Source organism: Monodon monoceros, unplaced genomic scaffold, assembly GCF_005190385.1.
Source record: "Monodon monoceros isolate NGI ecotype Baffin Bay Population unplaced genomic scaffold, NGI_Narwhal_1 Super_Scaffold_11, whole genome shotgun sequence".
In the NCBI taxonomy this organism is placed as follows: domain Eukaryota; kingdom Metazoa; phylum Chordata; class Mammalia; order Artiodactyla; family Monodontidae; genus Monodon; species Monodon monoceros.
The window spans coordinates 95,505,026-95,649,204 of NW_021703767.1; the positions used below are offsets into that span (position 1 = coordinate 95,505,026).

Below are 144,179 nucleotides of genomic sequence, written 5' to 3' on the forward strand. Positions count from 1 at the left end.
TCACCTGTCGATGGGCATTTAGGTTGCTTCCATGTCCTGGCTATTGTAAATAGTGGTGCAATGAACATTGGGGTGCATGTGTCTTCTTGAATTATGGTTTTCTCTGGGTATATGCCCAGTAGTGGGATTGCTGGGTCATATGGTAATTCTATTTTTAGTTTTTTAAGAAACCTCAATACTGTTCTCCATAGTGGCTGTATCAATTTACATTCCCACCAACAGTGCAAGAGGGTTCCCTTTTCTCCACACGCTCTCCAGCATTTGTTGTCTGTAGATTTTCTGAAGATGCCCATTCTAACTGGTGTGAGGTGATACCACACTGTACTTTTGATTTGCTTTTCTCTAATAATTAGTGATGTTGAGCAGATTTTCATGTGCCTCTTGGCCATCTGTATGTCTTCTTTGGAGAAATGTCTATTAGGTCTTCTGCCCATTTTTGGATTGGGCTGTTTGTTTTTTTTAATATTGAGCTGCATGAGCTGTTTATATATTTTGGAGCTTAATCCTTTGTCCGATGATTCATTTGCAAATATTTTATCCCATTCTGACAGTTGTCTTTTCGTCTTTTTTATGGTTTCCTTTGCTGTGCAAAAGCTTTGAAGTTTCATTAGGTCCCATTTGTTTATTTTTGTTTTTATTTCCATTACTCTAGGAGGTGGATCAAAAAACATCTTGCTGTGATTTATGTCAAAGAGTGTTCTTCCTATGTTTTCCTCTCTGAAACAACCATTATTAACACTTAACTTCTACAAACTTACAATTAGTTATATTAAAAATAAATGTGATAAATACTCAAAACTAATTATTTTATTACATGTAACCATTATCTGTGCTCTTGAGGTTATTTACAACTGTTACATGTGTATGGGGGAAATACTATATAATGATATGCTATTACACATTTCTTCCCAGCTCCATGTTCAATGAGTTCACATTGATAGATTGAAATCAGCCACGGTGGAAGTACTTACACTGTGCAAATTGGCACATGCTGCAAAATCAGGGTTGGTTTTGTTTTTTGTTTTTGTTTTTCCAGAGAGCTGTTAAACATTTATAAGCACACCATGGCTTATATCCTTTCCAGCTAAGTATACCATAACCCTTCTGATGTTTTCAGATGTTCTCACTCCTATCACACCCCTGCACACAGAGCGGGGAAGGCCTGCACAGGTATTTTTCCCTCTCCGTCTTATCTCTATTTCTCCTCCTCGCTCCACCATCCAGCAAGACCATCAGGGGCTGGCTTTCCACTCTTTTTTCCATCTGACAAGGATTCCCCTACATATTATCCTCCTTCCTGGGGGGAATAAGCCTTGTAATTTACTCTTACTGGTGGGAGGGTTGTTCATTTGCCTGTTTACAAATAGTATCCAAGAAGAGCCACAGGGCAACCTGGAACTAGGGATTATCAGGATCAAAAATAATTGAGTTGGGCTTCCCTGGTGGCACAGTGGTTGGGAGTCCGCCTGCCGATGCAGGGGACACGGGTTCGTGCCCCGGTCCGGGAAGATCCCACATGCCCGGAGCGGCTGGGCCCGTGAGTCATGGCCGCTGAGCCTGCGCGTCCGGAGCCTGTGCTCCGCAACGGGAGAGGCCACGATAGTGAGAGGCCCGCGTACCGCAAAAAAAATAATAATTGAGTTGATATACCAAAATACAACCTCATTACATGGGTCTTAAAGTTGAAATGTTATTTAATAACAACTACTGGCGACTATGTGGGGAAAACCGAACCCTTGTGCACTGTTAGTGAGAAAGTAAAATGATGTAGCTGCTGTGGAAAACAGCTTGGCAATTCCCCAAAGTATTAAAGATAGAACTACCATATGATCCAACAATTCCACTTCTAGGCATATATGCAAAAATAACGAAAGTAGATTCTCGAAGGTATTTGTTCATAGCAGCATTACTCACCATGGCTAAAACATGAAGGGAACCCAAATGTCCATCAATGAATGAATGAATAAAGAAAATGTGGTCTCTACATACTATAGAATATTATTCAGCCTTAAAAAGGAATACAATTCTGACACATGCTGCAACATGGAGGACATTATGCTAAGTGAAGTAAACCGGTCACAAAGAGACAAATACTATATGACTCCACTTATATGAGGTACCTAGAGTAGTCAAAATCATAGAGACAGTAAGAAGAATGGAGGTTGCCAGGGGCTGGGGGAGGGGAGAGTGCAAAGTTATTGTTTAATGGATATAGAGTTTCTGTTTGAGTTTGGGAGAGGATGGGGTTGATATTTGCACAGCAATATGAATGTACTTAATACCACTGAACTGTACTCCTAAAAATGGCTAATATAGTAAATTTTATGTTATGTATATTTTACCATAATTCTAAAAATTGAAAAAAAATTAAAAGGTTATTCTAGAGGCATCTTCTCCTTAGTCTGTAACTCAAAACCATTTTAAAAATTAAACACCCCATTAGAAATTTAAGAAATCCCTATATCCCAAACATTAAGTTGACAGCTTTTCCACATGTTATTTCCAACTATTAGCAGTTCACTGACTGGCAATGAGAGTATCTTCCTCCCCTTAGCCCACATGCATCTACCTGAGGATAAGTTCCTTGCATTCTCATATTGGCCTCAATCAAATCGAGAAAAACTCTAAGCTATGATGCTCAGAGAGAAAAAAAAAAAACGCACACCCGCATTTCTATGACCTAGAAATTTGAATTCTCCAAGCTTTTATTTCATATATGTGTAAGCCTGATGCTTACCCATCAGAGCCGTTTAAGGTGCTTTCAGGAAGGGATGAGCCCTCTGGAAGTCAATTAACTGGACAGGATAAGCACTGTGGCAGGCTTTCCTCCAGAGAAGGGAAATACAGATGATTTGTGACACTAATTAACTTCAAACCCAGCAACAGGAATACAATTTGGAACAGAATCCAAAGAGGAAATAGTCCATCCAAATTCAATTCTGGTGACTGGAAGACTGTAATTGAATTTCCTTCCTAGAGGAGACACTCCTCACAGGGCAGGTGGGGAGGGGGAAGGGGGTTTCCTAGCAATGAGTTTCCCTGTTCTCTGAAGCTCTGTGTTCGAAGCAGCCCCTCTAATATCCTGGAAATAAATTCAAGGTGTGGATACAATGTCCTCAGCTTTCTTGCCCCGCCGCGTTGACCTTGTGCTTAAGGAGGAGGAGATTGGGCTAAGCAGCTATGGTGGAAATGGTGTGCAGGAAGGTGCGCTGTGAGCTTTGAGGACCAGCGGAGGACCCTGTGTGCTCCCTGATCGCCCAAAATGCTCCACTGGAAACCGGGTCTGGCATTCCTCAAGAAGAAAGAGATCTTCAGATGCCTTCACAGTTAACGCCCCTTGCAAGAAAAAACACAGTGTCTTAATTCATCCACATTGACATATGAGTGACTGATATCCATTCCTTCCCAGAAAGCAGGTTTTCACAAGTCATGAGAAAAGATTATGAGGTCTCTGGATGCCTGAGAAAGGGCTAGGGGACTCCAGGAAGGGAAATGGCACAGAAGGGGGAGGCCAGGGCCCCAAAGACACACATGGCCCCATTCACTTGACAACCTTGCCAAGAGTTAGATCTAAATACAGAAGATACCATAAACCAGCCCTGATCTGATGCCCTCAAGATCACACTGAGGGGAGAGATGGCTGGTGTGGCGCAAAGAGGCTTGAACTTCAAGAGAGAAACCTATATTCCAATCCTGGCTCTCCACAGCCGGCTAGGTAAAACTGGGCAAGCTGCTTCCCCTGTTTCCTCATCTGTAAAACAAGAAGTTGACCCACGATTTCTAACTTTCCAGATCACTGCCATGAGCGCAGTGAACACATCTTTCTTGCTTCCTGCTGCACCTTGGCACCTAGTGCAGAGCCTGGGATTAGGAGGCATTCAATGAATACTTGTTGAAGGAATGGATGAATAGAAGTATTCTCTCATCATTCAGAGGCCCTCCCTATGATTTTGCCAAAGTAGAGAACAATTTCAATCACCCTGTTTAAATATTCGACAGTTCACTTCTCTGACAGATTTCAGATCTTTTCAGAAATTGAGCCCACAAAAATAAATAATCAGAGATACGGTCAAAGATCTATGCCAAAGAATACCTCTGTAATTACAAGAAAAAATAACAAAAAATTGGAATCAACCTCATGTCTCAAACTGCAAGTTGTTTAAATAAATTACAGTGTAACTTTAGAACTCAGTACTGCGCAGTCATATAAAAATGTCTTCAAAGAATGTTTCATGCCATGAAAATATTCACTAATTACATTAAATTTTTAAAGTAAGATGCAAAGATTACATACAATGTCTTTAGTTTTGAGAATGTATATATTTCATATATGCATAGAAAAAATATTTAGGAGATTATATAAAGTATTAACCATTGTTACCTCTGAGAAGTCTGACTTGGGGTGGCTTTGCATATTCTTCTTTATGATTTTCTGTTTTTTGCAAATGTTCTTCAAAATATATTTTACTTTTATTTTCAAAGATACAATGTAATTAATGTTTATTCCTTATGACATAAGGGCCTTTTCAAATATTTGCCACATCCTAAATGGCAAACCAACAAGGCACCTTGGCATGTCTTCCCAACCAACGACACAAATAATAGAATCTCAAAGCCATACCGCAGACAGATTTCTCTCTCTACATTGGCACGTGTAAATGTAGGATGCTTACATTTCTTCAGCAGAAGGAATCCATACTCAAGTGGAGTTCATAAGCTTGGATACTTGGCTCACATATGTATTGTTAAGTATTAAATACCAGTGTTAATTTGTTCCAAATGTCAAGGGTATCAAAGAGACATCACAATGCTAAAGGATAAATGCAGATATGTGTGTATTTAGTTGTAAATATTCAGTTTAATCCTTCTACCAAGTAAAATATGCACCATTATACCTTTGTGTTGCCTTGGGGATACTGCCTGTCACACAGAATATGGTCAATAATTATGTTAAATTAGATTGAACAGAATTTCACCCACATCTGCCAAAAATGTAATTATTTTCAAAATGTGCATATTGTTCATGATTTATAAATGAAATACATCCTTCACTGAGGTCATTCCTCTACTTCAAATCTCCAGTGGCTCCCACTTGCCAACAGAATGAAACCCTTCACTGCCTGAACCCTGTCCATCTCTCCAGTCGCATGTCTAACTCTCCCCCACGTCCGATATTCAGACCACAGCAGACTCCTCGGGGTTTCCTGGGCACACTCTCCTGTCTTCGTGTATCTTCTTGAATGTCCTTTACCCCCTTGTCCATTCAGCAATCTCCCATTCATCCTTCAAGTTCCTCTCAAATGTATCTCCTCTCTGAGTTTCTGGAATTTAACCTCTGCCCTACCCTCTCCGCCCAGACCACATGATCCCATAGCATTTTTATTTTTTCATTTACATGTTGAATACAGTTATTTGTTTATATGTCTCTCTCCTGCTATAGATCAGAAGCCTCCAAAAGCTACGAAAAAAATATTAGAACTATTTTTCTAAAATATTTTTAGTCTAAAAATTAAGAACAAAATTAAGCCTTATATTCAGTATATTATATAATATTAATATATAGTATAATGTATTGATTATAGTATATATTAAAGCATTAATATAATATGTTGATTAAAATATATTAACATTGTTATAATAATATTTTCAGTGTTAAGTACAATGCATAATTTGATTTGTATTGTATTGTATTATGGAGCTTATTATGGATCTATTGAGCCACATATTCATCAGACCATTCCTCTGAGGGTCTAATGATCATCTGGGTCTTCAAGAGCTCCTGAGGCCAGAGGACCCTCTTCAATGAGGGAGGGTAGGGCTTCCCTGGTGGCGCAGTGGTTGAGAGTCCGCCTGCCGATTCAGGGGACACGGGTTCGTGCCCCGGTCCGGGAAGATCCCACATGCCGCGGAGCGGCTGGGCCCGTGAGCCACGGCTGCTGATCCTGCCGTCCAGAGCCTGGGCTCAGCAACGGGAGAGGCCACAGCAGTGAGAGGCCCGCGAACAACAAAAAAAAAAAAAAAAAAAAAAGAGGGAGGGTAGACAGCACCAGCCTCACTATTTCATTCAAGTTATGATAGTTTGTATAATACAAATACCTATTTAAGTGGATTTATAGATTGCATTATCTGTTTTTACCAAACTAACCTCACAAAAAGAGCTGGTCATCTAAAAAGACTCCTGCAAAGAAACCATAAAACAGCCTTTGCAGCAAAAACAGTGAAACTAAAAAGTACAAAAGTTTGCTATCTGACAAGGATTTAAAACAAAATAAACATTGTTAATCTATGATCTTATACAATTCATGAGAAAGCAATTTCTTTTTGAAGGAAATTAGTGCAATGGAGAAGTCATTTTGAAAAAAGATGTTTGGACACGTGTGTGATTTTCTTACTGAAAATAATATGTAACAAATATAAAAACAGGTCTACTGTACATACAGAAAATTTTTAATTTTAAAATCTGATTAAGAAATTTTACGGAGAGTCTCTATGGGTTTTCAAACAATTTTTTTAGAAATAAAAACATGCAACCTACCTGATTAGTTTGAAAAAACAACTGAAAGGCATCAAGGAAGATGGAGAACAGCCGAATTTTAATACAAATCTTTGCAAACTTTGTGGAGGAGGTTGACACAAGAGTATAATGATTGAGGAAGACAGTCAATGATGTACTTCTTCTATATGGTTCTATGTATTCATATGAAGTATCTTTTTTCAGCCAAAGCAGCTATTAAAACCAAGTAGTATAATTAACTGAACTAAGAATCAGACTTCTGAATATTTTTATCCCAGTATTAAATAATGAAGTAGGTTCAACTCATGGCTCTCATTAAAATATTATTACTAGTAAAAAGAAAAAGAGTTTGTATCATTAATAAATTAATAAATAATGTGAAATAAAATGTTTCATTTTTCCCATTCTTTCAACTTTTTGTACATTTTGTACTGTACATAATACATTAATACAGTTGCTCATCTGTAGAGGTAAGTAAATAAACATACATAGGTATATCTAGAGACAGAAGAGATAGTTAATAAAAGTTTGCAGAGTGCAAATCTTCTTATAAGATTTAATAGCAGAGACACAAAAAGTGCTCATGAAGCCTGTGCATAAAATGTGAAAAAAACATAAAATGGGGGGGGGAAATACTTTTAGGTAGGCCATGGTCTATTTACTTTGTAATAATCAAGAGGAGAGAAATCCTCTCTAAAAATTTGGGTGTCCTAGAATTTAAACTATGGCACTGAGTAAAAGATTAGAATGTAAACTACAGCACTGTATACAAGATAAGAATGTGAAACCGTGTATTCAGCTAAGAAAATGTATCAGAGAGGAATTAAATATTGAAGTTTAGTGGCATTTTCTGACAAACTCTCAAGATCTCATCATTAAATAAATTCACTTGACCAAACAAAGACAAATTCTAGTATCTTTCCTCAGAGCACACTAATTTGAATTCATGAACATAATGAAAGTCTGTTTCCAGAAAATGCCCAGAGGGAAATAAGAGGCATTTTTATCACTTATCATTATATAGCAATATAGTGCTTTGAAAATGAGATTCAAACATGTTTTGTTTTCTTTTCCTAAACTCTGTGGAGTTTTGCTTCCATTTAACAGATTAGAAGATGCCTGCATTTGAAGCTAATTCACTTATTGCTGTGCCCAGATCTTCAATCGCTACAGAATATTTACCCCCTCTTCCTAACCAGAGTTGCATCTCAAAAGCTGCTCAGTTGCTGAGATCAGCTTATTGATCTATGAAAGGAGGTGAACAAACTTAGTGGCAACCAAATGGACTCTTGTTGAGACAAAAGCAGCCAGCTTACTGGAGACAATTTGAGGACAAATAAAAGGAATAACTACTTTCACCATGGGTGGTAAACATATGGAACTTGTTAACTCCAAGTGACAGTGCTAACTCAAGCATAAATGGGTTCAAGGAGGGTTCAGATGCATTCTGAGAGAATAACTCTCTAAAGGGTTATTAAATGAAAATTAAGTTTGTTCGGGGAGAACTCCATGCTCTGGAGATGGACCTCAAGGAGAACATGAATCCCACTCCTCTGTCCATCAAAAGCACTGCGGCTACTCCGGCCTGACACAGAGCAAAGTTCTTTTGTTCTTACCATGACATCAGAAATAAATTCCAGATCCTATTACACAGAGGGCGTCTTTGATAGCCTCCCAGGTCTTGGCACTGCCCACCCTCCTTGGGCTGGGGAGGAAAGTACGTGACTAAGAAATCAGAACTGTTGCTCTCTCTTTCCCATCCTGAAGCCAAATATACTTTTTAAGCAAAATCAAGGCCCTACTTCCCTTCAAGGGGCCTTTTGGAATCAAAAGTAGCTCAGAAAGACCTCCTGACCAACAGTGCTCTTTTTTGATTTTATTTTCAAATTTTAAGCCAAAATTGGTTAACTTCAAAGAGGCTCTGTGCAAAAATCACAGCATTGTTTTCCTAAGGAGGCCTTATTGAATGATTGATATTTTTAGGGTTTTCCAGCCCAATGATCTCTTTGCTAAAAACAGCATGTACTGACTCATCTTGGCATTTGTTTGCAAACAAAACCCACAGTCTGAACTCTGTTTATCAACCCCCAACACTGGAGTTGCTAACAAGTAGTGATCACAGTGGCCCATGCCTAGCAAAAGGTGCTCCCCTGTGACTTTACTTTTTACATACAGATTATAATCTCTGTCCTTCGTTGGAACTTCAAAGCCTACGAGAGACTATACTCCCTTCAATAGCTAATTCCCCTTATTTCCTGAAAATCTGTTTGCGGAGAACATTTCCTCTTTCAGAGATATAAATATTCACTAGCCCTTGTACTATAGAGAAGTTTGAGCTTCCTCTACTTTCCAGGTGACCACAGATAAATGATCCATTTCTAAGAACATTTGTTTTGAAGACTAACAGGTCCAGAATTTAAACCTACCCCTAAACTAATATTTTCAATTGGGAGAATATTTATGTTAAAGAATCTTAAGCTAATTTTGAATCTGTCCTTTCATTAAATGGCTTTCTGTAGTAATTCATTCCCCTTTCTTTTTTTTTTTTAATTTACTTATTTTTATTTGTTTTTGGCCGCATTGGGTTTTCGTTGCTGCGCGCGGGCTTTATCTAGCTGCGGCAAGCGGGGGCTACTCTTCATTGCAGTGCATGGGCTTCTCATTGCAGTGGCTTCTCTTGTTGCAGAGCACGGCCTCTAGGCACGCAGGCTTCAGTAGTTGGGGCGCATGGCTTAGTTGCTCTGTGGCATGTGGGATCTTCCTGGACCGGGGCTCAAACCCGTGTCCCCTGCAGTGGCAGCCAGATTCTTAACCACTGCACCGCCAGGGAAGTCCCATTCCCTTTTCTTAGGGAATAAATTCCACTTGAAGGCTAGAGCAGTGGTCAGTACTTCAGGCTTTACAGTCAGGCTTGCAAGGCTGTGGAACCTTAGGCAATCTACTTAACCTCTCCGTGCCTCTGTTTTCTCATCTGTAAAATGGGTATACGATAGCCATTAACTCATGAAATTGTTGTAAGAATTAAATGAACAAATACATGTATGGTGCACTCTATGCTACTATCGATATTTCAAGTAAAATTTATGCTTATCTTTAATAGCCTATGAGAAAGAGGCACACTTCTGACATTTTTATTCTACTGTATTTTGTTAAACATAATTTAGTTTCATTTCATAAATTCCAAGTATGCTGCAGCAGTATGAGAACTGGCCTTAGCATTGGAAGACATGGGTTCAAATCTTGACCTGATACTTACTAGCTTGTGGCCTAGACTCATTACTTCACCTCCCTGAGCCCCAGTTTCTTCACATAGATAAAAGGGATGATACTGATGGCTGAATGGACTGAATACTTGTGTGCTCCCCAAAATGCATATGCTGAAGCCCTAATCCTCAATGTGATGATATTTGGAGGTGGGCCTTTTAGGAAGTAATAAGTTTAGATGAGGTCATGAGGGTGGGAGCCCCTGTGATGGAATTTGGGTCCTTGTAAGAGGAAGAAGAAAGACTAGAGCCCCCCCCTCCCTCTTTCTCTCCCCACCAAGTGAGGACACAACAAGAAGGCAGCTGTCTGCAAACCAGGAAGAGAGTCCTCCCCAGACACCAGATCTGCCGACACCTTGATCTTAGACTTCCCAGCCTCCAGAACCATGAGAAATAAATGTTGACTGTTTAAGCGGCCCAATCTATGGTATTTTGTTATAGCAGTCTGAACTGACTAAAACAGATGCCCTCTTCATAGAATGTCAGAAGGTATGACATAGGCTACAAGTTTCCCTCAAAATCCACTCTTTTCTTCTTACAGGCTTAAACAATTAACCAGGCACACAGCCAGATAGAATAAAGGCCACATCCAGCTTCACGGACATGCCACCTGTATAGTCTCACAAGCCCCACAAGCAGAGCGACCATTAAACCCTGGCTTAATTCTCTGCTGTTGGCATCTCGGATTCTTAATAATTTTATCATTGAACTTGTGTTTTGTAAGTGAAGTCTAATGGGACCATGAAGCATGCGTGTGAGCTGAGATAATATGTGCAATGCATGTGTGCATCACTTCTTGCCACTTTATCTGTGTTCGTGATTCCCACGAGCACAGATTTCTGATGGACCCATGATGTATGGGAGCTCAGCAGGACTCAAAGCAAGTTCAGAGGTGTTTGTTATGCCTATGACTGAGTGCCATGGTTTGAATGTTTGTATCCTCCCAAAATTCATATGTTGAAATCCCAACACCCACAAATGATGGTATTAGGAGGTGGGGCCTTTGGGAGGTACTTAGGTCATGAGAGTGGAGCCCTCATGAATGGGATTAGTGATTTTATAAAGGAGGCCCCACAGAGCACCCTCACCCCTTCTACCATGTGAGGACACAGGGAGAGGGTGCCAGCTATGAAGCAGGAAGAGGGTCCTCATTAGGTGACCACGCTGGTGTCTTGATCTTGGACTTCCCAGAACTGTAAGAAATAAATTTCTGTTGTTTATAAGCTTCCGGTCTGTGGTATTTTATTATAGCAGCCTGAACAGACTAAAACTAGGTAAACAGGTACACGGACAGTCCCCAGAGGCCACACTTACCATTCAAACAACAACTTTCTTCAAATAGAGAAAGAAGACAATGAAATTCTAAGAAACGTGAATGACCAAGGAACATTATCTTTGTATTAATTCCCTGTATTCACCAACCACTTTACACTGAAAATGATGACATAGAAGGAAAGGGGAAAAAAAAAAAAAAAAAAAGGAAAGGGAAAGATAGGGCAACTTATGGGTCATATTCATTTCAATCCTTCCTTACTCATCAGTAAGCTGAAGGTAGAACATGTTGGCAGAATGTGTGCATATCAAGAAGTAAAATTAAAAATGAGTTACTTCTGTGCAATGTTTCCACCGTTCTAATAAGAAATACTAATATGTGTGCATGCTACCAAATAGAAATTGTGGAATTTTAGTGTTTCCATGTAAAAGTGAACTGTTCTTTTATTTGCATTTAAAACAGACGTTGCACAACAGAAATAAGAATGGTAAAATTCAGGCTTCTAATTTAAAATTTTCATTTTTCTTTACTTAAAAAAAAATTAAAAAAAAAAAAAAAAAAAAAAAAAAAAAATCCACCATGACAACTCAAGAGAGAGACCACAAAAAAAAGGAAAAAGCTTTATGTTTTAAATATTTTTAACCACACTTCTTCCCTGCTTTTTGTAAAAGGAGCTACATATTTCCATTTTATCCTGGGCACTGCAGATTATGTAGCCAATCTTGATAAAGACCATACTTCCCAGCCTCTCTTGCAGCTACATGTGGCCATGTGACTTACTGCAAGCAGATTCCTGCAGCAGCTTCAGGGAACTATCTTAGGAGATGGTGGGCATGAGCCTTTGGCCCTTTTCTTTGATCCTTTCTCCAGCTGCAATGTAGATGCTGCCATCTTGCACCATGAGTTCAAGAGTCACCCCCTGGGGCTAGCAAAGCGGTGAGTTGGAAGGAGCCAGGGTCCCTGAGGGCTTTGTGAAGAAGAACCATCTAATAGACCAAGACTGTGAATTGCTCAACTTTTACCATGTGTAGAATGGATTTCATGAAATGACTTGGTAATAGTGTGCGCCTGTATTAGTCACTCGGTGAATGCCTAGATTTTTATTTTTATTGTTTGTTTTTTAGTCAGCTAAAAAAAGAAATATTATTCTTCATATTTTTCTTGGGAACAGTTCAGCACCCTTGGATCATCTACAATCCCCAGCATGGGGTCACTGCTTCAAGTTTCCACTTTGCTCACTATACCTGGCCGAGCCTTCTATGACAAGTCAGTGGCAGCTGACTTCACTGTTCTTGTTGCACCTATCGTAATAAAAGCTGAGCTCTGGCACCTGGAGAGGAAGTTCTTATATCATTCAAACAAGAAAAGATTGACACCTTCAACTAAATTCCACCCCTAAAAAACAGCATGCTCCTCTGTGGAAGGTCTCAGCAGGACACGGTGCAGAAACCTGGAGAAGGCCTTCTCTGCCCATTCCTCAGTCTTCTGTGCATAATTAAATCAACAGAGTTTGGGGATTGGCTGACTTTCAACACCCATAAAAAAGGTGCAAAGTTGGGAGAAGGTCTAGTCAATATGCCTTTATATATCAAATATTCTGTAAACTCTTATCTTTAATCTGTGCACTAATGTGCTTCTGCTGGTATTTTGTTTTCTCCTCTCAGTCAGGTGTAAATTTCCAAAGTAGATCAAAGATGGCAATGATAAGAAGCCAATGGCATCATGACGTTCCTGACTACACCACTAGGCTGTGAGTTAACTGAGGGCTGGGATTGACTTTGAGATTCTTTTTCATATCTGGTGGCTAATGCATGGCTGGCACATAACAAGTACTCATCAAATGTTTGCTTAATTAATTAACAAATGAATCAATTAATGAATAAATAAATACTTTTAACAGATGCTCTTAAAATCCATTTTACGATGACTAAAGTTCTAAGAGCTTGTGACTTGTCTTTTTCTAGTGTTCAAATTTTCTTTAGTGAGTGTATACGACTCCAGGTATGAATCTAGACCAAAAGCATCAGCATCCCCTGAGAGCTGGTCAGAGATGCAGAGTCCCAGGCCCCACCCCAGACCTGCTGAATCAGAAGCTGCATTTTAACCAGACCCCTAGGTGATAGGTATGAACACCACAGTTTGAAAAGCAAAGTTGAACGTAACTTGACATAACATTTTAATTAAAGAAAGCCCCAGACTGTGACAACTAGGTGCTCTTTGCCATTTGGAAGGTAATTTTGCTATAAAGCAGAAGCAATTCTTACCTTCTACAATCCTCTAGAAATGGCTTACGGTTTCCATGTTTTTCATTTCAGCAATGCGGCATGGAGCAGTGACAAGTCCCTCCATCTCCACTCCCTCCCCCAGCCCCAGGGCCACAAAGCCTGAGCTCTGAGATTCTGCGTGAGGTAAAGAAATATAGATTCCTCAAGAGCTGCTATTCAAGCCATAAGCAGCATGTGCCAATGTTCCACCCACAATTCTGGTTTAGTCTCCTTTAAGCTGCACATCTGGCTGTCACACACTCTTTTGTGGGGACATCTCAATGGCAGCACTGATGCTGCCTTTGCCCAAAGCCAGCCCTACAGTGGCTTCCCTGTCCTCCCAGCATGTGATGTCATGAGCATGAATGTCCTGCCAAACATTTAAGATGTTGCAGTTCACATTGTGTACATTGTATAGAGAAACACTGAAACGCAGATTTGAAATTAAACAAAAACAAAACTACAGGGCAAGATACAACCAAACCTTGTTCTATTGTTATCCCTAACCACCAGTTCAGCACAAATATGTAACTTGTATTCTTAAAGTAGACAATCTTCTCTCTCTCTCTCTTTTCTTTTTTTTTCTGTCATTGTAACTAGCATCTGTAGATTCAGAGATTTCCTTGAAACATTCTTTCTCTAATGTGGTTTCTGTCAAATTCTTGGAAAGCTTGAGCAGAACTGGTTCATTTCAAACCAAAGGTCCCCTGCATGTGGTCCCTTCAGAACAGGCCAAAGAGTTGGAGGGAAGCTGCATATAACTGTTAGAGTAATCTTGCCTCCGAGGACCATCTAAGAGGGATGAAGGATGGGATTAGCTGCACTACAAAAAGGCATGAGGAACAGGTCCTTCCCTTCACTGTTTAACAAAGTGTGGCGTGGGAACCACCTCTTCAGAATCACTGGGGATGCACAATAAAAATGCAGCTTCTTGGGAAACAACCCATATCTATTGAGTCGGTGTCCAAGGTGAGTGCAATTTACCTGACCTCCTGTAGTGATCCTTATCTTGAAGAACAAGGGCTTTAGAGCTAGACTTGAATCCAACTTTAGTGCTCTACAGGGGCGATCTGACCTTGACAAATAACTTAAACTCTCTACATGTTCTTTTCCTCATCTATACAACAGGGAAGGATTGAGTGTGTGAAGCTCCTGGCACAAACAGGTCTCAGGAGCAGGACTTCCCTTTTCCCTGTTATTCAGGTAGAGCTCTTTGGGTCTGCCTTTTTACCTGTGAACAGGGGTCACTGTCTTCCCCTGAGTGACAATTACTATATGTGCCAGGTTCTAACGGAGCTCTAATGAAGGCAGCTAAAATCATCAAGACTGAATCCCCTTTTGTTGCTAAGGGAGAACTGCTGTTCTCTAGCTGTGCTGTCCAATCCAATAGCCATTAGTCATAATTAGCACTTGCAGGATGGCCGGGACAAATGGAGAAGTGCTATAAGTGTAAAAGCCACACTGGAATCCAAGACTTAATACAAAAAGAAGAGCATAAGATATCCCATTAATAATTGATTACAGGGAATCCCCTGGTGGTCCAGTAGTTAGGACTCCGTGCTCTCACACTGCCAAGGGCCCGGTTCAATCCCTTGTCGGGGAACTAAGATCCCACCAGCCGTGTGGCACAGCCACAGATAATAATAATAATAATGGATTACATAATGAAATGATAATATTTTTGAGGCATTGGATTAAAATAGAATATATTAGAATTAATTTTGCTTTACTTTTAGCTTTTTAATGTGGCCCCTAGAAAATTTTAAATTACACACGTGGCTCATATTACATTTCTACTGGACAGTGCTGTTCTGGAGGAACAGCTATACCCCTCCCTCCCTCCCTCACACTGATAATAAAACCCAATGCCGGAGTTATGACCTACAATATGGGATTCCCTGACTAGGCGGGCAACGGTCACCTTGGAGAGACTGGGGTATCTCTTCTCCTGCTGTAGGGAAAAGTGGGGCTCCTAAAGCATACCCCCTCACGAGAGAAAGCAAGCAGCAGTCTCAGGGAGGGGTGTGGGTCAGTGAGCGCATGCATCCATAAGAGGACACTTCTGATTCAAGCCGGTGGTTGTGACAAGGGGGACAAGGGCCTTCCTTGTCCACCCCCCTGAGAGCCTCCTGCTCTATCCATGTTCCCAATCATTACTCCCTGGCAAGTTTTCATGAGGTAGGGAGCGTCCTCCAATATAATCACACCACTTGTGTCCTTACAAGACTGTATCATAGGGCTTCCCTGGTGGCGCAGTGGTTGAGAGTCCGCCTGCCGACGCAGGGGACATGGGTTCGTGCCCTGGTCCGCGAAGATCCCACATGCGGCTGGGCCCGTGAGCCATGGCCGCTGGGCCTGTGCGTCCGGAGCCTGTGCTCCGCAACAGGAGAGGCCACAACAGTGAGAGGCCCGCGTACCACAAAAAAAAAAAAAAAAAAGACTGTATCATAACTAAGCAAATATTTTGGTCAACAAGAAGATTATCTTTTCTCCATAGGTAATTTAGAAATAGTTTCCACCAGGTTATAATCTGATGTACACAGATCTCTACAAAAATGAATAGCCCAAGTGGATATTTCCAAAGAGGAAATGTTTGCCAATCATTATACTATCAGCTAATGAAATTAGTATTTTTGGAAAAATACGGCCAAAATAGACTGTAATCTGTTTTTTACAGCAGACTTGTAACTTGACAGAGTTTCTGGTATAGAAAACACACATAAATCAATTCAATGTATTTGTCTTTGTTCAAAATTACCAAATATATACATTCATATGTTTGAACGAAATACATTTAGATATTATGACCTAAAGATCCAATAAAATGGGATCGTTTTATAGTTCCCTTTATACCTAGCCAATTCCTTTACTAAGCACTCAATGGAGATAAAGGAGTTTAACTGTGTGATACTTGGCACTTGATATCTGATGGCTGCCTATTTATATATGACTTAAAGAAGCCATAACATCCCCACTTAAGAGACCTAGAGAGCATCTAGGTTACATTTTTACTACCACACATTACCACCACGATACAGTGAATAAAATATAACTTTTCAATTATTCATGGCAGTGCAGAATGACTGGTTCTTGAATCCCTGACCAGGTTCCCTATAAATTACTAGCAGAGATTAATGAAAAATTTTTCAGTTGATGGATGAATACCTCTGGATACAACAGAATATTAAAGGCCAGTTTTGCAGACAGTCCGTTATTTTATTGCACAGATTTCATTTAAAGAATAAAATGCACCATCAATGTTTGGAGAGTTTGGGGTCCAGATACTGATACACCATCAGTGTTTGCACCCATAAAGCCAAATTCAACAGTACAATTTATGTTAAACAATATTGCTTCAAGGCAGCTAACAGAATGAAAATAGAGAGAAATGGGGAAAAGCTTCTAAAATGTGTTAAATGGAAGCACATGCAGGTGTAGGATTCAAAACTACATCATACAAACCTGGAAATCAAAAATGTTTTGTGGAATGTCAGTTCGAGTTATACTCACTTGTACGGTTATTTATGGTATCATTAAAGTCTATCTGGTTCATTTCCTTCATACTGATGAATTGAGAATTTCAGGAAAACCATGGTTATAAAAATGAGCAATCTTGAAAAAGTATGTACAGATAAATGTAAAATCACAAACTAAAAAATATCTCCACCCCTTGCCCTCAACTTACAAAAAGGAAACTTTCCCATGGAGGGAAAGTTCCACAATTCCCCTCCCTTCCCCACCCCATGTTCCCAATTCTGTCTTTTTCTATTGGTTATAACTAAGTGACCTTGGAGCTGAGAGAGGAGGGAGGAACAGAGAGGCATGTTTATGAGGCTCCCATTGTCATCTGTAACAGTTTGAAAGTGTCTTTTATTTCTCTCCCCACACCCAACTCAGCAATGTTTGCAAGATATTTAAAAGTTAAAGAGAGAGGGAAATTTTTTCCCATATATATGTGTGTGTGTGTGTGTATATATATATATATATATATATATATATATATATATATATATGACAAAGGAATGCCCAGAAAAGAGCTAATAGTGGGCAAAACCATGGAAAAAATGTGTGGCATCTGAGCTAAAGATTTCTCTTAAGGCAACAAAAGGAGAGGGGGTGTTAAGACTACAAAATGCCAGACAGGATGCTTTTCTAGACCGTTGGCTTTGGATCCTGGCAGAGGAGTGGGCTTCCCACCCCCTCACTGTGGCAAGCAAACCTAGGGCCATGGGCCCAGCATCTATAGCACCTCCATGGGCAGGCTGGTAGCTCTCTTATACATGGGCGCTCTTGGCATGAGTGGGGGAACTGGAGCCCGAAGAGTAGTAGAAACGGTTTTCACCAAACGACTGGGCATCTCCGGCGCAGCAGACGATGACACAGCCACCCACAAGGCACAGCACAGCACCGATCCAGCCCGCGTACAGGGAGTAGCCAAAGCTCACGATGGTGGTCTCACGGTGGGCGCACACAGGAAACCAGATGGTGGCGACAATGGCACAGAGAGCTGGGGAGACATGGAGAGGGCTGTGACTGGGCATCCCCATCACACACCAGCAGCGGGCAGGCTCCCCTTCACTCCACATACACACCCCCTCTGGCTTCCAACCAACTCCAAAAACTCAATACACTCAGCTCTGCTCCCACAGGGGCAACCTGAGCCTAAACGTTTGAATCTATGGAATAAGCTGATCAAAAGCTTGTACCAAACTGCTAGGTCCTAATTTTTTCAACAGGTGGCGGAGACAAAAGAACTCTGATGTAAAAACCTAGAAATAAATCATTTAAGTCCAAAAAATATGTATTTGTATTTATTTATATATCTTGACTTTATATACCTATAATTATAATTCTACTCTTACACTTACCTAATTGCATTATAATGATCTCTTTACATGTCTACTTCCCATTCCAAGTTCTGAGTTCCTTGAAGGCAGGGCCCATGTCTTATGTTTGTAAAGTCAGAGTTTAGCTCAGTACAAAGCACAGAGTATGTGCTCAATGTATACCAGTTGAATGACTGGATGACCTGAGCTATTCAAAAATGAGAAACAAGACAGTGCCCACTCCAATTTCCACTCTATTCTTTCAGTTTGGTCAATTCATAGTACAAAGACCGGAAGAAGCTATGAAAATTCTCTTGCTGTGGTGAATACTGCCAGACCTCAGTGGAGTATCGGCTAAGAGTCTGAGTTTGTATTGTGCTGCTTCACAGTCACAAAATCTCCATACACACATGAACAGTTCTCAGAGTAAAAGAAGTTACCCATTCAAGGGTTGTGACCCATCACAACAAATGTCATCACCATAAGAAATAACCTCTACATCATTTAGTTCTTCCCCTCCTCCCAAGCAAAGTAACAAAACAGGGCAGGCAGGAGCCTATAAAGACTTGAAAAAACATTTTAAACCTCTACACTAGCACTGTCAAATAGGGTAGCTACAAGCTACATGGGCTATTGAACATTTCTTATGAGGGCAGTGAGACTGAAAACCAAATTTTGAATTTTAATTAGTTTAAATTTAAATGAACACATGTAGCTAGTGGCTAATGTACTACACAACGCTCTAGACAAAGTAACTCCATTCTTCTTTTGGTATCATCTGATCTCTCACAACTACAGCAGGACAGAAATTTGAGTTAAAGATGTAGGTTGGGATGGCACATTAAAGTTGACAGACCAAAAAGTAATAATAATAATAAGGTTTCTAATTGTTAGTCATAAAGCCTTTGATACGTTCACGGCAGGGCATTGCACTGTTTGCTACAAGGGGTACCCTTGTCACTTTCAACTCAGCAAGCTTTTTTCTGCTCATACAGAGTAATTTTCTAACTTACTTCTATGCCCACAGAGAAAACAATGTAATTTTTCTTTAACATAGCACTCAAATCTAACAGCCCTGTACATTAGTTCTAAACTGAAGAAAAGATTTAAGTCTTACGCATTTTGAAAGACCTTTTAGACTATCTCATTGCACTTGTGTAGATTGTAACATAGGGTTTTGTTGACAACACACTAAGCCCATCCCCACAAGGTGTGTATAGATATATATAAATAGATGTGATTCATGTCCTAAAAAAGTATAGATCCCAAGTGGAAGTCAGAAGTAAGAAAGTGAACTTGGGGGCTTTGAATTGCTCCAACTGGCTTTCTAACAGCCTAAATTCATTCCGTTAACTGTGAACTATTCATATATTTAAGCAGTTTATATATTGATAGATTATCTAAGAAGCTAAAATCTGTCCATATGTTAATAGCTTCACTTAAAGAGTAAAGCACCATCATGCCAGCTTCTGTAATAGTTTTATATGCGATATCATAAGAAGATGTATTTTCCTTCTGTGAATAGAGTATTCTCAAGAACACCAGTTGATTTGGTTGATGGAACCTTCCCTTTCCAATGCAGGGCTTTGAATACTTAAGATACAATTTTTTTCTTTCTCTTCCTCTGGCCACAGATTCCAAATCTGGCACTCTTGGAGAACTGCTTGGCTATTGTCATAGTTATACTCTCAGTGAGGCACAGAGAAAAGCCTTTTCTCTATCATGAAAGGGGCACAAGCTTTTTCTAGAGTGTTTGAGCCAGAAAGAATTGCTCTAGATTCTTCATATCAAGACACAATCCAGCTACACACCCCTAGATGCCAAAAAGGGGCATTCGTTCTGATATGGGCAAAAACAGCAACCTAGCAAGGGCTTCCAAACACCCAAGCTTGATTAGAGGGAAAGGTGGGGAGGGAAAAGCCGAATTCCATAGGGAAAAAAAAAAAGATTTGATTCCCAGTTGATTTGGTTCAATCCAATTGATCTTTCCTATAAACTATTAACTGGATTCAAAACAGGTTATGGTTCAAATTAAGTTTTATGTTTTTCAATTACTTTGTATTCATATATACCACACACACACACACACAAACAAAAGCATTCTCCACATTTCATTTAAACTTCACTTAACTTGCAGGTTGGTTTAGATTTTATAGAATAAGATTTAAAGTTTGCCTCTAATTTCACTGAATTCTTTCCCTTTTCCTAAGCAAAGTAATAAAGCTAGGTTATCTTCATGTAGGGAAAGAATCAGGCTCGCTATTCAAAAGTAATTACCACTCTTGATTTTGAATGTTTTAGAGATTTAGTTAGATTTTATTCCTATATAATTCACCAGAAAAAGGAAAAATCATTAAAATGTCTGAACATTTAAATAATGAACTTATAGGACTGGGTGAGTGAATGGGTGGATGGATGGACAGACAGATGGAGAGATGAGAGGTAGATTCATTTCCAGTCTATTCTCCATCTCATCCACACCAAAACTGACTTCCAAAATTATAAAACTTTAATGTGACTTTAACACACTCAAAGCTACAAGCTCATGATTTACCTCATTAAAGATTCCCTTCTTTTACAATCCATGCAAAACAAAGCAAATGAGCACCAGCAGGCTCTTTATTTCCTAGTAGATAATTGAACCCTGGGTGGAATTCCTGTGGCTCTCAAAGATGGACCACATCAAAAACCACTAGAAGATGACAGACTGCCACACAACATAAAGGGAATGAGAGGTTCACTGTGACCTTCAACTGAACTCACAACGAAGAATGTTTAAAAACTAAAAAAGGAGTTTACTCAATTTCAGCATGGTTTGAAGGGAAAGAAGATTTACTGATTTACTAGTTTTAATCAGTAAAGTTAAAAATGCAAGTCATATCATACTCAACCGAAAGATGTGACACATTAATAGAACTGGCAGTAATTTTTGGCTTTCTTAAAGACATAGGAGGCCTGCTAGAATTATTGCTATTTGCAGACACACACACACATACAAAGAGTTTGTAATGATGCTCTCCATATTTGGGGAAAATAAAGAAAATGTTTTTCTTAAAAAGTCACAGTTACCCATAAGGTAAAGAACATTGAAGGAAGATAAAGGGAATCTTCATTTCTTTTTATGTCATCAGAATTTATTTTTAAATTAAGTCTCTAAAAATAGGACAGGGGGATTTTTTTTTTTTTTTTTTTAATTTGCGGTACGCGGGCCTCTCACTGTCGTGGCCTGTCCCGCTGCGGAGCACAGGCTCCGGACGCGCAGGCTCAGCGGCCATGGCTCACGGGCCCAGCCGCTCCGCAGCATGTGGGATCTTCCCAGACCGGGGCATGAACCCGTGTCCCCTGCATCAGCAGGCGGACTCCCAACCACTGCGCCACCAGGGAAGCCCAGGACAACGGGAATTTTAACACTTAGATTTTTCAATTTGTTCCTCTTCTTCTAACTTCAGAAGTTGCAATAGTTAACTGCACAAGAGGAAAAAAATTCTGCCACTTGTGGGGGACTAGAAAGTGAAAATTAGGGATATCTTCATCTGAAAAAACAAAAGAAGGAGAAGGGGAGAAGAAAGCTTCACTGTGTAGATATAGATTCATCTGGACTTGGTCCTTTCACAAGCAGAATTCCTTGCTCCTCATAGAATAAAATTGTTTGCCCTTTTGGATAAATTTCAAATAATTTAATACAATCAGTTCTTTAGTTGATAGGAAATACCCTTATTAAAAGTTAGCAATGATCTTGATGTAGCAAAGCACAGAAAATATTTGGGAATGCAGTTTAAGAGCAAAAATGAAATGTAAGTGTAGCTTTTCATCTATTTAGGGATTAGATGACACAGGGTAATACATGGAGTTAAATAAATGTGATGAAGTTAAATAAAATTGGTACAGGTGTGTTTGGCTTTGGAGGTAACAGCTTAGAGAGAGAGAAGGACAGACAGACAAAGAAGCCCAGAAGGACAGAAGAGCAGCAGACCCTGACATTTCTTCCTTCCTCCAATGAGCACCTCTGTTTTCAGGCTTCGTCACTTTCAGTACTAAGCATTGAAACAACTTTTAAAGGCATCATTTCCAGCACAAAGCAATATTTTCATTAAAATAACTTAAATTACTCTGACTTACATTAGTAATACTAGAAAAAATCTTCCTTGATCTGATATCTGAGATTTGCTTCAAAAAAATCTGGGGACTGGGAGAAAAGTAGACGTACAGAGACGAAGCAGATTGAAGGTGAGTTGATCATTATTGGGAATGAGTTTGGGTTCATTACACTAGCCTCTACTTTTGCGTATGCTTCAAATTTTCCACAACACCTTTTTTTAAAATCCCCTTCCATTTAACATTTTACAGTGCACCGAACGCCATCTTCCGCAATTGATGCTATTATCTCATATGATCTAACTAGCAATTCACTTAAGCTTTTCACAAAGAAGCCAGTTAACTCAAGACAACAAGTAATCAGATTTCTAACCAGCTGTTGGTTGGAGGCATATGTATTTGTTGTTTCCTTATAATTTGAAACCACAAAATGTTTTGTCTTTCCTTTTTTCATTTGTCACTGTCTAAATTTTGACTTAAGAAAACAGCTGCCAAAGGACACAGGCCTCTATGCAATGACTTTTATGAAGATCTAATATTTACAACAATCATCAAGTCAATGGAATATCTGAGTACATTATTTTCCTGGCCTGCTTTCAGCACTTCTTTCCCTTTATTTCTATTCCACACATCGTTATCTCTTTTTTCCTACAACCTTTTTTAAAAGCCAGCTTCGTGGTTATTTGTTAAGTTTTTAAAAAACACTGAAGTTAGAGACAGGAAAGACCTCATAAAGCAGTTAATTCCTCCAATTTTACTAATAAGGTCATTTTAAGCCACAACCATACTAAGATGCTACATCCTTTCTTCTACCCACATGAAATTTGACTTAGATTAGGAACTTTGTGTAAAGTTAATGAGCTCGAAAGAAGACTTTTTCTATTATCTCAGTACTCCGGGATTAAGGGCATCACTGTTTATTTCACACCCAAGGATTCCCAATCCCCCTAGGACATCCGATTCCCTGTGTGTGACAAGCTCAATTTTTCCCACATTTGCATATACCCTTTATTTTACGGCACTTTCATTATTAGCCTATAAGTTCCAAGTTGAAAACTTTTTTCCAATACAAATATTGGATTCCTGAGGCCATACTTTTTAAAAGGAGGAGAGAAGACGAAGGATTCCACTTAGGAAGGAAAATACATTTCCTTTCCTTCCATTCCCTACCCCATCTCCCCAAGACACACCCAAATCAAGGACTTTGTAACTTATAGTGAGGTGAGAATTAGACTGAATCAGAACTAAGCTTGAGCATTTTCAGTTGGGTAGCTTATCATGACTCTTCATAATGGAATAAGACCAAAACTCAAACTATTGATCCCTACACTCTGGTTTTTACAAAGTAAGCAAAGAAAATATTTCCATTAGACCAGGATGTGACCTGGTGTTTCCAGGAACAGCTCGTCATCTCTCCTTACCAGTTTCACGTGTGGAGATGACCCTGCAGAAATTAGATGGGATGGAAGGAATACCCAGTTACCTTCTAGGTTAGCTCTCTATTTCCTCTAAACAACAACATCTATAAGGTAGCAACCAGTTGTTGAGCACCTACTAGGCGCCAGACACCATGCATGCTAAATAACTTGCGTACGTCATTTCACTATTCTTACCAACCTCAGAAGTAGGCAGTATTGTCCCCATTTTATATAAAGCCTCAGAGACATTAAGTGACTGGCCCCATTCACACAGCTAGAAAGCGGTAGGTCCAAGATTTAGTACAGTTGATCTGACTCCACATGATAAGATGAAGCATCTCAGGGCATAGATACCTCCTGCCTCAGCGGGGGTTCCTGAAAAGCCATAGGTTAGAATTAGATTTGCCTCTGCTCCATCCTGGATCTGAGGCGCCCACTGCGCCTTGAACTACTTATCTAGCTTGAGAAGTCGGCAGCTTCAGGCTCCCATTCCTTCCCCCACAGCAGGAACCAAATCCTCACAACGCTGAACTCAGACTCCTGAGAAGATAAGCTGTTGTACCACAGACATAATTTTTTTTTAAGCTTTCTGAAAAATAAAGATTTTCAGAGTCAGGAAGAACTGATTTTCATTAAAAATGCTTACAGTTTTCATCCCAAGATTAGCTTTGACACTGTTTCCGGTTCCCAGGCTCCCACACCCCAGTGTGCCTGGCCCCCGTTGGAAGGGGACCACACCTCAACTGGAGCACCTCTGGTGACCCCTAGGACAGAAGCCCATCCTGAGCCACACAAAGGGAGGTTTCACTCTCTCTTGTTCCTCCCACCCACTGCCCAGCAGGGGAAACAAGGCACACGGTCTCCCTGCCGAGAAGACCTAGGGGAGGCCAGCAGGTGCCACACTTGAGACAATGAGCTTTACATTTCCAGATCTAGCAAGCAACGGAGCTTGTTCCAGTCTAAACAACATCCAACCCAAAGGCAAGCCGCGACCCACTGAGAAACAAATCCGGACAGTAGCCATCAAAGAGGACGCAAGTACCACTGGAGATACAAGGCTACAAGAGGGCAAGGGGCAGCCTCCCTGGGGGAAGGGGTGTCAGATCACTCAATGCCCCCTCCATCGTCTCCCTCTGGGCAGCAAACAAGGACTGAGGAGCTCACACCCATACCTGCCCACCCCTCTCACTCTCCTCTCTATGACTCTGTCTGCATCCACCAACCCACTTGAAAAAGATGAAGAAAAACAGTATTTAATTCGTCTAGGAAGTTTCAAACGACGGGTTGTTATTTTTTAATAATCATTATATTCAACTGGACAATTAAGTTGTTTTCAGGGGTTTTTTAAATGCCAATTTGTCTCTGTGACTTTGCTTTTATATCTTTATTTTCTACAGGGTTTGGGTTTGGGGTTTTCTCATGTATTCTCTTACTTGTGGATATTCTGTGACTCTCATATGGAAGGCTAGGATTTCTAAAGATGAACACTCAACACAATGGACCCATCCTTTGGTTTTGGGATCCTCAGAGCTAAAGAGAAAGCCTTCTGGGGCTTCTGTAAGAATGTGAGGAAAGTTACAAACAACCGCAAATATCTAGGATGAGAAGGGTTTCACCTGGATTCTGCAAACCAGTTTAATTGTAGAGCTTTTGTCAACATACTGGAAAGGGAGTTCAGGTGCAAAGATCTGGCCATCGAAAAGCACTACAAGGAAGGACCCTGTGAGTTGAATGAAGCACATGACGCTGATTTTGTGTTCCGTGTGGCACTCCCACACAAATTCTTTGTGGCGGGAACCAAAATGTCCATGCCCAAATTCTTCTCTGGAAATTACAGAGGTTTTCTGGTCTTTTCACTCCTACTAACACACACACACACACGCACACACACACACGCACACACACGCACACGCACACGCAAGCCCTTCCTCTGAATTCTCCGTGGCTTCACAAGCCTCTAAAAACCTCCAACCCTTTGCAATCAAGGGAAACCTTACCCCTATGCCTCATGTCTCCTCACCTCACCGGTGTCACTGTGGGTGACCATCACTAACTGGCACTGATCCACACAGAACCCTGGCTCCTTACCTTTCCCTCTCAAACACATGGTCTGATACCAGTTTGGGGATGGGAATTTCCTGTCCCAGGAGAACATGATTTATATCTAACTCATATCCAAACCAATGTCTCGGGACACTTGGCAACAAGAGCTGCTGTTCTTAAAATGCATGTCAGAGAGTAGAGCTAGAAGGACCCTCCCTAGGCTGTTAAATCAAGACCCCCGTGTGCAGGTGTAGTCAGGAACACTGAACAAGCACACGTCGTGTCCTTGGCCTGAGCTGTCCCTCTCTCCAATCCATGACCTGATCACCTTTTGTCCAGCTCTCAAAATTCATCGCTAGGGTCCTCTGCTCTGGAAAACTCCTCCAATCTGGATCAGGTGCCTTCCTATGTGTGTGCACAGCCTGTGTACCTTTTTTAGATGAGCGAGTATACCAAGTACATCAAGATGTCCAAGTACACTCAAAGCACAGACTACCTTCTTTTCTCCAATATCCCCAGTGCCTACCATACTGCCCGGCACTCAGCAGGTGCTCAGTGAATGCTTACTGAATAAAAGATGGAATCATCACCTGGTGATCTACCACCCTCAGCATCTTACTTTTATCTTGCCCTCCTCTTTCTCTGGTCTTTCTTTATATGTTAACTGAAGTTCTCAATCCTGGTTGCACTCAAGAGTCACCTGGGAAGCTTTCAAAAAATATCTTTGCCTGGTCTAATGCCCAGAAATTCTGACTCAATGGACCTGCAGTGGGACCTGGACACAGGTGTTTCCAAAAAGGGATTCTATCATGAGGCCTGAGTGGAGAGCTGCCCTGTAACTCTCTTCTGTCTTCTGTTCTCTCTCTTAGGTATACCCTCAAAATCCTTTTTGTTTGTTTTCTTTAACTTTTTTTTTCCTTGGCAGTGCCGAACGGGCTGTGGGATCTCAGTTCCCGGACCAGGGATCGAACCTGCACCCCCTGCAGTGGACGTGCAGAGCCCTAACCACTGGACAGCCAGGGAAGTCCCTTAACTTACTTTTATGTTCAGTGATTCCCACAGACATTACTTATCCCTCTGCATCAACTGCCCAAGAAGCATAAAGGGATACACATTGTGGGGGGCTTTTCCCCCAGTGGATTCACATGCCTTCCTTGCACACGTCTCTTGAACTCGATGAAGCAGCAGCAAGACCCGAGATTCTTCAGGTTCGCTGGGAGTTGGGGTGCTCTACAGAAAGCTGTCTTACCCACAAGAATGAGCATGACGCCAGCCAGCTGGGCCCGCCTGTACTTGGCCACGCCAGGCTCATGGCCCATTCGGATGCAGGGGAGAACGGTCAGCAGCAGGAGAATGGCCGGCAGACCCAGGACTGAGGCAGCGATCATCAGGGCTCGGCAAGCCTGCACGTAGCCTGGGAACAAGAGTGCAGACAGGGTGGGTTAGGCCATGGGTCCCCGTGGATCCTCAATCCTGCCTCACGGCAATCCAGCACCATCTACCTCTTCCTCCCTCTTGTCCCACTCCAGGACTTATAATATGTTAAATGTTGTCCAAGATCACTTTGCATGTTCAATTTTTAACGTGACTCAGTGACAAAAAAAAGGAAGGTTGGGGGCTGGAGAGACTGAATGGGGATCCCTTGTTTAGACCACTCATCCAAGCTTCCGAGATGAAGAGGCCAAGAGAGTACAATTACACTGTTCCTTCACCTTGTGAAAAATTCAGATTAAAATTCAAATCTTTGAAGAATTCTTCTGTGATGGTCTGTGTTGATCCCAGCCTGCTGTTGATATGTTCTACCTGTGTGACCTTGGGCAAGTGTCTTGACACTCGCCTCACCTACAAAGTAAAAATAATAATAGTACCTACATCTCTCCAATGGAATTCAACTAAGATTAAATTCGTTAATTTCTGAAGTGCTCAGAACAGTGCCTAGCGCATGCTAAGTACTGCAGAAAGGGTCAGCTATTATTACCGGTATTCCTAATTTTACTCTGTGTCAAGGCAGTACTTTTATCTCCAGGTGTACTAGGTGATTTTGTCCCTAAATCATGTGCTTTTAATTCACATTGTATATAAACAGTATGTGGCCCTAACTAGACTAAGCTAAGACTCAGGCTTCCTCTCTTGATATCTCCCCAGATACTGCTTGCTCATGAATCCTGTCCCTATAGATGGTCAGCCTCCATCTCCTGCCTCCCCGACTGTGCCCTGGGCATGCTTCCACAATGGTCCATTTTCCATAAAGGCATCTCTCCAGCCCCATGGATTCCTAGAAGACAGACACCTGCCTTGGTCTTCATGGAGTTAACACAGTGCCCACAACAGATGATGTAAACATACAATTATGAATGAAGGAATTAACGAGTTGAATGATAAGAGTGGAGCAAAGCTACCTGAACTTTATACTGTCAAATAAAATGCCAGGTAACTACTTTATTAAGAAACAGATTATAATATGTGCAATATTTATGTAAAATAAATCTGACAAGATGCTGGGAGAATATGACACACTTAAATGTATCGTTTCTCACTAAAACACTCTCCCTCCTTCAAAAAAGGGGGTGGGGGAGTTGTAACTCTCCCTCTTGACTCAGAGGAAAGTAGAGCTAATGACCTGGGGGAAGCAGAGTTAATGGCAAACCCAAAAACAAGTCCCAGCTTCTGCCTCATGTGGCAGGACCCTCACACCAAATGTGGCCAGCCTACCCGTGCACCAAGACCCAACTGCAAGATTGCCTCTTAACAAGTTGTGTTTTGCCAGAATTCAGACTCCACAAGGGCACGTTCCCAACAATTGCCCAACTCAGTTTCTTCTGAATTAAGGGTAATAAATCAATCAAGTATCTGTTGACTTGAAGACCCCCAGATAGGAGCCACAGGAGGTCTGAGGCAAGACCTCTGACCTCAGCCCTAAGCCCCTGCGACTGGTCAGAGAACCAGGGCTGACATAAAGGAGAGTCAGCTAGCCACCCGGATTCTGAAATTCATGGCACGGTCTGTGAACATGCTAGGTGTCAAGGCCACATTTGAGAATCTAAAGATGGAGACTGAGATCTGTCCCTGTCCCCACCTACAGTGTGAGGGAGGGGACCACAGGAAGGATTAGGCCCTCCCTAAAGTGTACTCCATCTGTAGGATGGTCTATGTTCTCTAAAAATAAACCACTTGTCACTGAATGCTCAGCAAATTTAATTTCAGGAGGAAGGAAGCAGAGAGTAATTTTATGCTTCAAGTCAGATTCTTAAAAATACCATGCCTGGCTTTTAATAAAAAATATAGCTACCATTTATGGAGCCTCTACTACATCTAAGGAGGCTTACATTTCTCATCTCATTTAATCCCCAAAACAACTCTGAAAGATAGGGGGTTGGTTTCATTTTAATTTTTAAGAGAAGACAACTGGGGTTCATAGAGGTTACGAACTTGTCCCAAATCACTCGGATTGTGAGCACTGCATCCCAGAGTCTGATCCAGGTCTACCAACGGCAGCTTTAACTGAAGGTGGGTCCACATCTGGGTTCCCCAGACCTCTGTCATTCTGAAAGTCCAAAATGGAGGGCAGGACTGGCACGCACTGTGCGTACCTGCTGTGTGTCAGGGGCAGTGCCAGGTGCAGGGGAAGATGCAAGGAGGGTAGGATGCTATCTATATCTTTGAGGAATTTAAAATGTGCTAGGAGAACTTGACTCACAAACAAGGAACAGAAAAGTCAAAACGTGCACTGACGGGGATAGGGGTCAAATACCAGGGTGGCAAGGAGGAAGGGCGGATAGATTCCGACTACAAGGACCTGGAAATAGGAAGCACTTGAGGTGAGGCTTAAAGAGGGACAGTCTTCGGGAGAGAAAAGCTCATCCAGGAGAAGGCCAAAGCTAAAGTCTCCCAGACTGGCGGCCTTGGGGGCCAGTTACTCCGGCCTACCGCCCAGTTACTCCACTTGTTAAGGAAACCGGGATAGGCCTTTAAAGGCGCACCATCCTCAAAGGCTAGCGAGACAGCCGTGCTTAGGCCTGGGCCGGGATAAGCCAAGATTCCGAGCAGAAAACCTGAAGGGGCTCCGAAGACCTTGTCAATCATCCAACTGGCTCGAGGTTTAAATCTGAATTGAAACTTGCCCAGAATTTTTCAACGGGGCGGCAGGTTAAGATTCGGCACCGGCTGGCGTCGGGGAAGGTGGAAACTAGGCAACTCTTCCCTCCCCTCCCCACTCTGAGGCACAGCCGTAGGGGAGGGGGCGACCCGCGGAGTTGCTCCTTTTCCCAAGGCGAGTGGGCCCTCCCAGGGGCGCCCGTTCTTCCCTCTCTGACCCCAGGGTGCGGAGACTGGGAGGGGAATCTCGGCAGGCCCGAGGACCGACGCCGTTCACTGCGGGGGCAAGGGGTAGGGGAAATGGGACAGGCCCCGGGGCCTGTGGGAACCGACTGGGCGCAGGTAGGAGGGCCCTAACTTGGCCAGGACACCTCGGCCGTCCCACAAGGACTGGGAAACTCAGCCTGAGCCTGTTCGGATAGCTGGAATGCTTTTGTTTCTCTCTTTCCTCCTCCAGCCTCTGCAGGTGGATTCTAACAGGGAAAGCAGGGCGCCTGAAGGAGGAGGCCAGGGGATGAAGTACTTCTGATCCACCCACAGTGGGAGCACGCGGCAGGTGAGGCTACGGTAATTAATACGTAGGGAGTTCCAACTATGTGTCTATGTCTCAGTTCATTACCTTCTCAGGGTGACTCGGCCAGTGGCCACCACTGTCATCCCAAATTCCAGATAAGAAAACTGAGGCTGAGAGAGGTTAAGTTCAGGGATACCTAATTCCTCCTCAACAAAGTAGGACTGAAGGTGTCAAAAGATGCCCCAAAGTCTTCAAGCCCCCAGATGATTCTGTGAACGCTGCCTAATTCTCCCCTCCCCCGTCTGCCCGGAAGGAAAGGGTTTATTTAGGACAGCCACTTGCAAGGCAGGGTCCTTACCCGGCAGGATGAGGATGTCCACCAGGGGCTTGCAGTGGTACAGCCCCGTGGCCAGGACGCAGTCGGCCCACAGCCCCTTGGAGCCCAACTCGTCCAGCTTGCGGCAGGTGGGGATAGTGTAGCCGCAGGTCACCACCCAGTCATTGGTGGACGTGGTGACGATGATGCCGATCCAACCCACGAAGCTCGTGACGAAACCCACTATCTGCAGGAATGTGGCCACCATCGTGGCCGCCCTGGAGTCCCTGCGCCTCGCCCCTCACTAGCTGTGCCCGCGCCCGGGCTCGACGGCGCCTGCCCCGGTCCTCCTTCTCCCGCGCTGGCGAGCCGCTGGCCTGCGACGGCGAAATGCGGGATGCTGGAGGAGGCGGGAAGCCACGAGACGCAGCGAGCCCAGCTGCACGACGGGCGCGCGGCGAGGACAGCAGCGCGGCTGGGCAGCGCGCCCCCGCCCCCCTCTTTAAACCCCGCAGACCCGGCCGGCGAGCTCCAATCCGCGACGGCCCCGGGTCCAGCAGACCAATCGCCGGGCGGGGTCAGGAGTGGGATGTAGAGGGAAGCAGAGTTAGGGAGGGGGTGATCCCGCCGCCCCGCCGGCGAGCGTCGCACGGTTAGTGTTGGAAATAATAAAATTTCGAAAGAAAATAATTCGATCCAGGTCCAAGTAATGGACAGTGACAAGAGAGCCTGCGTCAGGCGCGAGTTCTATTTTGCTGCGAATTCTTTCTCTTCTTGCTGCCCCTCTCTCATCCTATCTCTGGGTCTCTCGCTCCATCCCTCCTCAGCTTCTCCCTATTCCTTCCCAGCTGAGAGCAAGGACCGTGGTACTCCCAAGAGCGCCCAGTACAGTTCCTCCTTGGCCCAGGAATGTTTTTTGTTTTTGTGTTTTAATACATCTTTATTGGAGTATAACTGCTTCACAGTACTGTGTTAGTTTCTGTTGTACAACAAAGTGAATCAGCCACACGCATACATAAATCCCCATATCCCCTCCCTCTTTAGCCTCCCTCCGCCCTCCCTATCCCACCCCTCTAGGTTTCCCAAAGCACGGAGCTGATCTCCCTGTGCTATGCGGCTGCTTCCCACTAGCTATATATATATATATATATATATGTGTGTGTGTGTGTGTGTGTGTGTCGATGCTACTCTCACTTCACCCCAGCTTCCCCCTCCCCGCCCCCAAGTCCATTCTCTATGTCTTTATTCCTGCCCTGCCACTAGGTTCATTAGTACCTTTTTTTTTTTTTTTTTTTTAGATTCTATATATATGTGTTAGCATACGGTATTTGTTTTTCTCTTTCGGACTTACTTCACTCTGTATGACAGACTCTAGGTCCATCTACCTCACTACAAATAACTCAATTTCATTTCTTTTTATGGCTGAGTAATATTCCATTGTCAGCCCAGGATGGTAACTGATGAGCTGAGAATTGCCCTAAGAAACAGACTTGAAGCATTCAGCATACCATAGTTACTGGTAGAAAGAAAATGATCCTTTGCCAGTGGTCAAAAAGCCATGGCCAGAGTAATGATAACAACAACAATAGCAACTCACATTTATGCAGCTGTCATGTACCATGTGCATGCATTTATATTTTATAAATTATCTCATTTAATTCTCTTAGCAGCCCTTTATGGTAGGAATGATTGTTTACACATAATACTCATGAAGAAACAGCATGAGAGAGGCTAAGTTGCCCAAGTTCACATAACAAGGAAGGGGTAGCCTGCATCCCACCTCACTAACCATTCCTGGGAACCTGTCCTGATTGTCACTTTCTGAAAATTCCTAAAGGGCTCGTGTCTCTCTCTTTTTCTTTTTTTTTTTGCGGTACGCAGGCGTCTCACTGTTGTGGCCTCTCCCGCCGCGGAGCACAGGCTGCGGACGCGCAGGCTCAGCGGCCATGGCTCACGGGCCCAGCCGCTCCGCGGCATGTGGGATCTTCCCGGACCAGGGCACGAACCCGTGTCCCCTGCATCGGCAGGCGGACTCTCAACCACTGCGCCACCAGGGAGGCCCTCGTGTCTCATTTTTGACATTAAAAGCTAGGCTGACAGCTCCTGCTCACTGTAGATAAGTTAGTATCTGCACTCCACTGAGAACACTGCCTCGCCTAGAGTGAGTGCTCTGCAAGTGCAAGCTGTCATCAACATCATCACCATCACCGTCATCAACATCATCACCATCACCGTCATCAACATCATCAAGCCACCTTCCCTCCATGCATTCAAGTAAGACCTATTATATGTACTTTTCTGTCATGTAGAGAAGTTGTCCTTGGGCTGTATTTACATTAAACAGTTTTAAGTCCCTTTGATACATTTGGCTTATTATATTCCTCTATCAACAATCATGAGATTTAAAGATGAGAAGGATTTCAGTAAGCAAAAACTTCCTACTCAACACTCTAAGATATAGATCGTAAGTCACAGGTACTAAGCTTTCCCAGATCTCTGCTGGGCAAATCACCATGTCTTCTAGAGAAGACTTGCCTCAAGGAGACCCCAGAGGAATCAACTGCACAGACAGAAAAGGCTCTGTAAGAGATGAGAGAGTGTCAATTAAAAAGCTGCAATAATCACCCAGGAGAGCACAGTGGGTAAGAATGCAGGCTGCCTGGCCTCGAATCCTGTCTCCACCATTTCCTAGCTGTGGATTCAAGTTACCTCACTTCTCTGGGCCTCAGTTTTCTCATTTGTAAAATGAGGGTTAAAATAGTGCCTAACTCATAGGTTTCTTGATGATTATGTGAGTTAATATACATACCGAGCTTTAAACAATGTCTGGTACAAAGTAAGGCCTCAGGGAACCTGGGCTGCTATTATATATGATATATATAATATTATTTTATATATATATATATACATACATACACATATATTTATATAAAATTCAGAACCCTTGCTTTTGCACTCTTATGTGTTCTCCTTGAAATCATACAAGTTTGATTTGTAGGAAATACTATATTATAGGAATATGTCCCTTTTTTGAGTGAGTCATTGTGTTTGGGGCATTTCATCACCAGGGTCTATTGACCTGGATGTTTTCAGATATTTCCTTATAACATAAAAAAGAGCTTTTGTAAGAAGTAAAACATAAAACCCAAGCAACATCAATTCATTAAAAAAGAAGTTATGCAATCTGCACTCTTGCGACTCCATGAGCATTTGACATTCTAACAATAAAAATTCAACCAATCATAATTCAACAATGCCCAGATCACCCAAAGTTCTCACAGACACACAGAGACACCTGTAAAGGCAGATTTCAGAACTCAGGCTCTAACTGGTAGACGGAGTTGTGAAGTTAAGATCTTGGAATGGAACTTCCTGAGTTCATATTCCAACTTGATTACTTGAGCTGTCCCTTATCCTGTGCAACTCTCAGGTTTTTCATCTATAAAGTGAGACTAGCAGATGCCCCGATACATTTATTGCGAGGATTAAGTGAGATAACTTTTACGAAGTACATAGCACAGTGCCCGGCACTGATGGGCACTCATAGATGTTACCTACTTTTAGTATTATTCACAGGCAATATTGATCGATTGGAAATATGAGTTGCCTTTGATAAAGACTAAAACTAAACTAATTAGGTTATTGCTATTGTTATCTATTAATGGGAGAAAAAAATCCTAAAATGAATGTTTAAATGATCACAGCGCAGATGTACAAAAGGCCACTCAAGGGAGGCCAGCAAAATATAACCTACTTGAACGAATTAGCCATAAATAAAGAGTGTGTCCCTTGAAAAGAAAGTTGGGCAGCCATGGAAGAATAGAGAACTGGGAACCAAGAGGCAGAGAGAGGCCGTGAGAATCTTCCACTATCCACAGGAGATGGAAATGGCATGGTGGCCGCAGAATCCGAGGATGCGGTCCCTTTGGCAAGGCCCTCTGTAAAGTGGGGAAGTCCCTCAAGCTCTCTTGGCCAAGGTACTTTTCCTAAAATCATCTGCACTCTTTGGCTGTGACTCTACTCCCCAGGCCCCCCTCTTCATTAGAATCTGCCGTCCTACATAGCATAACTTAATAAACTGACATTCCGGGTCTACCACAGTCCCAGGTACCCTTTTAGTTGTGAGAAGCAGTCTCTCAGGGTCCAGTCACCCCAGATAAGTGAGAACAATGGATCCCCAGACCTCCCAGATGGAGGTTTCTCCAGTTAATTTTCTCCCAGAAAATTTTGCCATGCCATCTCTTCACATTTCTATAGTATGTAACAGAACTGGTAAGGTATAGCTGAAATCTGATTCCCGGTCTTCTGACCCTAAGTCCAATATTCTATCCGTTATGAAAAATGTAAGGGTCTTTCCTATGGTCTGAGCATAAGTTCCTCAACTTATTCGAAGATATTTAAAGGGGAGGATTAAAGAGATGGTCAGTGCCCTAAACCCCAGATGTGTACTGAACAAAGGAAGCAGCCTGGTTAACTTTTCTTCTACCATTTATACCTAAAAGTAGTTAATCAAACTAAGTGTGATTCAGTTAGAGTACAAATGCATATCGTACTGGCAAATGTATTTGTTGACAAGCATCGAAAGCCCACATTGAAAGCAAAGCTTGGGCCAAAGGAGTGGGCTCGCGGCGCCTACTAGTGGTTGTCTTTTATCATTGCATAGCTGGTAAAAACATTTTCTGTGTAAAGGAGCCTATGACTCGTAAGGAAACATGATTAACCGCAAATTCCAAATGTGTGATCATTAGATCCAAGTGGAATGTACACTTATTTGTGAAAGCTTTCCTCATATATTAAAATGTACCTCTTTAGGAAACCAAACATGAAAACATAGGACATATATGAAATTACTTAAGTGAGATTATTCATTTAAAAATACTTTTAATAAGACCCCTTTTTAAAAGGAGAAATTTCTCTGGTGGATTTTGCTATTTGGTAATGCAAAAATTCCACATACACACACATTTTTAGAAACACTGTAGTACCAATTCATAGTGTAAAATAATGTATCAGACATAAGCTTTAAAAAATGAAATGCCATTTACAATAACTAAGATATGGAAACAACCTAAGTGTCCATCAGCAGGTGAATGGATAAAGATGTGGTATATATACAGTGAAATACTACTCAGCCATAAAAGAAGATGACATCTTGCCATTTGTGACAACATGAATGGACTTTGAGGGTATTATGCTAAGTGAAATACGTCAGACAGAGAGACAAATACTGTATTATTTCCCTCATATGTGGAATATAACAAACAAACAAAATAAATGAACAAACCAAACAAAAACAAACATGTAGAGAATAGAGTAGTGATTATCAGAGGGGAAGAAGCAGAAGGAAGGCAAAATAGGTAAAGGGAATCAACTGTATAGTGATGGATAGAAACTAAATTTTTGGTGGGGAGCATGCTGTAGGGTATACAGAAATAGAAATATGATGTCATACACATGAAACTTATATAAATCCAAGATCAGGACACCAACTAGCAGATTCGTGTCTGGTGAGAGTCCTCCTCCTGGTTCACCGATAGCAGTCTTCTCACTGTGTCCTCTCAAGGTGGAAGGCACAAGGGAGTTCTCTGGGGTCTCTTTTTATAAGGGCACTAATCCCATTAATGAAGGCTCCATCCTCATGACTTAATCACATCCCAAAGACCCCAACTCCAAACATCATCACATTGGAGATTAGGTTTCAACATATGAATTTTGGTAGGACACAAATATGCAGTCCATGACAGATGGGAATCTGAAGACAGCGCAGAAGAAATCAGGAGATGGGGATTATAACTGGTCTAGGGAGTGGGCAAGAGGCAGAGTGAAGGCCTAAAGTGGAGCTCTCTCCAGTAGGAGGAGGGGATGTGTGCTACTCAGGTCTCAAGCAGGAAAATCTCGATTACCGAGAGATGCTGGCCTCAGTCAAGGTTTCTCCATCAAGAGAAGAGCAGCACCTTCACAAATTACTTCCATCTAGAATTTCAAATTCAACTAAGGAAAAATTTGCATTTTCAGGGTCCCACTTCTTGGCCTTTGTGGTGCAATTAAAATACTGTTCCTTCAGAAGCCATTTTATTCCAAATTTCCCCTTTGTCCACTTGGAGATAAAGCAAAATAATGAAAAGCTTGTACCTGGAGTATAAGGCTTGAGTCCTTTCCAAAATGTTTTCTCTCTTCTGCTTTCTAACAGCCAATTCTATTTATCTGCTTCTCTACCAGAAGTTTCAGAATACATTGGATGAAATCACGTCTAATTCAACCAATGAGATCATACTTCCTGAAGAGCAGTAAAAGTCCTTAGTTTTAGCTCTAACTGGGGATCACACTTACTAAAATATAATAGTAATAAAGTATGGAAGTATGGAAATGGAAAATAAGAAAATTAACTAGAAAGCCACACTATTAAATTTGCTTAGAAATTAAGAGCAGGGGACTTCCCTGGTGGTGCAGTGGTTCAGAGTCCGCCTGCTGATGCAGGGGACACGGGTTCATGCCCCGGTCTGGGAAGATCCCACATGCCGCGGAGCAGCTGGGCCCGTGAGCCATGGCCGCTGAGCCTGCGCTCTGCAATGGGAGAGGCCACAACAGTGAGAGGCCTGCGTACTGCAAAAAAAAAAAAAAAAAAAGAGCAGGTGTTTGCATTTAGCTACCTAAGGCAACAAAGTACAGAGCAATTTGTCAAACTTTGTCTTTTACTGAAAATGTATGAACTATAAAGTGATCAAAACTATCATGTGTCATTACTCATTTAATATATAATATAAAGTCATAGATTATGTTATCAATACTATACTGTTCCAATTTAAAAAATGGCTAGAAGAGAAGCTTATGCCTCAATCTTACTAATAGTTTTTGTTGTTTGTTTCTTACATAAATAAAGATCCTATTTTATGAAATTATTCTGAATGGGAACATTCTTGGACACCAAAGTCCCAGGGAGACGTTAGAGCAGGGAGGTTAAGGGCCCTGGTTGGAATCTTGGCTCCAATACTTACTAGCTGTGTGGCCTTGGGCAAGTTATTTAACCTTTTTGATAAGTAACTCTGGTTAGAAACTAATATTCTATTTCCTGCCAGTAAAATGGTATTTAAAATAGTAATTATTTCATAATAGCCATGAGAATTAAATGCATTGCTACATGTAAAATGCTTGGAGCACTAACACATAGTAAGTACTCAATAAATATTAGCTTTAACACCAAAAAATAATCAGTTGGTATTAAACCTGTTTGAAAGTACATAATCTTTCTTTAATTTTTTTTATTATTTATTTTATTTTTCGCTGCATTGGGTCTTCATCGCTGCTCACGGGCTTTTCTCTAGTTGCAGAGAGGGGGACCACTCTTTGTTAAGGTGCACGAGCTTCTCATTGTGGCGGCTTCTCTTGTTGTGGAGCACAGGCTCTAGGGGTGCGACTTCAGTAGTTGTGGCACTCAGGTTCAGTAGTTGTGGCTCACGGGCTCTAGATCACAGGCTTAGTAGTTGTGGTGCTAAGTAGTTGCTCCACGACATATGGGATCTTCCCAGACTGGGGCTCAAACCCGTGTCCCCTGCATTGGCAGGCGGATTCTTAACCACTGCACCACCAGGGAAGCCCTGAAATTAACATAATCTTAACCTTCATATTACACAGCAGTGAAATTCAAAACATTTCGTAGTCTGATGAACAAGAATTTGAAAGGAAAGCAAACTGCACCTCTTCTCTAACTATAGGATAAGGCCTTTAAAACAGCTAAGATATTTCTAGCCACTCCCCTCTTTTTGCCATTAAGATTTAACAACTAGATACAGTTCCTTTTTAATCAACTGATAATGTTTTTGCAGAAATTAGCTTGGCCACTGGGGGGCTCTCACAGGCTCTCATTAATGCTATTTAAAAGTGATTCAATAAAAATAACTAACACAAAGAATGAACATCACCAAACACCAATAACACAACTGATAAATCCCGTTTCAAAAGTAATTCAGCAATATATATCAAATAGAATAAAATATGCATATTCTTTGATCCAGCTTCTAAAAGTCTATCTAAAAAATTATGATGATGATATCACTTATACATGGAATCTAAAATACAACACAAATTAACTGAGTCACTTTGCTATACAGCAGAAACTAACACAACACTGTAAATCAACTATACTTCAATAAAATTTTAAAAAATAAAATTTAGTATTAGTTACCTACAAAAAATAAAATAATTATTATGAAAGTGTTCAATTAACTTTTTCAATTTACATTTCAATTAAGTGTTCAACTAAGAACTAGATGATAGCGTTATAAATATTAATTTCAAAATGGAAATGGCTAAATTTTATTTCAAAATACCTGTACAGTTGGAGGCTAGTTATTAAATATAAATATATTTGGAAAATATACACTGAAATATTAACAAGCGTTCCTTGGAGTAGTGAGATTGAGGGGTTTTACTCTCTTTTATTCTTTAGGCATTTTCCAATTTTCCATAATGAACATGAGTTGATTTTATGATGAGAAAAAAATGTTTAATTTTTTAATTTAAAATGTTTTGGGAGAATTCCCTGGTGGTCCAGTGATTAGGACTCCACACTTGCACTGCAGTGGGGCACGGGTTCAATCCCTGGTCTGGGAACTAAGATCCCGCAAGCCACACAGCATAGCCAAAAAATAAATACATAAAATAAAATATTTTTAAAAATTTTAAATATTCATTATTATAAGGGTCTACGAAGAGTACTCAAGTCCCTATACACTATGTGACCCTCCTGATAATTACGTGACTACCTCACCAGCAGTCCTCTTTACCTTCAGAACATAGTTCAAGCCCTCAACAACCCTTACATTTCAATTAAGTGAAATCCCCTCCACTGTGCAGCTCCCTACCCCACGCTATGTCCACACCAATCATAATGAACTCCTTGGACGTTCCTTGTAGCAGAACACCACACTTTCTGGTCCCCTATGCTTTACACCTTCATTCTGCAAGAAGTGACCTCTCCACCCAGCTACTTTGCAGTCACCCAAAATTAGCCCAAGAACCTCCTATGACAGGACTTTCCTACCTCTTCCTATGAAGTTCTGAAGGGTCCCATAAGACCTTGTGCATGCTTTTATCAAAACATAAATTACCCATACTATGCTGTCTAGTTTCTAATTTAACCATGTGGATTGTTTTCTCAGCAAGAATAATATTGCATTCATTACTAGCCTCCAACTTATCCTCATGCAGATCCTTCTACCTAGAATGCCTTCCAGCACAGCCACAGCTCACATCTCTCTAAGTTCCATCCAGGTGTCATTTGGAACAGGAACATCCCTCACCCTCCAGGGTGAGCGAAGTCTACCCCTCAGGTTCCCCTAGCCCTCTGTATAGGACTGAGTCATGCTGCTTTCAAATTATCTGTTCAGCTGTCTGGGAGTTCCTCAAAGGCAGAAGCTGTGTCTGACTCATTCCCCTAAGTCCAATATCTAGTAGAGTATCAGTGTCAGGCCAGGGCAAACAGTAATCATTGTTATCTGAGCTAAACACCTTCTCTTAATGCTTTCCAAACTAAAGTTCTAACTTAATGTCTAAAATGCTGTGGTAGGGAATTCCCTATCAGTTCAGTGGTTAGGACTCTGAATTTTCACTGCCGGGTCCTGGGTTCAATCCCTGGTCGGGGAACTAAGATCCCACAAGCTGCATGGCCAAAAAAAAAGGGAAAAAATAAATAAAATAAACGCTGTGGTTTCAACCAACATCACTTTAGAGGAAAGTTCTCGTCCTATGCTGTGGTAAGCAATCTCTAAGACGACTCCCAGTGATCCCCACCTCCTGGTATTCACACTCTTGTGTAGTTCCTCCCACATTGTTCCAGGGTGAGTCTGAATGAGCAATAGCACATGACAGAAGTGATGGTATATCACTTGCAAGATCAGGTTATAAAAAGACTGGGGCTAAATAAAAGAGTGGTAAGACAAATGATAAACTAGGAAACTCCAATATGTTTGATATTGGATAAACACTGATATGTTTCCACAGAAACATCCAAAGAGGGAGAGAGAGAAGAAAATGTCAGGACCAACTTTGTTGATGCTCTGAAAAATAGTCAAAGGTTTATAGCAACAAAACAAATACCCAATCAAGAAAAAGCCATCTTCAAAATGATAGGAAAGTTTGGGGGCATTTTTATTCACCCTTTCGCCTTCCCACCCCAGTGCAGCAGCAGTCTTGATCTTGAAGCAGCAGCAGCCCAGTTCCCAGTTCTGTCCCTTGAACAAGGGAACAGAGCAGACTTTATTTGAAAAGCATCATATACATCTATTCTGACATCTCTGGGGTATACTTGAACTATTGACACAAGACTCTCATCTTCAATTTGCCTAACTTGGAACTTGGAAAAAGCAGTGGGCACTGTTTGTAAAAGATGCAAGGTAGACTACAGACTCACAGATGCCTGGGACAAAAGATTACAGGTATAGGAATTTTCCTGGCAGCCCAGTGGTTAAGACAACGCGCTTCCATTGCGGGGAGCGTGGGTTCATCCCTGGTCAGGGAACTAAGATCCCACATACCACACGGCCAAAAAAATAGAAGAAGAAAAAAAAAGATTACAGGTGTAAACAACCAATAGATTGTCTAAGAACTGGAGGATGAGTTAGGATGAGATTCTTTGGGAAATTAGGACATTCAAAAGCAGCTGTCTATAGGGGGAATTTAGAAAGCTACACACATGCCCAGGCAAGCTGCATACCCAGGAAGACCTGAAAAGGCCTTAAGTTTTCACTTTGGGCTGATTCCTAGGATCAGAGAAAGCCTACTGTAGTATTTGAAGGAGTGTTTTAACATACAGCCAAGATGCAGAGACTGTGAGAAGTAGTTGGATTTTTTTGTTTTTCTGCTTCTTTTTAAAATTTTTTGTGAGTTTTTGTTGTTGTCTTGTTTTTTAACTCCTGACATTCAAGGAAATCTGTCAAAACATTAGCTGAACATGAGCTAAAGGAAGAGACACATCCATGACCACACACAATAAGGAATAGTCTTTGCAAAATAGTGTGGAAAAATCTCAAAGCATGTGGACTACCACAGCCTACAGCAGTAATAATTTAAAAAAAGAAAAAGCAAACCCTGGGGAAGAAGGAAAATCTGATTTCCAGAGTTACCGCATTATAATTGCCAGATGCTTAACTTTCAACAACAAAAAAATCACAAGGCATACAAAAAAAGTGAAAAATATAATCCATCCAAAGATCAAATTGATAGAAACCACCGTTGAAAAAGCAGACATTGGACTTGCTAGACAAAAAATTCAAAACAACTGTATAAAATATACTCAAAAAGCTAAAGGAAAATCTGGACAAAGAGCTAAAGAAATCAGGAAAACATTTTATGAACAAAATAAGAATATTAATAAAGAGATAGAAATTATAAAAATAAACCAAACAAATTCTGAAGCGTTACGGGGGTGTCCTAGAAGGAGAAAGGGGCAAAGAGATTGTTTGAAGAAATAATGTCTGAAAACCTTGCAGATATGATGAAATGCTTAAATCTACAAATCTAAGAAGCTTAATGTATTGCACATAAGATAAACTGACACATTATAATCAAACTGTTGAGAGACAAAGTCAAAGAGAGAATCTTGAAAGCAGCAAGAGAAAAGTGACATAACAAATAAGGAATCCTCAATAATATTTACTAGCTGACTACTCAGAAGAAACCTTGGACACTAGAAGTCAGTGGAATGATGTAAAATGTCAGAAGAAAAAACTTTCAACCAACAAATTTATATCTGGCAAATCTGTCCTTCCAAAATGAGGGAGAAATTAAGACATTCCCAGATAAACAAAAGCTGACTACCGCTAGACCAACCCTACAAGAAATGTTAAAAGGAATCCTTTAGATTGAAACAAAAGGACACTAGACAATAACTTGAAGAAGTAAGAAGAAATAAAGATCTCCAGTAAAGGTGAATACATAGGCAAATATAAAAGCCAGAATTATTGCAGTTTTGGTTTGTAACTACTTTTTATTTTCTAAGATGGAAATTTATAGCTTTAAAGGCATGCATTAAAAAAGATCTCGGGGGCTTCCCTGGTGGCGCAGTGGTTGAGAGTCCGCCTGCCGATGCAGGGGACACGGGTTCGTGCCCCGGTCTGGGAGGATCCCACATGCCACGGAGCGGCTGGGCCCGTGAGCCATGGCCGCTGAGGCTGCACGTCCGGAGCCTGTGCTCCGCAACGGGAGAGGCCACAACAGTGAGAGGCCCGCGTACCGAAAAAAATAAAATCAAAAAAGATCTCGGGCTTCCCTGGTGGCACAGTGGTTGAGGGTCCGCCTGTCGATGCAGGGGACACGGGTTCGTGCCCCGGTCTGGGAGGATCCCACATGCCGCGGAGCGGCTGGGCCCATGAGCCATGGCCGCTGAGGCTGCACGTCTGGAGCCTGTGCTCCGCAACGGGAGAGGCCACAACAGTGAGAGGCCACAACAGTGAGAGGCCTGCGTACAGCAAAAAAAAAAAAAAAAAAAAAGAAAAAGAAATAAAAAGGATTTTGAGAATACTGTGAACAATTGTATGCCATCAAATTAGATAACCTAGATGAAATTGATAAATTCCTAGAAATACACAATCTACGAAAAGCAACTCATGAAGAAATAGGAAATAGGTAAACCTATAACTAGTAAGGAGATTAAATCAGCAATCAAAAACCTCCCAACAGAGCAAAGCCCAGGACCAGATGGTTTCATTGGTGAATTCTACCAAATATTGAAAGAATTAACACCGATCCTTCTCAAACTCTTCCAAAACAATCAAAGCAAGAAAGAACACTTTCTAGCTCATTCTAAGAAGCAGGATTAACCTAATAACAACAACAGATACACTACAAAATAACAAAAAACAAAACAAAAAACTACAGACCAGTATCCCTTATGAATATTGCTGCAAACATCCTCAACAAAACCCTAGCAAATCAAATTCAGCATATTAGACTATATATAAATGTATAAAATGAACATGTATACCTTAAATTTATAGAATGTTATATGTCAAATTATTTCAAATAAATAAATAACAGCATATGAAAAGGATTATACACCATGAGCAAGTGAGATTTATTCTTGGAATGCAAAAGAAATTTCAACTTATGAAAACTAAGCAATGTAATACATCACAGCAATAAAATGAAGGGAAAAAACTACATTATCATCTCAACTGATACAGAAAAGGCATTTGACAAAATTCAACACCCTTTCATGATAAAAAAAAAAACACTCGGTAAACTAGGTATAAAAGGGAACTTCTTAAACATAATAAATAGGCCATATATGAAAAAACCACAGCTAATATCATACTCAAAGATAAAAGACTGAAAGCTTTCCCTCTGAGAACAAGGACGCCTGCTTTAACCACTTCTATTCAGCATAGCATTGGAGGTTCTAGCTAGAGCAATTAGGCAAGAAAAAGAAACAAAGGCATCCAAATTGGAAAGGAAGAAGTAAAATTATCTCTATTCACAAGTGATGTGATCTTATACACAGAAAACCCTAGATTCCACACACAAAAACTGTTAGAGCTAATAAATAAATTTAGCAAAGTCCCAGGATACAAAATCAACACCAAAAATCAACTGCATTTTCTACACACTGGCAATGAACAATCTGAAATGGAAACTAAGAAAACAATTCCAGTAAGAGCTAAAACTATAAAACTCGTAGAAGAAAATACAGGGGGAAAGCTTCATGACATTGGATTTGGCAGTGATTTCTTGGATATAACACTAAAAGTACAGACAACAAAAGAAAAAATGGAAAAGCTGGACTTGATCAAAACTTAAAACTTTTGTGTATCAAAGGACATTATTAAGAGTGAAAAGACAACCTAAAGAATGGAAGAAAATATTTGCAAATCATATATCTGATAAGGGATTAATATCTAGAACATATAAAGAAGTGCTACCACTCAACAACAAAAAACAAACAACCCAGTTTAAAAAAGGAACTTGGATAGACATTTCTCCAGTTGTATACATACAAAATGGCATATTATTCAGCCATAAAAAGGAATGAAATTGATACATGCTACAACATGGATGTACCTTGAAAACATTATGCTAATTGAAACACAGTGCTAAATCAGACACAAAAGGACAAATATTTTGATTCCATTTATATGAGGTACCTAGAATAGGCAAGTTCATAGAGATAGGAAGTAGAATAGAGGATACCAAAGGCTGGAGGGAGGGAGGGAGGGAGGGCGAATAGGGAGTTATTGTTTAATAGGCACAGAGCTTCCGTTTGGGATAGTGAAAAAGTTCTGGATATAGTGGTGAATGTACATTGTGAATGTACTTAATGCCACTGAATTATACACACACCTTAAATGGTTAAAATGGTAAATTTTATATGTACATTTTGCCACACACACACAAAGTTTGGAGGGTATGGTAACCAGACTCTAAGATATCCCCCAATAATCCTTGCCTCCTGGGATTCATTCCCTTGTATAATCTCCTCCGACTGAGTATGGGCTGGACTTAGTGACTGACTTCTAAAAAACAGTACAAGGCAAAAGTACAGTATATGACTTAAGAGTCCAGGTCATCAAATTGTGGAATCACTCTCTCCTTTGGATCACTCATTTTGGGGAAGCCATCCACCATGCTGTGAAGAGCTCCATGAACATCCATACAGTGGGGAACTGACTGCCTGTCAATAGCCCTGAGTGAGCTGGGAAGCAGATCCAACAGCTGTCAAGCTCTCATATGACTTCAGCCACAGGTAACATCATAAAAGCACCTTTCTAACAGCTCTTGAGCCATCACATTCAACTAAACTGCTCTTGGATTTCTGACCCTCAGATACTGTGTGAGATATGTTGTTTTAAGCTGCTAGATTTTAGAATAGTTTGTTATGCAGTAATTGACAACTAATACCAGAAGTGGAGGTGAGGAAAAGATGTTAATGCAAGAGTCCAAGTATCTTGAAAGAGAATAATCACAAAATGCTATGTTCATCACATAAAATATTACATAAAATTTCACATTTTACAATTTAAAAAAAAGTTTCTCAAGTTAGTTATTTGCTATGTAATGAATAGACTTTAAAGAAACAAAAGGAGAAAATGTCAATTTTAAGAAACAAGAACATTGAACTCACACAGGATACCAAGAAAGCTTGAATCAATTTCATTGGCATTAAAAGTTTTTATTTGGAATTTAACCCACAATCTATACAAGTTATTTACAAGGCATGAAAATGGAGAACAGCACAAAATACAGTTGAGGTATAAGCTAAGAGCACAGTATGTCATGTTTCAATAAATATAATTCAAAATTTGTAAACTAAGTGACCAGATAGATGAGTCTTGTTTTATAGTAAAACCATATAAAATATTTATTTCACGTGAGGTAGAGGACAGTTTTGTGTGTCATGTAATACAACCAACCACAGCAATTTTAACCATAAAACTGTACATCATTGGCAAGATTTTAAATTGAATTATGGTCAATGTAGTCAACAATTTGTTTCAACAGTTGCACAACAGATCTTTCATTTACTGCCTTCACAGATTAGAACTTCAGAAACAATTTAAGACTACTGTGTTGGCTTAAAATTATCAGGACAAATAAATACTTCTAACAGGGTGGTTAAAAGCAAGTATATTTTATTTCTCCCAAACTATAATTCCCCAAGAGTTGTTCAAGATTTAGCAATTCTTTTAGTAGGATTTTTTTTACTAGAACTACTTTAAGTATGCTGTGCTTTATTTTCAAGTGAGGTATTTATATTGAAGAAAAAAAAATCTTACGAATTTCTCTTACATTCAACTAACTTAATACACTATTTTGTTTTCTGGGCTTAATTTTTAAAATTTCGGTTTTTACATTTGTTCACTTTAATTCAAACACAGTAGCACTATATAAGACATTTAATTCTATCACTAAAAAACAGGCTCAAAATTGCATTATGTATTATAGTTTAGAAGCCAATTAAAATGGAAAGATTTTATGAAATAAAAAAAGACTGTCCTTTTAAACAAGACGCAATATTGAATACCCATACAAATTTCTTCCAATAATGGAAATTCTTAAGTGTCTTACACTAGAAAAAAATTTTAAGCTGTTTAAGTTATTCAACCCCACAATGTATAATACAGCAGTAATGTGTCCCTTATTGCTGGCAGCTCAATAAAAACTAACAAGTAGTTTCAAGCACAGAAACAGATGTACAGTATGAGCACAACTTTTCATTCCATTAATTTTTAATATCCTGTCGTGCAGATTAAATGTGTAAGAGCAAATAAAAATGAGGATTCTTCCCTAAGCAATCAAAACATAAGTCATTGAGAAGAAAATTTTAGAAACTGATCAAAAACCTTCAGCACCAGCTTTCCTATTACATTTAGGGAAATAACCTTGAGCATGTTTCATATTACTCAAGTTTCTTTATCATTTTACTTTCCTTCAAACAGAAGCCATAGATGTGCAAATAAAATGGTTGTTCTGTCATGTCTTCTAAAATATATGGATAACCTGCAAGTATCATTGTACTCAGTCTATTACACCTACTTTAGTAACTGGTTTTCAATTCAATATGTACAAATGATTTTATAGCTCAACTGGTAATATATTAAATATGTTATAAAATTAGTTCAAGAACCATAAAACATCCTGACTCTCCTGGACACAGAAATTCAAGCAAAAGAATATGCTTTACAAAACTAAAGCACAAGCCAAACTTACATTGTTGGTCAAAGCCTTTCCTAGTGTTAAAAGTTGCATTTGTGAAATAAGGGTTGTTTAGAGCTTCCTCAATGACATCAGGTTTTACATTTACTATAGATTTGGTACCTTTTTCTCATAAAGTTTAGGGTACAGAAACTATCATCACCCAAATTAAACATTACTCATCACCCAGTAAACTAACATTCTATCTTTTCTTCCTTTGAAAGATGCTCTAGCACTTTTGATAGGCCGTTCCTTTAATGCAGCTTTTTAAAGTAAATATTTTTATATTTTTCCTAAAAAGAAAAATATTATGATGTCTGAGGGAAAATCCGCTTGCCTGATGAATTGGCACACAAAAACTAACACTGAAACAAACTTTAAGCTAGCAACCAACACACAAAATGAGCATGCAAAAATAGAATAATTATATGGATATTTTTAGCAGAGGCCACTTGTAGAGTATTACAAAGTCTCTATATTTTCAAGCTATGTTGTACAGTTTAACTTGAAATTACTTTTAACTATAATAGGCATACTATTTACAATTGACTAAAAAAACATTTTCAAAGAAGTTAGACAGAAACTGATGGCACATCAGTGTATCTTCTGGAAAATGAAGACTACAATTTCATGTGGCAAGTTTCCCTTATGTGAAGAACTAGAAAAAATAGTTCTTTACTCAACTCTAAATTAAGAGTTTATGATAATTTAAAGGTGATTAAGCATTGCTTAGAATTTTTAAATAACATATTTCAAAGATTAAGCAATTTGTTTTAGAAGTTTTGAGTTGAAACTTAAGTAAGCTTACCATTTAACTAAGTAACATAAGTAGATTTTGAGTGAATTAGAAAAATAAATGAAATTATAGGGGCCTGAATTATATGTCCCAAAACTCTTAGCTGTGACACAACTAACACACAACTAAAATGAAACGGCATCATAAAATGTATTTGTGATTTTCCTTTCTCCAGATAAAGAAAAGGTATTAGGAGGGTATGTCATTTTTAATATTTGTTCCTATATGTCATTTTAACATGCGTTCCTCCTTAAGGAGGAACAAGAATCAACAAATTAATTGCAGGTTTAATATAGTCGAAGTTAAATGGAAAATAGAAAATACACATTTAGACCATACTCTAGTATTTGGGAAGTACAAAAATTCTTTTAGGATATATAAGTACCATTAAGCAAAATATGAAAATAACTGATTAAATGATAACCTACTTATTTTTGAAGTTCTATACCAAGTATCTATCATCTAAGATGGGAATAGTAAATAACCTTAACCTTAGCTGATATATTTAAAAAATAAACTTAGCTCTCAAGTTAATTTCATACAGTACCTTACACGAGAACATAAACATAAAATTCATGGGATAATAATGTCAATTAATGGTAGCTTCAGGAAACTTTCTTTAAAAAATGCATACTAAGAATTTTACCTAGTATCTTTTAAGCCAAGAATTAACTAATATGAAATTTTCCATTAAAGAATGACAGGATTTTCTGTGCAAAAAAAAAAAAGTGCAGAAGAAGTTGCCCCTCCCCCAAACTATGGAATTCCTGTCTTCTAAAAATTATCTAAAACCCTTTTAGTAGCAGATAACTAAACTTCCCTATATTAACCTATCATACACTACCAGTTGACTGTAAATTCCTGATTTTGATATTAAATAGTAACTGAAAATGGTCCATTCGTGCACATTTTGGTAAGACTTAACATTTAAACATACAAAAGTCCAAAATAACCTTCAAAGTGTTTAATATTTTACAATTTAAAGGAAGACAAATCCATTAAAGAAAACAAATCCGTTATATAAATTTCAGTAAGACCCACAACTACATATAAAAACTGTACAGGAGGATTATGGATTGTATGGAAACTGATGTACATCAATTTTTCTCAAGTACATTAATATTTTCACACCACTATTAACAACATAAAAGTTCAAAAATTATTACATTTTATTCCCTCTTCTAAAGTTGCTGCATAAAATTTTTTTTCTAAATATAACCACATTTAAACAGAAAATCTAATTATAACCGCTTCTTGTGTTTAGCAGCAGTGTATAAGAAAGCATGTTATCCTTCCCCATGGGGTGTGCTATAACCTCAACAATGAAATTCCTCTATTGACAAAATGTCTCTTAGGAGATATTAAATAGAGGAGAACTGGTGGAAATTCAACAATATGAACGAAATAAAAGCAAATTTTGATTATAATAATGAGTATACTATATTAACTTAGAAAGGAGATTGTGTTCATGAAAAAAAATGGAGATTCAACCCCTTGAGTAGCTCTATATATGAAATATGAAGCCACCATTGTATCTAAAATTGAATCTAAAATATGGATAACAAAATTGATCAAAACTATTTTCCATCACACAATGCAGCTTTTAAAAAGTATGCAACTGCTAAATTGCATTAGAAATATAGGCAGATTATGTAATAGTTGAAACCGTAAAGTATTGTTACTAAGCTGGTTGAAAAAAAAGTACAAAGAAACATACATTTTCATTCATTTGGAAAATGTAAAAATTTATATACTAATATATAATCTCTTCACTTTCTCTGATCTACAAATGGATACAATGCCTAGTTATTTTCATGCAGATAAATTGTCCAGAATTCAATTACCAAAGCAAATAAACAAACAAACAAAAATAAACCCTGTTGGGAACACACAGATGAATCTATTTAAAGGTTTCTATTCTTTAGCAGTCTTCGATGATTTCAAAATTTGCAGCTTTAGCTCTTTTATCATCATCTCTAACTTCTGTCTTGCCTCTCGTTCCTGTCTGAGTTCATCCTGGAGTTCTTGCCTATCAGCCTCGGCATGGTCCAATCTCTGTCTCAGTTCTGCCAGCTGTGTGATTTAGAAGACTGTGTCAGTTTTCATTCAGTGTTGTTTTTCCACTTACTCCTCACATCATGGCAAAGACCTACTTTCAAATTACTTATTACAAAAATGAACTATTTCATGCATGCATCTCTTGAATACCTAATACTATTAATCAGACTTTGACATGACCTTAAAATGAGGGTGAAACAAAAGGTCAAGAGAACTGAACACCTAGAACACTTTCATTATGCCCTACACTTCAGTATACCTCTCATCACAGCTGGCTCAGGTTAAGAGTTATTTGTTCATCTTTCCCAGGTTGTGAGCTACTATTCATTTTTGCCCGAGTGCTGTGAACATAGTGGGCAACAGTTCATGTTTGTTAATTCGTTGATTTGAAAGCCCATGTACTACATTAAAATAACATAACCTCTGATATTCAGATAGCTAGAGATTAGCAATTTGGACAACTAAACTACAGAAACCTGATAAGTTTAAAGTAATAAAGTAATCAAGGTCAAAAAATCATCTTGGACGATATAAAGTTGTGTTTAACAGAACTGTCTATTTTGAAATCTAGTCTAAATGAAATGAGCTTAACATAAAGTAATTTCTTTAATGAAATTAAAATAACGGCTTCAATTTCCACACTGAAAGGGCAACACTATACAAACTGTAATTCTTACCTGTGCTGCATATTCAGCCTCTTTATCTTTCTCTAAATTTGAGTCACAGGTACATTTTTGCTTCATTACCTGCTCTAATTTTTTCTCTAAGTCTTTCTGTTCAACATAAAATTCTTCCATTCTTTGAGCATGTTCATTCTGCAAAGATTCAAGCTCCTTCTGTAAATTCTGCTGTTCTTCAGTGAGTTCCTTCATAGCTTTTGAACTACTCAACATTTCAACTTCCTGTAATTTAAAGAATCACAATATAATTTTTACTTTATTTCCATCACATTAGAATTTTCAATTCAGGAAAAAACAGGACAGAAAATATCTAAAATTCAGCTGTCATATCAATTCCATACATAAGTAATTATCTTGAAAACTATCTTCTCTAAAAATTTTAAAGTGTATTAATCTTTCTTATAAATGTAAAACTGAATAATCTTAAATACATTTATAGCATCTCATCTCGACTTTCCTTAAGAATATGCAAAAGTATCTTTTCACAATGGACTACCATTTAGATAACAATTTTACCATCTGAAGTTGTTGCTTCTTCTGCAAAATTGAGTTCAGTTTTTCCTGTTGTTTTACATAAGTTCTCATTACTTCTTCCATGATTTTTCCCTTATCATCCTCACAAATAACATCTTTGACAAGAAGTGGAGATGAAGCTGCAGCATCACGGTCAATTCCTGCCTTGCCTGTGTCTCTGGCTAAGTTGCAAGTGGTAGGCTCAGGTTTCTTTTTGCTTGTAGAATTATTCGAGACTGATGGATCTTTGAAAGGCAAAAATGAAGTAACAGAGTATGAATATCACTCTGTTAAAATGTCACTAGAACAATCCATAAATGAAATTAAGAAAACAATTTCATTTACAAATGAAATAAAAAATAATAAGATACTTAGGGATAAACTTAACAAAACAGTATAAAACTTGTAAAATGCAAACTACAAAACATTATTGAAAGAAATAAAAGACCCAAATAAATGGAAAGCCATCCCATGTTTATGGATTGGAAGACTTAATGCTGTTAAGATGATATCATGATCTGAATGTCAGTGACCTCCAAAATTCATATGTTGAAATCCTAGCCCCCCAGTGCAATGGTACTGGGAAATGGGGCTTTCAGGAGGTAATTAGGTCATAACGGTAGAGCCCCCATTGATGGGATTTATGCCCTTATAAAAGAGACTCCGGAGAGCTCTCCCACCATTTGGGTACACAGTGAGAAGATGGCCATCTATGAACCAGGAAGCAAGCAAGCCCTTGCCAGACCAAATCTGCTAGTGCCTTGATCTTGGATTTCCCAGCCTCTAGAACGTTGAAAAGTAAATGTTTGTGGTATAAGCCACCCAGGCTATGTTATTTTTGTTACAGCAGCCCAAATGGACTACAATAAATGATAATACTTCCCCTAATACTTCCCCAAATGTTCTATTTTTTCAATGCAACCCCTATCAAAACTTCAACTGGCTTTGTGGCAGAAACTGACAAGCTGATTCTAAAATTCATATGGAAATAAAAGGAAACCAAAATAGCCAAAACAATCTTGAAAAAGAATAACAAAGTTGGAGGACTCACAATCCCCAATTTCGAAGCTTATTACAAAGCTACAGAAATCAAATTGTGTGTAGTACTGGCATAAAGACTGAGCCCAGAAACAAACCCGTACTTTTATGGGCAACTGGTTTTCAACAAGGGTGCCAAAACAATTCAATCAGGAAAGAGTATTCTTTTCAACAGTGTTGGGACAACTGTATCCATATACAAAGAATGAGGCTGAACTTCACACCTTATATAAAAATTAACTCAAAATGGATCATGGACTTAAATGTAAGAGCTAAAACTCTTAACTGGATTAGGCAATGGTTTCTTAGACATGACACCTAAAGTAAGCAACGAAAGAAACAATAAATTGGACTTCATCAGAATTTAAAACTTGTGTTTCAAAGGACACTACCAAGAAAGTAAAAAGACAACTGACAGAATGGCAAATTCTAGTACCATAATGTACAAAGAACTCTTACAATTCAGTTGTAAAGAGACAACCCAACTGAAAAATAGGCAAAGGATCTCAACAGGCACTTCTCCAAAGATTTGCAATGTCCAATAAAAACATGAAAAGATACTCAGTATCATTAGTCATTGGAGAATTACAAATCAAAACTATGAGATATCATTTCACAACCACTAGGATGGCTATAATCAAAAGACAAACAACAAGTGTTGGCAAAGATGTGCAGAAATCGGAGTCCTCAGAAGCTGCGGCAGGAAATGAAAATGGCGCAGCTGCTTTGAAAAGTTTGGCAGTCCCTCAAGATATTAAACATAGAGTTACCATTTGACCCAGCAATTCCACTCCAAAATATATAGCCAAGAGAAATGAAAACGTACGTTCACATTAAAACTTGTGCATAAGCGTTCATAACAGCGTTAGTCGTAATAGCCAAAAAGTGGACACATCCAAATGTCCATCAACAGATGAATGAATAAACAAAATGAGGTATTATCCATCCATAAGATAGAATGTTATTAAGCCATAAAAAAGGAAGAAGTACTAATACATGCTATAATATGGACTGAGAAAATATCCTTGGTGGAAGAAGCTAGACAACAAAAGGCCATATGTTGTAGGATCCCTTTTATATGAAATGTCCAGAATAGGCAAATCCATAAAAACAGAAAAGAGATTTATGGCTGACAGAGCCTGGTGAAAGGGAAGAATGAAGAGTAACTTCTACTGGATTACAGGGTTCCTTTTTAGGGTGATGAAATGTTCTGAAATTAAATACTTGTAATCATTGCACAACTTTGTGAATTTACTAAAAGCCACTGAATCGTATACTCTAAAAGGATAAATTTTAAGCAATATGAATTACATCTCAACAATTTTTTAAGTCTCTAGAATTAAATAATTTAGGAACTATAATGCAAACATGGTATAATGGTATTAATACATTACTAATTATTGTTTGCCATATTTAAATCCAAGGAAAACTGAGTTTTAAAAATCTCAAAATTAAAGTACAAAAACTCCTGAAGAATCTCAATTATCTATGAAAACAGGTAACTAGAGGACTCTTAGACTGCACTGAGAAAGCTGAAAAGAACTGTTGCACTTGCCTAAGCTGTTAGCAAAGCTCTGCATCTATGAAGAGGGTAACACAGGCAGCATGTGAGCAGACATGTCTTGTCTGGTCCACAGTATTTTAAAAGGCACTGTAACTATGCAGTATTTTTTTAATGTCCAGCTGGCATTCTGCATTTATGCCATCTGCCTGGCCCCCACAGCTATGAGTTTTCAAATCTTGCTTATTCCATGACTAAGTGTCTCTGAGTCCTATACCTAACTACTCTTACATACACTTTTTTTAAAAACTATAGTTGATTTACCATATTATATTAGTTTCAGGTGTATAACAAAGTTGATTCAATATTTTTATAGATTATCATATACTTTTCACATTATTAGTTAAAAGGTTTCTCAGTTCACAGCAAATTAGAAAGAAAAATAAGGACCTTTAAAGAAATCTGACAGTAAAGAAAAGGCAGGAAGAAGGAAAAATAATTAGACAAAAGTCACTTGCAATATGCAGCCATATAGTCTATTTTCTAGCTTATTAGCCTCTATATATATATCACCATTCTAGATAAGCAGAACAACTGAGGGTCTATGTAGTCACTCAAGAGTTTTGAAAGGTGGTATTTTTTTTTAAGATAAAAGCTTCCATTATCTGGAAAATTCTCTTAAATAGAAATCCTCTTTGAAAATGCTGAATATGTTTATTAGATATTTGATTTTAAAAAGATAATTTCTGAATACTTACCTAAGCGGCTATATAATTCTCGACTTGTTTTTAGATCCATTTTCTCCTGTTCCTCCAGTGAAACATCTGGATAAGACACTATTTTTTGATGTTTCCCACTACTGTGAGGCTTCTCTGAGTGTCTTGGTATAGATCTACTTGCCTCTGTCTTTGTGACCTCTTTAGGCTGGGATACAGCCGAAGTAAGCGACACATTTGGGGCAACCACTTTATCACACATGTATAAGTAGTAGCTGAAAACAAAGAATGGCAAAAGAAGATACATATTACATTTAGGTAAAAAGCAAAATATATTACATCAATTTCTATGGTTAAACAATTTTTTTAAAATCAAAACAGATAACAGAACAACTCAGAAAATAAGGGTCATAGAAAGCAATTCTTGAAAAAGTAAGTAGTTGAGGCAGAAAGAGTAAAATTATCAGGTTATTTTTGTTATTTTACAAAAAGTAGTTTCTAAGCACTTAAAAAGATAATGGAAAATCAGTCTCTTCTCCTTCCCTCAAAACCACGAGAACTAAAACCATGAAGTACTTTACAGAGCAGTTCAACAGCCCTGAGTAGGTAAGGTTTATGCCGAAAGAAAACAGACTATACACTACTCTGGAGGACTATTTCCGTGTCTGCCACCCCTCCAAAGCAAGGAATCCTTGCTCTTTATTGTGGTGAGACTGATTCAGTCCCACGCTGCAAGGCTATGGCCTGACTCATCACAGCCTCAACAAAGAGCTCCCAGGGCCCTTCTCCCTTCTCAGAGAGAGAACCAGCATTCTGAATGCTGCCCAGCTACTGGGCAGTCCTCCTTGGATCAAACCCCACAGAGCAATCTTCTGAAAATACTTTAGCATTTCTTACTTATTTGATAAAACAGCAATAATAAATTGTGCAAAACTAAGATCAAAGGGATGACTACCAATTTTACTCAAAGCTCATATAAAATTGTTCAGGAGATTATCTGAGAGACTCATGGAACAAAATTTGAGCTACATATTTAAGTGCCATATGATTAACTATAATCTGCTTAACCTCCAGCCAAAAGATGCAACCATCTGACTGACCAAACACTTCATCTTCTGAACTCTAAATAATCTCGTCTCATATCATTTTCCTTGTACAGGACATCTATATAGTCTCTCTTTACCAATCACATGAATTCTGAGAATGAAAACTCAGTATTCTGCTAAGAAAACTGACAGGTTTATTACTGCCCAAAAACTTACTTCAAATGTAATAGGAATAGAAGGAACTATATAAATGTAAGTAAGATTGAGATTCTTTATCACTGTGCTTGGGGAGATAAATATGTACAGTAGCAGATAAAAATCTAGGTTTTACATATAAAAACTGTAATCTAAGGTGCATTTTTCTTGAAAATATGAAAATTGATTTTGAGGGTGTGGCTACTATGAAATCCTCTAACTTTCAAAAAAGTTTCGTTTTAAAATATCAAAGTTAACAGAGAGGGGAAGATGGAGGAAGAGTAAGACACAGAGATCAACTTCCTCCCCACAGATACGTCAGAAATACATCTACACGTGGAACAACTCCTACAGAACACCTACTGAACGCCGGCAGAAGACCTCAGACCTCCCAAAAGACAAGAAACTCCCCATGTACCTGGGTAGGGCAAAAGAAAAAAGAACAAACAGAGACAAAAGAATAGGGACGGGACCTGCACCACTGGGAGGGAGCCGTGTTGAGGAAAGGTTTCCACACACTAGAAGCCCCTTCCTTCGTGGGCGGGGACTGCAGGTGGCGAGGCGGGGAGCTTCGGAGACACGGAGGAGAGCACAGCAAACGGGTGCGGAGGGCAAAGCGGAGAGGTTCCCCCACAAAGGATCGGTGCTGACCAGCACTCACCAGCCCGAGAGGCTTGTCTGCTCACCCACCGGGGCGGGCGGGGGCTGGGAGCGGAGGCTCGGGCTTCTGTCGGATCTCAGGGAGAGGACTGGGGTGGCGGTGTGAACACAGCCTAAAGGGGGCTAGTGCGCCACGGGTCGCCGGGAGTGAGTCCGGGGGAAAGTCTGGACCTGACAAAGAGGCAAGAGACTTTTTCTTCCCTCTTTGTTTCCTGATGCGCTAGAAGAGGGGATTAAGAGCGCTGCTTAAAGGAGCTCCAGAGACGGGCGCGAGCTGCGGCTAAAAGCATGGACCACAAGAGACAGGCATGAGACACTAAGGCTGCTGCCGCTGCCACCAAGAAGCCTGTGTGCGAGCACAGGTCACTCTCCACACCTCCCTTCCGGGGAGCCTGTGCAGCCCGCCACTGCCAGGGTCCCAGGATCCAGGGACAACTTCCCCAGGAGAACGCACAGCGCGCCTCAGGCTGCTGCAATGTCATGGCGGCCTCTGCCGAGCGGTTCGCCCCACACTCCGAGCCCCTCCCTCCCCCCGGCCTGAGGGAGCCGGAGCCCCTGAATCAGTGGCTCCTTTAATCCCATCCTGTCTGAGTGAAGAACAGACGCCCTCCAGTGACCTACACGCAGAGGTGGAGCCAAATCCAAAGCTGAACCCCGGGAGTTGTGAGAACAAAGAAGAGAAATGGAAATCTCTCCGAGCAGCCTCAGGAGCAGCGGATTAAATCTCCACAATCAACTTGATGTACCCTGCATCTGTGGAATACCTGAATAGACAACGAATCATCCCAAATTGAGGAGGTGGACTTTGAGAGCAAGATTTATTATTTTTTCCGCTTTTCCTTTTTGTGAGTGTGTATGTTTCTGTGTGAATTTTGTCTGTATAGCTTTGCTTTCACCATTTGCCCTAGGGTTCTATCCGTCCGTTTTTTTTGTTGTTGCTTTTGTTTTTTACTTTAAAAAATTTTTCTTTTCTTAATAATTATTTTTTTATTTTAATACTTTTATTTTATTTTACCTTACTTTATTTTCTTTTATCCTCTTTCTTTCTTTTTACTTTTTCTCCCTTTTATTCTGAGCCGTGTGGATGAAAGACTCTTGGTGCTGCGGCCAGCAGTCATTGCTGTGCCTCTTGAGGTGGGTGAGCCAACTTCAGGACACTGGTCCACAAAAGACCTCCCAGCTCCACGTAATATCAAACGGAGAAAATCTCCCAGAGATCTCCATCTCAACACCAACACCCAGCTTCACTCAATGACCAGCAAGCTACAGTGCTGGACACCCTATGCCAAACAACTAGCAAGACAGGAACACAACCCCACCCATTAGCAGAGAGGCTGCCTAAAATCATAATAAGTCCACAGACACCCCAAAACACACCACCAGACGTGGACCTGCCCACCAGAAAGACAAGATCCAGCCGCATCCACCAGAACACAGGCACTAGTCCCCTCCACCAGGAAGCCTACACAACCCACTGAACCAACATTAGCCACTGGGGACAGACACCAAAAACAACAGGAACTACAAACCTGCAGCGTGTAAAAAGGAGACCTGAAACACAGTAAGATAAGCAAAATGAGAAGACAGAAAAACACACAGCAGATGAAGGAGCAAGATAAAAACCCACCAGACCTAGCAAATGAAGAGGAAATAGGCAGTCTACCTGAAAAAGAATTCAGAATAATAATAGTAAACATGATCCAAAATCTTGGAAATAGAATAGAGAAAATGTAATAAACATTTAACAAGGACCTAGAAGAACTAAAGATGAAACAAGCAACGATGAACAACACAATAAATGAAATGAAAAATACTTTAGATGCGATCAATAGCAGAATAACTGAGGCAGAAGAACGGATAAGTGACCTGGAAGATAAAATAGTGGAAATAACTACTGCAGAACAGAATAAAGAAAAAAGAATGAAAAGAACTGAGGAAAGTCCCAGAGACTTCTGGGACAACATTAAAGCGCACCAACGTTCGAATTATAGGGGTTCCAGACGAAGAAGAAGAGAAAAAGAAAGGGACTGAGAAAAGATTTAAAGAGATTATAGTTGAAAACTTCCCTAATATGGGAAAGGAAATAGTTAAGCAAGTCCAGGAAGCACAGAGAGTCCCATACAGGACAAATCCAAGGAGAAACACGCCAAGACACATATTAATCAAACTGTCAAAAATTAAATACAAAGAAAACATATTAAAAGCAGCAAGGGAAAAACAACAAATAACACACAAGGGAATCCCCCTAAGGTTAACAGCTGATCTTTCAGCAGAAACTCTGCAAGCCAGAAGGGACTGGAAGGACATATTTAAAGTGATGAAGGAGAAAAACCTACAACCAAGATTACTCTACCCAGCAAGGATCTCATTCAGATTTGATGGAGAAATTAAAACCTTTACAGACAAGCAAAAGGTGAGAGAGTTCAGCACCACCAAACAAGCTTTACAACAAATGCTAAAGGATCTTCTCTAGGCAAGAAACACAAGAGAAGGAAAAGACCTATAATAACAAACCCAAAACAATTAAGAAAATGGGAATAGGAACATACATATCGATAATTACCTTAAATGTAAATGGATTAAATGCTCCCACCAAAAGACACAGACTGACTGAATGGATACAAAAACAAGACCCATATATATGCTGTCTACAAGAGACCCACTTCAGACCTAGAGACACATACAGACTGAAAGTGAGGGGATGGAAAAAGATATTCCATGCAAATGGAAACCAAAAGAAAGCTGGAGTAGCAATTCTCATGTCAGACAAAATAGACTTTAAAATAAAGACTATTAAAAGAGACAAAGAAGGACATTACATAATGATCAAGGGATCGGTCCAAGAAGATATAACAATTGTAAATATTTATGCACCCAACGTAGGAGCACCTCAATACATAAGGCAAATACTAACAGCCGTAAAAGGGGAAATTGACAGTAACACATTCATAGTAGGGGACTTTAACACCCCACTTTCACCAATGGACAGATCATCCAAAATGAAAATAAATAAGGAAACACAAGCTTTAAATGATACATTAAACAAGATGGACTTAATTGATATTTATAGGACATTCCATGGAGAAACAACAGAATACACATTTTTCTCAAGTGCTCATGGGACATTCTCCAGGATAGATCATATTTTGGGTCACAAATCAAGCCTTGGTAAATTTAAGAAAATTGAAATTGTATCAAGTATCTTTTCCGACCACAACACTATGAGACTAGATATCAATTACAGGAAAAGATATGTAAAAAATACGAACACATGGAGGCTAAACAATACAGTACTTAATAACAAAGCGATCACTGAAGAAATCAAAGAGGAAATCAAAAAATACCTAGAAACTAATGACAATGGAGACACGACAACCCAATACCTATGGGATGCAGCAAAAGCAGTTCTAAGATGGAAGTTTATAGCAATACAATCCTACCTTAAGAAACAGGAAACATTTTGAATAAACAACCTAACCTTGCACCTAAAGCAATTAGAGAAACAAGAACAAAAACACCCCAAAGTTAGCAGAAGGAAAGAAATCATAAAGATCAGATCAGAAATAAATGAAAAAGAAATGAAGGAAACGATAGCAAAGATCAATAAAACTAAAAGCTGTTTCTTTGAGAAGATAAACAAAATTGATAAACCATTAGCCAGACTCATCAAGAAAAAAAGCGAGAAGACTCAAATCAATGGAATTAGAAATGAAAAAGGAGAAGTAACAACTGACACTGCAGAAATACAAAAGATCATGAGAGATTACTACAAGCAACTCTATGCCAATAAAATGGACAACATGGAAGAAATGGACAAATTCTTAGAAATGCACAACCTGCCAAGACTGAATCAGAAAGAAATAGAAAATATGAACAGACCAATCACAAGCACTGAAATTGAAACTGTGATTAAAAATCTTCCAACAAACAAAAGCCCAGGACCAGTTGGCTTCACAGGCGAATTCTATCAAACATTTAGAGAAGAGCTAACACCTATCCTTCTCAAACTCTTCCAAAATATAACAGAGGGAAGAACACTCCCAAACTCATTCTAGGAGGCCGCCATCACCCTGATACCAAAACCAGACAAGGATGTCACAAAGAAAGAAAACTACAGGCCAGTATCACTGATGAACATAGATGCAAAAATCCTTAACAAAATACTAGCAAACAGAATCCAACAGCACATTAAAAGGATCATTCACCATGACCAAGTGGGGTTTATTCCAGGAATGCAAGGATTCTTCAATACACACAAATCAATCAATGTGATACACCATATTAACAAATTGAAGGAGAAAAACCATACAGTCATCTCAATAGATGCAGAGAAAGCTTTCAACAAAATACAACACCCATGGGCTTCCCTGGTGGCGCAGTGGTTGAGAGTCCACCTGCCGATGCAGGGGACACGGGTTTGTGCCCCGATCCGGGAGGATCCCACGTGCCGCAGAGAGGCTGGGCCCATGAGCCATGGCCACTGTGCTCCGCAACGGGAGCAACGGGAGAGGCCACAACAGTGAGAGGCCCGTGTACCACAAAAACAAAAAAAAAACAAATTCAACACCCATTTATGATAAAAACCCTCCAGAAAGTAGGCATAGAGGGAACTTTCCTCAACATAATAAAGGCCATATATGACAAACCCACAGACAACATCATCCTCAATGGTGAAAAACTGAAAGCATTTCCACTAAGATCAGGAACAAGACAAGGTTGCCCACTCTCACCACTCTTATTCAACATAGTTTTGGAAGTTTTAGCCACAGCAATCAGAGAAGAAAAGGAAATAAAAGAAATCCAAATCGGAAAAGAACAAGTAAAGCTGTCACTGTTTGCAGATGACATGATACTATACATAGAGAATCCTAAAGATGCTACCAGAAAACTACTAGAGCTAATCAATGAATTTGGTAAAGTAGCAGGATACAAAATTAATGCATAGAAATCTCTGGCATTCCTATACACTAATGATGAAAAATCTCAAAGTGAAATCAAGAAAACACTCCCATTTATCACTGCAACAAAAAGAATAAAATACCTAGGAATAAACCTACCTAAGGAGACAAAAGACCTGTATGCAGAAAATTATAAGACACTGATGAAAGAAATTAAGGATGATACAGATAGATGGAGAGATATACCATGTTCTTGGATTGGAAGAATCAATACTGTGAAAATGACTCTACTACCCAAAGCAATCTACAGATTCAATGCAATCCCTATCAAACTACCAATGGCATTTTTCACAGAACTAGAACAAAAAATTTCACGATTTGTATGGAAACACAAAAGACCCTGAATAGCCAAAGCAATCTTGAGAATGAAAAACGGAGCTGGAGGAATCAGGCTCCCTGACTTCAGACTATACTACAAAGCTACAGTAATCAAGACAGTATGGTACTGGCACAAAAACAGAAATATAGATCAATGGAACAGGATAGAAAGCCCAGAGATAAACCCACGCACATATGGTCACCTTATCTTTGATAAAGGAGGCAGGAATGTACAGTGGAGAAAGGACAGCCTCTTCAATAAGTGGTGCTGGGAAAACTGGACAGGTACATGTAAAAGTAGATCACTCCCTAACACCATATACAAAAATAAGCTCAAAATGGATTAAAGACATAAATGTAAGGCCAGAAACTATCAAACTTTTAGAGGAAAACATAGGCAGAACACTCTATGACATAAATCACAGCAAGATCCTTTTTGACCCACCTCTTAGAGAAATGGAAATAAAAACAAAAATAAACAAATGGGACCTAATGAAACTGCAAAGCTTTTGCACAGCAAAGGAAACCATAAACAAGACCAAAAGACAACCCTCAGAATGGGAGAAAATATTTGCAAATGAAGCAACTGACAAAGGATTAATTTCCAAAATTTACAAGCAGCTCATGCAGCTCAATAACAAAAAAACAAACAACCCAAACCAAAAATGGGCAGAAGACCTAAATAGACATTTCTCCAAAGAAGATATACAGACTGCCAACAAACACATGAAAGAATGCTCAACATCATTCATCATTAGAGACATGCAAATCAAAACTACAATGAGATATCATCTCACACCAGTCAGAATGGCCATCATCAAAAAATCTAGAAACAATAAATGCTGCAGAGGGTGTGGAGAAAAGGGAACGCTCTTGCACTGCTAGTAGGAATGTGAATTGGTACAGCCACTATGGAGAACAGTATGGAGGTTCCTTAAAAAACTACAAACAGAACTACCATCTGACCCAGCAATCCCACTACTGGGCATATACCCTGAGAAAACCATAATTCAAAAAGAGTCATGTACCAAAATGTTCATTGTAGCTCTATTTACAATAGCCCAGAGGTGGAAACAACCTAAGTGTCCATCATTGGATGAATGGATAAAGAAGATGTGGCACATATATACAATGGAATATTACTCAGCCATAAAAAGAAACGAAACTGAGCTATTTGTAATGAGGTGGATAGACCTAGAGTCTGTCATACAGAGTGAAGTAAGTCAGAAAGAGAAAGACAAATACCGTATGCTAACACATATATATGGAATTTAAGAAAAATAAAAAAATGTCATGAAGAACCTAGGGGTAAGACAGGAATAAAGAAAGACACAGACATACTAGAGAACGGACTTGAGGATATGGGGAGGGGGAAGGGTGAGCTGTTACAAAGCGAGAGAGAGGCATGGACATATACACACTACCAAACGTAAGGTAGATAGCTAGTGGGAAGCAGCCGCATAGCACAGGGAGATCAGCTCGGTGCTTTGTGACCGCCTGGAGGGGTGGGATAGGGAGGGTGGGAGGGAGGGAGACGCAAGAGGGAACAGATATGGGAACATATGTATATGTATAACTGATTCACTTTGTTATAAAGCAGAAACTAACACACCATTGTAAAGCAATTATACTCCAATAAAGATGTAAAAAAAAATAATAATAATAAATAAAAATAAAATAAAATATCAAAGTTGCACGCCACACTCTTGAAGAGTTGGTTTACTTCTGGAAGGGAAGTAAGGAAATAAAAAGTTCCATTTTTTTCACTTTACGGCAAAAAAGAAATGACATTTCTAGGGGGAAAAAAAAACATAGAAACACACAGGAAAGGTTAATTCAAATATTCAACACTATTTATAACTCATTCCATTGATTAGCAAAAAAAACCTAAAACTATAAAATGAATTCCCAGGGCCTAGAATAGTACCTGATGTATAGATGTTGAATGAATGAATGAATGAGCCAATACCCACTCACCTGGGGTGTAGAAATGAATGTGTCTGAGAAACATGGTCACCTTCCTGCTTTATAACTGGATACCATGACTGTAATTCCATTCCTGGTGGTGTATCTATCTGTAGAAAAATGTGGAAGGGGAAAAGTTTATTGAAGGAGGATGTGACGGGTAATTTTATGTATCTACTTGACAGAGCCATAGGCTGCCTCCAGAGAACACTGACTAGTAAAGAATTATGTTATTTAAGAATCATCTTCTAATAAGGCAGTCTTTCCTTAAAGTACCATGTGTAGTCACTTAAAACGGAAAGAGACATGAACTGCCCCATCACAAGAACAGTTTTAGCATGTATGTTAACATGGACTACCAGAATGATTTCATCAAATATCATACTTATGGAATTTATTTTAAAAATCCATTTTAAATAATAGTACTCTGCAAATGTGCAGCATCGCTAAGTTCTGATTCTTCTCATTGTTACAATTACCTAGAATATACCCCCCCATCCCTATAGTATTTCTTAGCATATTATATTAGATAACATTCTACAGCAATATTTTGCCAAACTTCAAAACCACTGTGTCTGCTAACACTTATCAGTAAACCACATTTTCTCATGAATATGAAAAGTTCTTTTTAGCCCTGAAGGATGAACTCTACCTGTAAATAAAGTAAGAGGAGAAGGTAACTGGCCACCTCAAAGTTCATGATAAGAACTTTATATCCTGCTTATTTCTAACGAATACCTGATTAAGCAGGTATAATTATCTCCATTTTACAGCTAAGAAAATTGAGGTTCAGAAACTGAGATAGAAAAGAATAAATAACCTGTGGTTACTAACTTCCTCATTTGGTTTGTTTTATATTTTGTCTCCCCTCCCCCGGCACACACACATATTGGTAGGAGATCAATGTTTTGTTAATTACTGGGCAAGGAATTTGAAATACTAACAAGAGCACAAGATTATAGCGAAAAGACGAGCATTTCGAAAGGATTTAAGAGGTGAGTATTCAGTGAGGGCCTCTAGACTCTGTAAGAGTAGAATTTGTTTCTAAACCTCACAATCCTGATCAAGTGTTCTAAAGTTCAGAATCTGGGGCAAAAGCAACTACTTATTTATAAAATAAATCAATCATTTGTTTACACAGTTTCTCAGCCTATAGCTTAGTTCTACCATAAATTAGAAAGGGAACTGACTGCTGGCAACAGAAATACTAAATGATAGATACCAGATGCCAGCTGACAGCCTAGGGAGAGAGGAGAATTACAAGACACAAACACAAAAACTGATTCAAAAAGCAACACAATCTGAGGGCTTTATCACACATAGGCCAGGGCAAATAATTTAATATATCTCAATTGTTCCCTACCCTTATCACAACAGAGTAACTGATGTTTAAGAAGTCTTGAGTCAACATGACATACTTATAGTCGATATTTATACTTATATTTATAGTATACCATATACATATATATATACCATACACATACCATTTAGAAAGACTGAAAACTATTTAAGACATTTTAGAATTCATTTAAAAAAAGGTTAAAGTTTTTAAAAAGACACAGTGCTGAGAAGAGTAGTTTCATCATCTAGAAAACTCACTTAGGCAGAACATTTTCACCCCAACACTGTGATAAAAAAGGTGTTAATGAGCAGGGGTAAGCTCACTCTAACAAATCAATGAAGTATAAGATTGGCTCAAATTAAATGAGAATTTCATTTTTAGAAGTTATTTGTTAAACTCATTATTTAGAAAATATGGAAAGCTCCACTTTAAATCAGTTTTATATCTGAGACAATTCTGGATGTACTGCCCAAGAAATCAACTGTTTCCAGATGTTTTAAATTAAAATTACTAAAATTGATTTATATATTTTAAAGTTTTCCCTATTACAGATAACTGGAGTGTCAAATCTTCAGAATAACAAATTCTAAACTTCTTCAGCCAGAGATCTTGACTTCAAATCTGATTCAATTTTGATCAAGTTCATTTTAAAACTCTACAGCTTGATTTGTATAAGTTTTACCTTTATTCATGATCCAAACTCAGTATAGCTTTGTTTCTATGATGTCTCTAAACTTCAAAAGCCACCTTAAATAACTGCTAGCACATTCTTTCTATTTAAACATCCATCCCTCTCTAGTTTATGACCTTTATTTTGTTTCCTATTCTTGCACCAACACATGAAGAGAGTCACAGAGGAGGGGTTATTAAAAAAACCTTCCTTAAAGATCACCTAGTGCAGTCCTCTAGGTAATGTCTGAACTCCCTATACAAAATCCCTGACGAGTGGCTATTCCGCCTCTGCTTAAACAGCAGCTTGAGGTCAAGTACTGTCTTAATCACTTTTGTATTTTCAGTACCTAGCACCATGCATGGCACGTAGTAGGGACTCAAATATTTGTTGAATGAATTCTGAATGACAGTGTAGCTCATTAATCCCCAGGGTAGCCTTTTTTAAGGTTAATCTGCTACCAGGAAACTCACAAGATAGTCTCTTTCATATTTAATACCCTTCTGTTCAATGAAGTACCAACAATCCTAACAGTCTCTGGGTTGTATTTTGAGAGATCAGATCTACAAATTAAATAATATAAATGATGGGGAAATGCACAACACTAACCATGATAAAACGTTGGGAGTTAATTTTACCTAATATGCTGTGGTAAGCCATAAACACATTTATAACAAATTATCCTAACTGCATGTTAAAAACAATTATGAAAAGCACATATTATACAACAGAACATTCACGGGCATGCCAGATTTTCTCATCTATTATGCATTTGTGGCAACATACAAATTAGGTCTTCAAAAAAATAACAATATAATTAAATGGCACAGCAATAATGCTACTACTGATCAGGAATAAAAATGAGACACCAAGATACGCACATCTATTGCCTTTCCTTTTACCTTTCAATATGAGAATAATTTCATTCCCTTCGTGTACTTAAACATTAAAATAGAATACATTACTTGGCAAAGAAGAGAAGTAGATCACTTAGTAGCTTAAGTTAGAGCCTTAAGATTTTAAAATACTTCTATTGCCCAACTTCCCCATAATTATCTACCACAAAATGAACAGATGGCATCCTCATCTGAAACATATAAGAAAAATTTCAGACACATGATTTCATTCCAAAAGTTCTTTCTCTAAGTCGTAAAACAACAAATAACGTCTATGAAAGCAAAACTTAAATAAGCCCAAAATGTATAGAACTTTAAATAAGGAAAAATTAGGAAATGTTTTACGCAAGTTTCTCTAAATTTCAACTTACTGTGTTATGTACACATGACCCTTTAATAATCAGGTTTCCTAATAAAGAATCATTGTATTTTGGTACCATGCTTATTAGCCTCACAATGACAAATAGTTTAGAGAACTTGATTTCATTTACAAAAAGACCAATAAGCATTTGTCACCACTTTCTAGTTCAAAAGCAATTCCACCCACTCAGCACCCTTTGTATACTAACATTCCAATTTGCACTAAAAAAAAAACCCCAAAAACAAAAATCAAAATGCTTTAAAATTCCCAGATTTATCTTCAATAATAAACTTTGATTTTAGGTGGCACTTTAGTTTCTAATTGCAGTGTCAGATTGATATTATGATCTTTAAGTCCTAATGACAAACATTGATGAACTAAAGAAATCAAGACAATATCTCAAAGTATTGATGGGATTTCAAAAATTCCCCTCAAAAAATCAGAATTAAATCTTTTTAAAATATGTGGAAAATATTTTTTAAAATAGAATTTAGAAAGACAAAGATTAATGTTTACATTTTGGTATTTATAAGCCAGTAAGCATATGAAGGACTAGTAGACTGATAAATTTCATAGTCTATCCTCCTATAATGGTGTGCTTACATAAAAAGTAAAATATAATGCATATTAAATACACATTACTTTGTACAAGCCAAACATAAATCATTAGCAACCTTAGTAAACACATAACCAAACACATAGTTAAGCAACAACTCCTTAGCTATAAAGCCAATATACCTGCCAGGTCCCTTTTACTGTGTATAATACTAAGACATTCAAGTGGTCCATAAATGATTTCAGAAGGACACAAAAAACACCCTACCAGACAGCTGCCAACAACTCCTACTGAAAGAAACTGAATCTCTCAGAATAGGATCAGGTTTTCTCAATACTTCCAACAGGCTGTGAATGAGTGTTTCAACAACTGAAACAGGAATAGTGTTACAAGGTAGCAAATAGCAACTTAAGAGATTTTAAGGCTTAGTTTTGTGCCTCATTTCATTGTAATTATTAGAATTAATCAACCTAATGCAAAACCGGAACAATAAGGTCTAAGCACTTCCACTAACTTATCAAAGATGGATCTGCAGAAATCACAACGTCTGTTGCTCCTCCACACTACAGAATCATATCTACCTCATAAAGCCAATTTTAGGTTTAAAGTGCTTAAAAACTCTCACAGGAAAAGCAAGGTCACATTCTTATAATGTGCAACTCTCTTCTTAAATCCTTCATGGAAACAAAGCCATGTGAAAGTCAGTAGTACGATATTCCTCCCTTAAACTTAAAGGAAACAGGGCTTTCCTGGTGGCATGAATCCGTCTGCCAATGTAGGGGACAAGGGTTCGAGCCCTGGTCCGGGAAGATCCCATATGCTGCAGAGCAACTAAGCCCATGAGCCACAACTACTGAGTCTGCACTCTAGAGTCCGCAAGCCACAACTACTGAGCCCGTGTGCCACAACTACTGAAGCCCACACGCCTAGAGCCCGTGCTCCGCAAGGACAAGCCACTGCAATGAGAAGCCTGCACACTGTGAACTCGCCGCAACTAGAGAATGCCCGTGTGCAGCAACGAAGACCCAATGAAGCCAAAAATAAATAAATTTATTAAAAAAAAAACTTAAAGGAAACAAACTGATAAAAATCCTGTTAATTTCTGGGACTTGAAAAATAATTTCTTTACACTGTAATTCTATGGTGTCCAAGCCACTTAATATTGCAATTATTTGAAAATTTCCATGTCATATACATCTTTTCACTAAAATATCTGTTATAAAAAGTTTTAATCTAGGGCTTCCCTGGTGGTGCAGTGGTTAAGAATCCGCCTGCCAACGCAGGACACACGGGTTCAAGCCCTGGTCCAGGAGGATCCCACGTGCCGCGGAGCAACTAAGCCCGTGCGCCACAACTACTGAGCCTGTGCTCTAGAGCCCGTGAGCCACAGCTACTGAAGCCTGCGCGCCTAGAGCCCGTCCTCCGCAACAAGAGAAGCCACCACAATGAGAAGCCCACGCACTGCAACGAAGAGTAGCCCACGCTCACCGCAACTAGAGAATGCCTGCGCCCAGCAACAAAGATCCAACGCAGCATAAATTAATTTTTTAAAAAAGTTTTAATCTATATACATGTAAGGCTTTGCTTTTCTATCCCATTTCAGCATAGATGCTTTTTAAAAATTATCTCAGATTATTTTGGCCTTCAAATAATATAAATTGACAATATCAAAATGTAAATTAATTAATTTTACTATGTGCAATATATTGCATTTTTTAAAATTTTACTCTCTTTCATGTATTTTTAAAACGCTGGTGACCCAGTAAATTGACTTTTTTGATATCCCCCTCACCCTTCTCAACTGAGGTTCTCAAGAAAATTAAGCCCAAACTCTGCAAAGCTTCCACTGTATGCATTAAATTAACTTCTCTCCAAAGGACTTAGAAAGGTACTATATACCATCCTTTCTATGGCTTAATTCTCCTCTCATAGAACCCCAGATGAGAAAGGCTGCATGGGTGACAAACTGCAATTTGATAAACACTGCTCTAAGTACATGTCCTAAAGTTTGTCCAAATGTATTATTTCAACAATTAGGTCTTAAGTTAATAACCTGTGCACTCTACAGATGCTTTTGCACAGATTTACAAAGCATTACGTACGTAAAGGAATAAATTCCAATGGTGGTTATCACTCCATGGTGAAATTATGAGGAAATTCTGTTTTCTTCTTTGTACTTTTTTTAGGATTTACTCTAATGGGCCTATATTGCTTTCATAATCACACCAAAAAAAATTTTTTTTTCAAAATGGAAAGCCGTAGTATTACGTACCAAAATTGGTCTTTAGTAATTTTCTTTAACTTTTGTATTCCTTGTCCCCATAAGATAAACAAAATATGCACTTTTAAGGCTATTAGAAATCTCAAAATAAATTCAATACCACAAATAAAAACAAAATGCTGCTTCGCTTTAAAACAAAACTCTTCTCCTCCTTGAAAATCACTGGTAGCTTTCTAGGGCTACTAAGACTTTTCATTCAGTTATATCCAAACTTTTGTTAAGCATACATCACATTCTAGGTTTAGAAACTACAAGATGAATTCCTGCCCTAGGGAGCCCCCAACTAGTCTTTACATACATATTTCTGTGACCCATTTCTAAGTCTAGGAATCAAAATGAGTTTTAAACTAACTTTAAATCTTTGCTATTCATTTCTCTTTCTGCCTAGCATGGTGCTGTAATACTTTATTTAGTGATGGAACCAAACCACACCTTAAATTATATATTCTTCATGCCTTTTTAGTCAAATAAAATTCTTACATTATTTTAATGTATATGTAACATATATGAAACCTCAACAGACCAAATTTTATGCATGGACAAAATAAAGGTTCAAGCCATTACTAAAACTATTCCCAAACTAGTTCTACCTCTTTACTTGAACAAATTTAGTTCTGGCTCCACACTCTCTACTACCAGAATTCTAAAGGCATTGAAATTAATCCAATTCTTGCTTTCTTCCTTGTTCTCCAAGTGGTATAAATTATAACATATGCATAGGTATGAGAACACTACTGGCTAACTATGTACTGATTCAGGCCTATCCTTTTTCTTTTCTTCCTTGAAGTTTCTTAATTTTTTTCCCATTTCTCAGACCAAAAGGATAAAGTGTTTTATCAGAAGCCTTTTTTAAAATATTAACATTTTTAAATGTTTAAAAAATTAAAATTTTTTAATGATAAAATGAATATAGACTCTATATTTCCTAAACCATAAGGGGGCACTATTCCCAAAGCCATTCTAAAGATTTCACTGAAATTTCCTTCTTATAACATATTTTATAACAAACGTGTTTTGTACTTTCTTCTTGCATACTTCATTTTGATAAATAAACAAATATCCAACTAGTATAATTACTGTGTACAAACAACTAAAAGTGAGATACGGCTGAGCCCAACACTCAGTTATCTTACTTTGAAATATCTTCAGATAATTCTAGATAAATCAAGAAAATGTTTGGGGAAAGGAAAAATCCCGAAATACATATTAGTAAATATTTCAATAATAGTTTGAAGTACCATCTGATATTTCTAGACTCAACTTCCAAAGTACTTTTAAATCCATTCTCTCATTTGATCAGTTGTCTTATTCAACAGTTTATTTGCAAATTATATAAGTTTATTAAGGGTTAAACCATAATTTTTCCCAAAAAATCCCCAATATTCTAAAATACAATGGAGCATTGTCTCCCAAAAATTTATTCAGTTTAAAAAATTTTTTCTTTTTCACTGAGTAACTTTGACCTGCCAAGCAGTAAACTAAATTCTGGGAAAACAGGAAAAAGATAGTCTCAAAACTCATTAAGACAGTTGTTAATTTTATAAAGTTAGAAAAAAATATTCATACTCGTCCCTTATATGAGCACAAATACTTCATTTGATTCTGACCTTATAGCCACTTAATAAAAATTTATGCTAATCATAAAATGTAAACTCTGCCTCTGATGTAACAAATTACCATCAAATCTATCACAATTATTACTGGTACACATTTTGTCCCAACACTACTCTTTGTAAGTTACCCATCCTCTCTAGTGTATTTCTTTACCTCACTTAGGTTGGTACTAAGAAACACACTTCCTAAACAAAAGTATAATAGCTTACAAGAGGGGAGAAATTTTTTGGAGGATTATCATTATTGCCAATGACCTCGCAGAAATGAACTGTAAGAAAAATGCAAAACTAAAAAAAGTGAAATGTTTAATTAATAGGCTTTAAGAGGAAAACTTTTAAGTTGATATCTTTAGGGAATCTATTTGTATCACAGATAATCCATAGGGTTTTTTCCCTAAGCAAAGTAAGAACTGTATTATTTTACTTACCTAACAGTAGTCAAGTCTAAATGTTAGAAATCTAAATTTTAACCCCTAAAAATTTATAAAGGCATAAACCATCTTTACTTAGTGAACTGGAGAATGTCAGCCACATGCTGTAACAGCAAAGAATCACCTATAATGATCTTATCAGTTGACTACAAACAGGTTTTTCTAATGTGCTTGAAAATAATCTCAAGGAAACATCACCCTTCAAATTTTACTTATAAATGATCAGTTTGCTTGGCAAACCTTTTTTCCACAGATAGAAACTAAGATTCAACAAAATCAGAATTAGATCAAATAAACAATACCCACTGGAGATATGGAAAAGAATCAAGAATATGATATTCTTCCATATATTTGTGCACTATAAAATACAATAATCATTTTTCTAATAAAAACATAAAAAACTCAAATGATATGAAGAGACAGTTTTGATAACACCATTTTGCAAAGCAACCTAGGCAGATCTAAAAATCAAGTATTATTTCTTGTGGTGACCTGAGTGAGAAAGAGTTCAAAATACTATACCTCTGGTGTCTGCAAAGAATAGTCAGCTCTTCACTTAGAACACTGACCTTCTACCACTTATTTCTCCCATCTAAATATAGCTCCTAACTATGCAAAGTAAATATAGTTTTTAGTTATGCAAATAGTCTGGTGACCATCACTAATATAATTTCCATCCTTAGAAATAATTCAACAGTTGGTACATTTCAAACAATTGCCTACTGAGTTTGAGGGGATTTTTAAAATTCAAAAACCTACTCTGACTACATTAACTAAACATACCCAATTACATCAGTGTTCACACTAAACATAAGGACCTTTAGATAAGAGGTTAATATATTTAGCATATGCTTTAATTTTTTTTTAAAAAGCCTGTTTTGACTTTTTAAATGAGCTTCCTCTGGATGTATTTGGTTTGTTGGGCAACCAATTCAGTGACTCACAGAAGATAATGAAAAAATGTTCCCCAGCCAAGGACTATCTCCGTGCCCCCTTCCCAGTAAAATACCTTAGTCTACATACAAGTTAACAGAGAGCTTAAGAACCATTATACTAAGGTAAGTTGATAAGAAAAGTTAATGTTTCTCAAAATTCAGTTTCTGCTACTGAGTTTGCTTATGGGAAAAGGAGTGAAAATTACTAGACTTGAAGTCAGAAGAACTCCATTCAACTCCTGATTCTACCACTTACCAGTTATACAACCAGAAGCATGTGACCCATCTGAACCCACCGGTTTCTCATCTCAACTTCAAAAGGGAACTACTTCGCCAAGTTTTGAGGAGTAAATTTTCAAAATGTGAAGTAGCAAGCATGTATTACTACGCATGAACTCCCCAAAAACTTCTTTCTTAAAGGTCTGATTACTGGAAATTTTCAAATTCCCTTAAATTGCTTAAAATTCACATAAAATTGGAAAAAATAACAAAACACACCAGAAACGCTGGCAAATACTGCAAAACATAACATAGTAAAAAGATGGGGAAAAAAATCTCACAGCTTCCCCAAATAAAAACTGAATTCAAATTAATAAATTCTGAGACAATAAATGACTACATCCTGATGAAGGACAGTGTCAATTTTAACCAAACCCTATAGCACATTCAGTTTCAGTTCAGTAAATTCATCACCTTTTTTTTTTTAACCTTTATCATGGTTCTCAGATATTTTTTCTCACAAACACAGAGCAGGAATATTAGGCAAAGTAATTTATCCCAAAAATGCTTATGTCAGAGCAACCAAGATTGGACCAAGAACATCTGGCAAATAATGTGGCCACCTATGGACATGTGAGAGTCCTAGTTACATTAGGGCAAGATATCATAAACGTCAAAAGGGGCATTCCACATTTTGAGAATACAGACAATTCTAAACACTATTTTCAGCGTGGGACCAGGCCAGCTGTAAGCATGTCCAACAATGTGAGAACTGGCTTGAAGTCAATTCTGCTTTAAAATCAGTTAAACAATATAAACTTACCTAGTAGCCACAGGCAAGGAATTTCCAAGAAGTACTGACCGGTTTGGAATCAGCAAGTAGCAAACTACCCTGAATTCAAGTCTGAAATTATCTTCATTGGGCTTCAGAAGCAAATCACTCTCTTAAAACTACACTGTAACTAAATTTCCCTCAAAACCTGTAAGGTTTAAAGCACAGGCCATGAAACCTTAAGTTTCTTGCCCAAGCTCTAATCTTGCTGTAAATAAACTTCAGTCGTTTAATACTTCTGTGAAGCAGAAAGGGCAGAGATATTTCAAGGAATAAAAGCTAATTAATAGTGGAAAAATTAGATTCTTAAGATGAAACATGGCCAATCTTTTGTGGTACCAATCAAATAAAACTGTACGTGTAAAACTGTTCAAAAACAATGCTTGCCACATTTTAAACACTTAGTGTTAGCTATTATACTGATTTTAAGTAGGCAAATATTTAAAAACCAGATCAACGAACTGAATATTTAATAGCCTAAATCTTATCTATTAGCCAGCCATTCAAACTCTTAGAATGAACTAGTGTAGCCTACCAGATAATGCAGTGGGAAAATAAGTTTAAAATCTCTTTGCTGAGACGTTTTTATACTAATGTTTATTTAATCTAAAATAATGTTGGGCTTCCCTGGTGGTGCAGTGGTTAAGAATCGGCCTGCCAATGCAGGGATACAGATTCGAGCCCTGGTCCGGGAATATCCTACATGCCGCGGAGCAGCTAAGCCCATGCGCCACAACTACTGAGCCTGCGCTCTAGAGCCCATGAACCGCAACTACTGAGCCCACGCACCACAACTACTGAAGCCCGGGCACCTAGAGCCCGCACTCTGCAACAAGAGAATCAACCGCAATGATAAGCCTGTGCACCGCAAGGAAGAGTAGCCCCCGCTCTCTGCAACTAGAGAAAGCCTGAGTGCAGCAATGAAGACCCAATGCAGCCAAAAATAAATAAATAAAATTTTTTTTAATTTAAAAAATAAAATAATCTTTATTCTAGCTGCCATAATTTTTTTTAATTATTCCTCTCTTTAAAAAAAATTCTTGGTGACTAGAATCACGAAGTTTTCAGATAAATCTGTCTTTTGCATTTGTCTCCAGTACTGATCAAGTCTGAATATTCAATTACAGAAACAATGTCAGAAATCCTAAATATACCTTTGAAAAAACGCTGTTTGGAGCCCACCACCAGAGTTGTTTGGGCTACCTATTATATCATTTGCAAATAGAGATAACACCAAAGTGTAAATTATCTTGAGTCCTAGGAAAACAACTGATTTAGTCATCAAAAAGCAAGATGTGTGAAAACAAGGACATGGCTTGAAAAAGAAGCCCCAAATCCTCCACTCCCTGGCTATATAATCTTGGGAAAGCCACTTGATCTCTCTGAGCCTCATTCTCTTTATCTGTAAAATGGGAATAATCCCACTTCTCTCAGTAGGTTGGTTGGAAGATCAAATGAGAACACATACAGGAAAGCACTTTATAGCCTAAAACGTGTAATACAAACATAACATATTATTTAGATGAGTTTTTCCTGTTGTTGCATGAGTAGTAATAGTTTAACAGTTATATTCTAAATAGACTTTTAATTTCAAAGTAAACCATTACCGTTATTCAAAATTGCTATTAAAAAAAAAAACTTGCCTTGGATTGAGTCCTCTTCCCATTTCTCATGCTAAATTTCTCCTTCATTTCTTCTAAAATTACCTTCAGTTTCTTTTCTTCAGGTGTCCCTAAGTATTTTTGGTTCACGTGAAGATAGCAATGCCATTTGGCTGATTCAAAGCCCCAGTGGCAAGTCCTTTTGTCGGGTGATCTGTGAGAATGCATCACAAATGTCTGGGGTGCAAACATTCCACAGCACTCCAGACACTGAATACACGGGGCATCTGGCTGAACATAAAATTGGGGTGCAAATAAACCCTGACATTTGCCTAAGCATTCATGTTCCACTTCAAAGGCACTGCCAGTTTCCTTCAACTGGGCCAATGAGTTCTTAGCAGGAAGTATACTACCATTTTGAGGAAAAGTGCGTGGCCGCAATAAAGCATTACACAGTCTTTGCGCATCAGTTAATGTGATCAGCCCACAGGACGGGGCATTGAATGGAAGTATTCCCAGGACCTTCAAGATATGAAGCTGGTCTGATGTACACCTTGAACAATAGATGTACAATTCATCACATACTGTATTTATTTGTTGGAGTGAAAATTCTCTGAGAACAGAATTTAGGACTTGGGGCAAACAGAGTCTCTTTTCTCCTCCAACCTGAAAACAAGAAATAGACTCCCCTTCCAACACAGTCTGGGTGAGTTCTGTGGAGCTATCAGAAGGGATGAGCAGTGGACCAGGAAGAACCTGAGGAGATGGAAGAGGCAGAAACACAGTAGGTGACATGCTTTCTTGGGAATACCGAGCGGAAAATGCTGCTGGTCCACCCAGAGAGCTCTGGCTACTTAAATGGAATTGTGCCAAAGTGTGTTTCAAACTGGGATTTAAATGTAAAGGTTCAGGCACAGAGGCACAGGTTCTTTTGACATGCTCTTCATCAGTTTCCATTGGCGCTTCATAGTCGTCCAAGTGTTCCTTCTTTACAGTTGGCATCTTGTTTACCATCATTTTTCCATTTGCATGAATGTCTGTCATCATTTTTTTCACTGGAGGGCTGCCATCATCTCCCATCCCGTTCAGTTTTTTATTTGAGCCCTGAACCAAGGAAAAATTTGTCTGTAGGTTTTCCATTGCTAAAAACTATTGTGTTAAATAAGTGAGTCTGAGATTTGCATTGTTAACTAGTTGCTTATTTGAAGAGAGAAACACAATGTATACCAATACTTATGGTAACTTACTCGAACAGAAAATTTAAATTTCCAAAGAGACCTCCCTAAACTACTCAATAGATTTTGCAACTTTGTTTTGGTTCTGCTTATACTCCAAGTATAATTTCACTGCAAGTGCTATAAAATTTCTTATTGTCTAATAACACAGAAAATAATTTTAAGAGGCACACTTCCGAGGAAGTCTTTGTTTTCTTAAGTTCTTCAGATATACGTATTAAAATAAAGTTACCAGTTCTCTCAATTCAAGATGTCCAAGTTCAACGCAATAGTTTGGTTTGGTTTTAAGCACAACACACGAAAAGTTTATGCAATTACTTGAGTCAAAATTATGCACCCAAATTTAGTATTTGGCACCAAGGACACCAAAAAAGGAGGGAAAAAAGTATCTTCTCTAAAAATGATGATCTGTTGGTCTGTGTGGACAAAATGAAGGCTTGTATAAATCCTCACACCAGTTAAGAAGAGTCTCTGACTCCGCTTGAACTTCTACAATTAAAAATGAAACCTAAAGAAAAACTGCCCAGTTATCTTCAGGATTACTGTTCATTCTTCTTTTAATTAATCTGGAAGAGAAGGGGGTTGGGGGATAGTTACATTTGAATTTGCTCCAGAGCCCAAAGGGTCAGTTTGAAAATACTTTCTTAATCTTAAACTGAGTTCACTTTACCAAAGGTGACACTTGAGTGATTCCTTTAAATCTAATACCAGTTAACTAGAAGTACCTTCATTTAAATAGGAAAGCAATTCGGAGAATGGGTAAAGGTTGCAATAATATCCCTCAAAAGGGAGAGGGTTACTCCTACTCAGAACAGGAAGAACCTTAAAGAGATCATCTCACCCAAAACTCAATACTAAAGGTTTTCTCAGTTATTCCATTTTAGCTAAAATCACCTATTACTTCATCTCTCAATTAAAAAAAAAAAAACCCCACCAGTTTCATCCAAAAAAATCAGATACTAGTTAACATACCTACCATATGTAAGTTACAATCTTAAGTGCATAATTCATCTAGCCAGTGTAGGCTATTTTTCTGGAATGACTGTAAGCAAAAATTAACTTTCCCTTTAAAGGGTTAGAGAATTTGCTTAATGGAAGCCAAAAGCTACAGACTCCACTCCTGGGAATCTCCATCCTTGAACAAGACTAATCCGGGACAAAAAGCACAAGGCAGACAGACCTCACAAAGAATGCAAATGGAGGAAGAGGGAAAAAAAGAAAAGATTCTTCTTCCACTTCCTTCTTGAGAGAAATTCCAAAAGGAATCCCAATAAATAGAAATTTTTGCCTCCCAAACTGCGAGGAATTTACCTTAAAACAGACCCAAAGGGTTAAGGACCAAGGCCACTAGCCAACGTACTGATTTCGCCCACCACAGGAACACCTCAGCCAACGCTGGCCAAGGAAGAGGGGAGGAGGCGAGACCTAGAATGGGGGAGCCCCCAAACCCTGAAATCCTCGGCCCACGCAAAGCCACCCACCCATCTCAAACCCGAGGAGGCGGTGGGGAGGATGGGACCCGGGACGCCTCGGGGCGTGCCAGGGGGTCGTGGGAAGTGGAGGAAAAGGAGCACCCCCCCCCCGCGGTCTCGGAACACCCCCAGGGCCCTCCCCACACCACCCCGCTGAGTGGGCCGCTGGGAAGACTGGAAATCCCCCGTGCACCCTCTCCCCGGGAAGTTCTCGGGTGTTACCTCAGCACCCCTAAGGCTGCACCTCCCTCGCCCGCCCGGGACCAGAAGAGAGAGGGGCGGGTGGGGAGCCCAGCCGGGATCCCCCAGCCGCTGGGCGCCGACCAACCGGGTCGAGCCCGGGGCATCCCCGCGCAGCACAGACAGGCGGCGGGGGGGCGGGGACTGGCGCCCAGGTCTCCGGGGTCCCGACGGCTCCGGTCAAGTGCAGCGCCCTGCCCCTGCCCACCACCCGGCATCAGCGAGACAAGATACGCCGTGAGACACCCGCCCCGCGCCCCCACCCCCCGGGGCTCCGACCTCACCCGTGACCCGCGCATCCGCACCCCCGACTCCGGCCTCCGCGCCCCAGGAAGCCCGATGAGCTTTGTTAACTCCCCACTACCCCCGGCGCTGCCGTCGGGCGCCCCGGGGACCGCGCGCCCATTGCCTCCCGCCGCGTCCCCCGAGCAAGCCGAGGCCGCACCTGTGCCAGCCGCCGCCGCCGCCGCCGCTCGCCCGCTCCCCTCGGCTGTGCCGGCGCCGCTCCGAACCCCACACACATCGCTACACACAGCCCTCTGACGTCACCGAGTCCTCGGCCCGCCCACGTCACTGCGGAGACACACGGCTTCCCGCAGACGCCGCCGCCGTCTCCGGCCGCCCGGGGCAGAGCGAGGGCGGAGGGGTGGAGGGGCGGGGTGGAGGGGCGGGGGGGAGGGGAACGGAGCCAGCAGCGGCACCGCGCCCGCGGGCCGGCCGCCGCCTCGCGGCTCCTAGCCCCTCGGGGACGCGCGCGCCGTCTGGACTATTGTGGCTCCCGAGGGCTACCCCGGCCCGTCGCCTGGCGCGCGCGCCCCTCCCCCCAGGCGCGCGCCCGGCGTTCCCAACCCCGCGCGCCGTCTGGGCGGCTGGCGCGCGGCGCTGTCTGCGGTGCACCCGGCGCAGACAGGATGTTCCCTCCCCGCCCCACCCCCACCGCCGCCCTCCCTCCTTCCTTCCTCGAGTCGCCCAGCCGGCTGTCTGGGGCCGCCACCGCCCCGCCCCCGCCCCACCCGCTGCTCGGTGGAGACGGGCCAGACCCGGGGGCGCCCTGGTCGCTCGGCCGCCGCACTACACGGAGAGAGGGGGCAGGGCGGCCGCGCGGTGCACTGTGCGCGACCCCAGCAGCCGGCAGGGCGGAGGCAGGGCCCGCCCGGCCGAGCGCCGCCGCCCGAGGTCAGGCACGGGCGACCCTCCCCCCGCGGGGCGCAGCTGGGCCGCCCCGCCCCGGAGGCAGCCGAGCGGCGGCCTCCCAGCTTCGCACCCCCCACAGTGTGGGCCCTGCGCGCTGGGGCTGCCCCCCGCCCCTGCGGGGCCCCCCCGCCCGAGGGCCGCCCCGCCAGCTGCTGGCGCTGCGCTCCGCCCCACACCGGCGGCCCCCGCCTTGCCCGGGCGGCCTCCGCCCAGGCGCCTTGCCGGGGCTGACCTTCTCCGCCATCGGGCCGGGCCGGAGGGCTGGCCGAAGTTCCGGCAAAACAGAGAGAAAACATTTTTGTCCCTGCTTCTCAGACTCCCTCCTCCCACCCCCTCACCAGACTGCTCTCTCGGTTCCAAAAGGGAGCTAGAAATTACATGTTTCTACAGTGTTTCCTGAGGGCTTTGGGGTTTTGTTTTGGAAGCGATCAGGAGATGAGACGAGGAAAGAGACGACTGAAGAGCTTTCGGCTGTGACCCTCGGGGCCGGACAGTGGTCTCCCTGGTCTGTGTTCCGCGGTGGCTAGTTAGCATATTGAACTCTGCCGAGCTACTCCGTCATATTTCGAAACATAAAAAAAAAAACCTTTTTCCCGCCCCACCGCAAAATCAGGAGACTGACCCCCAGGTCTCAGTGCACCAAATTCAGAAGACTCGAGCTTCGTCCCCCTCCTTTTTTTTTTTTTCTTTTTGCCAGTTTTCGCCCCATTTCTCCTGGTTTTACTGCTTCGAGGTCACTCGTATGGGGTCCACATTTGGAGCCAGCCGACTGGGAATACCCCTGTGCACATAGATTTTTTTCCCTCTTTTCCTCCCAACGGGCCTACTAAAGGCTCACGAGCCTCTCTTTCGCTCCACACACACGTTCCGTTCTTTACACCACGATCGCCGTGCTCCCGGGTCGTGCCCCCTTCTCCCACCCCCCATCTTCCCCTCCTTCTTGACTGCCTCCTTTCCAGAACATGAATAATTCCGCAGCACTTCCCATCTGTTATTGCCATAGAGACAGAAGCTCAGCAAAGATAATGATGTTCTCTGTAGAGCCAGTTGGGGGAGAACAGCATCTGCGAGACTGGGGGATAGATTTTCTAACCTCAAGAAGAGTCAGAAGGCCCGGCTGAAGGTCTGATGTGGAAGACTGGACAGTCCTGAGACTTGGCATCTGGTCAGCTCTCGGTACTCGGCTCGTGTCTAGCCAGAAGAAACAATTTTTAGAAACCAAAATGACAGATTTTTTAAAAAATGATTTCAAACTGCAATTAATGATAAATATTCAGTACTCATTTTATCAACCATAAAAATAATTACTTGCTAGCACATCCAAAGGCCTAAGGGCCAAAATCAATTGGACAGTAAATAGACTTTTGAGAAATCAAACACATTATCCTCTCCCCTGTTCTTTTGATTTGCTTTCCCCTGGTATATGTTTTTTTAGTGAAGGATTTTTTGTGCTGGTGACTTTATGTACAATGGTTTGAGAAATAGTGACAGGCAAATGTGACTAGAACCAATCAAGCTTTGAGGATTTTTTTTTTCACTATTCATCAAAGTACGAAATGTACCAGATTAAAGTTCGCTTTGCCCTTGAATTCCCAAGGTCTTGGCCTCAAAGGTACAGGTTTGAACTCAAGTGAAACTAAGCAGGGCACATTTACATAGACCTGAGGCAGATGGGAAGGCACACACTAACTGACATTTCTGCAGACCTACTTAAGGATGTTTGGAAACTATCGGTAAAATTGACTGTATAACATAAAACAAAAAACACTGAAACAAATGATAATGGTTCTTTATCTGAGAAACAGAATTGAATGGACACAGAGAATACAGGCCTTAGAAAAAAAATCACGGTGAGGTAATGAATATTGTAATCCCCACATACTGATGGTCTTCATCAGTGTTGAAAAGTCAGTTTAAGTATCAGTTAGTAAATAGCTATTAAACTGGTTTTGCATGGCCTCCTACCTTACCATCTTGGCTGCCAGCAGGTGCTGAGCAAGGCCACTGAGAGTGTGTGCCTGTGTGCACGTTAAAATTCCAAACGATTGGGGGTACGGGGGCACTACCTACTGTCTCATCTTCCATTAAACAGCACAGATAGAAGATGCAAACTAGCTGGTACTAGGTGGTCTAGAACTTCTTTTTCAGTAGTTACAGATGTCTGGTAATAATAGAAACCAAGAATTTAGAGGTTATAAATTTGAAGACCAGCTTTGCCCTCTGACCTGATAAATGGTTTGAAGCAAATGCTTTCTTCTTGTCTCCATTTACTGATCTATTGATAATGACCTACTAATATTAATTATGAAGAACATGGAAGCAAAAAAGAGTAAAGTGCAAACATTCAATATAAATTCATTTTATTTTTATGAAGTATGGGGAAGAAAAGTCAAATAAATGTTTATTGAGCGTACCAACAGGCTTGTGCTTTCGTTTATACCTTCTGCTCTTTCCTTTTTAAAAAAAATTTTTTTATTATTTTATTTTGGCCACATTGCATGGCTTGCGGGATCTCAGTTCTCTGACCAGGGATTGAACCCGGGCCACGGCAATGAAAGTACCAAATCCTAACCATTAGACCACCAGGAGACTGCCCAGATATGATCTCTTCTAGTTTTGCCTCTCCCCCATTTCTCCTTCTGTAACACTAATTAGGTAATATTAAATCTCCTCACTCTGTCCTCCATGTTTTGTAATCTCTTTTTCATATTTTCTACTTTCTGTTGTTCTGTGTTGCCTTCCAGGTGGTCTAGGTAGTTCTTTAGACGTACCTGCCCTTATTCAGAAACTGACATTGGCACAATATGTGTATATACTTCTGTGGCATTTTACCACATGTGTAGATTTGTGTAGCCACCACCAAAATCAAGATACAGAATGATTACATCATCACAAAGATATCCCCCGTGCTACCCTTTTAGAGTCATACCCATCATTCCATATCCTCACTCCCCATCTCTATGCCCTTGAAACCACTGTTTCCATCTTTATAATCTTATTTCAAGAATGTTATATAAATGGAATTATACATATGTGACCTTTGAAATTGGCTTTTTTCTTTCAGTATAATGCCCTTAAGATCCATCCCAGTTGTTGTGCGTATCAGTAGTTGGTTTCTTTTTTGTTGTTGTTATTCGAATTTTTTTAAATTAGTTTAAATTAATTAATTTTAAATTAATCAATTCTTTTTTTAATTTAATTTTTATTGGAGTATAGTTGCTTTACAATATTGTGTTAGCTTCTACTGCACTGAAGAATGAATCAGCTATACATATGCATATATCCCCTCCCTTAACCTTCTGCTCTTTTTCAAGAGAAACTAGTTGTAGCCTGATGGTTCTAGTGCCTCTTCTCCCCCTTCCTTGATCCACAACAACAAAAAAACTTGTGTGAAATATTTTAAAGCAGCAAGTCAGATGCTACAAGTTCCTTCAATTTCACAAAAGAATCTCAACTATTTCCTTTTCCATCTCATTTTTTTCTGTAGCTTTTCATTTATTTCTACTTGTCAGAATGATGGGGATGATGGGGATGATGATGATCCTTAGCTTTCTCAGAGCACTTTCGTCTTTTTCCTACCAATCCTCTTCCCTGTGCACTTTACTCCCCATGTTAGTTTAATGCTACTGTCCCTGCCAGTGCAAAGTTCCTTCCCCTCATTGACTAGACTTCCTTCTGGGGCGCCATTCTTCTCTTAGCTGCCAAATCAATACTAGATCTACAAGATTCCAATTCTCATTTTCATGCTTTAAATAAGATGAGAACCAGATGTTTTAAAAACGATTCACCTCCTCTTCCTGAATAATGTCACATAGCAATTCTTTTCTTCGGGTCTTTTTTTTTTTATACTTATTTTGGCTGCATTGGGTCTTCGTTGCTGCGCACGGGCTTTCTCTAGCTGTGGCGAGCAGGGGCTAGTCTTTTCGTTGTGGTGCGCAGGCTTCTCATTGCAGTGGCTTCTCTTGTTGCGGAGTATGGCCTCTAGGTGCACGGGCTCAGTAGTTATGGCTTGCGGGCTCTCGAGTGCCGGCTCAGTAGTCATGGCGCACGAGCTTAGTGGCTCCACGGCTTGTGGGATCTTCCCGGACCAGGGCTCGAATCCTTGTCCCCTGCACTGGCAGGCGGATTCTTAACCACTACACCACCAGGGAAGCCCTTTTCTTCAGGTTTTAACTTGGGCCCTACGGAATTGGAATGGAAGTAAGAGAAAGAAAGCAAAAAGGAAAGGGTAAAATAGAAAAAGGTGATGTTAGAAATGTTTGAATTTTCAGGCTTAAATTGCAATAAACTCTAAAATCAACATAACAGACATATTAAGTGTATTTCGTTGTCACTTCTCGGAATTTCATGAGTGGTTAGAGAATTTGGCAAAGTTGCATTTATTGCAAATCAGAGAACTTCGTGTGTTTTTTTTCCAAACCAAAAAAAAAAAAAAAAAAATGGGAGGAGTCATAATTAGCCCTATGATGTTGCCAAGCTATAATTCAAAACCGACAAGTTGAGAGGTGTTGTCTAATTCATGTGTAGTGCTGGGCTATAAGGGCTCACAGTGCTTCACACTTTCCTTTGAGATACATACAAGAAATTCCCTTTTTAATAAAAGAGGTGTCGAGTTCAGGTCATGTGTCAAACCACTTTGCTGATCAGTGGCAGAACAGTGGTTAGAACTAAATGCATCTGACCCCCAATCAGTGGACTTTCCATTCTTCATTTTCTCAGTCTTCTTGGTATTCATTCAAATAAGCTTTAAGAACCGATTCAAATTAGCCCAAAAAGAGCACATATTGAAACTTACAGAGTAGGTAGCATTGTACCAATTGTTATGGCATATTTATCACAACCCACAATAATACCTGTACCATGTGCAGCGGTCTCTACTATTTTATTCTGCTCTGGTCTGTTTCTTTGTATTTTAATTGGCTACTAATGCATCCCAACCTACAGTTTAAGAAACAATGTGTCAAAGAATAATAATCAGTGTTAACATTTACATAGTGTTTACTATTGCTAGGCTCTTGTTCTATTGTATTTTACATATGATAACTCATTTAATCTTCACAAGCCAGTGAGGTAGTGGCTGTTATTATCCCATTTTATAGATGAAGAAACTGGCACAAAGTTGTGCTCAAAATCACACAGCTAGGTAAATCCTTCCCCTCAGATTATGAAAAAGATTATACTTGATTTTCAAATCTGAGTTCTATGCGGGATCAATCTGGATGTAAAAAAAAAATAGAATTAAAGTTTATATTATATGACCTCAGGGTCACTAAAGTTTTTATCTCCCCCACTGCCTTTCTGACACAGTGTTTGAAATTCCCATAAGATATTTTATTTCCATTAATATCCAGGTTAAACTGAAAATGTATTACTTTGAAGGGAATAGCATTATTATTATTACTAAACTCTAAACCTCAAAAACTACCTTAAGCTAGACAAAATAATCCTCATTTATCAGATGAGAAAACTGATATTCTAGGTTTATCTGAATCTTTGCTACAGTTTGCTGTCAATATCAGAATAATTGCCCTTCTAGCATAATCCTATTATAATGGTACACAAGATAAAGAAACTTTACTTAGAGGAGGATGTAGAAATAGAGCGTATTCGTGGTATAGTTCAGGGAGGGAAATAGTTCAGGGAGTGTATAGTTCAGGTAAATGACTAAAGAGGGGAGTCCTGGGACACCAGATGATACAGTGAGAATTGCGGTGGCCTCCCATGGGGTTGGCTGCCAAGCTCTGTGTCTTTTCCTGGCTGTGTCTTTTCCTGGCTCCTGTCGCACTCTCTAAACCACATGGTAATGGCAGCAAGGCTTCATGCAGCTATGGTTGTCCTTGCCCCCAGTCACAGCCATTGGACCAGGAATAGACACCTGAGCTGAGCTAGGCCAATGAACACCTTCCCAGAGATGACTGGAATGAGCACTGAAAGAGTCTAGCCTCAGCCTAGCTGACATAGTGAATGGAGGTAATATAATCTCAGGAGCTATTGGTGGTCATACTTGCTGTATCATGGAGTAGAAAAGCAGTGTAAGCTGGTCTGCAGAGAGAAGCCAAAATGAGGCAGGTGCAGAGAGGAGCAGATAGAGTGCTGATAAGACCTAAGTCTTAGGTCCCAGTTTGGTTCCAGGCTGAGCTGTACTCCTGTCCTTGGATAATCCTGCAGATTTGAACAGAATCCCCTTTTTCTGCTTTAGCTAGTCAGAGTGGGTTTCTGTTACTTTCAAACAAGAGAGGCTGAAGAAGAAGTGGAAGGATGGGATAGTGGCAGAAAGACCCACACACTTCAATTTTATGTATCACTGGACTTAGTTATAAACTGCTAAATCTCATTAGCAATAGAGTCCTCAACCAAAAAAAAAAACAACTAAAATTGTTTTTAATCATTTTTTCTTGCCTTTGGCATATGAGATATTTAAGGATCTTCTCACTTCTTTTAAATGTAGGAGGCTGTGGGCCAGTGCTGGTCAGTAGAACTTTCTGCAATGATGGACATGTTCTATATCTGTGCTGCCCAGTAGGAAACACTACCTACATGTTGAGCACTTGAAATGTGTCTGGTACAACTAAGAAACCAAATTTTTTCTTTTTGGCTATGCCATGAGACTTGTGGGATCTTTGTTCCCCAACCAGGGATTGAGCCTGTGCCTTCGTCAGTGAAAGCACGGAGTCCTAACCACTGGACTTCCAGGGAGTTCCCCAAATTTTAAAAAAAGTATATCTAGGGGCTTCCCTGGTGGCACAGTGGTTGAGAGTCCGCCTGCCGATGCAGGGGACACGGTGTTCGTGCCCCGGTCCGGGAAGATCCCACATGCCGCGGAGCGGCTGGGCCCGTGAGCCATGGCCGCTGAGCCTGCGCGTCCGGAACCTGTGCTCCGCAACGGGAGAGGCCACAACAGTGAGAGGCCCGCGTACCGCAAAAAAAAAAAAAAAAAAAGAGATATATATATATATATATAGCCACCATATGTGGCTAGTGGCTACCATATTGAACAGGACAGCTCTCTAATCATTGAAAATAGGTTTTCTTCTGTAACAAGATACAAATAGTAAAGTTGGCTTGCAGTGTCAAGATAAGAATCAAAAGAAAACTGCGAGCAGTGCAGAAACACTAGGGCACAACTATGAAGTGCCCTACCCAGTAATTGTAAACTGCATTTCTATCTCCTACTCCACACAATAACTTGGGAAAAGGATATTCAAAGGGATAAAGGATAATAAGAACTACCTGTAAAATAAACAAAAAGAAAGAAAGGAGGGAAGCAGAGAGAGGCAAAGTCACTTTGAAGAGAAAAGATAGTTCTCTGGTCAGATTAAAATTTAACTGGTAGCATGAACAAATCTACAAAATAAATGTATCCCTCAGAAGGCTATCTGGTCATTGTGGCAATGAATGCCTCAGCCTCAAGGTATCAGAAAGCAAATTATGTATTGAACCTCCCTTATTCTGATTTCTTACCCAGGAAGCAAACTTCTGATTGTGATTGGACGTCCCAAAGCACTCGAATGGTGGAAATGTTCCAGTTCCTCTCTAACTGTAAACAAATGCGTGGCAGGCTGGTCATGTGCACCAGGTGCTGTGAGTTTGGTTAAAGTGAACCTGCTCACAGACCAGATCCAGTCCTGTTTGTTGACAAAATCAAGTATCTGAACCGTCAAGGCAAAGAGCCAGGCTCTAATTAACCCAGATAACATCAGCCTGGTCCTTTCCTGGCAGACAGCCAAATAACCTCCACACATACGCCCTGACCTGTCCAAGGGGCTAGTCTTCAAAATACTAATTCCTAAAGTAGGATCAGGAGAAACTGTAGAGCTCCTCAGTGGATTCTGGCATGGTCCAAAAAGAACAGAACCAGAGGATTTAGGAATGGAAGACTGTGAACACATAAGTCAATTAAACAGGATGGATAGTAGGACAAAGCAAGGGCCAATAGCATTCTTATTTGTGAAGTATTGGGGAGACAGATTTCAATATTCTCTTTAAGAAAGTTGTTTGATAAGACCCAGAACTGACTTACCAAAACAAAGTGTAGCATAACCAATTTTTTTATAGAACAAACTTTTTTTAAATAGAAAACTTTTTTATGCATCAGTTATCTTTTTTAAAATTAATTAATTAATTTTTGGCTGCTTTGGGTCTTTGTTGCTGCACACGGGCTTTCTCTAGTTGAGCGGGGGCTACTCTTCATTACAGTGCCCGGGCTTCTTATTGTTGTGGCTTCTCTTGTTGCGGAGCACAGGCTCTAAGCTCGCAGGCTTCAGTAGCTGTGGCACGCGGACTCAGTAGTTGTGACTCGTGGGCTCTAGAGCACAGGCTCAGTAGCTGTGGTGCACGGGCTTAGTTGCTCTGTGGCATGTGGAATCTTCCCCAACCAGGGCTCAAACCCATGACCCCTGTATTGGCAGGCGTATTCTTAACCACTGTGCCACCAGGGAAGTCCCTAAATAGAAAACTTAATTTTCATTTCCTCTCACCCCAAAAGTACCCATTAAGTCCCTGAAGCAATTTTTCTCAAAGTGCGGTTTATCAAGCACCTGTGCCAGTTATCTGAGGAACTTGTTAAACATATAGGTCCTTGGGCCCCAGAACTACCAAGTTAGAAAATCTCAGGGGTTGGAGCACAGGAATCTCCAGTTCCCACAAATTCCCAGGTGCTTCTCTGCCCTCTCAATTTGAGAAGCTCTACACCAAGGGAAGTATAAAGAAAAGCACGGGGAAGAATTCTCCTCCCTGAAGTGTGACACCCACGGGAACAGGATCGCTCATACCAGCCACTCGGGCAGGCAGGGCAGACTGCAAGTGAAAACTTTCCTGAGAGAACAGCCTGGCCCGACTTTCCAAACTTTGTCAGCTGTTCCACCATCCTGAGAGCGGTTTGGCGTTTTTCTAATTAATCTTTTACAAAATTTGCAAAATTAAGTGAAAAAAAGAGCACCTGGAATTTGATCTTTTCCTCTTTCTTGGATGGTAGCCTCACCAGCAGCAGTCAAGCCACCCTAACGTTTTCTTGAAGTAAAACAACATTCTAGAGATAGGAATATTTCCCAAAATAACATTAAAAATCTTTCATAAGCAGTTTCACGAAAAAAAAAAAAAGGAAGAGAACAAGGTTGTGAGACTCAACCATGTTTGTGAGCTGATTACAGAAGCGAAAGTTTTCTTTCTTACACGTTTACACACATGAAAAGAGGGAGAATTATATTCTTGGTGTTTAGTAAGTGAAATATTAAGAGACCAGGAGACATATAATGGTAAAAATTTAGCAAGATAGGTAGCAAAATTAAAATTTTTTATACCGTTTGACCCTTGACAGTTACTCTTCTGAAAATTCATCCTAACAAATTTAGTGGACAAATGCAAAAAGACGTATAACAAGGTCCTGTATCAGTGTTGTTAACAATGCAGAAAGACTGGAAAATTCTACTATGAAATACATCAATCGTGATGCATGCATCTCCTCCATCCTCTTATACCAGAACCCGCCCTGGTCACAATTCCTTGCTGTGGGCTTAGACTTTTCCTTGAACAAAGGGTGTTCACTGAGTGGATCAGGAGTGGGGATCCGAACCATAGGCTGGCCAACAACCTAGACTTTGACCCAAAAAGCCCAGCCCAGAGAAGTTCATACGAATCAATTAGACCAATTAGACTTTCTCCTTGCACAATTTAACAGAAAAATATAGAATTAGCCAATTGGAATTGACATATACATTTTTCTTTATAAATAAATTATAAAGTTATATATTAAAACCTCAGGCAGTAAAATGATTATTTGCAAATAAGCCTAATATAAGTATAAAAGTTATTTTCCTAAGAAAAATGTTAACAACTCTATTGTTTTGACCATTAATATTTCAATTATTTACTAGTTAAATTAGTTACAGTAGGTGGTCAACATATTCTTTCAACTGACAGCATGGGAAATGTGTTGATAATAAAGTCTTATATTCATAAAGTTAAATATCTTGAATTTTAAAGCTCACTAGAATTGGCCTCTGTGGGCTATGAATATTGGCTCTGTTACCAAAATCAGGGACTGGGTTTCTAATGAATAGGTTTTCTTTACACAGATAATGTAGATTTTAAAGAAACCACGTGGGCTCATTAAAGCTTAATATAAATGTGAAATTATTACCTCAACGTTCCATTAGCCGCTTTGTTGATTTTTAAATAAATCAGCGTGTCAAAAAAAGCTCTCCATAATATTTTTCTCACGTGCTTTAGTCACTTTCTCCTGGATGGACAAGTGCCAAGTATTCAGTATGTTTTACACATTTAAAAATGGATAAGACATTGCATTAGCATAATTGTAAGAAAATGGAGAACAACTTGCCAATAAATGTTACCGAATTATTTAGTTGTAAACAATCGACACTGATGTAGACTCCTAAGGCCCTCCATAAAGTATACACTGCAGAGATCATGGTCGGCCAAAAAGGAAATGAGTCCAGTCTCCCACAGGCCTCTGTGTCCCCACTAGCAGCCCCACACCTGTTCAGACATTCAGTTGAGACTTCTACCTAAACTGGAAGATCGTCTGGTTTCTCCTCTCCAAGCTTGGCCCCTTGCTTCCAGAAAATGATGCCTACTATGACACCTGCGCCATTGAGTGTCCACATATCAAAATGGCAGAAATATTCCTCTGGTGTTATCAGCTGTATCCAACTTCTCCCCTTCAGGATATAACCTCTCTGCCCTTTAATTCTTACCAAAACATAGCTGTGAGGAATGCTGCTCATCAAAGATTACCTAGAGGACTGGAAGGCCATCCACTCTTCTTAGGCATGTTATGTTTTCTCCCCCTTAGATTCTTTTTCCTTGGATCAAATCAACCATCCGAAATGTTCATGCTTAAAACAAGGGGAGTTCCCCTCCTTTGTAGGATTTTTCTAAGAGCCACCTGTCGTCTGTTGGTTGAGAATGGTTATTCCCTTTATGAGGACCCATGAGAGAAACTTCTGTTGAGCCTCAACTGTTTTGCTTCTATCTCACAAATACTAAAAATGTTCTTATTAACCATGAAACCCCCAGAAGCTCAGAAGCAAATTTCCAGACTGCATCCATCTACAGTTCTGTGTTCACTCTACACTTGGTTTGATTTTATTTCCCCCCTTTAATTTCTCATTGCTCTCCTTTCATCCATGAGACAAGAAATGAAGGAGGGTGGGAAAGAAGTTGGAGGTAAAACAAAGAGAAACCGGAAGTTCTGGGTAACATGCCATTCGTCACATCCTCTTGCATACAAATGTAAGGTCAATGTCCACCTTATAATTACTCAGATGACTTTCAGGGTGTTTCTACCAAGAGAGTCTCAGAGCTAAGAGAGGGGAAAAAAAGCCCTGTTACTATTTCCATTCATCTTGCCCATAGATTTTAATCAGATAATTTGTTTAAGGAACAGTTTTCCATTCCACTTACTTCAAGTCACTTACAGGTGGAGGATTATAAGGACACCTGTTATTGGAACCAGAAAGCGCTCGGCTCCAAGGGAGCCTGGTACCACCTTTTTTCCTTCATAACTTTGACTTACACATGGCATCCTTTCACTTGAGCTCTTTCATGTTTCTACATTTAAATTATCAAAAAGAAGACTCTCATGGGCTCAGAATGTCCTTCTAAGCCAGGCTGTACTAGTCAGGTCACACCTGGGAGTGACAGTCCTGGGTCAGGAAACCACCTCTTGCCTAACCTGCTGGAATAGTGGGCTGTGGGCATTAAAGCATGACTGCCTGCAAGAGCCTTTGGGCAAGGCAGTTTCTTCGAGGGAATGCAGACATTCAGGCCCTGGCAACATCTAGTATACCATGACAGAATTAGATGGGATTAAAGCTCTCTCTCCCTTTAACACGTACTGAAATTCAGGCCACCCTTCAAAGCTTTCAGTCCCCATATATTTTGTGAAGCTTTGCATGTCCATCTCTGCCTTTCCTAATTTCATAGTCATTTACATTTACCACATTATGTCTTATAGTGTAATATATTTTTTTTAGTGTAATTTTATGATCTCAGATTTTCAACTGTAGTGTAAGATCTGGCAGGGCAGGAACTGTGTCTTACTCATGCCTATATCCACCACAGCGTTTGGTATGGTTCCTTTTCATCGTATTCTCAAGAAGTGTTTGTTCTTGACAGTGCAGCAGTTGCTACAGTCAGCCTTCCTGCTAACCCACCAAATAAATGAACAATCCTTTCAGCAAGATCCTGAAACACACCCAAAAAATTCCATTTTTTAATAAATAATTTCTACCACATTCTGATATTTCTCTAGTATTTAGGAAGAACCTCAGAATTATCTTTAAATTGAATAAAAATCAATCGATCACAGGGAGAAAAGAAGAAGTAGATTTCCTGCCTCTCTCTTAGGGCCCTTAATCGCCTTCCCTATACTCCCTTTCAGTGCCCCAGGAAAGTCTCCGGTGACCGCAAAGTCTAGATACGCCCTTTGCCTGTGTGTATAACGATGCCCTTTGGAGCCAATCAATGTGGCCACAGCCTGTCAGTCCAACTGGGGCACTTCTGACTCTCCACCAGGATGGATTTCCTGTCTGGCTGACACCCTTGGTGTACAGATTCTTATCATTAAATCAACACAGACAGGCTCCTCAAGGGACTGCCTTTTTCCTGGTAGCACATTTCCTACCAGTTCTCGCTTTGTCAGTTTGATAAGCATAACACTCTCTAATCCACTGTGAGTAGGCACTAGAGTTCTGTACTGACTGTCACAGAGATGGATATGGCCAAGAGTTGTACTTCAAAAAAAGTCTACATTCAGCTCAAGTATAGGTTTAGGTCTGCTGCAGGGACCACCAATTTGGCTAAAGGTTATAGCCTGGATCCATGCTCTTTGGCCTCCAGTGTTGGTTCATCCTCGCTCTCTCTCTCTCTCTCTCCCTCCCTCCCTGTAGCATTGCATTTGAATGTCTTCAGACAGAGAGTGTGCTCTCCAATTTACCACAGCCCTCACCACTCCTTATCGCTGGTCCCGGCACACATTCTCAGCAAATACTGAGCAATTACAATTACTCAGCAATTACTAACACTCACAGTGGCCAGCTGCCTTGGCTCTTCCTTCAAGACTTAGGCTGACGCCAAGGGCTCACACAGAGCAGGCTCTGTGACAAGCCAGAGAGGGCCTGAGCATCTACACTAGCTTTTCTGACTGTTGTAAAGAGAACCAACCCGATGGGATAAGAGTTTGTGGGACAAGGAAGGCAGGCAATAGGAGACTCTCTTTACTTTGGTGTGTATCTCTAAACGATAAGAAGTTTTTAAAAGATAATCACAATCCCAGAGTCATACCTTAAACGACTAACAATGATCCCTTAATATCATCAAGTATCCAGTCAGGGTTCACATGTGCCTGGTTGTCTCATAAAGTTTTGCTTGTTTGACTGTTTTTATGGTTGGCATGTTTGAATCAAGAGCCACATACCATGCTTGGTATGGGTTCCTTGAGTCTCTTAATCCACAGGTACTCCTTTTTCCTTGTCATTTATTTGTGCAAGAAACTGTGTCATTTGTCCTATAGGAGTTTCCTATATTCTGATTTTTGATGATTTTGTTGACTGCCTCCCTATAATGTCAATTTATCATCTTCCCGCTCCCTGTTTTCTGTTACAGTGGTAGTAAAATCTAGAGACAATCAGATTGTGTGTAATTTGTTGGCAAGAATATTTTATTGGCAGTGCTGTGTACTTCCTGTTTACATCGCATGAGGCACATACTGTCTCCTTGTCTCTCTTTTTTGTAATATTAAGATTGATCAGTGTTTCCAGATGTTGTCAGCCTGATCCATCTATTATAAAGTTCTCCATTGGGGAATTCCCTGCCGGTCCAGTGGTTAGGACTCTGTGCTTCCACTGCAGGGGGCACGGGTTCGATCCCTGATCAGGGAAGTAAGATCCTGCATGATGCATAGTGTGGCATAGATAGATAGATAGATAGATAGATAGATAGATAGATAGATAAATAGATAAAGTTCCCCAGCAGTTCAGGAAATGGTTTCAGTAACCATTGATGATCATTGCCTGGATCCATTATTTCAATAGGGGTTGCACTTATTTACTCCTTCCTCATTTATTAGCTGGAGTTTTTTTTAAAGAAGAGCTCTCTGTTGTCATCTATTTGTTAACCTGAAGTACAGTTTTTGGGGTTTTTTTTTTTTTCAGGAAAGGCAGGATGTTTGATTCTTTGCTTTTATTTACCAGTTCTCAGAATAATGAGCATCCTCCAAAGATGACCAAGGAGTCTTTTGGGTTTTAATTTCTTGTGCCCTTATGAACTCACGGATTTTAGCACATTTGATATATCTCAATGCATTACACTTTAGTTTTGCTCAATGTCCCACTTTTGGCCATAGGAGCTGCTTTGGTTCTGAGAGATAAATGACCCACAGTCACTGAAGCATTTATTTTCCCATATGACTAAGAGCTGCTTTCCAGAACTTACAGAATGATGTTATGAGTTATACAGTGTGGTTTTTGTAGCCCCAATTAGTGAGTTAGTAGAGTTTAAGAGGGCTCTACACTTGACTCTGCAGTCTGTCATGCAGATGGTTGGAGTCAGCTCCAGCTGGAGAAGGAGCTTCTCTTCAGGGTGTCACTGGTGCTGCATCAGTGCATGGACTTCGTTTTCAGCTGCTGCTGTTTCTGTGAGGCTGCTATGATGTTTACGCTACAAGACTGAGACTGGGAAATGTCACATTCCTACTACTACCTGATAAGCAGCACTCCTGAAAAAAAAAATAACATCTGCATCTTCTTGAACCCTCATTAAAAGTAAAGTAAATGGGGACTTCCCTGGTGGTGCAGTGGTTAAGAATCCGCCTTCCAATGCAGGGTACACGGGGTCGAGCCCCAGTCCAGAAAGATCCCACATGCCGCAGAGCAACTAAGCCCGAGTGCCACAACTACTGAAGCCCGTGCGCCTAGAGCCTGTGCTCCTCAACAAGAGAAGCCACCACAAATGAGAAGCCCACGCAACAAAGTGTAGCACCTGCTCGCTACAACTAGAGAAAGCCCGTGCACAGCAACGAAGACCCAACACAGCCAAAAAATTTAAAAAAAATTTTTTAAGTGAAGTAAATAAATAAAGTAAGCATAAACCCACAAGAACAACAACAAAAAAAAAATTCAAGAAATGAGGGCAAAGGGAAATGTGAGACTGATGGTGAAAGGAAGCCCCAGGATGACAAGCATGTTCCAGTCCAGATTAATGCAGGAAAGTGAGAAATGACAGAAAAATGACACACTTCCTAATGTTTGAACACATTGAGAGGGCCTTACTGTGTAGTGAGAAAATTCGAGAACGAATGAGTGGTTCATAGGTTCATAAAAAAAACCCCAAATTTTTAAGGTACTTATTAACTTTAGAAAAAAGAAAAATTTTTCAAGAAAGGAAATTACAATACATTACCTGGCTCTGCTGTGAATAAAATTGGCACCGTCATAGTAATGTAAATACTCTATTAATAACCAAAATTACAAAATTGTCATATAACTATATTGAGAGGACAGAGGGGAGGCAAAGTGTGTGTGTGTGTGTGTGTGTGTTTGTGTGTGAACTTTCATCTTCTATAGTGAGAAGTTCTTAGGCAATATATAAAACTCAAAAACTTCAGGAATAGTAAGAATACCTTATTTAGAATTATGGAGGTAAGCGTGAGAAGAAATAGCTAAAAAAGTTGAAGGTGGCTCTTCCTAGGAAGTGGGAATCTGGAGTGTGGAGGTAGGACAAGGGACTTTTCATTTCATTTCTATTTCACATTAAAAAAAATTTTTTTATTGGAGTATAGTTGATTTATAATGTGTTAGTTTCAGGGGTACAGCAAAGTGAATCAGGTATACATATACTCTATTTCACATTTTAAACTATGTAACTATGTACATTTAATAATTATGATATTTTTCATTAAAAACATGTCACATTTCTATGTATCTCTAATTCAAATAATTCTGTTGCCAGGAAATTAATCTCAGTCATGATTTGGGCTTCTTCCCATCCCTAAGGTCATCCAGGAGTCCCAGATTGTCTCATGTATTGTAGAATATATGGGGCAGGTCCTCTGGTCTCTAGCACACATAAGGCCTCATGCCTCACCCAAGCCCATAATCTCTTTGGTTCTTGGGGCAAACTTGGACACAGGAGTCTTTCTCTGCTGCCCTCAAATCGTAGCATCTCCCAACACTTCTCATCAGAAAGATCTTGTCACTTTGTGGAGTCCTACACGGAGTGGGACTCCACACCTCCACACCTCTGCTCATAGGACCTGAAAACATAGGCACCGGCTCTTTCTCCACTCCCTTCCTCCCTGGCACTTTCCTTTCCCCCTCTTCTTAGTGAATTTTTAAAACCCAGGATTTGCCCCTCTTTTGCGTATGAGAGTGGTGAGAGAAGAAGCTACCAAGCAACACCTAGGGTATTCCTTAGTCCCTCCTCCATAACTTTGATTCAGACAGTTGACATCTTCCAATCTTCTGTAAAGATCTACAAAGAGGGAGCTTCCGGCTAGATCTCATGGCCTCTCACTTGGCCACCCCCCACTCAACAATTCTGCAGCTGCAGCTGAGGGGAGCCTACTGTTTGCATTTTTTTCTTACTCATGTTGTTACATTTATAATATTTTACTTTGGTTGTACTTGTGCGATCTGTACGTTGTTACAATTTTATTGTAATTTTGTTTCTCTCCAATTATAATCCCCCATTTCCCCTACTCCCCAAAGGAGTGTGGGAGCCCTTTGCCTCATCAAGGGCCCTTTCTAAGGTAGCAATTTCCAAAGGGCCTGTGCACACCCTAGGGGTACACTTGTGATCATCAGGGTGTGAGAAGAAGATACCAAGACTTCTATCCATCTGTTTGCTTTCTGCTTTTGTATGTCTCTAATGTTTATAAACTATACTTATAAATTAAAAATTTATATATTCGGGGATGCATTTTCAAAATTTTTTTCACTGATGAAGTACATGATCTAAGATATTTGAGAGTTATGTTCCAAGTCCCAGACAATACTGCCTAATAGAAACGTAATGTGAAGGGACTTCCCTGGCAGTGGAAGCGTGGGTTCCATCCCTGTAACTGTCTTCCTCAGCCACAATTTTTTTTTCTTTTTTTTTTTTTTTGCGGTACGCGGGCCTCTCACTGTTGTGGCCTCTCCTGTTGCGGAGCACAGGCTCCGGACGCGCAGGCTCAGCGGCCATGGCTCACGGGCCCAGCCGCTCCGCGGCATGTGGGATCTTCCCGGACCGGGACACGAACCCATGTCCCCTGCATCGGCAGGCGGACTCTCAACCACTGCGCCACCAGGGAAGCCCCACTCAGCTACAATTTTTAAAAGTGAAAAGAGGTAATTTTCATATATTTTATTTAACCCAATATGTCCAAAATATTCTCATTTCAACATATAATAAATATTAAAATTATGAATAAAATACTTTACATTCTTTTTCTTTTACTAAGTCTTCGAAATCTGGCTTGTAGCCTACAGTGAGAGCTCATCTCTTGGACTGGACTAGCCACATTGCAGGTGCTCAGTAGCTCATGTGGTTCATGTTAAACATGGGCCCTCGGGGGTTCTAGAGGGCATCTGAGATGGGTCCTGACTCTATAACTGCTTCCACTGATGGCAGACCTCCTGAGGTTGAGACAGAACTGAACCTGCCTCATAGCTGCAGTTCACCAAAGACAGTAAGGAGAAGAGAACTACAGTTCATTGAGCATCTACTCTTGTTCTTAAGCATTTTCATGTCCATTTCATTTCATTTTCCAGCACCTCTTTGAGAGAGATTATTAAACCATATAAAGATGAAGAGGAATTCAGTGTTTAAGACTCCCCGCTTCCACTGCAGGGGACACGGGTTTGATCCCCGGTCCGGGAACTGAGATCCCACATGCCGGTCGGCCAAATAAATAAATAAATAAGAAACAGAGACAAGGGTTACAGCACTAGTTAGAATCCCAGTCTTCTTCATCCAAAGCCCTAAACTGAATGACAGTCCATTCTGTCCTCTAAAAGCTACTGAACTTATTCCACTCACCATTTGTGTAATGCTGTTACCTGTTGAGACTGCTTTCATAGAACAGGGGAGGGAAGTCTGCAGTCAGACCCCAGGACAGTCACGATGCCCGCCCACACCTCCATGAAAGAATGGAAAATGCAGATTACACCCCAGGCCATTTTCCTGCCCTCTTAGACTCTCCAACTGTGCACTGTCAGATTTCCTAGCCTGATACTTTCCTGGTTGGGGTTCCTTTATATGAAGTCAATCTGCAGTAGATTAATTAAATACTGTATTGATTTCCTATTCTCTCGGGTACTTCTAAATGGATTATATTCTTGAAGCCCCTTCTCTGAGCTAGTAGAACAATTCCCTTTGCAAATGTGATACTTCAAATTTTATCACAGCCCTCCCACCCAGACATCACCCCACCACCACCATCACCTGGCATAAAATCTAAAAGACTGTCATGGCAAGAAAGGAGGAGGGAGTCTTGCTGGTTTCCAGGTCATGCTGATTTAACACTTCATAATTTATGCATCCTGGCTGTCTTTCTTGTAAATTTTCATTTTTGCATCCTGCTAAATACCTTGCAGGGGTGTTGTTCCTCTTAATTAGTCAATGTTTGTAAAGCACGTTACAGATGAAAGCTCTGTGTCAGTGCTAAATATGAACACTCGGGTACCCTTGAGCTGTGCTTTGTCTGTACAGAGGTTTTCAGTGTAGCACAAATCGTGAGAGATCTGCCTTTGGGAAAAGGCTTGGGTACTCTCCCCTGAACTGTAGATTATTAAAATATACATACTTGGGAATTAAGAGTGGCAATAAACATAGAGCATTTTGCATTCGCATGGTTTTCTGATCCTGATGTAATGGTGTTCTCCCTGCTTAGTCAAAATGCTATGATGATGGGGAGTGAGAACAGAAACTTTCCTGTGAATTGTGCTGCCTTAGTGGTAGACCCTTCACCTTCCTAATATGTTGCAAGTAATGTCTTTTTTTTTTTTTTTTGCGGTACGCGGGCCTCTCACTGTTGTGGCCTCTCCCGTTGTGGAGCACAGGCTCTGGACGCGCAGTCTCAGCGGCCATGGCTCACAGGCCCAGCTGCTCCACGGCATGTGGGATCTTCCCGGACCGGGGCACGAACCTGTGTCCCCTGCATCGGCAGGCGGACTCCCAACCACTGCGCCACCAGGGAAGCCCAATGTCTTTTTTTGTTGTTGTTGTTCAGTGAGTTGGCGACTGAAACAATTTAGCAGCATTTCCAATGTGTCTGAGTAGGAAAAAAGAGTCATTTAAAATTACAGCATATTGGGACTTCCCTGGTGATGCAGTGGTTAAGAATCCGCCTGCCAATGCAGGGGACACGGGTTCGATCCCTGGTCCGGGAAGATCCCACATGCCACGGAGCAACTAAGCCCATGCACCACAACTACTGAGCCTGTGCTCTAGAGCCTGCACCACAACTACTGAGCCTGTGTGCCATAACTACTGAAGCCCACATACTCTAGGGCCCATGTGCCTCAACTACTGAGGCCGCATGCTGCAACTACTGAAGCCCGTGTACCTAGAGCCTGTGCTCTGTAACAAGAGAAGCCCCTGCTCACCGCAACTAGAGAAAGCCTGCACACAGCAACGAAGACCCCGCACACAGCAACGAAGACCCAACACAGCCAAAAATAAATAAGCAAATAAAATAAAATCACAGCATATTAAATTGTGTTGAGTAATATTTCACTAATAAAAAATTTTAAATACCAGTTTCACTTACTTTTGTTAACATATTCACTAAGCCTGAGTTTATGAAACTTCTGTATGTGTAAAGAACCATGTTAAGCATCTTTATTAAGGTATTCGTTTCAATGGCTCATCTATTAACACAAACAAAAATGTTTTCTTTTAGAAGATTGAGTGGCTTACCATTCCTGATTGTTTTCTAATCCTCAGCTTTTAAGCTAGGTTCATATTTTAGAATAAGAGAACTGGTTGAAATGGAGCAGAGAAAGTTGCAGTCTTCTCTTTTAATAGCATGGGTTTATGAAAAACATGACTTTTTTTTGGTACCTTTCATTATTTTTCATAAACAAAAAATAAAAATATAAACATGCAGCCTAAAACATTATACTTCCTCTCCAATCCACAAAATGGCTGTTACCAGCAAGTAATTTACAGTAATAAATGATACACATGCAAGGACATGTAATTATATGTAATACAATGAATAAGCAGTAAGAAATAAAAACATGTTAATAAATGTTTCCTTGCTATTCTAAGACTATAGCAAATTATCCTTCATCTTTTAATTGCTTTTCAATGTAAGAAAATCCTAGGTTTATTTTTATTAATCAAAATTCCTAAAGGCTCCAACAGGATCCTCAGTGATTGTAAATTTACATAATTCATCTTCTTCCACTCAACTTGTTTTCTATAATTAGTGCAGCTGTCACCAGGGAGTCACGTTCTGGTGGGCAGGTAGCTATGGGTACAGCAGGCAGGCTTCAGTCAAACATTTCCTTTTAAACCATCCATCAGTTTTCTCCCTCATTTCAAATGAGTCGGATTCTATAAAGAAGAATTTGTTTCTGACCTAGCAGACCTCCCTTTTCAAATCTGGACTACCATTCTATAACTTACAACTCCTTCTCCAGGGCCGCTGAACCAAACAATATAAATGAATCTCTAAAGAATTTCTTGGTCAAGCCAACTTTTAGGCTGCATACATGATAATTGTCTTTATAGCTTCTGTATTTTTATCAAGACAGATCCTCATTTCAAAATGTAGTTATAATGTTGTTAAAAATTTTTCAAAGGTAGTTGTAATGCTGTTATAATGCTGTTAAAAACACAGCTAGACCACACTATAAGTACAATGACAAAGCACACTTCAGAATGGTATAGTAAATATCTAGCTTTACTTATTTCTCGTTTTAAATGACCTTTCTCTTTAGTGTTTTAACATACTCTTCCTCAGTAGAGCTATATGTTCAGCCTTGTCTATGATTCCTTCATTTGTAATACTTATTTTGAGGGCTGAGTAGCAATGTTTTAAATCATCTAACTCTGTACTATAATAAGCATTTCCCTTAAAATAATAAATGGATGAAGGAAAAGCTAGTATTAATAGTATTTAGTGAGTGCTTAGTATATGCTAAGTGCTGTGGAGTAAACAAAGTATATGTGTGCCACAATACTTAGGACATAACAAGAAATTCATTAAATATAAACCAAGGGTTTCCAACTTAGATGGGGAAGGAGGTGGCAGATCACCTACATAAAAAACTCCACCATTGCAAAGCTGTTGACATCTGCTAAGTGACAAGTGAAGGATTCTTACCGAGTTTTTTTTATGTCTATACGTCTTCTGAATTGCCTAGGTCACAGATGATTTCCAGCAAGGGAGTTCCAGGCAGGAGAAGGCACCTAACACAGATGCAGTCTGGAGTTTGGGGGGAGAAAAAAGCTGAGTGTTTTCAAGTGTGAAAGGCACAGCTTCCCAAACCAGCAGTCAGCCAGGAGGGGGATCTGGAGGAGGTAAGGGAAACAAAAGAGGAGACCAAACGTGCCAAAGCCAAGGGGAGGCCATAAAGGGCATAGCCTGGGATGGGGCATCAGTACGAGAGCTAAGAGCCTCGGTGCTGTTGTCCACTTTAGGAGGAACAGTAGGGGACTTACAGGACGTTTGAGCTGAAAGCCAGGGAGTCCAGTGAATAAGGGACCAGGAAACTCCTTGGTGGATCCCAGTAGCAAGGAGAGACTGGGAGCCTGAGGCCACACTGCCTGGGAGCAGGCCCAGGAGGAGAGGAAAGGAAGGAGGTAGAAGTCCAGCTGAGCCAGGGATTGAAGCAGGAAGTCAAAGTGGGACACAGCAGCTGTAGCCACCAGAAACAGGGCTGTGCTGGTGACCCTCTGAGTATCAGTGCAGGACTTCCTACCCCTTCCTTCTCAGTCTGAATCATATGCTGATGCCCCTCCAAGGGTCAATTCAGGGTCTCTCATCTGATGCAGTTCAGCCTGGAACTCAGCCTCAGCACAGAGAAGACAGCTGGCAGGCCTTCTAAAGCTATCCACCTCTTCTTCCTGGGTGCACAGCTGGCTGACATTCCTCAGCCTCCCTTGCTTTAGGAAAGGCCATAGGACTGAGTTGTGGCCAAAGCCATGTGAGCCTACGTGAGGCAAGTCACTTCCAAGCCAGAGCTGTAACACCTTCCACGAATGTGTCCCCTAGCTCTTTCCTTCCCTAAGGCACTTAAGACCTGGTGCCCTGAATGTCAATGGGAAACAGCCTCATCTTCCCAGCTCCAGACGCAGAGCATCTGCCCTGGACTGTTAGGAGATGAAGAAACGAACTTCCATCACCTTATGGGTCTATTTGTTAGAGCAGTGTAGCTTACCCTAAGTAATACTCAGCGAGGCCGGGGATTCCCCAAGGTCCCAAAAGGACTGTCATAGAGAGAATGCCCCAGGGCACCGCCTTTATGTGTGTTACGTGTATGACCACCCATACATACACGGAGGGACTGTTTCCATGGTAATACTAGGTCCGCTAGTTTGTTTGTCCGTTCTTTGTTTGGAACATAGAAGATCTTTTCCCATATAGGCGGTGTCAGAAATGGCACTTAGATCCTCACTCCTACCCCTGCCCAACCTACAATATCAAAAGCAGTATTTCAGTACAGCCCACCACCATTTATAACATCTCTTTGCCTGAAGTCAGAGTGAAAGAGATAGGAAATTGGGAAGGGGAAGTCAGACATGCTTTCTGTCAAGTCAGCATTAATAGAAGGGAACTTTGTAAGGTTACTCCAGGTTTTAAAAGGAGACAGATACTCTTCTAAGCCCCAAAGGCCCAAGAATCGTGCTGGCAGGGAGAGTATGAATCTTAAACCTAGACCTGGAGAAGTAGCCATAGGACATTAATCCTCACAAGGCAAAATGTCTGATTTTTTTAAAGAAATTTAGAAGTGATCGAATTAAAACCAAATCAACAAACAAACAGAAAACAGAAGCAAGGCAACTGCAGTTCTTCCCTCCCCTCCTCCAACCCCTGTGTTTCCCCTACTCATCTTAGCAGCAGAGATGGGCGTGGGTTACTCTGTGGTAAAGGTGGATGGGGGAGGGTGGGGAGAGGAAAGGGAATTCCAGGTGGGACATTCTCTGCTATCTTTAGAGGGTACCCACATGAGGACTCTCACGGCCTGTGGTTGAGACCCTGTAGTTGTGTGAGCTTCTAGGGATAGGATTCTAAACGAGAGGTGCAGTCTCTCTTTTCATCCTTATCCCGCCCTCATCCCCCAAGAAATCCCATCACAAGGAGCCTGGAGTACAGAACTAATTGAATATTATTCTGGGTCTGTGAACACTGACTTGGACGAGCTTCTGAACTAGATCCTCTGCTCCCCTGGTCCAGGGCAAGCACCTGAGATACAACCAGGGAGCTCAACGAAGAGACAAAAGCCACATCTTTGGGGATTCATTGCGCTAGGAAAAAAAACTTCTCTGGGTCATCATTTCTTCTCTCCTGAGAAGAACTGAAGTTCCAATGTGGCCAAAGAGAAGGGATAATATGTCCTGTTTACCTCTAGAAATCATCTTCAGAGTATGAAACATGCTGCCATTGAGGAGTTTCAATAGGATTATTCACCTGGTTAAGGCAACAAAGGAAATCTATAAACTGAAATTCTCCTCTCCAAAATTCCTCATACAAAACAGAAAACCTATTACAAACTAAAATTAGTCTACACCTTTCAGTCTCTACAATCTTTCAGGAGTCCCTTTTCCCTTGATTTCCATTTATTACCTGAGTAATTGAGGGCCTTCGCTAAATGCTTCTGTTTACATCAGTGTTGGGGAATCCCACAAAAGCCCAGAATGACTCACCTTCCCGACTATAGCAAGAAGTTATCTAGCCTAGGTCAGCATTTAGTGTGTGGGTGAAGGCCCTTCCCTGGTTCTGTTTTCCAGACTTTATTAAAGCATAAAAATGATCTGCGTGGTCTATAAAAAAATACTGGTTCCTGGGCTTCCCTGGTGGCACAGTAGTTGAGAGTCCGCCTGCCACTGCAGGGGACACGGGTTCGTGCCCCGGTCCGGGAAGATCCCACATGCCGTGGAGCGGCTAGGCCCATGAGCCATGGCCGCTGAGCCTGCGCGTCCGGAGCCTGTGCTCCACAACGGGAGAGGCCACAGCAGTGAGAGGCCCGCGTACCTCAAAAAAAAAAAAAAAAGTACTGGTTCCTTAGTCCCAACTCTGCTGGATCAATGAAAGTTTCCCTGCCAACCTCTATTCATGGTGAAACCACAAGCCAGTGGGAGCTCTCTCTTTCCAAAGTACATGGCTAACGTTTGTTCATTCACTCATTTATTTATTCATTTAATAAATGTTTCTGGAGGGCCTATGTGCCAAGCATTGTTCTAGGTGCTGGGACTGCAACAGTAAATGAAATTGACGTGGTCCCTGCCCTCATGGAACATACAGATTGGTGGAGGTGACAGATGATGGTAAAATAAATCAGCAACATACAATTACACATTGTGAGCGATGCTGTCAAGAAAACAAAGTGCAATGAGAGACAATAGTGGAGGGGGCTAAGTAAGGTGGCCCTAGGTTGTCCTCTCGGGGGAAGAGACACACATGCCTGAAGCATATAAGATGCCCACCTGAGAAAGGGCAAAAGGAGAGGAGGCATTGGGACAGCATGTGTTAAAATCCTTAGGTGGAAACAAGTGTGGTAGGAAAAAGACTGATAAGAAAGAAAGGATGGGGCTTCCCTGGTGGCACAGTGGTTAAGAATCCACCTGCCAGTGCAGGGGACATGGGTTCGAGCTCGGGTCCGGGAAGATCCCACATGCCGCGGAGCAGCTAAGTCCGTGTGCCGCAACTACTGAGCCTGCGCTCTAGAGCCCACGAGCCACAACTGCTGAGCCCGTGAGCCGCAACTACTGAAGCCCACACGCCTAGAGCCCGTGCTCCGCAATAAGAGAAGCCCGCACACCGCAACGAAGAGTAAACCCCGCTCGCCGCAACTAGAGAAAGCCCGTACGCAGCAACGAAGACCCAACACAGCAAAAAAAAAAAAAAAAAAGTTAAAAAAAAAAGAAGAAAGAAGAAAGGATAGGATTTGGTGTTTGATTGGATGTTGGATCCCTGGTCCATTGAGACACTGGTTGCTACAGATGGCTGGCTTTAGGGTAGAGCAGTGAGCCAGGTACCACATCTTCCTCAAGTGAAATGGAATGAGGAGGAGGATGTTGAATGATAAAGAGGCTGAGCCACATAGCACAGACCCTGAAGAAGCAGGGTTTTTACACAAAGTTGGAGGAGTAATAGTATGCAGTAGCTTTAAGGGAGCAGGAGAAGGCTGAATCCTGGGAACCATTAGAATGAGCAGCCTCCACTTGAGAGGGTGGCAGGAAAAGCAACGTTCTCATTCAGAAGGGGAAGGAGAGTGCAACGAATGGGCTGAGAGCCTTGATGTCAATTTATCCAGGAAGGAGGGTCCCAGTGGGCACACAGGACAGTTAGGAGGGAAAGGAAGAAGGAAGGTTGAGTTTGGGAAGGGCGAGAACAGAGAACAATGCGGATGAGAGGGCAGGGCAGGCTATCTTGCTGGAGTCACATCTTGAAGCATCACCACAAATAACAAGCTTATGGGTATAACTAACTCCAAGATGTCTAAAAGAACAAACCTTCGCAGTCACCTAGTGGATTAGAGGTGTGTGTGTGTTTCAGGCGGTACCCTGGTTTCCCAGAAATCAGCAGCGTCCTGGACGTCTTGATCTGAGGAAGTCGTGGTTGGGTGAGGCCGGCCACAGGATTACTTCACCAGGCAGGCTCACACCAAATGTTGGATATAGGAACAGTTTCTGATGGGCTACCACACAGTTCTGAGTGCTTGAAAGAAAGGAGTCCTGGGCCAGTCAAGAAAGTGTACTTCCTATATCTATGAAGTGGGAGGCTCAGAGCATGGAAAGATGGAGCACAACATCACCGGAAAAGGCTGGCAGGGTTGAGCCAACACGGAGGGTTGCAGAGAAGGGGCCAGACCCACAGAGATGGCCATCAAGGAGTTAGCCAGAGAGAGTTTGAAGAACAGGGCATTAATTAGCTGTGTGTAATTTCTCAGGAGACAGAATTTGGAGCAAATGTTATATAACTGTCTTGAGAGACAATAGGTACTGGAATCATATGGGCCTTGACTGAGCAAGGTTACTTAACCTCCCTAAAACTCCATTTTTTCCCCACCAGTTGAATGGTAATAATAGTACATATTAATAAGGCTAGCGGATTAAATTCTCTGAATTTAACTTGAGACCACCTGAGGTGCTAGTCTCAGGTCTTGCCTACACAGACTTCAGTTCAGTAGCTCTGAGATGGGAGACAGCCACGGGATTGTTAGGATTAAATGAGACGTCTGTGAAATGTTTGGCACATGCCTGGCCCATGTCAGCTATTAAAATCCATAAATACTATTTCTATTTGGGTGGACCCAACAGTGAGGAGCAACTTTCTTTGGGAAACTTAACCTCCTTTGGCATCACTGAAAATCAGATAGAAATAAAAATCACGAGGCCTCATCGTAAGTTCAATCTTTCACCTCTGTTTTGAGATACAAAAAGGAATTTTTTTTCTCTTTCCTTTATTCCTATCACTATAGAAATTTGGAAAAATATATTTACCTATTCCCCATTTTTTGGTAAAATGTTTTAAAATCTTTATTGAAGTACAGTTGTACAATATAAGTTATAGATGTACAATATAGTGATTCACAATTTTTAAAGGTTATAGTCTACTTATAGTTATTATAAAATATTGGCTATATTCCCCACATTGTACAATATATCCTTGTAGCTTATTTTGTACCTAATAGTTTGTATCTCTTAATACAAATACCCTGATATTGCCCCTTCCCCCTTCCCTCTTCCCACCGGTAACCACTAGCTTGTTCACGTTATACTGCATATATATCACTTGTATTTGGAATCTAAAAAGTACAACAAACTAGTGAATATAACAAAAAAGAAGCAGGCTCACAAAAAGGAATTCTTATACTTTTAAGAATACTTTGTAAGTGGACAGATTTCATACTTCCTAGCTGCTCTATCAAGTTACAATGTGCAGATTATAAAATGGTGTCAGTAACACAACAAATCTAAAAATCTGTTGATGAAAAACCTGTGAAGGAGAAGGTGTGAGGTTGTTTAGTGCAGCTCACAGCACATTGTAGAGTTATTTTGGGCAATGAAGTAAATGACTGCCTGAAACTGAAGCATGCTGGAAATTAATGTTCAGTGGAATCAGCAGGAAAATGTCTTTCCTTGGCAAACTGATGCTTTCAACTGTTTACTTCCAGTACAAAAGTGTTTAGTGTTTGTTAAATAGCAACACAGTCAAAACTTGCCTGAAATCATGTTTTTAATGGATACTCTGAGGGTCTACAAACATTCATGGGTTAAACCTGTGATACCATGCAATAACTGATATAGAAAGTTCCACAACTAAAGCATGTGGGCAATGTCTTGCATTTTGTTTTAATTGAATTCTTCTATAGTTAAGTGACCAAAATCAGCCCTGGTTTTATTTTCAGCTAAAGGTATCCTTCACAGATGGAAAACTGCCCAGACTGCATGAAGTATGACATGACTAGACGCTTGCTTGATATATCCCCAGTGCCCGGCACATAGTAGGTCCTAATTTGTTTTGAATAAATATGGAAGGTCTAACACCCTGAAGAGTCAAAGAAGGCAAAGCAGTTCTATGACAATTTGCCAGACTCCCAGATAACTGTAAATTCAAAACACACATGATAAGCACTGATGAAATCCTGGAACCTCTTGGTAACCGGCTTGTAGAGAATATACTGCCTTCTCCAGAGGGCGAAAGTGCTGGTAAGTCTGACCTTCATTACAGCAAGAGACTGGCCCCTGGTGGTGATGAAGTGGATGGAATCACCATTCTGAGACAGAACCATATATGCTGCTATCTCCCATTTCCACATTTTTCAGACCTCACTACTTGGGGGAGAATGTTAATTTTTATTTTAATCATAGGAAATATCCCCTACCTCAAAGGATAACACACACACCGACTTTTTTTCTTTTAAACCTAAGCCAACTTTTCTGGAATGAATTTATTCCTTGTATCATAAAAAAATTCCTTACAATAAAACTTTTCCAAATCCTGTAGGATCAGCATAGTACTGGACACATTACATAGCCTTCAATAAACGTATGAAATAAAAATTTAAACTTAAAGAAGGGAATAATAATGTAGCAAAGTATCCTCATTAACATAGGTTCAGATTTCTTCATTAAAATATTGTTTCAGATTGAGTAAACTTTCAAAAGACGCACAAGTGCACATACTTTCATGATATTTAAATTTAAAAATCTAACTTTTAAATAAAAATCAAGAGTGCCTAGAAAAAAATTTTACTTAGAAATTTACCTTAGAAAAAAATTTTGCTTAAAAAAAATTTTCCTGGTAAAAGAGCCCCGCCTCTACCAGCAAAGGGTCCTTTCTTACACAATGAGAATTTGTTTCTGACCTGTTAACTGTCAATAAAAACTTGAGCTAAAGCTCTCTCAAGCCTAGTGAACACATCTGGCATGGAGTTGAACTTTCGGATAGCCTGTAAAAGATCACACGGAACAGCCACTTAATCCTTAGAAGAATTGTAATTCCATTTTCTTCAGTAAAAATGTTAAAAATAGTAATTGGAGTAAAAATACAGTGTTAATGCCAGTAAGGCACAAATTGCTACATAAAGGTGAACTGCACTGCCACATTTCAAGCCAAAAATCACTCTCAAATTCTGAGCTGGGTTCCTCTTAATTATAAATTTCAGAGATGAACTGTACAAAATCTAATCTAAGCAGGAGCATCTGATAATTTTCTCTCCCATGTCCATGTAAATTCCAACTCATATTTCTGAGCAGAAAAGCCAAAAACAATCTTATATATTAATCTTATATATAGTATATCTAGTATAGTATATACTGTGTGTGTGCGTGTGTGTGTATATAGAAATATCTAAGATTTTATTATGTATATATGAATTCTTAAAGCTTTTTGCAATCTACCATAAATCTAAAAAAACGTATAGCATGGATCAATTATATATGAATATCAAGTAAAATTCATACAAGTTTCACTGGTAAACCTGTAACCTAACATGGCCACATAATGTATATTTTTCTGCATTTATTTGGCTCTTATCACTGGACTATTTCCTGTGGAGACAATCATCTTTCTGAGTGTGTCTGTTCTCTATCTTGACTATCAAGGGCAGAGATTCTGTCTTTTTATTAGCCTTATTTAGCACCATGAACATTCTGGGACAATAAACTTTGGATACAAACTACTCAGACTATCTGGGTCTTAACTGATACCTTAAGTCCTAGTGGATAGGAGGGTAAATCCATGAAGGGAGACCATCATATATACCAAATGACTTGCTGTTGGGTGTTATCCAGAAACCAACCTGTTGGATTTTAAAGATTGGAGATTGACTTTCTCTCTCAGGGAGAAACTGGTTGCCCTATTGAATGCAAAATTTCCCTAAAGCTTCAAACTCCTCTTTGGATTCTGTTTTGGGATTTTATTAACACAAAGAAAACAACCAAATTTATGATTTGGTACAGGGGATATTAGGATAAAATAATAGAGAAGACACAGGAGATCAGTCTTTGGTGGTTTTAATATACAGGCTCTAGCTCTCTGACAAGGCAATTAAGATAAAAGTAAAAGCACTTAAGATTTCATTCTCCTTGGAAAGGAAAGAAAAGGCTTAAGTAATGGTAAAGAGGTTTGTAAGTGTGGGATACCAGGCTCATGCCTGTTTATATATGGACACTAGCTACAATTGAGAGAGGAGAAGTTCTGGAACTCTATAATACATCACTGTAGAACATACTGTTCTGCATCTGTTTAAATTTGGTTCAGTTTTAAAACTAGTTAAAATGCTCTCTCTTCAGCTGACTTTTTACTAATTTGTTTTCCAACATAAGAGATATAGAGGGGTGAGTTTAAAAATACACTGAACAGGGCTTCCCTGGTGGTGCAGTGGTTGGGGGTCCGCCTGCCGATGCAGGGGACCCGGGTTCGTGCCCCGGTCCGGGAAGATCCCACATGCCGCGGAGTGGCTGGGTCCGTGAGCCATGGCCGCTGAGCCTGTGCGTCCGGAGCCTGTGCTCCGCAACGGGAGAGGCCACAACAGTGAGAGGCCCGCGTACCGCAAAAAAAAAAAAAATACACTGAACAATATTTTATGAGTAGATGTCTACAATATGGCATCAGAACTACCAATGTTGCTTTAAGTACAGCAAAATTCCAAACTCTAAAATTTTCATTTTTCTTCTTGAACAAATTTTGATATGCCTTTGTTCTTTCACAAAACTCTGGTATGCTACATATTAAACATGTTCCAATCTTGATGAGTATTAAACATTTTATTTAAAGATTTGAAAGTAAAAAAAAAAAGGTACACAAATACAGATCACATTATACCAAGGCAGTATTCTACATGACAAAAATCAAAACAAAACAAAATTTTAAAAGTAAATGTACAGGTACCAAACAAGCATAATACCTGATATGCATTTCAGGTTGCATACACATAGAATGATCTGACCACATACATGCTTATACAAAATAAATTTTTTCTTAGAACACCAAAATTCCAACCATTCTGTCAACTGCCTTAGTCCCCTGGTGAGTAATCTGAAACAACTTCTATGTAATATAAAAAGAATTGGCATGGCACATAAGGACTACAAAAAGCAGAATACAATTTAAAACATATTTGTAATTCAATTCTGTATAAAATATACACAGTAAATCTTATTCGTTTTTTTTAAAAAAAATATTTAAAAAAAGGCCACCCTGAATAATGGTTAAAACCTCATCACAGAAAAATGTTTCATCATTTGTAACATTGATAGAAAACTGATGGATTTTTTTTTAGAAGATATCTAACTTGAAGAAGTCATTTACTCAAAACTTATTTAAAATTGTAGATAAGATAGTAACTGTGCACCCCTTCTCAAAATGTTTTATCATGAATACTCTAATATGTAACTAAGGACAAACTAAAAGAAAAACTCAAAAAAATGTTTCTCAGGCTTCCCTGGTGGCGCAGTGGTTGAGAGTCCGCCTGCCGATGCAGGGGACACGGGTTCGTGCCCCGGTCCGGGAAGATCCCACATGCCGTGGAGCGGCTGGGCCCGTGAGCCATGGCCGCTGAGCCTGCGCGTCCGGAGCCTGTGCTCCGCAACGGGAGAGGCCACAGCAGTGAGAGGCCCGCATACCGCAAAAAAAAAAAAAAAAAGTTTCTCAAAATGAGATCCAAAGACCCAACAGAATTCTAAGGCAGGTCCAGTAATGTGCATATTAAACACACTTACTATGTGATTAGTCCACATTCTAAAACTTGAGAACGAATGCCCTAAGGGAAACAGTACCACTTAAAAGCAAGATGATAAACATATTTCTGATATGTCAAAAATTTCTATAAATTTATGATTTGAAGTGAATATTGCTTTTTGTTTTCAAACAAGTTTCAGGTCTTAAGAGAAACATACATACCTCTTAAATAAACATGTAAATTATATAAACATTTCCTTGGAGGTTTTCATTGCTTTCAGACATAGCTATTCAAGGAAAAGAGAGTACATGGCCAGAAACTTTGGAAAAATTACATTTCAAATGAAATGCAGCATCCTCGTGCCCCCCAAAAGAGGTAATTTAATAAATGCCTACATATTTTAAATCATTCTAAATTTAAGACTAGATAGCTTTCCTAAAAGTTATATTTTACTAAGATTGGACAATTATAAGTAATTTAAATGATCATGGTTATTTTTTAAGTCCCTTTTCATAAAAAAAGTTAAAAATAAACAACAGAAGGATGCTATCATTGACATCCCTTTAAATAATAAATTGTTAAACACTAATATTAATAAAAAATAATCTGAAGAACTCTGCCCCTGAAATGTATTCTACTCTGATTACATGTGTTACCTACTTAACAAAAACTCACTTATGGAGCTGGAACTGTGATGAGTGTGAGTGTACGTGCATATCCTGAAGATTTATTCATGTTTACTTTATTATTTTTTCTTGCGTTTCATTGAAGACTCCACAAAAAGGATCCGAAAGTATGGATAATGTGGTTTGGGGAAGAAACAAGCATGGTTCAGACACTATTTGGAAGATAAATTATTTTCCTGTATACTGACTTATAAGGAAAAAATAATATACATTCTGTGTCCACTGGATAATGGAATGCTTTTACATTTGGTAGCAAGTGAATGCTTCCTTATTATTTAAGTCAAATCACAAAAAGCGACTGTGAGATTTACTGTCCAATAAGAAATAAATATTACCATTGCACTTTTCTGTATCTATTTTAAGTTTCTATTTTTTCCTTTTTATATACTGAGAAGTGTTCCATTTAACTGCATCCTGGGTTCTTTGAACTATATTTATTAACACTCCAGTTAAAGTTCCCACTACAGGGACAAGCTCAGACACTAACCCCGTAACATACTAAAGAAATCACTTGAATCAGTTTTTCAAAAACAGCTAATGATCTGGAATCTGATTCTTAATAAAATGTGCCTATTTGCCTCCTCAAGGAGAATCTGTATTCCCTCATTCTAAGCAAGCAACATCTTTTATTACCAATTTATAATTGTAGCCTTAAAAATCAATAATTTAATTTGCTAAAGCAATGATAAAGTTTACAGCTGAATTTTTAAACACATAGAACTCAGAAAGTAATAGGTAATATAACAAGTTGTATTTTACATTACTCTTTTATTCCAAAATTAAACACTTAAATGACTTCATGAGTATGACAAAAATCAGGGGAGGCTTATGATGTAATCCCACCATGTGCCTTAATGCAACAGATAATCTTTTTAGTCAGTGCTTCCTTTAAACAAAAAAGACAACTTTGTTATTCATCAGTAGGTTGCTGGATTACCAGTGTAACTAAATTTTGACATGATTGTCTGCAAAGTAGTTTCATTTTTTCTCCATAGTTAAACTTAGATGTAATAATTGACTCTTACAGTCAACAATAGAATATACTGAGTGCTTTTCTTGCAGGTGAAAAATATAAAATGGTTCTTTGCATCCAGGCTGGTAACAAGTTTATCCATGCACTAAATGGCAACACAAGCAAAATGCATAGTTGAGAAAGGAGGATCAGACACATTCTTCTGCAGACATCAAAAGAGGATTAATGTACTCAAAACCTTCAAATTCAGACTGATCGATCTTCCTCACAATGTCACTGTTGGAAGAAAAATAATTTTCATCATCAAGATTTCTTTGATTTCTTGCTTAAATGGAAAAATAAGATTAAAAAATTAAAAATAAGGCTAATTTATATAAGTTATAAGGGGAAAATCTACAAGTTTTTAGATTAACCCCAAAACATTTTCTAGAAGAATCAGGAATATTGAAAATCAAAAAAGACTAATAATCCCACGAGCAAGTTTAGAACCAAAAAGTAGTCCAAAACTGAAGACTGGGAATAAACAAGGTACAAATTGTCATAATCCTAGGTAATCTTAACTTTTGACCTCAACGACATTCATAATTTAACATCCAGGTCTGTATTAGTGTGCAATTTAGTAGTCACCTCAACAGCCAGATGGAAGATGGTGAAGAGAAGGCCGAGAAGAAGTTAACCAAAATGAAAAGACAAGAGGAAGAAGAACACTGAAAGACCTGGAATGAGGAAGGGTCACCACAGGGAGGCAGTGGGTCACAGGGAGCAGAGAGGCTGGCATTCTGCTACACTGGGCTCCTAGTTTAATTCACAAGAGTATTTCAATCAAATATTTTACTACTTAAATGTTCGTACCGGGGCTTCCCTGGTGGCGCAGTGGTTGAGAGTCTGCCTGCCAATGCAGGGGACACAGGTTTGAGCCCTGGTCTGGGAGGATCCCACATGCCACAGAGCAACTGGGCCCATGAGCCACAACTACTGAGCCTGCACGTCCGGAGCCTGTGCTCCGCAACGGGAGAGGCCGCGATAGTGAGAGGCCTGCGCACCACGATGAAGAGTGGCCCCCGCCTGCCGCAATTAGAGAAAGCCCTCGAACAGAAACGAAGACTCAACACAGCCATAAATAAATAAATAAACAAAATGACGGAGGAATTATGTTTAAAAAAAAAAAATGCTCGTACCATACTGCAGAGCACCACGTTACACAGGACATAGTCTCTTCCTTCAAGAAGAGAAGGAAGGTAGGTACTTCACATAACAGAAAGCAGTACCTGCTAAGTTTCCTACACGACAAGCTAAGTTCTACTCTAACCACAGTTCTAAAGAAAAAGGTGACTTCTACTTGGAGAAATCAAGAAAGGCAGCATCATTCCACACTTACTGAATGGAATTATGAAAGATTATGGTAGGTCTGGGGAATGCCAGTAATTTATTAGAGTTAGAGCACAGGAATAGAAGGGTGTTAAGTGGCAGAGGACGTTGGAAGGAAGGTAGTGGCTAGCTCAAAGACGCCAGTGATGTTTACACTAAGTAGGTCCACCTTGATCCATCAAAGGTCTGGTTACATCTGAGGTAGCTCTGAAAGATGGGGAAGATTTCAATAGGTGAAAAGGAAGGAGCAATAGAGAGGAAATGTTAACAGCATGCTATCAGGGAATGGTGAGTAACTGAGCCTGATGAGAACGCAGCGTTTCTGTTAGAGTACAGTGAGAGATATGGCTAGAAAGTCAGGCTGAAGTAGATGGTGGGAGGCCTTAATTACTAACCAAGGGGACAGACTTTTTCTGCTAGGCAATGTAGGAGTTACTGAAGGTTTCTGATGAAAGGAGTTAAAGAACTGGAGTGGTACTTCCTGAGTGTACCGAATAGGCTGCAAAGTAAAGAAGGAGTCAATTAGGATGGCATGATATTCTACGTATGATCTGAGAGAGCTGGGCTGGGCTTACGGCAGTGGGAATGGAAACGACACAAGTGATGAAGTAAAGCAAAAAGAGATGAGGACTTGGCTGCTGAAGGTATTATATAGTTTGGTAAGGAAAAGTTAGAGTCAACAACCACTGACTCAGCTCTTAAATCCGAATGCAGGACTGCACGGTGGTACAACAAGCAGAAAAGGGTAAATAAAAACAAGAACCCGAGTGAGAACAATTTAGACTTCGTATGTTTGAGGTGCGTATCTGACAAACTAGGAGAGATGTTTAAACTAGTAGAGGGAAATGCAGCTCAGGAGAGATATCAGGGCAGGGGCTAGGAGCTTTAGAAACCACCGCTCATTTATTCTTCACAGCACCTTGGGAGGTAGGCAATATGAGAAGACACAGGCTCGGTGAAGTTATGCAATTCACACCAGGGTACCCAGCTGGTAAGAGGTGGCGCTGGGATTCAAATTCCTATCTTTTGGTTAAATCCAGTGCTCTTTCTAACACACAGTGCTGCCAGAAATAATGATTTGGGTACACCTCTCCCTCCTCTAGTAGCCAGTAAGCTTTCGGAGAGATTGGCCTATGCCCTGATCGTCTTTGAATGTGCAGTACTTAGCATAGTGCCTTTTGCTCAAGAATTGTTTGCCAATTTAGCTGGGAGTCATTTAATAGCTCGTATCCATGCTACGAGGTTGGCTGAAAACTCCAAGGTACAAACTGCATATAGCAAAGAGAAAGCAGTCATGAACAGAACCACGGAGCACCCTAGTCTCAAGGGGACAGGGAAAATAAGATGACAAGTGGTTAAAGAGATGACGCAGAAAGAGGGTAGGCAGTGCCAACTAAAGCAGGCCATGAGTGCCAGACGCTTTACTGACATCGGAGGAGATGGGGGTAGATCAAAAAATGCTTTAGGGCTTCCCTGGTGGCGCAGCGGTTGAGAATCTGCCTGCCAATGCAGGGACACGGGTTTGGGCCCTGGTCTGGGAAGATCCCACATGCCGCGGAGCAACTAAGCCCGTGAGCCACAACTACTGAGCCTGCGCGTCTGGAGTTTGTGCTCCGCAACAAGAGAGGCCACGACAGTGAGAGGCCTGTGCACCATGATGAAGAGTGGCCCCCGCTCGCCGCAACTACAGAAAGCCCTCACACACAAACGAAGACCCAACACAGACAAAAATAAAATAAATAAATGAATAAAAATTTAAAAAGCTAAAAAAAAAAAAGCTTTAAAATTGAGAAATTAAGAAGTCAATTCAACCTTCAACAGGTGAAAAAGCGGGTTAAATTGTAAGAGGTTAAAGTGTTGGCAGCAAGAAAGTGTAAGATAATCAATGTTGACTACTCTGAAGGAATTTAATAGAGATGGTGCTTATTTATTTTTCTTTTACCATAAGCATCTATTAACTATTTTTGAAAAAGCTCGAAGATGAAAGGAAAATGAGAAAAAAATGTGGTGGTTCAAAAAAGTGGAAAAAATTAGGACATTTGAACATGTTTATAAGTAGAGGGAAAGAAGCTGGAAAAGAGACGTTAAGGAAGGTAGAGTAGTGGAGATAGCTAACAAAAAGGAACCCTGGAGGAGAAGGGGAGAGTACCCCTTGCCTTCCAAGAACTGGGAAGAAGCAAAAGCTTGGGAAGAGTTAGAGAGCAATTCTGAGATGCAAGGTGGTCTGGTGACAGCTGGAAAGGGAGCAAGCTCACAGCAGAGAGGTCTCAATCCTGGCAGTCAACTCAAGGCAAGGTTAATGCATTTAGAGTGATGAAGGCAGGGGTAGGACTGAAGGCTTCTAAAATGTAGAGATAGTTTAGAACAGCTGCGGTGAGGAACGTGATAAGAACTAACAAGATGTAAAAGTAAAGTGACTGCCAAGCAGAAAGGGCTTTATGAGATGAGAGAATGAATCTGTAATGACAGGTGAAGGATCAAACATCCCCAAGTTATTCTAAACTTTAAAAGATACAACATAAACACAAAAAGTATGTCAGATCACTGCTGCCTGGACTTGATATGTTGATGTAATCTTTTAAAAAAGTAATTTGGCAATACATATCAAGAGCTTTAAAAATTTTGCACCCTTTGACCTAATGCCCCGTCTAGGAATCTATCTTAAGGTAATACTCAGGAACTCAGAGATGGTCATCAACAAAATGGGAAACAGTGCAGTGGAGTGGAAAGAGCGCAGGCCTTAGTCAGACTTGGGTTTGAATCCTGGCTCTGCCACCTCATAGCTGCATAACTTTGCTTAACCTCTCTGATCCTTGGTTTCCCCATCTGTAAAACGAAGATGATGACAACTAGGTTTACAAGGTTGTTGTGAGAATTAGAGATAATACACGTAAAGCAAAGAAGAAAATGACAATTACTGTTTTTATAATTGTGTAATTCAAACATCCCATAACTGAATGATTAGATAAAATACAGCATAATCTGATAATGAAACACTGTGTAGCCATTAAAAATGGGACTTCCAAAGAACTTTAAAAATATTTTCAGTCTATAGAACTACTTACTCATCATCTGGAGTGAGCTGGACAGGTTCATTAGTAAACTGAGAATCAAAGTTGTCCAAACCAAATTCCCCAGAAATATTTGGTTTAAAGGGAGGTACCACCTGCTTTTGCTCCATCTAGAAAAGACATAGTGGATGACAGCTCAAGCCTGCATTCTTAGAAATATTCCACCTCTACATTTCTCCTCTGTCCTCAGATATTTCCCAGTCTTATTAAAATGAGTCCCTAGGCATTGTTCTACAATATTCACAATGATGGAAATAATTTACAAATCTGAACATTGATGCAGGCCTCAATAATATTACAACCTGCTCCATTAAATTAATGTTCTAAGCTTTTACCGTTTCAAAAGCTTTTTTAAAAGCACTGAAGACAGTGGTTTTAAATTATTTAAGCTGTGATATACTAGTTTTTCAATATTCTTTTAAGTTAATAAATTTTGGCCCAAGAAAATAATGAAACCTAATATATTAAACAGTCCACTTTACATACCATATCCCAATCAACATTTCGGAAGAATGGGTGTCCCTGAATATCAGCAAATCCTGTTTGAGGATGACAACCCAATCGTTCCTTTGGGTCCTATGGTGGAAAGAAATGTTTCAAGAACTGGGTGAATATCCTGATTTAGAATAAATCATCTTTGTGACCTGTGTTTTGTGTCTATTATATGATACCTTTATGTCTGAACTCAGAATGGTCTACCTTTCTTTTCTAGAAAGTGCAACACTAGATACTCAAATGAGTATCTGAAGCTTGTGACAAGTAAGATTTCTTCATGGCTCTCTCTCCAGCTATCCTTGTAATTCAAGTGGAGAGATGTCGCCACACCCTCCTAAAGAAAAATGGGAGGAAAAAGAACAGCAGAATCAACTGGGCAGCATCCAGCTCTTTCTTTCACATGGGTTAGAGCGATAGTCAAAATATGCAAACCCCCAAACTTTACAAGTTTGTTTTTTAGCTCAATTTAAAAGCCCTATGCCCAATTACAACAACCATAATCTGTGTATAGCGCAACAATACAACCATTATTTGAATCAATGGACTGAGAAGCGGCCTGCAACTTATAAAATTATCATGAATGAGAACATGTTCCCATTTTTCTTTGCAGTAAAAGGCATTTTGTTTTGCATATTGACACTTCTCACCTTCACTTTTCACTGTGTTAAAGCTTGGGTTTCCAGTTTAAATCTTTCCTCACATAAAATACTCATTTAAAACAGGCTTGAATTTCTTATTTTATTAAAATTCATCATTATCTTATCTATTTACCTTAGAAAATACATGCAGGGCTTCCCTGGTGGCGCAGTGGTTAAGAATCCGCCTGCCACTGCAGGGGACACGGGTTTGAGCCCTGGTCCGGGAAGATTCCACATGCCATGGAGCAACTAAGCCCTTGCGCCACAACTACTGAGCCCGCAAGCCACAACTACTGAGGCCCGTGCTCCTAGAGCCCGTGCTCTGCAACAAGAGAAGCCACTGCAATGAGAAGCCCATGCACTGCAACAGAGTAGCCCCCATTCGCTGCAACCAGGGAAAAAGCCCACGCAGCAATGAAGACCCAACACAGACAAAAATTAAAAAATAAATAAAATTTATAAAAAAAAAAAAAGAAGTAGATTGGTGGTAGAGAGAGGGCTCTTTAAATAAATAAATGCATATCAGCCTACTTTCTACCTACCATTTATTTAAAATAAGATTTTAACGTAAGAATTGGAAAATTGGTTGGTGTGGAAAAAACCTACACATTTGGTGTTAGAAGTGTTATGAGTAAAGATAGTTCAGAATCGTAATCTTAAATAGATCCTAAAACTCTTCTAGCCTACCAACTGCAACAAACAACAGAATTTTCAGATGTTCAGATTTTTTAAAGCGCCAATGATAGCATTTCATTTCTTCTGAATATTATCTAATTATAGGGTTGTGATATGAGAATTTGTAGGGAACACTACTGCACTAAGTGCTCAATAAGTTAAGACATTCTATGAATAATAATCTAAAGAAAACTGAAAAACAGAGCTGAAAGTACAATTGAGGCTATCCCCAGAGATGCAATTTTTCCCTGAGTACATGGTATTTTTCATTTACATTAAAAACACCATATGTAATATAAAGCTGGGGGTAAATTATATTGGCAAAATGGAAAGAACACCTCACCTCAGGATCTAATTCTGTCAACCTACTCTTTGCTGAAGAGACAAGCTCCAGATCTAACTGAAAAATTACATACTCTGATGTTTTGGAATTTTACGTTGCCTGAACCTCTCCTTACCAGCTTCATTTGTATAGAGATAAATCACTAGAGATTTTATACACAATTTATACCTTGTTGAGGAAGCTCTTCAGGACACTTGCGGCTTTTACAGACAAAGAACGTGGTATGCGAATTTGTTTTTCCAAAATAACTAGAAAGATAAAATTTACGGCATTATATTTAACTTTTACAGGGCTTTAATCTTTATATTTTTATTATGAGGTATTTAAGGAATTCTAGCAGAAAAAAACAAAGACATTACATACACTACCTAAGCGTCCTGTGTACTTTCCCAGTCCCATTCCTCTCCTTCCTTCTCAGAGACAGCCTCTATCTACTCTGAACAGTTTTTATCATTATATGCAAATGTTTTATTCTTTGACTACCTTACCTTACTTTCCTCATCTGTAAAATTGGAATAAAAATAATACCTGATTCATTGGGGTGTTATGAGGTTTAAATGAGTTAGTATCTGTAAAATGTGTGGCACGTATTACTAAATTCGATTTTATTAGACGTTGCCAAATTATTCTCCAAAGCTGTTTTGTCCATTTTCACTCCTGCCACCAGAGTTCCAGTTGCTCCATATCCTCACCAGCACTAGTATTATCAGACTTTAAAGTTTTTGCCAAATGTGTAGGTAGAAAATGGTAGCTCATTAATATTTTCATGTGCACACCCCTAATTAGCAGTGAGGTTGAACGTCTTTCCATATATTCCACAGTCAGCTGGATTTCCTATGACATGAAATATCCATTCATTTCCTGTGACGGCCTTAATTATGAAATGTAGAATTTTATGGCAGTCTTCGCACTTCTTTGGACTGTGTGTTGGTTGGGGAGGGGTCCTTGTGCTTGTCTGCTTGTTTCCGTTCTGTTCAATTCTTTGTATTTCCAATTGTGGGGCTTTTTTCTTCACCTTTTGATCCCTCTTATCCTCTTGGTACTCTACTTTTTCCCCATATTTCTGTTGGACTTATGCATTCAGCCTTGTGGTCCAGGTGAAAAGACTGTCCTCTCCAGCTACACAATTCTTTCCTCCAATCTCTGTGATGTACAATCTGAAGGAACCTCTTTGTCATGATTTTGAGTATGAGAAGGTAACTGGCAAATGTGAACAGACTAAGAGGTAGGAAGGATAGATCAAAACAACAACAAAAACAAACTCAAAGCCTCACGTGTTAAGGACTATATTGTCCAGATTATTCTCCTCTTTCTTACTCAAAGTAATAACTTGAGCCATCCTCATTCATGCTCTAGAATAGATTATTCACAGTGAATCTCTGTAAAACACTGCAAATTACCTTGAAAAAGATAATCCTCTGTGTTTTGATCAGGGTTATCAGAGCTCCCAACAATATCAAATGGAGACCTTCCTGCCATCATCTCAAACATTAGTACTCCAAGAGCCCACCAGTCGACGCTGAAACCTTCAAAAAGAAATTTTAAAGCAACAAATTATCCATTCTGCATTCTAAAAAGTCAGTAATTTGAGATTCATTTTATTACATAATAAAAAAAATAAACATAATGAAAAAGTAAACTCGAAATGCATTACAACTATCATGGTAGGCATCGAGGATTATAGGAATATTTCACTTAACAAAAAGGGGAGGTACCTAAAAGATAACTTTAAAAATAAAATATGGAAAATGGAACATAAGTTTCGCTTCCCAAATATGTCTGTAATTCAGACTCATAGCCTGTATCTAATATTTTGTTTTGAGGATATAATGAAATTGTATTTGAGAATAACCTTCCTTGATCTGAAACAGGATCTTCTGCTAGCTGACTAAAGATCCTTGAAGGACTTTGGAACCGGATTATGAGCAGCTATCAGAAATACCCATCCTCCTTTACAGCTGCTGGAATTAAAGGGCCAGAACCCAAAGGGTCAAAAGTTTTCTTGAGATAAACATATCCTCTGGTTCCTGGCAAGCAGGCAATCTTTCCTCCATCTTTCAGATTCCTGGGGGAAATACCCTAGGAAATCTGAACAATCTTCCAGAGGTTTATGACTCTGGGAGTCATATGGCTTCCCCCAGGAATCTGAAAGATGGAGGAAAGATTGCCTGCCGCTTTCTAGCTACATGACCTTGGGCAAGTTATTTAGCCTTTCTGTACATCAGTTTCCTTGTTTGCAAAATGTGAATTAACAGTGCTTACCTCATAGGATTATTAAGAGGATTAACAGTTAACATATGCAAACTGCTTAGAATAGTGCCTAGTACTCTTAAGTGCTTGCTACTAATAAAATATTATTCAAATTTGCACCCCCAAATACTGCCAAGGTCCCACCATCTCTGATTTCAGAATTTGGGGGTTTTATGTAGGTTTTAAGAAGATCAAGAAAGTTTATGTTAATAAGCTCAGTATTGAAATACTATAGTGTACTATAATGCAATTGGTACCACATTTAACCACCCTTCTAGCACATAGCCAAAATACCGCCAATTTATTACCATAATCTTCTCCTCGTAAAATTTCAGGAGCAATGTAATTAGGAGTACCACAGAAAGTGCTGGTTGTATCTCCTGGCCGTAATCCTTCCTTTTATTGAAAAAAAAGAAAAAAAAATAATAAGATGCAAAATCTGTTTTAAATTCACCTCTTTTATTTCATCTATCATATAAGGTCAGCATCTACAGGTAATATATTGAGCTTAAATAAAATATCACTAGCACAGTTGCCTTTACTATTAAAATCATGGGTTGCTACTAAATACCTTAAAAAAAACCTGTCATCATTAGATGTAGGTAAACAGTCAGTTCAATTAAGATAAAAACTGCACTTAAAATAATTTATACTCAAGTAAAATTATAATAGAAAAACTTAAATTACATGAGTAAAAGGAATCATATTTTATGAAGAAAAGAAGCTCTTTAAATCCCACCTCCTAACACAACCACTGCTGGCATTATGATGTTTCCCTTCTGGTCATTTCTCCTAAGGCACACGTTTTTTGGTTTTGTATTTTAATAGCTACAGGATGGAGGAAATTAAGGTAAAACACACTAATATGTATAAATAGAGAAACTACACAATAACAAATGGAACAATCACCAAGAAGTTAAAACAAACTTGTATGTAGCTAACAACACAGCCTCAAAATGCAACTAGTAAAAATGGACAAAATTATTAAGAGGACTTCACAATCCCTGCTATTGCCTGAATGTTTACATGCCCCTAATATTCTTATGCTGAAGCCCTAATGTGATAGCATTGTGGGGGGGGGGCTTTGGGGAGGTAATTAGATCATAAGGTTTGAGCCCCATGATGGGATTCATGTTCTTATAAGAAGAGAAAGAGAGCTAGCCCCTTTCTCTCTCCCCACCATTTGAGGATACAACGGGAAGACAGCCATCTGCAAACCACGAAGAATGCCTTTACTCTTCTGCAAACCAGGAGGGGTGCCTTCAGACACCAAATCTGCCAGCACCTTCATCTTGGACTTCCCAGTCTCCAGAACCATGAGAAATAAGTGCTTGTTGCTTAAGCCACCTAATCTGTAGTACCTTGTTATAGCAGCCTGGACTGACAATACAATACCCAAACATGACAGGTAATTTTAACACATTTATATCAAAAAATGGTAGGTGATACCAACAAAAAAATTAGTAAGCAGAGAAAGATTTGGACAAAAGCTAGAGTTAAAAATATGTATAGTTTACATACATACAGAATATATATATCTACGTGTATGTGTGGAGAAACGGAAAAGGAGGGAGAGACTCCTTGAATGCAAAACAGAGATTACATACCCTTTTTAAAGTACATTTGGGATACTGACCAAATACTAAGGCATAAAAGAAACCTCAATAAATTTCAAAGGACTAGTATCATTCAGACCATTCTTGCGCCACAGGAAATTAAATGAGAAAGAGCCAAAACAATCTTGAGAAAGAAAAGAGTTGGAGGAATCAAGCTCCCTGACTTCAGACTATACTACAAAGGTACAGTAATGAAAACAGTGTGGTACTGGCACAAAAACAGACACATAGATCAATGGAACAGAAAGAGAGAGTCCATAAATAAGCCCATTCACTTGTGGTTAATTAGTCTATGAAAAAGGAAGCAAAAGTATACAATGGAGAAAAGACAGTTCCTTCAATTAGTGGTGCTGGAAAAACAGGACATCTACATGTAAAAGAATGAAATTAGAATATTTTTGCACACCGTATACAAAAATAAACTCAAAATGGATTGAAGACCTAAATATAAGACCAGAAACCACAAAACTCCTAAAAGAAAACATAGGCAGAATACTCTTTGACATATATTGTACCAATATATATATATTTTTGATCTATCTTCTAAGGCAAAGGAAACAAAAGCAAAAATAAACATATGGGACCTAATTAGACTTAAAAGTTTTTGCACAGCAAAGGAAACCACTGACAAAATACTACTGGAATACTACTCAGCCACAAAAACGAATGAGATTTTGCCATTAACAACAACATAGATAGACTTGGAGGGTTATTATGCTATTGAAATAAGTCAGACAGAGAAAGACAAATACTGTATGCTATCACTTATATGTGGAATTTAAAAAGTAAAACAAACAAATGAATATAGTAACAACAACAAAAACAGACTCACAGATATAGAGAATAAACTAGTGGCTACCAGTGGGGAGAGGGAGAGGGAGAAGGAAGGGACAAAATAGAGGTAGGAGATTAAGAGGCACAAACTACTATGTATAAAATAAATAAGCTACAAGGGTATATTGTAAAGCACAGGGAATATAGTCCAATTTTATAATAACTATAAATGGACTACAATCTTTAAAAACCGTAAATCACTATGTTGTACATCTGAAACTTACATAATACTATAAATCAACCATACCTCAATTAAAACTAAAAATAATAAAAAGATACTCTAAATACAAGCTGAATAATACTAAATATACAATTAAGCGTCTGCTTTTTTTACTTTATAGCTATGTAATTTCCCATGTAATTACAGACTTCGTATTACTAATAACTACAAATCCAACTCAACATATGTACCTAGAATCTAACCATTTCCCTATTGTTAAATTACATGGTACAAAATTCCAAACAAAAAGGTTGGGGGGGAAGATATACACTAAGAATCAAGCCTCCCTCCCATTCTTGTCCCTGACGCATCCAGTTCCAGCTCCCTAGGGACAGCCACAGTCATGAGGTTCTTATGTGTTCCTACAGAGATATTCTGGGTGTGATGTATGTATCTGTCTTCAAATTTTACACTATTCTATATAACACTAACACAAACATCTAGAAGAAATATTTAGTAATATATGTTGTGACTCCAAGGATTTTTTAAAGATCTCTAACAGGGATATATATGTTATTTTTGTATACAGGCATACATGGAGATACTGCAGTTTGCTTTCAGACCCCCATTTATGACATCACAATAAATTGACTCACATGAGTATTTCTGGTTTCCCAGTGCATATAAAAATTATGTTTACACTACACTGTAATCTATTAAGTGTGCAAAAGCATTATGTCTAAAAAACAAAGTGAATACCTTAAATAAAAAATACTTTAAACACAACATTGTAAATCAACTATATTTCAATAAAAATTAAAAAAAAAACTTTATTGCTAAAAAATGCTAACAAGAACTTCCCCTGGTGGTCCAGTGGTTAAGAATCTGCCTTCCAATGCAACGCAGGGGATGAGGGTTCAATCCCTGGTCGGGGAACTAAGATCCCACGTGCTGCAGGGCAACTAAGTCTGCACACTGCAACTACTGAGCCCACATGCTCTGGAGCCCATGCACCACAACTAGAGAGAAGCCTGCGCGCTGCAGCAAAAGATTCTGTGTGCTGCAACTAAGACCCAATGCAGCCAAAAATAAATAAATAATAAATAAATAAATATTAAAAAAAAAAGCTAACCATCATCTGACAACACAGGGTTGCCAAAAACCATCAACTTGTAGAAAACGCAATATCTGTGAAGCACAGTAAAATGAAGTATGCCTGTACAAAGAAATATGAATGTGATTTAAGTTGTTTTGTATTATGGGCAATGGCCTGACATACAGTCTCATGGTGAGTGACATGCACTTTCAAGGTAAGACTCAGAGGCAAGGGATGCAGTCTCTTAACTTGTAAAAGAACTATACTAAATCATTCACCTTTTGACTGGATATCTGAACATAGGCCCATCAGCTAAATTATTTACAGCATAACATAGATATTATTATAACACACCCTGCTGATAAAAAATAGTTAAAGGCACATCAATTCACAAAATAGCTGGTTTTTCAGTCAATTAAAAAAAAAATCAATGTTCATAAAATATTCCAAACATAACTCTGAAGATGTTAATTGCAGTTTTCATATGCCTCCAGTCATCACTATTCTCTGCATTCTTTTTAAACTTTTTTAATACATTTTATAAAGTCTTTATTGAATTTGTTACAATATTGCTTCTGTTTTATGTTTTGGTATTTTGGCCACAAGGCATGTGGGATCTTAGCTCCCCGATCAGGGATCAAACCTGCACCCCCTGCATTGGAAGGCGAAGTCTTAACCACTGGAACGCCAGGGAAATCCCTCTTTTTTTTTTTTTTTAATATTTATTTATTTAGGCGACGCAGGATCTTCATTGCCGAGTACGTGATCTTTAGTTGTGGCATGCAGGATCTAGTTCCCTGACCAGGGATCAAACCGGACGCCCTCCACTGGGAGAGTGGAGTCTTAACCTCTGGACCACCAGGGAAGTCCCTGCATTCTTTATATAAAAGTATCTAGTGAGAAACTGAAGAAATTAAATTAATTAAACCTGGAGAAACTATGAAAAAAACTTTGAATGATTTAGATTTACCAAAGAATAATTATAAGGAAAAAAAATTTATCCAATATATGCCCAAGGTCAGACATTAGGTAAGTTTAAATACTGATGTTAAGTCATAAGATAAGAACATTCAAATTTCCAGCGGATTTATTTCCCATAAGGTTTAACATCGGGCGTAAATATGTTGGAAAAGAAACAAAGTACTGTTGGTTAAGTCTCTGAACACAAGTTCCAATCCTGGTGTTATTTCCTACTAGTAACACCAAATAGCTCCTGGAGAAGGAGGCAGAAAAGGAGGTAAGCAAGACAACCAACTTAAAGAACTACTGAATAAAACCTCTCAGATTTATCAAAGATCGTGATTAACTTGATTGAGGATCTCTGGAAAGAATGGGAATATATAACAAACCATTATTATTTTTCATTAAGAGTAACAAAAAGATCAAGTGATTTTTCTCTAATAATATCTTCCAGGGAAAACAGGATGCCCAAATTTCTTTGAATAAAAAGAACCAGGCTCTGGAGGCACTTCCCTCAGGTGAATGGGGAAAGGCAAATAACACATTCACATGCTTGTTGGCAAATTCACTGTGTGAAGATAATTCGGTCCCAGCTATTTTGACAAGGAGAGTAGCCCCCTACACATCTCCTGGAAAAAGACTGGACCCGTAAATGAAACATTGTTACAAAAAGAATAAAACACCAAGAAATAAAGGACATGTCCTGAGAGTAACTAAAATTCTTATTTTGCTTTATTGAATTTTATGTCAGATATTTAAATTTAAATATATAAAAAATGTTAGATTTCCTAGGAAAATCTTGAGTGCATCATTAAGAGTCACAATTAAATGGCAAAAACTGGAAGGTGATATGCAAGCAGTTTTACAGTTGTGGGTTTGTAGACAGTTTTTACCTCCAAGTTTTCTTCAATAGTGTCACAACTTTGAAGATAAAAAATTACAGAAAATAAAAAGAACTTAACTCTTATAGCACATATAATGCTCACAGAAAATATGGAATTTTGTAAATGGCTAGGAAATCAGTGCATTTGTCTTTGTTTAGGATACTTTTTGGAATTCTAGCACAAAGTAGCACTTATTTCCCCATCATTAAATATAAAGTTATTTGACTGAAACAATTTCCTGAGCTGCTGAGATCTTCTGAATAACTAGAAATTTCCCCTCACCTTACACATGCCATAGTCAGTGAGTTTAATGTGTCCTTCAGAGTCCAGCAACACGTTGTCCAATTTCAAATCTCTATAAATTATCCCCCGTTCATGAAGATAATTTAATGCTAGACTGATTTCTGCGGAGTAAAATCTAAAATAAAATGAAAAATTACTCATTTGATTCAAATTTTTAAATTGTGGTAAGTGCCTACAGAAAGGTATTTAAATCCTACTCCCATCTGCAAACCAGAACATCAAAATCATGTCAAAAGATTTTTTTCTCTCAATGTTTTTAGGAACAGTACCAAAACACAAATTGAAGTGCCACTTGAAGATAGCTGAGCGCTAAACACAATTATAAAGTTCCAATCTAAATTAAACCCATACTTTTCATAAGGTTTAATTTGAAAGTCTCAAGCAGGGATTCTTAATCTGGGCCCTCGGATGGACTTCAGAAAGTCCACACTCCTACAACTGGATGCAAGCAGAATTTGGTGGTAAGCAGAATTTTTGACCTGAATAATGAAAATGAAACACCCTAGCTGGTTTTTGGCTGCTTTGGTGAATGTTATCATGATCATGTCTGGAGGTACATAATACACACCTTCCAGCTACTTAATTCTAAGAATAGGGAACTTGAGCTCTTATCCTATACTCTGGTTCCTAGAAAAGCAAAGATGATATAAAACCAGAACGGGCACTTTAATACAATAAAAACAAGACTATTTTCCCCAAGTCCAGCTGAACAAACAAGGAACAAATACCGGCTATATTCACAATTCAAAATATCATCTGTGGCTTTTGCCATGAAGGGTGACCATTTGCTAAAGCCTACATAAATAATGAACATACAGTAAATTAAACAACAACAACAACAACAGCAGTCTGGCCCCAAGACAGATTAATACACTTTATACCTTCTTATAAAATTGAAAGCTATTATCTCTTTTTGACAAGAAATATCAATGAATAGTGAGATTTCCACTAAATAAGTTATTTTTTAAAATGAATCTCTAACCTTTGTTACATACATATACAAACTCACATGCTTCATTTTGGCATTACTCTTGTGAAGTGCAAAAGGGTAGAATTACTGCTAATTATGAGTAAAAAACAAAATAAAACATGGCACTCATGGATTAAACTTCTTATCCTCCCCCACCTAAGTCCTCCAACAATTTACAATCCTGTATAAGAATATCAGATTAAGGGCACTAAACAAATAAATGACATTTAATACTCTTTTCTCTTATTAATCAACATGTATGGGATCAGAGGGGGGGAAGCCAAAGCCAGAACAATTCAGAAATTATAATTATGGAAGAACAGTCGATTACATAATAGGTTAAGAGGAATTGTTTTATTACTCTCAAGTATATATGAATAATAATCTTCTAATGAAAAACTGTCAGCGATCACTGCAAACTTGATAAGATTAATAAGTGTTTATAAATTCATTAATTATCTTAGTGGCTGATACTGAATAGAGAAAATATTTGAAAATAATTGAGTTTCGTAGACTAAAGGTTTCCGCTTTAACATTGTTTATACTTCTCAATTGCTTATAATTATATTATTATATATGTAATATGTATCACATTATAATATAATTTAACTGTTAGCTTAGCCTTTACATGACTTATAAAGAATTAGCTCGTATCAAAATAAATGATTTATCTACTGTTTTCAACCACTGGCATATAAAAAGTCCCATAGCTCCTCCCACCAAACTTCAACACAAGCAAACAATAAACAAAAAACTTACCTGGCATGTTCTTCAGGAAGTTTTCTTTGTCGCTGCATATGAAACATTAGATCTCCTCCATTAACATACTCTATGACAAAGAACAATCTAAAAAACAGGAGAGAACACATGAAACCAAGATCCAAAATAAGGTGGTGTAACTTTGCATTTTAAAACTATAGAGACCAGTCACAGCATAGAGAGCATTCTACATGATTCACCCTTAACAAAAATTCCAGGAATTTGGTGGAAACGAAGGGTGATTGGAGTAGAAAGCTGTTTAATCACAGAAGATACAAGAAAGTAAATCAGAAAGATAATTTGTAACCTGCTACTTCTATTCTAAAGTATTGGGTTGGCCAAAAAGTTCATTTGGGTTTTTCCATAAGATCTTAACGAAAAACCCGAATGAACTTTGTGGCCAAGCCAATAGTACCATTTGCAATCCAGAGCTCTCACTCCCACCCCAGTTTTAGAATGTGCAATGTGTAAGTCATTTTCAACTGTCACTTAAGGCAAAAGAAGTTAGAATCTATCCCCCTAATTAAACTCTAGGAACATTTTAGTCCTAAAACTAGAATCTTGGTGATATTTAAAAGGTTGGATTTCTACTGCCATAATTAGGACCTGGCTTTTTTTTTTTTTTTTTTTTTTTTGCCTAAAGCAGGTAATTTCCTAATGCTGATCCAATGTCAAATTGATATCATTGGTTGGAGTATGAGTAGCAGGAAATTACAAGCATAGTACTGTTGTGTCTGTCTCCATGTGACTTCCACTTCAGGAATTCCTGTAGAAAGGGGTTCTTATTGTGTAATATACCAAAATGTGTAAAACCCAGGTATCATTCCATTATCTTTCAATCTTACCTGCTTTCTGTCTGGAAGCAAGAATGCAGCCCAACAAGAAAAGGGTGATTAGATGCCTGCTCAAAAACATGCTTCTCTGTCTGTACCCAGTCAATATCCTATTTTAAAATACAAAAGAAATCTATGTCAAACTGAAATGATATCATCAAAACTATGACAAATTTGTTCTTAGTAATTCTATTACCATAAATGCAATTATTAACTAACTAGGCTAAATATCAAAAGCATTGATAATCATGAAATAGTAATTTATATACAAAGGGAAAATACTACCAGTAAATCTTTCGATATTATGCAACACTCTAGAAAACTTTACAAAGCTCAAGTACTTGCCCTTGATAATAATATGGTTTGATTTTTATTTTTAAAAAATCTAATAATCCTCAGATAACTTTATTTATTTATTTATCTGGCTGTGTTAGGTCTTCACTGCTGCACGCAGCCTTTCTCGAATTGTGGTGAGCAGGGGCTACTCTTCGTTGTGGTGCACGGGCTTCTCATTGTTGTGGCTTCTCTTGTTGCAGAGCACGGGCTCTAGGCATGCAGGCTTCAGGAGTTGTGGCGTGTGGGCTCAGTAGTTGTGGCTCAGTAATAGTCCATTGTATATATGTACCACATCTTCCTTATCCATTCATTTGCTGATGGACATTTAGGCTGTTTCCATGTCTTGGCTATTGTGAATAGTGCTGCTATGAACATAGGGGTGCATGCATCTTTATGTCCGGATGCAGTTTTGTGTCCGGGTGCATGCAGTTTTGTCCGGATATATGGTCAGGAGTGGGATTGCTGGGTCATGTGGTAATTCTATTTTTAGTTTTTTAAGGACACTCCATACTGTTCTCCATAGTGGCTGTATCAATTTACATTCCCACCAACAGTGCAAGAGGGTTCCCTTTTCTCCACACCCTCTCCAGCATTTGTTGTTTGTAGATTTTCTGATGATGCCCATTCTAACTGGTGTGAGGTCATACTTTACTGTAGTTTTGATTTGCATTTCTCTAATAATTAGTGATGTTGAGCAGCTTTTCATGTGCCTCTTGGCCATCTGTATGTCTTCTTTGGAGAAATGTCTGTTTAGGTCTTCTGCCCATTTTTGGATTGAGTTGCTTGTTTTTTTAATATTGAGCTGCATGAGCTGTATATATATTTTGGAGATTAATCCTTTGTCCATTGATTCATTTGCAAATATTTTTCTCCCATTCTGAGGGTTGTCTTTTCTTCTTGTTTATAGTTTCCTTTGCTGTGCAAAAGCTTTTAAGTTTCATTAGGTCCCATTTGTTTATTTTTGTTTTTATTTCCATTACTCTAGGAGGTGGGTCAAAAAAGATCTTGCTGTGATTTATGTCAAAGAGTGTTCTTCCTATGTTTTCCTCTCTGAAACAACCATTATTAACACTTAACTTCTACAAACTTACAATTAGTTATATTAAAAATAAATGTGATAAATACTCAAAACTAATTATTTTATTACATGTAACCGTTATCTATGCTCTTGAGGTTATTTACAACTGTTACATCTGTACGTAGTTGTGGCTCACAAGCTCTAGAGTGCAGGCTCAGTAGTTGTGGTGCATGGGCTTAGTTGCTCCGCAGGATATGGGATCCTCTCAGACCAGGGATCGAACCCATGTCCCCTGCACTGGCAGGCGGATTCTTAACCACTGTGCCACCAGGGAAGTCCCCATCAGATAACTTTAAATATACCTTAAATAATCTGTTTGAAGCATGTATTTAGAAAAGTAGGTTGAAATAATAAGGCATAAACATTGAGGTTTTTTTCTGAAATAGTATACTTAAGCCAACTTAACAGTTTAGAGGTAATAAAACATCATAGTGCTTACCTCATCATCATTGACAAGCTCCTTTTTCACAACTTTCATTGCATAAATACGATCTGTTTTTTTTAATCGCACCAATAGTACTTTGGCATAACTTCCTCTTCCTATTACCCGGAGCAAATCAAAATCCTGAAGACCTAAACTGGATGAAGCTTTGCCACTTTCCCTGGTGTTCATTGCCTGTTGAGAACATTTATACCAAACAGTTATACCTGAAGTATTTTGCATAACACAATATACTTCTAACACCTAGTTATATCTATAAGATTTTTAAATATTTTCTGATTTAAGTTCTTAATTAGCTCTTACATCATTCCAAATGATATAATCTAACTACTCAAGAGGTAGGATGAATTCATGAGTTGAGGTCAGAGGGGTGGTGTTAGGAAAGGAGAAGGAGTTGAAATCTGAGAAACATTGAAGGATGTCTTGGAATCTGATAACTTTTGGGTATGGAGGCAGTGGAGACACATGAATAAAAAAATGACACTAACTTTGGTGACTGGGACTCTGGAGGTGCCACTGCTAGAAAAATGAAGTGTGAGCACATGGTAAGATTGACAGAGTTGATGAGATAATGAGCTCGATTTTTCATACTGAAATTAGAAGTTACAATGGGACATCAAGATGAAAGAGTCTGCCAGAAGCTTAATGTATGAAATCTGAGTTAAGCTACAGGCAGAAAACAAGCATGAGGCAGTTCAGCTAATGTAAAACATTCTTTTCTATACAATACCAAGACTCCTGGGGAATGACAAAGTCAGCCCTGTAATTCATTCACAAGTAGAAACTTAGGCTTCTGGAAATTTATAAAGAAGACTAAAGATAATCTTTTATTAGATGCCTGCAAAATTCCCAGCATACAACCAACAGATATACTCATGAGAATTAAGTACAAATTTTCTGAAGTGAAGAGTATCAGCAAAAGCAAGGAGCAAATTTTCAGAAAGATAAACTAGTAAGCACAAAACAGGAAAGAAAAAAGCATTATGAAAATTGAAGGAGCATGATTATCCAAAACAAAATTTAGAAATAATAATTTGACTTGGTAATAAGAATAAATAAAAAGGAGTGAAAGAAACCAGATTAGGGCAGATTAAGAAAGCAGAAAATGGTAAAAAGATAAAGCAATGTATAGACTTTAAATATGGTTAACTGGAAGCTATAAAAGAGAATCAAATGGAATGAAAGCACAGTTCCTTCACATAAACAATAATAAAGCTGAATGAAATGACAGAAGCGAGAAAACAGTGGAATGTCACCTTTTAAACGGCTTACCCCCTCCCCCCTTGCTTATCTACAATCCTACAGCCTGTAAAAATAGCCTTCAAAATGAAAATGAAATAAATACATTTTCAGACAAACAAAAACTAAGGAAATCCGTCACTAGTTGGTTCTCACTCAAGGAAATATTGAGTTCTTCAAGAAGAAGAAAGATGATCTCATATGGAAGGCAGACACATAGGAACAAAAGCAGAACAAAAAGAATAAAATGTGGATAAACCTAAATAAGGATTGACTGTTTAAAAACACTAACACACACATACAGAATTTTAAAATATGACAAAAATAGCAATAAAGACAGGAAGGGAGCATGAGTGAATTTAAAGTGTTCTAAGGTCCTTGCATATCTTGGAAAATGGTAAAAAGTATTATTAATAATTTGTATTGAATTTAAATAAGTTAAGGGTATAAGATGCAATCTCTAGAACAACCAGTAATAAAAAAGCAAAAGAATGCGAAACAAGCTAAAAGAGGTGAGGAAAATAAATAAATAATTAACCCAAAAGAAGACTAGAAAAGTAACATAAACAGATGATACAGAAAACATAGTAAATTGGTAGATTTAAATACAAATAAGTTGTTAGTTTAAATATACTTATATTAAATGTAACAATACATAAATATTAAAACACACTAAATACTACAGCTAAGGACTATCAAACCAGAGGGGGAAGTCCAATTCTATGATGTTAATAAGACATATATGTGTACAGAAATGTTCAAAGTAAAAGGGTAAGAAACTATATACCATGTAATCACTAACCAAAAGAGAGCTGTAGCTAAATTAACATGAGACAAAGTAGCTGTAGCCAGCTGTGGTAGGCTGACTTCTACGAGGACCCCAGTGATCCCCACCTCCTAGTATTCATGCCCTTGTGTAATCCCCTCGAGTATAGGCTGGACCTAATGACTAGCTTCTGATGAAAAAAATAATGGCAAAAATGAAGGGATGGCACTTCTGAGACTAGGTTACAAAAGACTGTGAGGTCTGTTTTGCTGGCATTCAATCTCTGGATCTTATTGCTTGCTTGCTCTGATGAAGCAAACTACCTTGCTGTGAGCTGCCCTATGGAGAGGCCACATGTCAAGGAAGTGAATCCTGCCAACAATGAGGTGAGTAAGTATGGAAGCAGTTTCTTCCTCAGTTGAGCCTTGAGACGACAGCAGTCTTTGCCAGTACACTGACTGCAGCCTCTAAGGGACTCTGAGACAAGAACCTGGATTCCTGACCCACAGAAATTATGACATAATAAATTTTGTTGTTTTAAGCCACTATATTTTAAGGTAATTTGTTACATAGCAATTACTTAACATAAGGACTTTAGGCAAGGAAGCATTACTACAAATAGAGAGGGGTATTTCTTTATGAAAAAGCATTAATCCAATGTAAAATACTATGATTCTAAATCTACATGTATTCAATAACATAGCCTCAAAATATGTAAAGCAAAAACTAACAAAACTAAAAGGGACAGGTAAATTCTAAATGAAAACTGTTTGTAGGGAAAGAACATGCAGTCAGTGAGGTAACAGAAGACTGAATAACACTGTTACTACTCTTGACTTAATTGATCTGTATAGAATGCTTCACCCAACAACTACAGAATATATTATATTCAAAAATACATATGGAACATTCACCAATGCCTGTGTGCTTGGTCTTCAATCAAGTTTCAAAAAAGTTCAAAAGACTGAAATCACACAGAATAGAATACATTCTCTGACGTGCAGCAGAATTAAGCTACTCAATACAATAATAAAAAAAATTCTCACGTATTTGAAAATTAATTAGTATATCAATACTTTTAAATAATACATGGATCAAAGAAGAAATCATAATACAGATTAAGATATATTTAAAAGTGAATGACACAGATGGCCACGAGGCAAATGAAAAGATGCTCAACATCACTAATTATTAGAGAGATGCAAATCAAAACCACAATGAAATACCACCTCACACCAGTCAGAATGGCCATCACTAAAAAGTCTACAAATAACAAATGCTGGAGAGGGTGTGGAGAAAAGGGAACTGTCCTACACTGTTGGTGGGAATGTAAGTTGGTACAGCCACTATGGAAAACAGTATGGAGGTTCCTTAAAAAGTAAAAATAGAACTACCATATGATCCAGCAATCCTACTACTGGGCATATACCCTGAGAGAACCATAATTCAAAGAGTCATGTACCACAACGTTCATTGCAGCACTATTTACAATAACCAGGACATGGAAGCCACCTAAGTGTCCATCAACAGATGAATGAATAAAGAAGATGTGGTACATATATACCATGGAATACTACCAGCCATAAAAAAAAAGAGAATCAAATAATGCCATTTGCAGCAACATGGATACAACTAGAGATTATCATACTAAGTCAGAAAGAGAAAGACAAATTCCATATGATATCACTTATATGTGGAATCTAAAATAAGGCATAAATGAACCTATCTACAAAACAGAAACAGACTCATAGACATAGAGAACAGATTTGTGGTTGCCAGGGGCAGGAGGGGGGGTGGGGGAGGGATGGACTAGGAATTTGGGATTAGCAGATGCAAAGTATTACATTTAGAATGGATAAACAACAAGGTCCTAATGTATAGCACAGGGAACTATATTCAGTATCCTGTGATAAACCATAATGGAAAAGAATATTAAAAAAAGAATGTATTAAAAAAAAGTGAATGACAAAAAAGCATAAGGAAATGAGAAGAGGAATCAATGCAATAGAATAGGATATAAGCATTCAACAAAGAGCCAAAAGTTAGCTCTTTGAAAAGACTAATAAATTGACATCCCCTTGGCAAAACTGATGAAGAAAAAGGGAATGCACAGTAACTTTTTATCAGGAGTAAAAAAGGATATCATTTCATATTCTCAGCAATTAACAACTTTGTGTCAATAAATTTGAAAATTTAGGTTAGACAAATTCCAAGGAATAGCACAAGAGGAAACAGAGAAGCTAAATTGCCCTAGATCTATTCAGAAATAGAACCTAGAATCAAGTCCTTCCCACGAAACAAACAAACAAAAAAAACAAACCAAGAAAACCCTCCAGGCCCAGAGTGCTTTTCTGGTGAATTCTTCCAAAAATGTAAGAAAGAAATAATGTCAATCTTATAAGAATTCTCCTTGGGAATAGGAAAAATTCCAAAATCATTTTATGAGCCCAGTATTATTTTGATACCAAAACTTCACAATCTAATACAAAAAGGGAAAATTACAGGTCAATGATTCTTGTTAATAATTTTTTCAAAAACCTAAAATAAATGCTGGCGAATCAGATCTACCAATATACAAAGAGAATTATACATCATGACACAGGGAGTTTATTCCAGAAATGAAAAACAGGCTTAACATTTGAAATTTACTGAAATTGGGCTTCCCTGGTGGTGCAGTGGTTAAGAATCCACCTGCCAATGCAGGAGATATGGGTTCGAGCCCTGGTCGGGGAAGATCCCACATGCCGCGGAGCAACTAAGCCCATGCACCACAACTACTGAAGCCTGCGCACCTAGAGCCCATGCTCCGCAATAAGAGAAGCCACTGCAATGAGAAGCCCACTCACAGCAACGAAGAGTAGCCCCTGCCTGCCGCAACCAGAGAAAACCTGTGTGCAGCAACAAAGACCCAACACAGCCAAAATAAATAAATAAATTTAAATTAAAAAAAGAAAGAAATTTACTGAAATTTACACATGATCAACCCCACAAATGCCATAAAATGTTGTTGATAAAATTCAACATCTTTTCAAGATGAAAACAAAAAGTTTAGCCAACAAGGAATAGAGACAAACTCCCTCATTCTGATAAGGGTATCTATAGAATAAAAATCTAGAGCAAACATCAAACTTAATGATAAGATATTAGAAGATTTCCGTCTGAGATGTGGAACAAGACAATAATATCTGATTGTCACTTCTTTTCAACATCATTTTGGCCATTTATAGAGGTCCTTGCTAACTCAATAAGGTAAGAAAACTGAAAAAAATCTATAAGATTGGAAAAGGAAGAAATGAAACTGTTATTCATAAGATGATCATATATGTAGAAAATCTAAGAGTATCTTTAGATAGCTATTAGAATTAATAAGTGAATTTAGCAAGGTCTCAGGATACAAGGCAATTTAGGAAAAAAACCTTATTTCCATATAACAATATTAAATAGACAATTAAAGTTTAAAAGAATACCATTTACCTCCAATATCTCTAGTGCAAGAACTTTGAAAACTATAAAACACTGACAGAAATGAAAGAAGACCTAAGTCAATGGAAGAACGTGTCATGTTCATGGATCCAGGACTTAATATTGTAGATATCACTTTTCCTGAAATTGATCAACAGGCTTGGTTTATTTCCTTGATTCTATGGAAACTAGTGAGCTAATTCTAAAATTTACATGGAAATTCAAAAAGCTAGTAAGAGTAGCCAAGAACAAATTCCCAGAACAAAGTAGAACTTTACTAGATATAAAAGACTTATTATAAACCTATAATAATAATGACAGTATATCAGCATAAGAATAAATAAATGATGGAAAATAAAAAGGAATCCAGAAATAGACCATGTAATAATGGGCACATAATTGATGAAAAGATACCTCTGCAGAATAATGGAGGAAAGTATAGTCTTTTCAATGTCTTCAATAATCTTGGAAAAGACAGAGATTTCTTAAACAGGCCCCAAAATCTCTATCCAAAAAATAACAGACAGATGTAGACAGCCTTCAGAATGGGAGAAAATATTTGCAAAGGAAGCCACTGACAAAGGATTAATCTCCAAAATATACAAGCAGCTCATGCAGCTCAATATCAAAAAAACAAACAACCCAATTCAAAAATGGGCAGAAGACCTAAATAGACATTTCTCCAAAGAAGATATACAGACTGCCAACAAACACATGAAAGAATGCTCAACTTCATTAATCATTAGAGAAATGCAAATCAAAACTACAATGAGGTATCACCTCACATCAGTCAGAATGGCCATCATCAAAAAATCTGCAAACAATACATGTTGGAGAGGGCGTGGAGAAAAGGGAACCCTCTTGCACTGCTGGTGGGAATGTAAACTGATACAGCTACTATGGAGAACAGTATGGAGGTTCCTTAAAAAACTAAAAATAGAATTACCATATGACCCAGCAATCCCACTACTGGGCATATACCCTGAGAAAACCATAATTCAAAAAGAGTCATGGGGGGGCTTCCCTGGTGGCGCAGTGGTTGAGAGTCCGCCTGCCGATGCAGGGGACACGGGTTCGTGCCCTGGTCCGGGAAGATCCCACATGCTGCAGAGCGGCTAGGCCCGTGAGCCATGGCCGCTGAGCCTGCGCGTCCGGAGCCTGTGCTCTGCAACAGGAGAGGCCACAACAGTGAGAGGCCCGCGTACAGCAAAAAAAAAAAAAAAAGAGTCATGTTCCACAATGTTCATTGCAGTACTCTTTATAATAGCCAGGACATGGAAGCAACCTAAGTGTCCATCAACAGATGAATGGATAAAGAAGATGTGGCACATATATACAATGGAATATTATTCAACCATAAAAAGAAATGAAATTGAGTGATTTGTAGTGAGTTGGATGGACCTAGAGTCTGTCATACAGAGTAAAGTAAGTCAGAAAGAGAAAAACAAATACCGTATGCTAACACATATATATGGAATCTAAAAAAAAAATGGTTCTGATGAACCTAGGGGCAGGACAGGAATAAAGACGCAGATGTAGAGAATGGACTTGAGGACTCCGGGAGGGGGAAAGGTAAGTTGGGACGAAGTGAGAGAATAGCATTGACATATAGACACTACCAAATGTAAAATAGATAGCTGATCAGCCGGTGCTTTGTGACCACCTAGAGGGATGTGATAGGGAGGGTGGGCGGGAGATGCTAGAGGGAGGGGATATGGGGATATATGTATGCATATAGCTGAATCATTTTGTTACACAGCAGAAACTAACACAACATTGTAAAGCAATTATACTCCAATAAAGATGTTAAAAAGAAAAAAATCAAGAACATCTGTTCATCAATGATACCATTATCAGAGTGAAAATACAAGCTATTGAGTGGCAGAATCTATTTGCAATATATAACTGATAAAAGCTTAGTGTTGAGAATATACCAAAAACTCTTACAAATCGTTACAACAAAGGCAGACCACTCACTTTTTTTTAAAGAGATATAAACAGATATTTAACTGAAAATTATATCCAAATGGTCAATAAATACATGAAAAGGTACGCAGCAGGGAAATGCACATAAAAACCACAACATTCAACAGGTTGGCTAAAATTTAAAAGACACACTATACAACGTGTTGATAAGGATGTGGAGCAAATCAAACTCTCACACATTGCTGGTGAAAGTATAAATTGATACAAGTACTTTGGGAAACTGCTTGGCATTATTTACTAATGTACACAAGACTCAGGAATTCCACTCCTAGTTATGTACCTAACAGAAATGCTTAAATGTGTGCACCAAACTACATTTACAAGAATGTTCATAGCAGCATATCATAATAATCCCAATCCAGGGGGGAAGTCAACAGAATAGATGAATTGAAACAACAGTGAAAATAAATGATATACTGCTATATAAAACACGGCTGAACCTCACAAACACAATATTGAACAAAAGAAGCCAGACACAAAAGATACTGTGTGACTCCATTTATAAAAAGCTTGGGGAAAAGAGCAGAACTAATCTGTGGTGTTAAGACTGTGGTTACTTGAAGGGAGGAGGGAATGTCAGTGACTTGGAGAAGGTACAAGATGGGCCCCTGGGATGTGTAGTAGGTCCTATTTATTCATCTGTGTGGTCATTATGTAGTGTCCACTCTGTGAAAATTGACCCAGAGAGATACTCATGACTTGTGCACTTTGCTCTATATTATTCTTCAATTACCAAATGAGTCTTTGGTAAACAACCAAACCAATAAATAATATTTAAGGCAATGAGAAATTCCCAAAAGAACAAAAAGCTATAAAATAACATCAAGGATCAAACAAAAGGAAACTTTACTAACTCATCGTGCCAGAAGAACAGAGAATTTGTTCCTTATTATTAAGAATTTCCTCCTTTGGATGACTCATTGTCAACCAATGAACAAAATATGAAAGATGTGGTTACACTTGCAGGACAGATTATGAATGTTAATAACCTTGGCAGCATAAAAGTAAATATGTAGCTAAAAGAGGAAAGCTGGAAGAAAGAGAAAGGATGGCTAAAGGAGAGTCAAGGTATTGACTAAATTGATGGAATAAGAAACTGAGATAGGAGATTAAATAGGTAACCAACAGATGTGCTTCAAAACAGTACAGGAGTGAGGCAAGCTGGTAGACAAAACATGTACAGACAATTGTTTTAACTGGGTAATGGACACAGGAGCTTGGAATAGTATTGTTTACTTTTATTGATGTTTGAAATTTTCTGTAATAAAAAGGTTATCCAGAGTAAAACATGATACACCTATCAAACATTGGAAAGAGAAGAGAAAAGCGGGGGAGCCGGCGGGGCAGGGTAGTGTACTAGTTTAAACCTTTCATGGTTAGAAATATATAAAGTTGAAAAATTGAAAAAGAGAGGTATAAACATTGTGGACACAACTAGAAATGATTAAAAGGAGTTGCCTCTCAGAAGTCAAAGTGGGAGTGGAAGGTGTGAGGCATGATAAATCTTTTTTACTATAAGCTTTTTTCAAAACATTGGTTATCGTTTTAATTAAACTGTTTTAAAAGCTGATAAAATGTTTAATAGTCAAAAAAGATGGGCAGTTAAGATGCTTAATCATTTATATTTTAAATAAACAATTAGCCCATAAAATGGAATGACCTATATTTTAAACAATACTACCAAGTATTCTAAATGCCATTCTTAAATGCATTATAATTTTTAGATTATGCTATCTTAAAATGAATATGTTATCTCACCAGATTCTTTCTTAATTTAAATGATTTTAGCAATTTACTTATTGAATTAACTCAGAATAAAACTCTAGAATCACTAAAAATCATCCCTACAAAATTACGATCTAAAATTTAAGCAAGTCAATTTGTCATATTTTTAAACTGTCACATTAAAAAGCTGATGACATAATGTACCATAAGACTAATTAATTATCTTACCTCCTTTTCTTCACCAACTTGGTCCAAACTCTCATGACTTGAAGGATTATATGGAATTACTAAAAAACCAATCCCAAACATTAAAAAAAAAAAAGAGAGAAAAACATAGTATACATTAACTGAGTTACACTTAAAATTTTCTCTTGATTTGATTTTCCTTAGTTTTTATTTCCAAATAAGTGTTCATCATCTAAAATTGAGTATCTGTCCTACTAATAACAAATTATACATAAATACCAGTTAAATTCTAATCTTTAATGAGGGTAAAGAGAGGAGGAACCAATCAATAGCCAAGTACTGATTTTAACAAACACTTTTGCTATTTAAAAAAATATTTCTCTTCTTTACAAATTAATCAATTCCTTCCAAAAGGGTTACTCTATAAACTCTACTTAATTATATTAGTATGATTGAGGCATAGTGATAGAGGGTCTCTAGTGTGGACTCAGTTGGACTCCAGGCTTCTATTCCTTAAAGCTACCTGGGTAAAAAAAAAAAAAAAAAGCCTACATTTCATACAACCAGCTTCTTCCATGAACAAGATACTACATTCTGTCCTTCCAGAAAAACTCCCTTGTTTTCTTTTTCTTGATTCATCCCAGATCAGGCTGCTCTGTCCCATTTAATCGCTCTCCAAATTTCCCAGAGACATATTTAAGGTTTCGTATCTACTAGACATTTGTTTTTTTTTTAGACATTTGAACTCACACGATCTTTTCTGAATTGTCTATACAGCATCTCTGTATATTTTACATAATTTCTTCATCTCATAATAGAGTTTTTAATAAAAACAGGTCACTTGAATATAGTCAATATGGTCCACAAAATCAGTATATGTTTTCATTATTGAAAAAAAGTAGGTTTGCTGAATATAAAGGGGTCTCAAAAGAAATTTTTCTGAATAAAAGAAAATAGCCATTTGTTGTAGTTTACATAGTTGTCTTTTTAAAATGCCAAACATATGTTAACTACTGTGACTGATGTTAACACCACAAAATATGGTTACCTAGCTTTTATTTGGGAAGAATATAAATGTCTTTAAATTTAGGTATAAGATTCACATAAAGAAGTCTTTAAATGACACTTTGTTAGTGAGCAATGGTTTGTGCCAGTGTCATTCTTACCTGTCTGTGCATGGTCTGAGTGCATGGATGACTGGTCCATGGGCATCATTGGTTCCTACAAATCATTTCCAAAGATACAGTAACTTAGTGCATTCTTTTTAAATCCCAATACCTCTATAAATCCAGAAACAACATCATTTCAATGAGACACAGCATATTAAAATTTAAATTTGAAAGAATATAACTTAATAAGTGAGAATTACATTACTATATATAATTTATTTTAAATTTTATTATATGTGAAACCATACAACATTCCTATGAATGATGTAATGTTATCACATTTTACAGATCACAGAAAAAACACAAAACTAATTTCAGACTATCAATTAGAAATCAAATTGAACTCCTATATACTCTGATTTATTTCTCCTCTATACCACCTATTCCTCCTTTGAGCTCCACATACTCACTTTAAGTCTTTGGCAAAAGGAGTCTTAGTATAGAGTTACTTAGCTGATGTCCAGAAATAGACTTCAAGATGTCTATAAACTTCTTGAAATTATATGTAAAATTTTATGGGTTTCCCATTTTTCTGAAGATTCTCAAAGGGGTCAGTGACCCAAAAATGGAAAAGAAATACCTCCAAGAAACTAACTGCCAATAACCTCAGGAACAATGCTAATTCAAACCAAAATCTTACTTATTCATTAATTTTGGACCAAAGTTTAATGACTACCCGCAAGAAAGAGTAAACCTGAGAAGCAGCATTAGTTATAAAGTTATACTTTTAAGGCTGCCTTAAAAATAAGCTCATGGGTTTTTCAATGTGTTTAGCACCATCCTAAAATATCAGTATAATCACTAACACTGCCCTCTTTCCTTCTACATTTATGAACTCACACAAGTCATTCCATTGCCTAAGAATACTCAAGAATATCAACAGTAACCTGGATAAATTATGTTCACAATTTTTGGCCTTCTGCTGTTCCTTAAAATTGGCTTTTTACCTCCCTAACTATAAACCCATTTGTAAACTTACATGAACTGGCTAAATAATTCTACTACCAACAAGCCACCAGTAATAACCTACTTCCACAATGTCCAAAGAAGGTACTATGAATAAACATGGTATAATCATTCTAAAAGATAACTTAGAAAGACGAACCCAGATCTTTTTAAAAACACATATCCTTTAAACCAGTAATTCTACTTCTGAATCCTTACGGAAATAATAAGATTTATTTACCAGGAAGTTCATTATGATTTTCCTCATAGGAAAATTTAGAAAACAACTCAAATGTTCAATCATGGGGAAGAGATTAAATAAATTATGGTATAGACACATAAAATACTTTGCTAAAAATGATGAAGATATAGATAGATATAGAAAGATGACCAAAATCTATTGTTCAGTGAGAAAAATGGGTTAGAAAATAGTACAAATATGACCTCACTTTTGTTAAAAAGTATGTAAAAGAACGAGATATAACCAAACATTGTATGCCTTCTGATGGATAAACACACCACCTTCTATGAAATAGTCTCAAAACAACCCACAAAAAAACAATACCCAGAATCTAATCAAACCTCTACATTCAACTATAATATACAGAAAATAAAGAGGACAGGGGAACATTTTAAACATAACCATGGAGAAGCAAAGAGAAAAATTCTGAATCACTTTAAATGACAACACAGTTTCTTCTATAATTAAATTGTAAGGGAAAAAAGAGAGAGAGATGAAGAATCAGTAAATTTAAAAATATCTAAGACATATCAATCAACCATAAATATGGTCAATCAATGGCAAATATGAACTTCATTTAAATCCTGACTCATCACAACGAAAATTATGAAAACAAAATTATAACATTTATGTGACAACTGAAATTTTGAACATTGCCTTGATGGATATTTGATATAAGGAACTTATTTTTTAGCTACTTTTAAAA

At 39.1% G+C, this 144,179-nt stretch overlaps 3 protein-coding genes across 10 annotated transcripts in view; all 3 read right to left on the minus strand.

Moving 5' to 3' along the window:
- Nucleotides 1-16,509: 16,509 nt before the first annotated feature.
- CLDN11 (claudin 11) lies at nt 16,510-31,098 on the minus strand. Its single transcript, XM_029213638.1, has 3 exons — nt 30,664-31,098; nt 26,946-27,110; nt 16,510-17,821 (listed from the first exon to the last, which is right to left on the minus strand). Exons 1-3 carry the CDS (start codon nt 30,887-30,889, stop codon nt 17,589-17,591), a joined length of 624 nt encoding a protein of 207 aa, XP_029069471.1. The 5' UTR covers nt 30,890-31,098; the 3' UTR covers nt 16,510-17,588.
- A 14,671-nt stretch (nt 31,099-45,769) lies between these two features.
- On the minus strand, nt 45,770-79,064 carry SKIL (SKI like proto-oncogene). 4 transcript variants are annotated; one of them, XM_029215307.1, is made up of 8 exons: nt 78,878-79,064; nt 76,953-77,286; nt 75,528-76,589; nt 63,761-63,858; nt 54,649-54,881; nt 51,355-51,596; nt 50,836-51,060; nt 45,770-50,173 (listed from the first exon to the last, which is right to left on the minus strand). In XM_029215307.1, the coding sequence occupies exons 3-8, from the start codon at nt 76,563-76,565 to the stop codon at nt 50,015-50,017; spliced, it is 1,995 nt and encodes a 664-aa protein (XP_029071140.1). In that variant the 5' UTR covers nt 76,566-76,589; nt 76,953-77,286; nt 78,878-79,064; the 3' UTR covers nt 45,770-50,014. The 4 variants fall into 4 exon arrangements, with proteins under 4 accessions (XP_029071140.1, XP_029071141.1, XP_029071138.1 ...); XM_029215308.1 differs by having other exon boundaries at nt 50,905-51,060; nt 75,528-77,286; XM_029215305.1 differs by having other exon boundaries at nt 75,528-77,286.
- A 32,988-nt stretch (nt 79,065-112,052) lies between these two features.
- The window catches only part of PRKCI (protein kinase C iota), a 78,048-nt gene continuing 45,921 nt past the window's right edge, over nt 112,053-144,179 (minus strand). For 4 of the 5 annotated variants that reach the window (XM_029214908.1, XM_029214910.1, XM_029214909.1 and 1 more), the window contains 12 exons: nt 142,285-142,339; nt 141,161-141,219; nt 131,752-131,928; nt 129,911-130,008; nt 129,066-129,152; nt 127,316-127,451; nt 121,792-121,879; nt 120,634-120,759; nt 119,402-119,481; nt 117,569-117,658; nt 117,077-117,192; nt 112,832-112,919 (listed from right to left, as the gene is read on the minus strand). In XM_029214908.1, the coding sequence (XP_029070741.1) occupies nt 112,832-112,919; nt 117,077-117,192; nt 117,569-117,658; nt 119,402-119,481; nt 120,634-120,759; nt 121,792-121,879; nt 127,316-127,451; nt 129,066-129,152; nt 129,911-130,008; nt 131,752-131,928; nt 141,161-141,219; nt 142,285-142,339 (1,200 nt within the window). Of the gene's footprint in view, nt 112,920-117,076; nt 117,193-117,568; nt 117,659-119,401; nt 119,482-120,633; nt 120,760-121,791; nt 121,880-127,315; nt 127,452-129,065; nt 129,153-129,910; nt 130,009-131,751; nt 131,929-141,160; nt 141,220-142,284; nt 142,340-144,179 lie in introns of all 5 variants that reach the window. The other variant, XM_029214907.1, reaches the window with a different exon arrangement.

Bases quoted from the DNA above. Each gene is read 5' to 3' on its own strand.
- CLDN11 (XM_029213638.1), bottom strand. From the start codon at position 30,889: ATGGTGGCCACATTCCTGCAGATAGTGGGTTTCGTCACGAGCTTCGTG. The intron at 27,111-30,663 runs GTAAGGACCCTG...TCTTGTTCCCAG, and splicing joins GGACATCCTCATCCTGCCGG to GCTACGTGCAGGCTTGCCGA. The intron at 17,822-26,945 runs GTAAGACAGCTT...ATGTCTCCCCAG, and splicing joins CGTCATGCTCATTCTTGTGG to CTCTCTGTGCCATTGTCGCC.
- SKIL (XM_029215305.1), bottom strand. From the start codon at position 76,625: ATGGAAAACCTACAGACAAATTTTTCCTTGGTTCAGGGCTCAAATAAA. The intron at 63,859-75,527 runs GCAAGTTTTTTT...ATTTTTCTACAG, and splicing joins GGAAGAGGACTCAATCCAAG to ATAGATACACCACCAGGAAT. The intron at 50,174-50,835 runs GTAAGAATTACA...TAAATCACACAG, and splicing joins AGGCTGAATATGCAGCACAG to CTGGCAGAACTGAGACAGAG.